The 144,179-nt window shown below is 49.9% G+C and overlaps 1 long non-coding RNA gene across 1 annotated transcript; it reads right to left on the bottom strand.

The window, feature by feature from the left end:
- Positions 1 to 135,718: 135,718 nt before the first annotated feature.
- On the bottom strand, positions 135,719 to 142,095 carry LOC120655543. Its single transcript, XR_005667573.1, has 3 exons — positions 141,624 to 142,095; positions 137,448 to 140,143; positions 135,719 to 135,970 (listed from the first exon to the last, which is right to left on the bottom strand). It is a non-coding gene; the product is annotated as an uncharacterized LOC120655543 (long non-coding RNA).
- Positions 142,096 to 144,179: the final 2,084 nt, after the last annotated feature.

Genomic DNA, 144,179 nt, shown 5'->3' with positions numbered 1-144,179 from the left:
AATTTAAATCAGGGTGTTACACTTGCCAAGTGGGGAGTCAGAATTGATTGTGCTCATCGGGCAGTTCACCTGACAGCATCTGATGGCCATGAGGTGACAGTTAGTGCTTCAGAGCCTTCTGGATTTCTTCATCAGATGGAGGCTAGACGCACGGATGGTATTCGCGTGGTGTCTGAATTCCCGGATGTCTTTCCGGATGATTTGCCAAGTATGCCGCCTGAACGCGACATCGAGTTTTCTATTGATCTCTTGCCTGGCACTGCTCCTATTGCAAAGCGGCCCTACCGTATGGCACCTATAGAGCATGAAGAAGTTAAGAAGACTATTGATGAGTTGCTAGCCAAGGGCTATATCCGTCGCAGCTTCTCTCCTTGGGCTTTTCCATTGTTGCTAGTAGATACGAAGGGTGGCTCGAAGAGAATGTGTGTCGATTATCGGGAGCTGAATGCAGTTACTATCAAGAACAAGCATCCACTGCCCCGTATTGAGGATCTCTTCGATCTGCTTCGAGGTGCTCGTATATTCTCGAAGATTGGTCTTCGTTCGGGTTATTTTCAGCTGAGGATCCGTCCTGGGGATATTCCGAAGACGGCATTCACTTGCAAGTACGGGCTATATGAGTACACGGTCATGTCCTTCGGCTTGACTAATGCCCCGGCTTTCTTCATGCATCTGATGAACATGGTTTTCATGGATTATCTAGATGTCTTCGTGGTGATCTTCATTGATGATATTCTGATCTTCTCCAAGACAGAGGAAGAGCATGAAGAGCATCTGAGGCTCGTGTTGCAGAGATTGAGAGAGCATCAGCTGTATGCTAAGTTCAGCAAGTGCGAGTTCTGGATTGACGAGGTTCCATTCCTCGGTCATATCATCTCTCAGGGAGGCATTGCTGTTGATCCGAGCAAGGTGAAGGATGTGCTCGAGTGGGAGACACCGCAGACAGTAAAGGAAGTCAGGTCATTCTTGGGCTTAGCTGGATATTATCGGAGGTTTATTGAGAATTTCTCCAAGATCGCGAAGCCTTTGACTTCCTTGCTAGAGAAGAATGTGGCATTCATATGGACTGATGAGTGTTAGAAGGCCTTTGATGAGCTGAAGAAGAGGTTGACTATGACGCCAGTCCTTACTCTGCCAGACCAGAGCAAGAGGTTCACGGTGTACTGTGATGCTTCGAAGGATGGTCGTGGGTGTGTTCTGATGCAGGAGGGCAGAGTGATTGCTTATGCTTCACGGCAGTTACGTCGGCATGAGCTGAACTATCCCACACATGATCTTGAGTTAGCCGCAGTCGTGCATGCTCTGAAGATTTGGAGGCATTACTTGTATGGGCAGCAGTGTGATATCTATATTGATCACAAGAGCCTCAAGTATATATTCACGCAGAATGAGCTGAACATGCGGCAGAGGAGATGGTTAGAGTTGATCAAGGACTATGACCTGGAGATTCACTATCATCTGGGTAAGGCCAATGTCAACATGGCCGTGGCTTTCCAGATGCCTCCAGAGTTATGCGAGGAGTTCGAGCAGTTGAGTCTAGGCTTCTTGCATCATACCTCCAGTGTAGCATTTGAGGCAGTACCGACTCTAGAGTCAGAGATCAGGCAGCATTAGAAGGAAGATGAGAAGCTGCAGGAGATCCGTGAGTTGCTCAAGAAGGGCAAGGCTCCACACTTCAGAGAGGATGATCAGGGTACTTTGTGGTACAAGAACCGGATCTGTGTGCCAGATGTGAAGGATCTCCAGAAGTTGATTCTGAGTGAGGCCCATGATACAGCTTATTCTATTCATCCGGGCAGCACGAAGATGTATTATGATCTCAAGGAACATTTCTGGTGGTATGGGATGAAGCATTCGGTGGCAGAGTACGTGGCTATTTGTGACACCTGTCAGCGTGTCAAGGCTGAGCATCAGAGACCAGCAGGTTTGTTACAGCCTTTGAAGATTCCAGAGTGGAAATGGGAGGAAATCACTATGGACTTCATTGTTGGATTGCCTCATACTCAGAAAGGGTACAACTCTATATGGGTAGTAGTGGATCGATTGACGAAGGTTGCTCACTTCATTCCAGTGAACACTACTTACTCCGGTGCTAGACTTGCTGAGTTGTACATCTCTCGGATTGTCTGCTTGCATGATGTGCCCAAGAAGATCATATCTGACAGAGGGTCTCAGTTCACTTCTCGGTTCTGGGAGCAGCTCGATGAATCGTTGGATACGAAGCTGCGTTTCAGTATGGCTTATCACCCTCAGACAGATGGGCAGACAGAGAGAACCAACTAAGTGTTGGAGAATATGCTGAGGGCTTGTGCCATTCAGTACGGTACTAGTTGGGATAAGTTCCTATCTTATGCTGAGTTCTCATATAACAACAGCTATCAGGCCAGTCTGAAGAAGTCCCCCTTCGAGGCATTGTATGGCAGACAGTGCAGGACTCCTCTCTATTGGGATCAGATTGGTGAGAAGCAGCTCTTTGGCCCTGAGATCATAGATGATGCAGAGCAGATGGTTCAGGCTGTGTGAGAAAATATGAGGATTGCACAGAGCAGGCAAAAAAGCTATGCAGATGGCAAACGGAGAGACCTGACTTTCAGTGTTGGTGATCATGTATACCTGAAGGTGTCTTCGATGAGAGGAATCCACAGGTTTAATGTCAAGGGGAAGTTAGCACCTCGGTATGTTGGTCCATTCAAGGTGCTAGAGAGGAAAGGCGAAGTTGCTTATCGCCTGGAGTTGCCCACCAGCCTCTCAGGAGTTCACGATGTCTTCCATATATCTCAGCTGAAGAGGTGTCTGCGAGTACCCGAGGAACAGTCACCACTGGATGGAGTAGATGTGCAGGAAGATCTAACTTATACTGAGCATCCGGTGAAGATTTTAGAGACATTAGAAAGGGTTACTCGGAACAAGCGCATCAAGATGTGCAGAGTTCAGTGGAGTCACCACAGTGAAGCTGAGGCTACATGGGAGCGAGAAGATGAGCTGAGGAAGACCTATCCAGATCTCTTTGCTAGCCAGCCCAGCTAAATCTCGGGGACGAGATTTCTTTAAGGGGGTTGGGTCTGTAACACCCTAATTTAAATTCCCGCATTTAATAATAAATTTAATTGGCTTTATTTAATTTTCTAAGGTTTATTGTGTTAGACTTGCATTTAATCTAAAATCTTGTTCCTTAAGTAATTAAAATTTTATCATAGGTTTAAATTTCGGTGTTGCATTCATGCTGGTGCATAGTTTTAATTATTTGAGTGTGGTTTGAATTCAAATTTGTATTTGAATTCAAACTTTGTTTGAATTAGAAATAGAAAAGAGAGAGGAATAGAAATAGAAAAGGCAAACCCAGCCCAGCACCCAAAACCACAGCCCAACCCGCAGCCCATCTCTCTTTCCCGCTCGGCCTAGACAGATCCCCCGCGGCCCGCTCTCACCCCAGTAGCCCAGCTGACACCCCTTCACTCTCGGGCCGACTCAACTCGCCCCGTAGGGCCCGCTAGCGCCCCAGCCCCGTACGTCCCCTCTCCACTCGGGCGGCGCCGGCCCAACCCACAGCGTGCCGCTCAGCCGCTCACGCGCGCCCCGCCACTGACACGCCGGCCCCACCTGGCAGTCCCGTCCCCTTCCTCCGCCTTCCCCGCGCTGCAACGGCCGCGCCGTGTCTCCCCGCGATCCCCGACCGCGATGCCCGCAGCCTTTCCTCCTTATCCCACACGTTGAGATCTTCGGCCAGGGCACTTTAAACCACCCCGATCCTCTGCTCCCTACCCGCACAACCCTAGCCGCCGCAACAGTGCAGCCCCGCCGTGCCGCACCTCTGCGCCGACGTGGCCACGCCGCTCCGCTGCAGCTCCACCCCTGCAACTCCCCGCCTTAGCCCCACCTCGACGCCCAGACGCGCACCGAGCCGCTGCTCCGACTCCGGACCACACCCACGTCGGAATTGCTCGTGAAGCCGCCGCCCCAGGGCCCGTACGAGTCGATTGGGGGGATCAGCAGGCCTGGCGCACACTTCTGTGACGTCCTCCGCGAAGCTCCGACCACGACCGCTGCCGGGTCTCACCGCCGGCGCCACCTGCATCACGCCCCCGCCCGGACCGAACCTTGGTGAGCACCCCCAAGACCCCGCTGTACTTTTACGATAGCTACTCTAGTCTGTAGCGCACCCCAGAGGCCGCGCGAGCTCACGCCGGCGATGCCCCGCCGCATACGCCGCCAAAGCCTCGTTTCGCTGCTCCGAGCACCCAGGTGGACTACGCGTGCCGCGTAGTCCCCTCCCGACCCTGATTCCGTCCCTTTTGATCCCGGGAAGGGCAAGAACGGCCATCGCCGGCGAACCCCCGCACGGGAGCACGCCGCCGGCGCCTCCCACTGCCGCCCCCGAGCCCGTTGGCCCTAGTCCGTCAGATCTGAAGTAGACGCACAGGATTAGAACCCACATCGATCAGATCTGGACCGCTAGATCTCGATCCAGCGGCCTGAATCCATGCGTACCGGTTCGGCCTATCAATTTTGCATAAGAGCCCCTGTCTTTTATGGATATCAACCTGCGGTCCAGCTCTATTCAAAATTAATTCCAGTTAGGTCCCTGTTTTAACACTTTAGCCCCTGAGCTTTGTAGATTTCGAACCCACCATCCAGCACTTGTTCTTTTACGAATTAGACCCCAGAGTTATAGTTTAATTATGATTAAGCCCTCGGTTTTTGCAGAAAACCCCCTGGAACTTAGTTTTTCTCGCAGATAAGCCCCTAGAACTTATTTTTGGCCTAGATTATGCGTTTTAGCTCTGTTTTAGGCGTTCTTTATGTCCACGCGATCGTTGTAACGCGTAGAATGGTTTTAGACTAGTTTAGTGTGCTATTTTTTATGTATTGTTGTACTGTTTCTTAGTGTTAGCATTTGTTTGCATGTATGTTTATGTTGTTGCCTTGTTTTTGGCCATGTGTTCGTGAGTAGACGTTGAGCTACCAGAGGAGCCCCAGTACCAGTACCCGGAGCAGCCGTCTTCTGACCAATTTGAGCAGCAGCAGGAGTAGTACGAGGAAGGCAAGTATAACATGAACAACACCTATCACTTTAAATACATTTTCATACTGCATTTTAATACTATATGCCTATAAGGATTTCCTAGCCACTTTATATCCTTTATATATATCCTTTGGGTTGCATTTTGGTTAGTTGTGCTAGGTGCCGCGCTATAACACATAATGGTCCTTTTTAATTGATTTGATTAATGGTATATGCAACTTAATTCTGAGAGTGGCCCTCTGTGTTGTGATGAGTGGCTCACGTCTCGTTAAAAGATGGTTTTTGTAGAAACAAGGTTTAGGGGGCCAGCACGGTGCTTAGTGCTTGGTTGACCACTCTCCATAAGGGCCGGTTCATAGAGCGACAACATGGGACAACAGCGCTACCACAAGGCTAGAATGAGATTTTCTTGGCTTACTAATTAGGTCTTTTTGGTTTGGAGTAACTTACCTGCGGGGCAAGAGTAGTAAGCTTGAATGGTCCTTGCTCCTCCGGCTTGGTCTGTGCTAGGATTGCACTCCGGTGCTTGTACCCCTGGAGGTGGGCCCCATCGTTGCTGACCTAACTCTCGCGGTTACGCCTTACCAACGAGATTCTTTGTAACGGCCTCGTAGTGAGTCGCTAGTCATCTCACCTAAGGAAGTGTGATGAACCTCTAGCGTAGCTCACCTAAGGAAGTGTCATGAACCTCTAGTTTAAACTTGGTTGTTGCATCATGCTGGAGCATTGGTTGAATTTGTTTGAGTGCTTGAGTGAATTCAAATTCAAATTTGGATTCATTTGGGTTAAGTTTGTTTGAATTAGAAAAGAGAGGGAAAATAAAAATAGGAAAGGAAAGCTTCGGCCCAACCCGTGGCCCAAACGCCCGGCCCAACTGGCTCTCTCCCGCCAAGCCCGCGCAGCGCTCCCTCTCTCCTGGGCCGCTCCAACCCCGCAGCGCACCGGCCCAGCCCAGCCGCCAGCACCTCAGCCCGCGTGGAGCGCTCAGCCGCTCGCTCGCGACCGCGTTGCCCTCTCCCACTGCGCTCCTGACCCCACCAGCCAGTGCCCACAGCCTTAGCCCGCGCGCGACGCCCCGCACCCCGCGTCCCCCGTGAGCCGCTGCAATCCGGCCCCACCTGCCAGTGCACCCCGCCCGCTCTCAGCCGCGCATCGCCCCTCTCCCCGTCGCTGCCAGCCGGGCCCACCAGTCAGCTCCGTCCCCTCCGCCTCCGCGCAGCGCAGCAACGGCTACCCCGCGATCTCCGCCGTGACTCCGCCCGGGCTCGCACGCCGAAATCCCCGGACCCCTCCTATAATTGGCCCCTGGCCCTCTCCAGCACCCCACCTCCCCTCGCAGCCGCCATCCTAACCCTAGCGCATCGCTCTGCCTAGCTTCGCCCGGCGCAGAGCACCGCGCCGCCGCGGCCACGCCGCCCCGCCGCACCCCGGTCCACCACGCTTCCGCGCCGCAGCTTCGCCAAGACCCCGTGACGCTCCTTGAGGCCTCAGCTCCGAGGTTGCGCCACGCCCCGCGCCGGGATTTCGACCCGAAGCCGTCGTCAGTAAGACGCGCCGCCTGCGCGATTGCTCGCCGCCGGTGCGGATCGGCCCAAGCTGACCCCGGGTTTTGCTTCGTAGGGACATCGCTCGGTGACCCGTGCAGCCCAGGACCCCGGACGAGCCCAGCACGGACCGGACCGCGCGTTTTGTTTCAGCAGCACCGCCGACCTCGCGCGTGACCTCTCCTGCGGTACAGCTCCGGCCGACCCAAGGCTTCAGTAAGCACCCCAGAGTCCCCCTGGTACTTTTGCGCTTGATAGCTTGGCCTGTAGTCCACTCCGGGTCTTAGAACACTGCTCGCCGGCAAGTGCCGCTGCACAGACCCGCCGCCGCAGTTGTGCCCGCCGCTCCGAGCCCCGCCAGCCTTCACCTTAGGCACAGGTGGATCACGCGTGATGCGTAGAGTCCTCCCGACCCAAAAACCCGTCGATTCGACCCCAGGATGGCCGATTTCGGCCATCTCTGGTGAGTTCTCCCCACGCGCCGCTGCGGGAACCCACCGCCGACGCGTTCCGCCGCCGCTGCAGCCCGCGAAGCAATCCAGCCGCCCGATCCGAAATCGACGGCCGCGATTAGAACCCCAGTTGTTTAGATCTGAGCCTTTGGATCGAGATCCAAGCGGCCAGATTCAAAGATACCAGTTCGCTGTGGCGATTTTGCATAAGAGCCCCTGTCTTTGTTGGTTATCAACACGCAGTCCACAGTAGTGTAAAACTAATTACAGTTTAGGCCTGTTTTTAACACTTAGCCCCTTGAGCTCTTTAGAAATAGAACCCGCCATCCAGAGCTGTCGGTTTTGCAGGTTAGCCCTTGAAACTAACGTTTAATTATGTTTTAGTCCCCGATTTTTTTGCAGAAAACCCCCTGGAACTTAGTTTTTCTCGCAGATAAGCCCCTAGAACTTGTTTTTAGCCTGGAAAATGCGTTTTAGCTCCGTTTTAGGCGTTCTTTATATCCACGCAATCGTTGTAACGCGTAGAATAGTTTTAGACTAGTTTAGTGTGCTGTTTTTATGTATTGATGTACTATTTCTTAGTTTTTTATAGTGTTTGCTTGTATGCTTATTATTATGCATTGTTTTGGCCATGTGTTCGTGAGTAGACGCTGATCCATCTGAGGAGCCCCAGTACCAGTACCCGGAGCAGCCGTCTTCTGAGCACTTTGAACAGCAGCAGGAGCAGTACGAGGACGGCAAGTGTAACATGAACACCACCTATCACTTTAAATACAATTTCATACTGCATTTAATATTGTATGCCTATAAGGACTGTCCTAGCCACTTTATATCCTTTATATATACCTTTGGGTTACATTTTGGTTAGTTGTCCTAGGTGTCGCGCTATAACACATAATGGTCCTTTTTAATTAATTTGATTAATGGTTTACTTGAACTTAATTCTGAGAGTGGCCCTCTGTGTTGTGATGAGTGGCTCACGTCTCGTTAAAAGATGGTTTTTGTAGAAACATGGTTTAGGGGGCCAGCACGGTGCTTAGTGCTTGGTTGGCCACTCTCCATAAGGACCGGTTCATAGAGCGACAACCTGGGACAACAGCGCTACCACAAGGCTAGAATGGGATAGACTTGGCTTACTAATTAGGTCTTTTTGGTTTGGAGTAACTTACCTGCGGGGCAAGAGTAGTAAGCTTCAATGGTCCCTACTCCTCCGGCTTGGTCTGTGCTAGGATTGCGCTCCGGTGCTTGTACCCCTGGAGGTGGGCCCCATCGTTGCTGACCTAACTCTCGTGGTTACGCCTTACCAACGAGATTCTTTGTAACGGCCTCGTAGTGAGTTGCTAGTCATCTCACCTAAGGAAGTGTGATGAACCTCTAGCATAGCTCATGACTTGCGGGTAAAGATGTACAACCTCTGCAGAGTGTAAAACTGGTATACTAGCCGTGCTCACGGTCATGAGCGGCCCAGATCCTCCTTTTGATTAGTGGGGTTATCTCCTTCCGACGAGGGAGGTTCCTCTCGGGGTTACCTTGGTGGTTTTGGTTTGGTTCTCAGTAGTAACATGATTAAATTTGATTAATTACTATGTAACTGGGTTAATCGTAATTCATCCACTTGTAGTAATTAGTCTTAATAAAATTTGCCAAGACTTAAAAGCTAATGCAGTCAGTCAGCCAACCTAGAGCCTCATAGTTTGTGTTATACTTGTTGAGTACGGTAGTGTACTCACTCTTGCCTCTTCTCTACTTTTTCCTCTTAGATACGCTACTGCTGCTTAGTTCCTGCCGACACGAGGGAGTTCGCTCAGCGCTACCAGGACTACGAGGACTTCTAGGCGTTCGTCTCCCAGTGACGTCCCTGTGGCGCCCTGCTCAGCTTCGGAGAGTTTATCGTATTTTGTACTTCGCTTCCGTTGTATCAGACATTTTGTCATTAATGTAATAAATAACATTCGTATTTCGATTTATTATGTCTTATTCGTGATATGTGCTGTGATATACTGTTCATTCTGTTGTATATACGTGTGACTTGATCCTGGCACGTATATGATTGCTCGGTTTATGTCCTTTTATAAACCGGGTGTTACACTAGCGCGGGTTATCGGCGAGCGTGACGTCCAGAGGGCCGCAGCGGAGCAGAAGGCTCGGGAAGCCGAGGAGAAGACTACCGAGCTGCAATGCCTTAAGACGGCGCTTGAGCAGAGGGAGACCGAGCTTCTCCAGAAAGAGGTGACCATCGTCACGCTCTCCGGGACCCTCCAGGAAAAGGGCAAAGCCCTCGAGGAGAAGGAGGTGGCTATCCAGAACGTGGAGGACGCCCTCAAGGAGAAGGAAAACTTCTTGTCCTCGCTCGAGGAGGCCGCCCGAGTCCAGAGGGAGGAGGCGCAGAAGAGCATCGTGGGTAAGTACTCGAAATTTCGCTGTAGTTGGATTTTACTTTTTCGCAGCTGATCTTGATTTCTTTGATCAGAGTTGAGGCAGAGAGTGGCGGACGAGACCGTGGCGAAAGAGGCAGTAGGCACTGCACTTATGGCGGCTCAGACGGAGTACGCTGATCTGGAGCGGACCGCCGTGAGCGTGTGCCAAGAGCTTGAGGGGGAGGGCGCTGTGTCTGGTAGCTCAGTGATCAGCTGCCTACGAGCACTAGGTGGCCGGATCGCTGAGCATGCCAAGAGCACTTTCCGTCTCGGTATCCTGCGCGCCCTTGCCGTGGCCTCGACGCACTACCTCATGGACCTGCAGAGAGTGTCATCGGGGTACATGGTTCCAGACGACGCCGATGCGGATGCCGCGTCAGCCATCATGGACGACGCCGACGCAGCCGCCGAGGAGTTTGCCGCGGTGCTTGCCGAGAAGCTCGAAGCCGACATCCCCCCGATAGCTGAATTCGACGCTGTCGCAGATCCACAGAGGGGGGATGACAACCTATAGATAGGCTGGGCCTCGAAGCCCATGTAATAGATTAGCATTCATTGTAATCGCACTTTGTAATCGTATCTATGAATATAGAAATTCGTTTTCGTTAAAACCGACTGTGTGGCTCATCGAGGCCTTGCGCGTACGAGCCTTCGTTTTCTTTACTCCACTTCCGTGTTCTCGTACGCGACTTAGATAAACTTCTGTGAGGAATTTCGCGTTCATAAGCAACGTAGGCGTAGGGTGGTGAGGGGGGTGCCGTATCCCGGAGGTGTAGGCGGCCCCACGACTCAGCCGGCCTCGTATCGGTTGCTTACGCCTCGCGTCTGTTTTTTCCAAGTGTACGAGAAGCTTAGAGACGAAACAGAAGTTTTTCGAAAAAAAACGTTGGCGATTTTTGGGGACGTTCGGGGGTTCGCCCCGTAGTAGCCCCCGAGGGAGGCTTGGCTTTGCCGAGGGTAAACCAAGCGTACCTCAGTGTTTGTGCGCATCCGAGCCCTCGAGGGTCCAGAAGGTTCCCAAAAATAACAAGTAAAGCATACTTCTTTATTATTTTGGGAAATCGAAAATGCGAGTACAAACGATGTACAAATAGCTTAGAACTCTAAGGATAGAAGCGATGTAGCTGCTGTATGTTCCAAGCGTTGGTGAGGACTTCGCCAGCTTGTACGTGCCGGGCTTAAGCACCTCGGCGATGATGTATGGGCCTTCCCACGGTGGTGAGAGCTTGTGGCGGCCCCCTGTTGTCTTGTCGAAGCCTCAGCACCAAGTCCCCTTTGTTGAGGTCTCGGCGCCGGACTCTCTGCGCTTAATATCTTCGTAAAGACTGCTGGTAGCGCGCAGAGTGCAGGAGTGCCACGTCTCGAGCCTCGTCCACTTGATCCAGCGAGTCCTCGCGGGCTCGCTAGTTCTATTGCTCTTGGTATGCTTTGAGCCTTGGCGACCCGTACTCCAAGCCCGTAGGGAGTATGGCCTCGGCACCATAGACGAGGAAGAACGGGGTAAAGCCCGTGGCTCTGCTTGGGGTCGTCCTCAGGCTCCAAATAACCGAAGGTAGCTCCGTGAGCCACCTCCGACCGAATTTGTTCAGCTTGTTGAAGATTCTCGGCTTCAGTCCTTGGAGGATCATTCCATTAGCATGCTCCACTTGGCCGTTCATCTGTGGGTGTGCCACAGCCGACCAGTCTACACGTATGTGGAAATCCTCGCAGAACGCCAAGAACTTCTTGCCTATGAACTGGGTGCCATTGTCGGTGATGATCGAATTCGGGACCCCGAACCTGAAGACGATGTCGGTGAAGAATAGAACCGCCTGCTCGGATTTGATCTTGCCGATGGGTCGAGCCTCGATCCATTTGGAGAATTTGTCGATAGCCACCAGCAAGTGGGTAAAGCCCCCGGGTGCCTTCTGCAGCGGACCGACGAGGTCCAGTCCCCACACAGCGAAAGGCCATGTGATGGGGATGGTCTGCAGAATGTGCGCGGCGAGGTGCGTTTTTCGAGCGTAAAATTGGCAACCCTCGTAGGTCCGCATGACGTCGGTGACATCAACGACTGCGGTGGGCCAGTAAAAACCTTGCCGAAATGCGTTGCCCACGAGGGTACGTGGAGCGGCATGGTGGGCGCAGATGCTTGCGTGGATGTCGCAGATCAGCTCCTTGCCCTCGGGGATGGGGATGCATCGCTGCAAGACTCCCGAGGGACTACGCTTGTATAGCTCATTGTCGATTAGGACGAAAGACTTGGCCCACCTAGCGAGGCGCCATGCCTGAGCGCGGTTCGAGGGTAGGACCCCTTGAATCATCCAGTCAAGGTACTGGGTGCGCCAATCTCGCGAAGTGGGGGCCTCGTCGATCTCCATTGCTTCGGCCTCATCCATAGAGGAGGTCCCGAAGTCAATGTCCATGGGCTCGGCCTCGTCCGCTGGGGGGTTCCCACCGGAGGGCCCGGCAGTCGAGGGCCTGGCTTTGTCGGATCCTCGAATTCGACAGAGGGCTTGGTGATGTCGCGAGCGAAGATGTTCGGGGGGACGCTGGTCCGTCCCGACGCGATCTTGGCTAGTTCGTCGGCATCCTCGTTGTACTTGCGCGGGACATGATTGAGTTCTAGGCCATCGAATTTGTCCTCGAGGCGGCGCACCGCTTTGCAGTATGCCTCCATCTTCGGGTCGTGGCAGCTAGACTCCTTCATCACTTGGTCGATGACGAGTTGAGAGTCACCGCGCACATCAAGGCGTTTGACGCCGAGCTCGATGGCGATGCGGAGGCCACTGAGGAGGGCCTCGTACTCCGCCATATTGTTAGATGCAGGGAAGTGCAAGCGTATCACGTAACTCATGTGGTCTCCGAGGGGTGAGATGAAGAGGAGGCCGGCACCGGCGCCGGTTTTCATCACCGACCCGTCGAAGTACATGGTCCAACATTCGGCCTGGATTTGTGGTGGAGGTAGCTGAGTGTCCGTCCACTCAGCCACGAAGTCGGCCAAGATTTGGGACTTGATCGCTTTGCGGGGGCCGTAGGTGAGAGTTTCTCCCATCAGCTCCACAGACCATTTGGCAATTCTACCCTCGGCTTCCCTGTTGCGGACTATCTCTCCCAAAGGGAAAGACGAGACCACGGTGACGGGATGGGCCTCGAAGTAGTGGCGCAGCTTGTGCCGAGCCAAAACCACTGCGTAGAGCAGCTTCTGAATCTGCGGATAGCGTGTCTTAGTTTTGGACAACACCTCGCTGATGTAGTACACCGGCCGTTGGACGGGCAGAGCATGGCCCTCCTCTTGTCTTTCGACAACGATCACCGCGCTTACCACTTGGGTCGTCGCAGCTACATACAGATAGAGGGGCTCGCCGTCCGTGGGTGGTGTGAGAATGGGGGCATGAGTGAGCGATGCCTTCAGCCTGTCGAGGGCTTCTTGGCCTTCGGGGGTCCACGTGAAGCGCTCGGTTTTCCTCAAGAGTCGATACAGGGGTAAGCCTTTCTCGCCGAGGCGCGAGATGAACCGGCTAAGGGACGCTAGGCATCCCATGACCCTCTGTACCCCCTTTAGGTCTCGGATCGGTCCCATCCGAGTGATGGCCGAGACTTTGTCAGGGTTGGGTTCAATGCCTCGCTGGGAGACAATGAAGACCAAGAGCATGCCTCGAGGGACTCCGAACACGCACTTCTCGGGGTTGAGTTTTACCCCTTTAGCCCTTAGGGAATCGAATGCGATCCGGAGATCAGCAACCTGGTCGTCCGCCTTCCTGGATTTTACAATGATGTCGTCGACATATGCCTCTACGTTCCGCCCGAGATGGTCTCCGAAAACATGGAGCATACACCGCTGATATGTAGCTCCGGCGTTTCTGAGGCCAAAGGGCATCGTAACATAGCAGTACATGCCGAAAGGTGTGATAAAAGAAGTCGCAAGCTGGTCAGATTCTTTCATCTTGATTTGGTGGTAACCGGAATAAGCATCAAGAAAGGATAAAAGTTTGCATCCCGCAGTTGAATCTACAATCTGATCAATTCGTGGCAAAAGAAAGGGAACCTTCGGACATGCTTTATTTAAGCCAGTGTAATCTACACACATCCTCCAGTTTCCGTTCTTTTTCTTCACTAATACAGGATTAGCTAGCCACTCAGGATGTAATACCTCCTTGATGAACCCGGCCACCAGAAGTTTCTGCAACTCCTCGCCGATCGCTCGGCGCTTGAGCTCGTTGAAGCGTCGCAGGCGCTGCTTCACCGGCTTGGAGTTGGGTCGGATATCAAGGGAGTGCTCGGCGACCTCCCTCGGTATGCCCGGCATGTCCGAGGGGCTCCACACGAAGATGTCTGCGTTGGCGCGGAGAAAGTCGATGAGCACCACTTCCTATTTGCTGTCGAGGGTGGTGCTAACCTGCAATGCCTTGTCGTCGGAACGATTCGGGTCGAGGGGCACCTTCTTGATACCCTCAGCGGGTTCGAAGCTTCCCGCATGTCGGTGCGTGGAGTCCAAGGCCTCGCCTGCCATTTTGTCGAGGGTGGCTGCGAGGGCCTCGTCCTCCGCTTGAGCCTCCGCGTGCTCAACGCACTCAATGTCGCACTCGTAGGCGTGCTCGAACGAAGAGCCGACGGTGATGACACCCTTCGGACCCGGCATTTTCAGCCTGAGGTAGGTGTAGTTGGGGATGGCCATGAACTTGGCGTAGCAGGGACGACCAAGGATGGAATGATAGGATCCCCGAAACACCACCCCTCAAAGGTGAGTACTTCCTTGCGGAAGTTGGATGCCGTGCCGAAGCAGACAGGCAGATCGATCTGGCCGAGGGGTTGGACGCGCTTCCCCGGCACAACGCCATGAAATGGCGACTTGCTGGGGCGAAGCTTGTTCAACCCAATCCCCATGAGCTCCAAGGTGTGGGCGTACATGATGTTTAGGCTACTGCCTCCATCCATGAGCACCTTGGACAAGCGGGTGTTGCCGATGATGGGGTCGACAACGAGCGGATACCGTCCCGGGTGCGGGACGTAGTCGGGGTGGTCCTCGTGGCCAAAGGAAATGGTGTCCTTCGACCAGTCGAGGTAGGATGGCATGGCCTTGGTGACGGAGAAGACTTCCCGGCGCTCACCCTTGCGCTGCCGAGAGGTCATGTTCGTCGTTGGTCCTCCGAAGATGAAGAAGGCGTTCTCCACCGGGGGGAACTCGTCATCTCCACCTTTGTCACCAGCATCCTTCTTCTTGTCCTCGTCGCGTTGCACGACGCAGTTGTAGTACTTCTTGAGCATTTCGCACTGCTCAAGGGTCTAGTTGACCGAGCCCTTGTGGTAAGGGCACGGTTTCTTCAGCATGTTGTTGAATAGGCCGCCTCCACCTCGAGGGGGGCCTCGAGGTCCTTTGCGGTCCGGGGCGGCGACGAAGGCCTCGTCGGAGTCTTCTGCCTGCCCCGTTCCACGCTGGATTGGTGGGGCCTGCGTCTTTCCCTTCCTCCCCTACTTCTGTTTCTTGGCGGGGGCGATGGGCTTGACGTTGCTGCCCTCCGCGGGCGCATCTTCCTTGCGCTTGCTCGGCCTATCGTCGAAAATGGCACCAACAGCCTCTTCGCCGGCGGCGTAGTTGGTGGCGACATCGAACAACTCATTGGTGTTGGCGGGTCGGCTTCTCGCGAGCTCGTGCACCAGGTTCCTGCACGTCGTACCCTCGAGGAAGGCGTTGATGACCTCGACGTGGGTGACGCTGGGGAGCTCGTTGCATTGCTTGGAGAAGCGCCGCACGTAGTCGCGCAGGGACTCGTTGGGCTTCTGGCGACACCCTTTGAGGTCACAAGAGTTCCCAGGGCGCACGTACGTGCCCTGGAAGTTGCCCACGAAGATCTTGACTAAGTCGGCCCAGTTGTGGATCTGGTCCGCGGGCAAGTGCTCGAGCCACGTTCGTGTGGCATCAGCTAGGTCAAGAGGAAGGCTGCGGATGATGACCGCGTCATCCGTCGCACCGCCCAGCTGACATGCTAGGAGATAATCATTGAGCCAGACCGCAGGATCTGTCTCGCTCGAGTACTTGACAAGGGTGGTGGGCTGTTGAAAGCGCAGGGGAAAAGAAGCAGTTCGAATCTCCCGGCTGAACACCCGGGTGCCCGGAGGCTCCGGTGACTCACCCCTGTCGTGCTCGGGGTCGAAACGTCCACCCTGTCGAGGGGTGTATTTCCTGCCGCCGATGATGTAGCGGGTGTCGCCGTCGTTGGCGTTCCCGCGCGTGTCATGGAGTCGATCCTTTGCGGGAATCTTTCCGAGGCGATCGTGCACCGAGGGTGCCTTTGCACCGGGTGCCACGGCTGCCTTGCCCTTCCCTGCTGGTGGAGTGTGCACAAAAACCTCATGGTCCTGGCGTGCAGTCCCACCGGGCTGCCCCGGGGCTTTCGAGTGCATACGAGACGCAGAGCTCTCGGCCTGCTGCACGGCAGCTTGCTCGATGAGCACCTGTGCCTCGCGACGTAAGTTGCGGCCCGAAGGCGTCAATGGCTCGGGCATGGCTTGAAGTAGGTAGGCTGCAGCGACGAGTTTTTCGCCGGCCGTCTTTAGTTCAGGAGGTTTGTCGATGTTGTCATCGGCCAGGATGCGCTCCCGGGCAACGCGCGCCGCCGCCTGGGCATGGGCACCACACGTGGTACGCTGCTGCTCGAGCGTGGTGCGCAGCTCCTGTGTCTGCTGTCACTGCTCGTTGAGCTTGGCTTGAAGCTCCTTGAGCTGCGCTAGCTGTGCTTGCCGCGCCGCCGAGCCCGATGAAGATGAAGGGGCCGCAGGCGGCACCACTAGTTGGTTCGCCTGTGCGTCCGCCCCGCCGTCCCCGTCGTCGCCCAGGGCGTTGTCGTTTTGCTCGTCCGCAAGATCGGCCATGAAGCACTCCCGAGTGGGATTGTACTCCCCCTCACTGGAGTCCTCAGAGCAGGTGAGGCAATAAGCCGTCGCGAGCTGGAACGGGCGGAAAGCATCGGGATCGCGGACCCCGGAGTAGTCCTCGGCCTCCTCGGCCGTGCAATTGTTCATGAAGAAGTTGATGTCGTCGGCGATCGAGCTCGCCGTCTCGGGGTAGGATTCGTCAGGAGACGACGCGATGAGGTTGCGGATCGACAGGAGATGATGACCTGGCAGATCCTCATACTCAGCGAAGTTGGTGCTGGATGAAGAAGCATAGGACGCAGTGTTGCGCATCCCGATGGGGAAGGGCGACGCCGCAGTCGTGCCCCCCCTGGGAGGCAGTAGGGCTGCAGTTGATGATGGTGCCGGCGTAGCCGATGCCGAAGCATGTGATGACGAAGTGGTGGCCCCGTTGGCCGCGATGCTGAGTTGCGACATGCCAGCATCAACCCACATGGGGGAGCTGTGGCGTGCCGCACAGTGCCGCTCCGCGCGTGCTTGTCGCGAATGCTGGCCCGAGCGCCTGTTGCGCCGAGCTGGTGAAGTCGGAGTGACGGGGTTGAGTCTAAGCGAGAGGAGCTCCATGAGATAACCATTGCCGGTTGCTCTGAACTCGAGACTCCCGAACCAGATCACATATCCCGCTGGGAGCGGATCCGAAACGCCCATGGGGAATGGGTTTGGTCTGCCCGCCATCCCTGGAGATCAAATGGGAACAAGAGAGAAAATGTCACGCAGCGAGCCCCTACCTGGCGCGCCAACTGTCGGTGTCCTGACCCGGGGGTCCGGATCCCAACTAGTAAATGCTGCATGTTTCCTCGTCCCAGATGTTGATGCAAGAGGCAACACAGTAACGCACGGGTTTATCCTGGTTCCGGTCGCGGGGACGTACGTCCAGCAAAGGGGGTGTGCGAGGGCACTGTATCGTCTTGCACCCGGAATGCTTGTAGTAGGGGGTACAAGCGAGGCGAGAAAGGGAGGGAGGCTCCCAATTCTCTGCTAGAAGAGGAGTAGAGCATGGCGAGTAGCGATGTTGGGGCTAGGAGCAAGTGTGTGCTCTGTGAGTGATGTAATGCCTTGAGAGCCGACCGACCGACCGACTGTGGCAGAACCACCTGAATTATCCCGGCTCAAGTGCGCAGGCCATCACCATAAAGGCAACACCGGCTCAAACGCACTTCAAACGGAACAATTCTTGGTCTGTCGGGTAACGTCCCGATACAACCACCGGTTCTCGGATCGAACAAGCATACCCCGCACGAAGGCGAGTCCAGAGATATTACAACCAACATTTTTTTTCAACACAGGCATAATAATGATTACAAACCAGTTCAAACCATTATTACAAAACCAACTTTAGTAAAACAGTTATACAAGCCTTAAGTGTAAAACTTCAGAGTTTAAAACAGCGAAAGATAAAACACGATGGCTACAACACGTCACAAAAGTATACCAGGCTAGCCCAAGCATGGTATCACTCGTCATGGTCATTGCCGGCCGAAGACGTATCCCACTCTACGGACCAGCCAGGAGGCAACGAGCAAGGATAGGTCAAGCTAGCGATTTGATCCTCAAAACTCATACCTGAAAAAGGGTTTCAACAGCAAGGCTGAGTATTCTAATACTCAGCAAGACTTAACTGTCAACGGGTATACGTAGCCCACTTTAGCTAGACTATGCAAGGTTATGTGAGGCTCTAGTTTTCCTTTTGCTGAAAAGCAATAAAGAGTAGGTCCTTACTTTCCAGTTTTAGCTTTCAAGATTCTAGTTGATTAACCATTCTATGTAAGCAACTACTATCCAAACATGGTAGAACTTTAAGCAAACATCAAAATTGAATATCATAATGTTGCCTTTATTACTCTGTGTGGCAAAGGGATCAAGCAGTCCCAAACTGTGAGCAGCAGACAATTTGAATCGAATTTCTTAACCTGGCCAGGCAAACCTAACACACACGTCTGGAACACCGTCGGGTCGTTCCCAAACAACCTGGCCAGGCAAACCTAACACACACGTCTGGAACACCGTCGGGTCGTTCCCAAACAACCATTTACCTTTCTTTCCGGCTTGTGGATAGGGTCACTCTCCCCGAACTACAGGGCTCCAAGGTCCAACCTTGTCCCTTGAAGTCGCATTGTTGCGCAACATAAAAATAAAACCTATCCCTAAGCGAGAGTGAAAGGTATATCCACTCCCCGGTCCAATCGGCTACTAGGCTTGCCGCGTACCATATTTACGGCATGTGGCTAGTACGTTCAAAAACTTAACCACCTGCTACCACACACCGCGACCTTAGCAAGTTCATCAACACAGACGGGGTCTCACATAAGGTCATGATATCGAACACAACCCCGTCTGTCGTCCTTATATTGATAACAGAAAGGTAAACAAGCAATGCCTATAGAGCTCGCGAGTGACAGGCAATCACTCGACTTTTACCGGTCCTACAAGCTTAGCAAGTAGTCGAACTCAAGTCTAGTGTTCAGTACATAGGTTTCTAGGATCATGCATCTAGGATTTCAATTCAAATCCTAAGAACTGTAAATGCACAAGTAAGTAATAACGATAAATTGTAATAATTTGAAAAACTAGGTTATGTCCGGTGCTTGCCTTCTCGGTAGTTAGTAACTATTTCAGCCCTGGGCTCTTCTGAACTTTGGTCCGGGGCTTCAGTTAGTACGACAGTGTTCACTTGGGCTTCGAGATCACCTCCTTCGGAATCCGGGATCAGCTCGTACGTCCCGTCCGACAAAGCAGTCGTATCTATATGTAATGCAAGAACAAAATTATAAACACACATGGGCAATCGTTTATAGAGTAGTTAATTAACAATTCTAACTACACAAGGCATCATGATCAACAGCACAAGAAAGCTATACTAACTTCATAAAGTGAGTGGTGGTTGATTCCTATATTAATTAAATCAAGGTTGGTTTAATAAATAAACAACTCAGAGCAAAAACAGTAATAAATTTAGAAAAAATTATCCTAAACAGAATATGAACAGATTAAGCTCTCCTGTAAAATTCATGCCAAAACATGTAGCCATTTATTCATAACAATTCAATCATTCAGATCACACCTAGAACAAGATTGAATTACACAGGTTAAGCTAAAGGAAAACAGAATCTCAAAATTTAATAGTAGACCTACACAGTGATGAATTAGCTACTGTCAATTTTTCATGATTTTATCTACACAGAATTAATTCTGAGAAAATAAACAAAACAGACATCAGATTAAAAAAATTCATTTTTAGCTCCTGTTCGATTCATGAACTGGGGCTCAAACTTTAAGTACAAGCTAAACTATTTGAAAAGATCACTCAAAAATATTTTCATTATTTATCATCAGAATAAACTCTTTATCAAAATTAAAGTCTACTAAACAAGGATTAAATCAAAGAAATAGCTACACATGAGAACTGACGACGAAATTATTATCGAAATACTAGTGTTACAAGAACAAACCAACATAAAAATTTCACTGCAAGACATGGCTTCAATCATCAGTTAAGAAAAAGATAAAACATCTAGTCTTTATGTACCTAGTGACACAAAACAACTTGTACAGCAAAAACTTGCAACAAACATACACCATATTTTGATTCTAATGCAAAGAGATACTCTCAAGGATTCCAAAACATCAAAGTTTATATTTTTCTGAATTTCCTATGAATTTCTATAGAATTTCAAAGTTCACTGCAAAAATTACAAAGGAGCCCTTGCTGCTACTATTCCTCTGAGTCTACGACTATTCAAATAACCCCCTGGGGTTTTGTTTCTTCTCAACCCAAGGTCCTTGGCCAGGTCAGAGAGGGGGAGGCGGTGGTTGACCCGCGAATCCGGCGTCTAGGCTCGCCGGCGGCGAGGAATAGGTGGGGGAAAAGGGAGAGGAGGCCGAGGCGAAGCTCTAGGTACCCTTGGTTAGCGGAGAGATGGCCGGAGATGGGCGGTCCACGGCGGACAGGGAGACGGCGGCGGAGGCAAACGACGGCGAGGGTGCTCCGGTGAGGATTGGGCGAGGGGATGTGGTCGGGGAGCTGCGCGGGCTCATGGCGGAGCTCGCTTGGGGGTCAGAGCGGGCGGAGGAACTGCGGTGAGGCGGCTCCGCGGCGAGGGTGAGCTTGCCGGCGTTGCGGGTGGAGCGGCGGCGTGTTCTGTGGCGTGGGAGCGAGGAGAAGGCGAAAGAGCAGGCGGAATGGGGCGCTGGGGTTTTTGTAGTGCCTGTGCGCGCGCTAGGAGAAGGCGGCAGCCTCTGCAGCGAGCTCGCCACCGCGGCGGCGAGGTGGCGGCCGCGCGGGTGGCTCTGGGCTCGGCGGGGCGCGTGGCACGGCAGGGGAGCACCAGCGCGAGCAAAGGAGGGCGGGGGGGGAGCATCAGTGCGACGCGTGGAAGCCAGCGCGAGTCAAGACATGGCCGGGCGGGCTCTCCACGGCGCCGGCGGCTGTGCTCTGCACAGCGGCGGCGAGAAACAGAGCAGAGGAGCTGGAGGAAGGGTAAAAGGACCTAAACAAAATTTCTGAAATTTCCAGGGACCAAACTGTAAAGCAGAGATAACTTTTTAAATAGGGCTCAAATGAAAAAGTGCCCACCATGAAAGTTGTTCAACTTTTCAATATCTACAACTTTGATGTTGTGCAAAAATTTATTTGATCAAAGATTCAAGAGCTAATTTTGAAAACATAAGAGGGATTTTGAATTCCAGGAATTTTGTCTTTTTCAATGCAATTTCACTTCAACTTAGGCTGAATTGAAAAGTTTCCTACCATGTAATGATTACACCACATTTTGCAAAAACACCCTCCACAAAAGCTATAATTTCACAACCTATTCAATATAACTGCAGAAAGGACCATGCATAAAATCATAATTACACATATAACCTTTATATTTACAAAAATATCCTTTTTCAAACAATTCAAGCACATGATGCATACAATAGATACACAACTACTGTGCAGACACCTAGGGTGTCATAGCCTTCCCCCTAAAAGGAATCTCGCCCCGAGATTACAGGAAGAAAAGGAAGGGAAATATTTGATACCTGAATTTGTTCTAAGAAAGTCGGGAAAGTTTCTTTGGAGAAAATTTTCAGTCTCCCAAGTAGCTTCTTCCTCGGTATGGTGATTCCACTGAATCTTGTACATTTTAACTTTCTCCCTTCTAGTACTTCTTTCTTTGGTGTGAAGAATCTTGATTGGATACTCCGTATAAGATAGATCGGATTCAATCTCGATATCTTGTGGTTCAAGGATCTTAGTAGGTACCGTGATGCACTTCCGGAGTTGTGATACATGGAAGACATTATGAATGGCGGCCAACTGAGAAGGAAGACGAAGTCGGTAGGCAACGGGTCCACAAGTTTCAATGATTTCAAATGGTCCGATGTATCGGGGTGCTAATTTCCCTTTGATACCGAAGTGTTGAACACCTCTAGTAGGAGATACTCGCAAATATACGAAATCCCCTACCTTGAACTGTAAAGGATCTCTTCTTTTGTCTGCATAACTTTCTGTCTTGATTGGGCTGCTTTAAGATTAGTCTGGACAACTTTGACTTTCTCCTCTGCCTCAGAGACTAAATTTGGCCCTAAAGATTTTGCGTTCTCCAGCTTGTGACCAACTCAAAGGAGTTCGACACCTTCGACCGTATAATGCTTCAAATGGTGCCATTTGCAAGCTGGATTGATAACTGTTATTATATGAGAATTCTGCCAGTGCTAGGCACTTATCCCAGTTCTTACCATATTGAATAGCACATGCCCTGAACATGTCTTCAAGAATTTGATTGATTCATTCAGTTTGCCCATCTGTTTGTGGATGATAAGCTGAACTACGAATCAATTTTGTTCCAAGGGATTCTCGCAATTGCTCCCAGAAACGTGCAATAAACTGAGCCCCACGATCAGAAATGATCATCTTTGGAACTCCATGCAAACGGACAATTTGATCGAGATAAATCTCTGCATACCTCTTGGCAGAATAAGTTGTATGCACTGGTATAAAATGAGCGGTCTTGGTGAGTCTATCAACAATTACCCAAATAGAATCTTGCTTCTGAGAAGTAGTGGGCAAGCCAACGATAAAATCCATACTGATGTCCTCCCATTTCCAGGATGGAATGGGTAAAGGTTGGAGAGTACCAGCTACCTTCAAGTGACTAGCCTTAACTCTTTGACAGACATCACACTCAGAAACATATCTGGCAATCTCTCTTTTCATTCGAGTCCACCAGAAATCTTGTTTAAGATCTTGATACATCTTGGTACTACCGAGATGAATCAAAAACTTCGATAGATGTGCTTCATTAAGGATTTGTTTTCTAAGCTGATGATTCTTGGGTACAACCAGTCGAGATTCAAACCATAAAACTCCTCTATGATCCACACAGAAACATTTGTACTTTGCTTCTCCTTGGGATAACTTTTCCTTTATGATTTTGATACCCTCATCATGTAATTGTGCCATGATGATGCTATCATGAAGTGTAGGCTCAATAGATATATGGTTCAAACTTCCTTGAGGTACCATTTCTAGGTTTAACTTCATCATTTCCTGGCATAGAGTTTCATTGAATGGCTCCACCGATAGACAATGGCATTGTGACTTGCGGCTGAGTGCATCCGCAACCACATTAGCCTTTCCTGGATGATAATGCACTTCTAGATCATAATCCTTTATCAACTCTAGCCAGCGTCTCTATCTCATGTTGATATCAGCTTGGGTGAAAATATATTTGAGGCTCTTATGGTCAGTGTAAATAATACAATGAGTTCCCATAAGATGATGTCTCCAAAACTTGAGGGCGTGTATAACAGCTGCTAACTCCAGATCATGTGTTGGATAATTCTTCTCATGATTCCGGAGAGCTCTTGATGCATAAGCAATTACTCGATTGTCTTGCATAAGCACACAACCAATTCCCGTACCAGAAGCATCACAATAGGCATCAAAAGGTTTGGTACTGTCCGGTGTAGCCAACACTGGAGCAGTAGTTAATCGTGCTTTGAGAGTTTGGAAAGCTTCTTCACAATTATCATTCCAAACAAACTTCACTCCCTTCTTCAATAACTCCGTCATAGGCTTGGCTATTCTGGAGAAATTAGGAATGAATCGACGATAATATCCAGCTAAACTAAGAAAACTACGAATTTGATGAACTGAAATAGGAGATTCCCAATCCATCACTTCTTGTACTTTAGTTGGATCAACGGATATACCATCACTGGAGATAGTGTGGCCTAAGAATTTCACACTGTCCAACCAAAATTCACACTTGGAGAATTTGGCATAAAGATGATGATCTCGTAATCATTGAAGAACTGATACGCAAATGCTCAGCATGATATTCTTCATTCTTGGAGTAGATCAAAATATCGTCAATGAATACCATGACGAATTTATCCAGCTCCGGCATGAAGACTGAATTCATCAAGTACATAAAATATGCTGGGGCGTTGGTAAGACCAAAAGACATAACCAGATATTCATAGAGTCCATATCTGGTCGAGAAAGCAGTCTTTGGAATATCACAAGGCTTGATCTTTATTTGATGGTAGCCAGAACGAAGATCAATCTTAGAGAAAACCTTAGCTCCAGCTAACTGATCAAACAGGATATCAATGCGGGGAAGAGGATACTTGTTTTTAATAGTGACCACATTGAGTGGTCGATAATCAACACATAGCCTCAAACTGTTGTCCTTCTTCTTCACAAACAGGGCTGGACATCCCCAGGGTGAAGAATTTGGACGTATAAAGCCTTTGTCAATGTAACACCCGGTTTATAAAAGAACATAAACCGAGCAATCATATACGAGCCAGGATCAAGTCACATGTATATACAACAGAATGAACAGTATATCACAGCACATATCACGAATAAGTCATAATAAATCGAAATACGAATGTTATTTATTACATTAATGACCAAAATGTCTGATACAGAGGAAGCGAAGTAACAAATACGATAAAAGCTCTCCGAAGCTGAGCAGGGCGCCACAGGGACGTCGACTGGGAGACGAACGCCTAGAAGTCCTTGTAGTCCTGGTAGCGCTGAACGAACTCCCTCGTGTTGGCAGGAACTGAGCAGTAGTAGCGTAGCCAAGAGGAAAAAGTAGAGAAGAGGCAAGAGTGAGTACACAACTTGTACTCAACAAGTATAACACAAACTATGAGGCTCTAAGGTTGGCTGACTCAACTGCATTAGCTTTTAAGTCTTGGCAAAATTTTATTAAAGCTAATTACTAAAAGTTGATGAATTACCATTAACCCAGTTACATAGTAATTAATCAGAATTAATTAAGAAACTACTGAGAACCATACCAAACCAAGCCACCCGGGGAAACCTGCCTCGTCAAAGGAAGATAACCCCACTAATCAAAAGGAGGATCTGGGCCGCTCATGACCGTGAGCACGGCTAGTATACCAGTTTTACACTCTGCAGAGGTTGCACATCTTTACCCACAAGTCGCGAGCTACGCCAGTTGTTCATCACACTTCCTTAGGTGAGATGACTAGCAAACTCACTACGAGGCCGTTACAAAGGACACGTTGGTAAGGTGTAACCGCTAAGGATTCAGTCAATGCAACGATGGTGCCCACCTCGAGGGGGTACAAGACACACAGACCAGCCTCGTAGCCTGACCACCATTGAAGCTCGACTCCCCTCTTGCCCCGCAGGTAAGATACTCCCGAACCAAAATGACCTAATTAGTAAGCCAAGACCGTCCCATTCCAGTCTTGTGGTAGCGCTGTTGTCCCAGGTTGTCGCTCTATGGACCGGTCCTTATGGAGAGTGGCCAACCCAGCAGTAAGCACCGAGCTGGCCCCCTAAACCATGTTTCTAACAAAACCAATTTTAACGAGACGTGAGCCACTCAAGTCACACAGAGGGCCACTCTCAGAATTAAGTTCAAGTAAACCATTAATCAAATTAATTAAAAAGGACCATTAAGTGTTATAGCGCGGCACCTAGCACAACTAACCAAAATGCAACCCAAGGGACATATAAAGGATATAAAGTGGCTAGGAAATCCTTATAGGCATACAGTATTAAATGCAGTATGAAAACGTATTTACAGTGATAGGTGGTGTTCATGTTATACTTGCCTTCCTCGTACTGCTCCTGCTGCTGCTTAAAGTGCTCGGAAGACGGCTGCTCCAGGTACTGGTACTGGGGCTCCTCCGGTAACTCAGCGTCTACTCACGAACACATGGCCAAAACAATGCACAATAATAAGCATACAAGCAAACACTAATAAAAACTAAGAAACAATTCATCAATACATAAAAACAGCACATTAAACCAGTCTAAAACTATTCTACGCGTTACAACGATCGCGTGGACATAAAGAACGCCTAAAACGGAGCTAAAACGCATTTTCTAGGCTAAAAACAAGTTCTAGGGGCTTATCTGCGATAAAAACTAAGTTCCAGGGGGTTTTCTACAAAAACCGAGGGCCTAAACGTAATTAAAGGATAAATCTAGGGTCTAACGCGTAAAAACAGCAGCTATGGACGGCGGGTTCTATTTCTAGAAAACCAGGGGGCTTCGTGCAAGTTTCTGGGCCGAAATGTAAATACTTTTGAACAGACTTGGAGTGCGGGTTGAATCTACTAAAGTGCAGGGGCTCTTTAACAAATGTTACAGGCCGAAGCGGTAAGTTTAGATTTGGGCCGTTGGATCGCGATCCGTCGGCTCAGATCTAAACGGTTCGCGATCTAATCTCGCGCGTCGGTTTTAGATCGGAGGGCCAGGACGCGTTTGCAAGGGGGGGGCGGCGCTGGTCGCCGGGGACAGTGTTTCCGCGGCGAGGGATCGCCGGCGTAAGTCAATCCGGCGCTCCCGAGGTCCGCTCGGGGTTGGGTTTGGCCGTCGAGCACCGCCGTGGCGTGCGTAATGCACTGGAGGCCATAGGGAGGCGGCTCGGGGCTCAGACGGGGTTCACCGCGGTGAGAGGCGGACCGCGCGGCGGCGCATCGCCGGCGTGCGGCATCCTAGGCGCTAGGGCATCCTACAGGCCGAGCTATCTAGCACAAACAAAACAAGAAGCCGGTCAGAGGCTCACCAAGGGGTAAGGGTGAGTCCGGCGTAGGGCTCGACGGCGAACGCTGAGGTGGTTCTCCGGGTCTCTGGATCCGAGGTTTCGACTCATGAATCTCCTACGGGAATTCTAGAGGGGTCAGGGGGCTTCGAAGTCGCCGGCGGCGAGGAAATCACGGAGGCAAACTGACTTACCCGCGGCGACGCTCCGGGGAAATCCCGGCCGTTGCAGGTGATGGGGTCGTGCGGGGAGGCCCCGGGGTCGTTCCTGGGCCTGAGGCGGAGCCGGAGAGGGGTCTGTAGGGGCTGGGGCACGTCGGTGTGGCGTAACCACGGCGGAGCAGGGGAGCGGCATGGGGCGGAGCTGTGCAGGCGAGGCAAGCTAGGGTTACGGCGGCCGCGGTTGAGCGAGATGGGTTCCTGGGGGGTCTCGTGGCGATTTAAAGGAGGGCGCCGGATATCTCGGCGTCCGCGCCCGGGAGGGAAAGCCCACCGGGAATTTCGGCGTGCCAAGCGCGGCCGTTGCGCGAGGAAGGGGACGACCCTGACTCGTGGGCCCGGCCAACCAGCGGGACGGGAGAGACGCGGGCGCTGGCATGCGGGATAGGCTGGCAGGTGGGGTCAGGCGCGCAGTGGGGGAGGGAGACGCGGTCGCGAGCGAGCGGCTGAGCGCTCCGCGCGGGCTGAGGCACTGGCGGGTGGGCCTGAGGCGCGGTGAGCGAGAGGGCGACGCGGTGCGGGGAGTGGGCCACTGCGCGAGCGCGTGTTGGGCCGCGCGGAGGTGTGGGTCGGGCCGCGGGGCAGGCTGGTCGGGGGGGAGGAACTGGGCCGGCCGGGTAGAGGGAGAAGAGGGCCACGAATTGGGCCAAGGGAATTGGGTTGGGCTTGGTTTTCTATTTATCTGGGTTTTCTCTTTTCTATTTCTAATCTTTTCTATTTCTAATTCAAACCACACTCAAATATTTAAAACTATGCACCAGCATGAATGCAACACCAAAATTTAAACCTATGATAAAATTTTAATTTCTTAAGGAACAGAATTTAGATTAAATGCAAGTCTAACACAATAAACCTTAGAAAATTAAATAAAGCCAATTAAATTTATTATAAAAATGCTGAAATTTAAATTAGGGTGTTACAGACCCTACCCCGTTAAAGAAATCTCGTCCCCGAGATTTAGCTGGGCTGGCTAGCAAAGAGATCTGGATATGTCTTCTTTAGCTCATCTTCTCGCTCCCAAGTAGCCTCAGCTTTACTGTGGTGACTCCACTGAACTCTGCACATCTTGATGCGCTTGTTCCGAGTAACCCTCTCTGATGTCTCCAGAATCTTTACCGGATGCTCAGTATAAGTCAGATCTTCCTGGACATCTACTCCATCCAGTGGTGCCTGCTCCTCGGGTACTCGCAAACACCTCTTCAGCTGAGATATATGGAAAGCATCGTGAACTCCTGAGAGGCTGAGAGGTAACTCCAGGCGATAAGCAACTTCGCCTTTCCGCTCTAGCACCTTGAATGGCCCCACATACCGAGGTGCTAACTTCCCCTTGACATTAAATCTGCGGATTCCTCTCATCGGAGACACCTTTAGGTACACATAATCACCGACACTGAAGGTCAGATCTCTCCGTTTGCCATCAGCATAGCTCTTCTGTCTGCTTTGTGCAATCCTCAGATTTTCTCGCACAGCCTGAACCATCTGCTCTGCATCATCTATGATCTCAGGGCCAAAGAGCTGCTTCTCACCAATCTGATCCCAATAGAGAGGAGTCCTGCACTTTCTGCCATACAATGCCTCGAAGGGGGACTTCTTCAGACTGGCCTGATAGCTGTTGTTATATGAGAACTCAGCATATGACAGGCACTTATCCCAACTAGTACCGTACTGAATGGCACAAGCTCTCAGCATATCCTCCAACACTTGGTTGGTTCTCTCTGTCTGCCCATCTGTCTGAGGGTGATAAGCCGTACTGAAACGCAGCTTCGTATCCAACGAATCATGGAGCTACTCCCAGAACCGAGAAGTAAACTGAGACCCTCTGTCGGACATGATCTTCTTGGGCAAACCATGCAAGCAGACAATCCGGGAGATGTACTGTGGCGGAACCACCCAAAACTACTGGGCCCGGGTGCACTGATCCTCGTTGCTAAGCAACTCTGACCCAGATTGGCACTCACCGATAGTTCCTCGAGTGAAGCCTCGATAAAAGCCACGCTATTCCAGGATCAGCAGACAGCACTCACACGAAGGTGAGCCCAGAGAATACAACACAGAACATCTCATACATCTCAGAGTTTGCAGCGGAAAAGAAATTTATTACAAACCATATTAGAATAGTAAAGTACTACAGAGTTCCAAACTACACAAATTATTCAAGTGTCATAGTTCAGCGGAAGCATTAAAAGGTATCTAGCGAAATAACGTGACGCATCGATAAAGCCCGTACGGAAGCGTCACTCAGCGGGAGGGTGGTCAGCACCAGCTGAAGGACCATCCCACTCAAAAGACCAGCCCGGAGGCAAGGTACACGGCCAAGCAAGACTTGCAAACAGATCTTCGAAGTTAGTACCTGAAAAACAGTGCCACAAGCAAGGCTGAGTATACTAATACTCAGCAAGACTGACCCGTCACCGGATATAACATAGTCCGATAACTAGACATGCAAGGCTTTTTGGTTTGTGGGGTTTGTTTGCCAAAAATGCCACTAAGAGTTGATCCTTATTTTCAGATTTTAATTAGCCATCTTCTAGTTAGATTAACCATTCTAATTTGCAACTATCTCTACTCAAGCATGGTAGAGCAACCATTTAATCAACCAGCAGTATTATCATCATCATGTTCCACTTGTTACTCTATGTGACCGAAAACATTAAGCAGTCTCATGCCGTGAGAGGCAGGACGATTCTGAATCGGATTTCAACCTGGCCAGGGGAACCTAGACCACACGTATGGGAACCAAGTCACCCACACAACATTTCCCCTTTCTTTCCAGTCCGTGGATCCGGAACACCCACCCCGACTACAGAGCCCGACGTCTCTGCACCCGTACGTCTGGACAAAAAATAAAACCTACTTCTACCAAGAGGGTGCGAGATCGTTCCACTCGCTGGTCCAATCAGGTACTTCAGCTTACCGATTACCATATTTCTCGGCATGTGGCTAGTACTTTCAAACGCTTAACGAAATGAGCCACACACCGCGATCTTAGCCATTTTGCCTACACCAGCGGGGTATCACAACTACACAACCCCGCCCGTTGTCCTTATATTTCAGCAGGAATTAAAGTCAGTAAAATTCCTATATGCTCGCGAGAGGCAGGAAACCCCTCGACTTCTACCGTACCTAATTAGCATGGCAACTAGTCGATAAAAAGATCCGGGTATCAAACATAGGTACCTAGGGATCATGCACCTAAGGTTTTCGATCAACTCCTAGAAAACGTAAATGCGCAATAAAAATTATTACAACATATACAAATAGTAAGATGAATATAAGGCGTAAAATAATGGGATTATGCACCTGGGGCTTGCCTTCTTGGGCACTATTCAAAAGTAGCATTTTGCTCTTCCGAACATTGGTTCGGGTCTTGATTCAAGTCAGTATAATTAAGAGAGACACTCTCCGGAGTGGTAGTATTCGCGGGCACCAACTCGTAATCACCGTCGAGTAGATTTACCGTTTCTATATGCATGCAGAAATGATATTGTTACAACATGGTATAAACATATTTCTTTCCTTCACTATAAAGTTGTAATCCAGTATAGCATGTGTTTGTTGTGGTGGTCTTAGTTAACTTTATTTTCTGGGCAATCGTTTATAGAGTAGTTCTTAAATTCACTTTACTTCATAAAAGAGCTGTGTGGTTTGGTTTTTATTTTTATCATTAAAACATAGCATGCTTTCACTATTTCATAACAACAAATTTACTCATGAGCTAGTGATGAAAAATTAATGTAACACAGATCATATACTCTAGCATATAGGGTATCAATTTCAGCATCTAATCATAAAGCAATTATCCATAACAATCATGTAAGTAGATTACTCTAGTTGCTTCACCTTTTTGCACAGAAGGTTTGACATGGTTTCTGGTGCTACAAATTTTATGGGAGCATATACCAACAATCTACTCAGTACTAGTAATTTTTTTCCAGATTTTATTCACTTATACAGCTGAGGTAATAAAAAGAACAAAAACAACAAGCCATTAATTAAGATTAATTCTCCAGAGAGTTGTGCTAAGGATATGATTCTCAAATTTTTACCAGAGCCTATTCATGAGCTAAGCATACTCCAGACAAATTATCGAGCTTTATAACCACCAGATAAATTAGTTATGCATTTAACTTAACATGATTAGTTATAGTGTAGATTACTTAGAACAAAAATAGTAAATCTAGCCCTAAGATGCTAAGCATGATTATTCACCAAAGCAAAACTCAGTAACTGCACCTCAAAATTTTTATACAAAAACACAGAGCTAAAAATAGACTTCAGAAATAAATATAGATTTTTCTGAGCATAATAACTATATATGGAGAATTAAGTTGATTAAACAAGCATAAAACATGGTATATAGTAAATGAACTCAAATAAATCTGAAATTTTGGTATTAACAGGGATTCAGTTTCAAATGTATGCAGTAAAAATTCCAGAGCAAGTTCATGTGCATATTTTCCAGTATTAATTCGAGAATGTCAATAATAGATTAGAGAATCTTGATTGTTCCAATATGATAACTATTTTGGTTGGCTGTCATATTTTTACTGTGATCTTAATATTCTATTATTGATAACATATCCAAAAATCAAGGTCATTTGCTGAGTATAACTTCATGAACATGCATAAGGTGATTTTCTTATTCTTTTTCTCAGATTAAAATAAAATCAAAATATGAACATGTGACTGTAACAAAAGTTGTAGTTCTTGTTCTAAGGATTCCAGAACATTTTAGTTTGCATTTTTATGATTTTTATACGATTTTCTAGGCATTTTTGAAGTTTGCTGTTTTGAGTTTAGGCACATTTTGCAGTTTGACCCCTGGAAGTTTTGGTTGTTCTCAAACAAGGTCCCTAGCGGAAGTCAGGAACAGAGGAGGGTTCGGCGCGGCGGTTCCCGGCGATGGGGATGGCCGGCGGCGAGGGGAAACAGGGAGGAAAGAGAGAGGGGGTCAGGGCGGACCTTAGGGTGGTCTCGGATGGGTCGGGGGCGGCCGGGAGGTGGGTCGCCGGCGATGTACAGGGGCGGCGGCCATGGGAGCTCAGCTCCGGCGAGCTCGGGTGAGGTAGGGAAGGGGCGTTTGGGCTTGGGAGCATCAGCGTGCTGAGAGGAAACCATTCTGGGTCTCGGTTGGAGCCGAGGGATGGTGGATGGGGTTGTCCACGGAGCTCCGGCGGAGGCCGGCCATGGAGGCGTTGTACTGTGCGGACAGGGCTCGGGCGCGCGGAAGGAACTCGAGTTCTGCCTTTTATAGGCCCAGGGGGAGGGGGAGGGCGAGTCTGGGCTGGGCGAACTGGGGGCTAGCTGCCCGGGGAGGGGCGGCCAGAGGTGACCGGCGGCCTGCCGTGACGGGCTTGCGCAGGCGCGTGTCGAGCTCGGGGGGTCGCCAGCAGGGAGCGGTGCCACGCAAACCAGGGGCGCGGGAGCGGTTTTGGGCGGAGGCGCGACGCGTGGGGCGGCCAGGTGACTTCGCCGGCGTACGGCGCCGTCGTAGGCGAGGTGCAGGGAGACGGAGGTTGAAGAACCGGCCAGTGGCAATTACGTAAATAAACCGAAGTTCCAAAATCAGTTCTGTAATTTCAAATTTTCTCCCTCTTCTTGGCTCCAAATGAAAAAGTGTTGAATACCACTTTTGCTCAGTTTTTCGAGATCTACAACATTTCAGTGTTATGCACTTTTTCATTCGAGCAATGGTTTGAGAGTTATTTAATTATTTTAAAAACTGCCATTTAAAGTACTTATCATTTCATGTGAATTTTGGCACTTTTACTCCTAGCCTTCAACTAGGTTTTTGTTTAACATGACATGGTGAATATGTAGATTCATTTTCCTATGCATAAGTGCATTGGTTTAAAAGTTATTTTTAACTTCCTTATTACTAGAAATTGAACTCTTGTTGATTTAATTTGTTTGAATTAGTAGCTCTTCACAAATCAAAGAATGGTTCCATTGATCTTTGCATTTGAGGGCTTTCCAGTTTGGGTTTGATTTACATAGAAAGTTTATAGCTCATTAGGAAATATGTATTTTAGTGTCTTATTACCACACATGTCAAGTCAAGTTTAAAAGTGTACCAAATATTGTTTTTCAAACACATTGCACTCAAACACATGCACACATACATCTACACACAAGTTTGCAAAAACTAGACATAGGGTTCTTATCTAAGTTTTCTTAGCTCATTTGTGTGTGAAGTTATGTTAATTGTCTTCTTGTGGCTAAATTGACACCAGGGTGTCACAGCCTACCCCCCTTAAAAAGAATCTCGCCCCGAGATTCAGGTGAATAAACTAAGTGTGGACAGTGTGCGTGCCTTTGGTTGGTGAAACCAGAAGGTAGACATTATTACCGACTTCGAGTTGCAAAGATTTTCTTCTTTTTATCCAAATAACTCATTTGGCTAGAGTGTCAGCTCTAAGATTTTCTTGTATTACCTTTGGTTGTTATTCTGCTTAATGATCAAGTCTGGTCCAAATATTTAGTGGTCTTCGGTTTGCAACAAACTCAGAGGAGTTTGACACCTTTGATCGTACGATGCTTTAAATAGTGCCATTTTCCAGCTTGCTTGATAGCTGGGTGAGAACTTTGCTAAAAACGGGTATTGGTCTTCGTGGTTGTCATAATGAATGATGTAAGATCTTAGCATGTCTTTTAAGATTCGGTCCACTTTTCAGTTTGGCCGTCGGTTCGAGGATGATAAGCTGAACTTCGGATCAGTTTGGTGACAGGAGAAGATTACAAGGGATTTCCCAAAAAGTGTGCTAGGAGTTGAGCACCACTATTGAATTTAATTGTATGTGGTATGATAGGTAGATCACAAGATGATCAAGAGGAATACCGGTACACTTCTTGATAGTATGAATAGTGTGTAATTGAAGAAAAGGTGTTGGTTGTCGATAATGATCCAAATGGAATCAGGCCTTGGAGAGGTGCTTGGCAAATCAATCATGAAATCCATAATCGGCAAAAATTGGAGTGTAACAGGTATTTATAAGTGGTCTCGTTATAGCATTATGATATATATTTAGCGAGAAATTTTGCCTAGGGTCTTGATATACTTTGTTAATACCCAAGTGATTGGAAAGCTTTGGAAGGGGTGACCTATCAAGAATTGGTTTTCAGAGATCACGATTCAGTGATCCACTATGGAGATTCAAACCATACATCTCTATCCTTGTCGCAGTAGGCTTCTCCACTCTTTAAGAGAGCTTGTGCTTGACGATTTTCGCATGACAGATTCTGGGTAGCTGATAGAATTTAGCATAACTGATGAATCCAAAGTAGAAAAATTCTCAAACTTTTACTAGAGGTGCCTAAGATAATTGTGATCATTTTCTCTAGTCAACTCCAACTCAGAAACAGAGCTTAAGATAGTCAAATACTTAAGTGTTTGCAGGGAGGTTGACCCAGATTTCAGTCTGAACAGAGGGCTAGTATTTTGACTTTAAGTACCAAACTACTTGAAATAAAATTCTAAAAAATTTTCAGTAGATTTTAGACTTAGTTATAAGAAACTTTCATGTTGAACGTTTTCTTAGGAAAAGCTTTTAAGTTGGTCGAAAAATTCATGTGGCCAGACTGCTACAAGTTGACAGGATCATAGGGGTTTACCACAAGACTGAATTTTGTGGGTTAAACTTCTCCAAAATTTCTCAAAATTTTACAGCAGTAAGGAGATTTGTTTTAATACATTTTGTTCCACAGGCTCAACTTATTTTGAGGTAGTTGGCTAGGTCTAAGATTTGGGTTTTCCTTCTGTACCTGCTGGTCGGTTTACATCTGACAGCTTTCTAGTATGGAGATCTTATTCTTCGGTAGAAACAAACTTTTCTCAATACATTCTTGCTCAAGATTATTTAATGGAGTTGGTACATGTTTTGAGAAAAATGCACACTAGTTCAATGTCATGATGTATGGTGGAGATGCCAATATGTCATGAGATGGATGATACACATTGATAAGTTAGGTGCAGGTGTTTGGTTGTAATGAAACAACGCACCTAGGTAACATATGTGTGGGGAATGCACTGCACAGATAAAATGATCTATGCATTGATGACATGATGCACATGTCATGATGCATTTGTCATGATACTATTGAATGATGGGCGTTTTCCTAGTGTATAACTTCTGATGCACATGGTTTTCATGTATGATGGGGTATATCTATTTGGTAGGATGATCATGCAGGTGGGCATGCGGTGCTCAGGTTGCAATGTAGGTTAGCTATTGGAAGGTCAGGCAAGTACTCTTAATTTTTGTTGAACCAAAATAGAACTCAAACAAATCAACACATTATTCAGATTGCGAGAAAATAGATTACCGCGGAGTCGCTATCACAGACCAAGATACCAGTACGCACCTAGTAGCACAATCGTGTTGCGGTAGCACACACGAGGCCCTAGGTTCCGTCGCGGCACCTTAGGTTAGTGACGAACACCATGACAAGGTAAAAACATAGCAAAAACATAGCAACCCAATTAATGCTCGTGGCAAGAAAGGGAGATGAAGAGCCAGATAATATTCACAATTCCTTCCCAGATGCATAAGTGGTTTAACCATGGAAATGCACTAACAATGCATCGGTAGTACTTTTGCTACAAGTATTGCATGAATGTTGCAGTCATGATTATGCATGATATTCTAGCATTTTTTTGTGCACCTTTTTTTTTTCTTCAAAAGACCCATTTGAGCAAGAAGGGCAATGAGAATTCCTTCAACTCGTCCAAGTAATTTCAGTCATCCCTTGTGTCATTCTTCTTTTTGTTGAGCTATTGATAACCGGCATCCTGAGGTTGGAGAACATTGCGCTTCAACAATATGGAAGGCTTAACACCAGCAATATGGTCCCTAACATTGGTATGATTCAAAGGATAGATGGGTAGATGAGTAGAACTAGAAAGGCATGGTTAACCGAACGTGCAGGAAGCTGCAGGTTACGAGAAAACTCATAACTCGCGTTCTGTTCATCAAAATGCCTTGCAATTTTGACAGGAATTAGATAATTTATGTGCTACAGCTTTGGTAGTCAACTCAGAGGCTAATTCTAAGAGTAAGATGGTCGAAAAATTCCATTACTACACTTCTGGTTTTCTGAACAGAGTCTCTGTATTTAGGCCATAACTTCTACTGTATACATCTAATGAAGTTGAAATTTTGTAGGCATGTAGCTTAGGATGTTTGGAGCAACTTTGGTATTCAACCCCAAGGCTAAAACAGTGGTTAAGATGGGTGAAATATTCAGTCTTTGCTTCTCTGTTCTAGCTGTTTTTCAGCGGGCCGGGCGATAGTGTTTTGTCTATAGCTTGGAGTATACTAGTCCTAAGAAGTTGAAAATTTGTGATAACCTAGATCATGTAATTTGCGACCACTTTGGTATTCAACTCATATCCAAGAAAAGTCATCTACAAGGGTGAAAATTTCAGCAATATCCCGTGGGATATAAATTGGACAATCGGGGTTCATTTGTTCTAGATGTAACTTTAGAGTTTCATAACTCTAGATTTAGAGGTCCAAAAATTTTCAAATATTTCTTGGGCATTCCTAATATTTCGTACACAATTTTGTCTAACCAAGCCTAGGTCCAAATTAGATTTTTAAGGTGGTCATGTTCTCTTGTTCTCAAGTTCTCAACTTGCTGTCTATCCAGAAAACTCAGCAACCAGAGGGCTAGTGTTTTGTTCACCAGGGACAATCTACTTGGCATAAAATTCTCAAACTTTTACAGTTCAGATCCTAACAAGGTGATATGCTCAAGGTTTTGAAGTGATGTCAAACCAGAAAACAGATTGTCCAGAGAAAGAGTAATTTGACCATATATACCAAACAACTGAACAAAGATAATCCAAACTTTTACAGTGAGTTCATAATCAAGTTCCCTACGACTTTTGTGTTGAACGATTTTTCAGATAAGCATCTTAAGGTGGTCGAAAAATTCAGTTTAGTCAGACTGCTCCGAGTGGACAGATTTGTAGAAGGTTATTATAAATTTAAAAACACTAAGGTGGGAAGCTTCAAAAATTCTCATATTTTTACAGCAGCTTGGAAATCTATGTAGCTACATTTCATATGCCAAGCCAAACTTGATTTGAAGTGATTTTAATATTTTAAAAATTAGAGGAATCCAGAATTTCCTAGATTACACAGATTTGCTAGATGATCCTTAAGATCGTGTTTTAAACTTTTCGATTTTGATTTCTTTCAAAAGTTTCTTTGCTGATGATTTGAGGATGAATGTAGATCTTAATCGTCCTCACCAAGAAAAGAATTGCCAAGTAACCTTGGACTTACGTGGTTAGCTTCGGTGGCATACATAATACGTCTCTCACTATGTAGCTACTCGATATAGCTAGATAGCCTAGAATTCAATTTCGAGTTAGCGTACCTGCAGAAAATTGACAATACATAAATTGAACCTTCCGTGCCAGCACTCACGAAAGCGTCCCCATCAATTACCGATCACTATAGAACCGGCATCCATACAATTACCGCCGTATGGACAACGTTAAGCATATGTTATCGAAATAACGTATTGACTGTGTACCGTCTTTGACGGGGAATTGAATTCCAATTTCGAACCATTACTCCCCATATAATCAACCGAAGTTGGTATATGGGCAGCAGCTCAAGTAGGCCACTGCTTGAGCTCCAGCGTTCGGCTCGCATCACCGACAGGAAGGTCAGACTCCCTCAGCTGACTGAGTAAGCATACCTCCGCGGCGACGTGTAGTTGCAGAATTTAAATTACAGAATTTAAATACTGAAAAGTAATGTGCTGGAAGTTAGCCATACAAAATAAGCCACCTGATTATACCCATAAGATCCCCTAGGGCTTTACGTCCTAGACTTGTCCTTGGAGATCCTAAACTCTTTCAAAAACTTTAGTAGTTTTGAAGTCAAGTTTTAATTTGTGGTTTTGAAAACCAAGGCTGTCATCTCTGGTAGGCTGTCTGCGAGCTCTGATGCCAGCTGTGGCGGAACCACCCAAAACTACTGGGCCCGGGTGCACTGATCCTCGTTGCTAAGCAACTCTGACCCAGATTGGCACTCACCGGTAGTTCCTCGAGTGAAGCCTCGATAAAAGCCACGCTATTCCAGGATCAGCAGACAGCACTCACACGAAGGTGAGCCCAGAGAATACAACTACAGAACATCTCATACATCTCAGAGTTTGCAGCGGAAAATAAATTTATTACAAACCATATTAGAATAGTAAAGTACTACAGAGTTCCAAACTACACAAATTATTCAAGTGTCATAGTTCAGCGGAAGCATTAAAAGGTATCTAGCGAAATAACGTGACGCATCGATAAAGCCTGTACGAAAGCGTCACTCAGCGGGAGGGTGGTCAGCACCAGCTGAAGGACCATCCCACTCAAAAGACCAGCCCGGAGGCAAGGTACACGGCCAAGCAAGACTTGCAAACAGATCTTCGAAGTTAGTACCTGAAAAACAGTGCCACAAGCAAGGCTGAGTATACTAATACTCAGCAAGACTGACCCGTCACCAGGATATAACATAGTCCGATAACTAGACATGCAAGGCTTTTTGGTTTGTGGGGTTTGTTTGCCAAAAATGCCACTAAGAGTTGATCCTTATTTTCAGATTTTAATTAGCCATCTTCTAGTTAGATTAACCATTCTAATTTGCAACTATCTCTACTCAAGCATGGTAGAGCAACCATTTAATCAACCAGCAGTATTATCATCATCATGTTCCACTTGTTACTCTATGTGACCGAAAACATTAAGCAGTCTCATGCCGTGAGAGGCGGACGATTCTGAATCGGATTTCAACCTGGCCAGGGGAACCTAGACCACACGTATGGGAACCAAGTCACCCACACAACATTTCCCCTTTCTTTCCTAGTCCGTGGATCCGGAACACCCACCCCGACTACAGAGCCCGACGTCTTTGCACCCGTACGTCCGGACAAAAAATAAAACCTACTTCTACCAAGAGGGTGCGAGATCGTTCCACTCGCTGGTCCAATCAGGTACTTCAGCTTACCGATTACCATATTTCTCGGCATGTGGCTAGTACTTTCAAACGCTTAACGAAATGAGCCACACACCGCGATCTTAGCCATTTTGCCTACACCAGCGGGGTATCAGAACTACACAACCCCGCCCGTTGTCCTTATATTTCAGCAGGAATTAAAGTCAGTAAAATTCCTATATGCTCGCGAGAGGCAGGAAACCCCTCGACTTCTACCGTACCTAATTAGCATGGCAACTAGTCGATAAAAAGATCCGGGTATCAAACATAGGTACCTAGGGATCATGCACCTAAGGTTTTCGATCAACTCCTAGAAAACGTAAATGCGCAATAAAAATTATTACAACATATACAAATAGTAAGATGAATATAAGGCGTAAAATAATGGGATTATGCACCGGGGCTTGCCTTCTTGGGCACTATTCAAAAGTAGCCTTTTGCTCTTCCGAACATTGGTTCGGGTCTTGATTCAAGTCAGTATAATTAAGAGAGACACTCTCCGGAGTGGTAGTATTCGCGGGCACCAACTCGTAATCACCGTCGAGTAGATTTACCGTTTCTATATGCATGCAGAAATGATATTGTTACAACATGGTATAAACATATTTCTTTCCTTCACTATAAATTTGTAATCCAGTATAGCATGTGTTTGTTGTGGTGGTCTTAGTTAACTTTATTTTCTGGGCAATCGTTTATAGAGTAGTTCTTAAATTCACTTTACTTCATAAAAGAGCTGTGTGGTTTGGTTTTTATTTTTATCATTAAAACATAGCATGCTTTCACTATTTCATAACAACAAATTTACTCATGAGCTAGTGATGAAAAATTAATGTAACACAGATCATATACTCTAGCATATAGGGTATCAATTTCAGCATCTAATCATAAAGCAATTATCCATAACAATCATGTAAGTAGATTACTCTAGTTGCTTCACCTTTTTGCACAGAAGGTTTGACATGGTTTCTGGTGCTACAAATTTTATGGGAGCATATACCAACAATCTACTCAGTACTGTAATTTTTTTCCAGATTTTATTCACTTATACAGCTGAGGTAATAAAAAGAACAAAAACAACAAGCCATTAACTAAGATTAATTCTCCAGAGAGTTGTGCTAAGGATATGATTCTCAAATTTTTACCAGAGCCTATTCATGAGCTAAGCATACTCCAGAAAAATTATTCGAGCTTTATAACCACCAGATAAATTAGTTATGCATTTAACTTAACATGATTTAGCATAAATTTCTCAAGGCTGCATTTAACCAGTACTGCATATGAAATTTTTATTACAGATATAACATACTCTAAAAAAGATCATGTCCAAAAATCAAGATCAGTTATGGTAGTAGATTACTCAGAACAAAAATAGTAAATCTAGCCCTAAGATGCTAAGCATGATTATTCACCAAAGAAAAACTCAGTAACTGCACCTCAAAATATTTAGACAAAAACACAGAGCTAAAAATAGACATCAGAAATAAATATAGATTTTTCTGAGCATAATAACTATATATGGAGAATTAAGTTGATTAAACAAGCATAAAACATGGTATATAGTAAATGAACTTAAATAAATCTGAAATTTAGGTATTAACAGGGATTCAGTTTCACATGCATGCAGTAAAAATTCCAGAGCAAGTTCATGTGCATATTTTCCAGTATTAATTCGAGAATGTCAATAACAGATTAGAGAATCTTGATTGTTCCAATATGATAACTATTTTGGTTGGATGTCATCTTTTTACTGTGATCTTAATACTCAATTATTGATAACATATCCAAAAATCAAGGTCATTTGCTGAGTAGAACTTCATGAACATGCATAAGGTGATTTTCTTATTCTTTTTCTCAGATTAAAATAAAAGCAAAATATGAACATGTGACTATAACAAAAGTTGTAGTTCTTGTTCTAAGGATGCCAGAACATTTTAGTTTGCATTTTTTCTAGTTTTTATACGATTTTCTAGGCATTTTTGAAGTTTGCTGTTTTGAGTTTAGGCACATTTTGCAGTTTGACCCCTAGAAGTTTTGGTTCTTCTCAGACAAGGTCCCTGGCGGAAGTCAGGAACAGAGGAGGGTTCGGCGCAGCGGTTCCCGGCGATGGGGATGGCCGGCGGCGAGGGGAAACAGGGGGGAAAGAGAGAGGGGGTCAGGGCGGACCTTAGGGTGGTCTCGGATGGGACGGGGGCGGCCGGGAGGTGGGTCGCCGGCGATGTACAGGGGCGGCGGCCATGGGAGCTCAGCTCCGGCGAGCTCGGGTGAGGTAGGGAAGGGGCGTTTGGGCTTGGGAGCATCAGCGTGCTGAGAGGAAACCATTCTGGGTCTCGGTTGGAGCCGAGGGATGGTGGATGGGGTTGTCCACGGAGCTCCGGCGGAGGCCGGCCATGGAGGCGCTGTACTGTGCGGACAGGGCTCGGGCGCGCGGAAGGAACTCGAGTTCTGCCTTTTATAGGCCCTAGGGGGAGGGGGAGGGTGAGTCTGGGCTGGGCGAACTGGGGGCTAGCTGCCCGGGGAGGGGCGGCCAGAGGTGACCGGCGGCCTGCCGTGACGGGCTTGCGCAGGCGCGTGTCGAGCTCGGGGGGTCGCCAGCAGGGAGCGGTGCCACGCAAACTAGGGGCGCGGGAGCGGTTTTGGGCTGGAGGACGCGACGCGTGGGGCTGGCCAGGTGACTTCGCCGGCGTACGGCGTCCGTCGTAGGCGAGGTGCAGGGAGACGGAGGTTGAAGAACCGGCCAGTGGCAATTACGTAAATAAACCGAAGTTACAAAATCAGTTCTGTAATTTCAAATTTTCTCCCTCTTCTTGGCTCCAAATGAAAAAGTGTTGAATACCACTTTTGCTCAGTTTTTCGAGATCTACAACTTTCGTGTTATGCACTTTTTTATTCGAGCAATGGTTTGAGAGTTATTTAATTATTTTAAAAACTGCCATTTAAAGTACTTATCATTTCATGTGAATTTTGGCACTTTTACTCCTAGCCTTCAACTAGGTTTTTGTTTAACATGACATGGTGAATATGTAGATTCATTTTCCTATGCATAAGTGCATTGGTTTAAAAGTTATTTTTAACTTCCTTATTACTAGAAATTGAACTCTTGTTGATTTAATTTGTTTGAATTAGTAGCTCTTCACAAATCAAATAATGGTTCCATTGATCTTTGCATTTGAGGGCTTTCCAGTTTGGGTTTGATTTGCATAGAAAGTTTATAGCTCATTAGGAAATATGTATTTTAGTGTCTTATTACCACACATGTCAAGTCAAGTTTAAAAGTGTACCAAATATTGTTTTTCAAACACATTGCACTCAAACACATGCACACATACATCTACACACAAGTTTGCAAAAACTAGACATAGGGTTCTTATCTAAGTTTTCTTAGCTCATTTGTGTGTGAAGTTATGTTAATTGTCTTCTTGTGGCTAAATTGACACCTGGGTGTCACATGTACAACTCTGCAAGTCTAGCACCGGAGTAAGTAGTGTTCACTGGAATGAAGTGAGCAACCTTCGTCAATCGATCCACTACTACCCATATAGAGTTGTACCCTTTCTGAGTACGAGGCAATCCAACAATGAAGTCCATAGTGATTTCCTCCCATTTCCACTCTGGAATCTTCAAAGGCTGTAACAGACCTGCTGGCCTCTGATGCTCAGCCTTGACACGCTGACATGTGTCACAAATGGCCACGTACTCTGCCACTGAACGCTTCATCCCATACCACCAGAAACGTTCCTTCAGATCATAGTACATCTTCGTGCTGCCTGGATGAATAGGAGTATGCTGTATCATGGGCCTCACTCAGAATCAACTTCCGGAGATCCTTCACATCTGGCACACAGATCCGGTTCTTGTACCACAAGGTACCCTGATCATCCTCTTTGAAATGAGGAGCCTTGCCCTTCTTGAGCAACTCACGGATCTCCTGCAGCTTCTCATCATCTTTCTGTTGCTGCCTGATCTCTGACTCTAGAGTCGGTACTGCCTCAAATGCTGCACTCGAAGTATGATGCAAGAAGCCCAGACTCAACTGCTCGAACTCCTCGCATAACTCTGCAGGCATCTGGAAAGCCACGGCCATGTTGACATAACTTCTTCTGCTCAGAGCATCTGCTACAACATTGGCCTTACCCTAATGATAGTGAATCTCCAGGTCATAGTCTTTGACCAACTCTAGCCATCTTCTCTGCCGCATGTTCAGCTCATTCTGCGTGAAAATGTACTTGAGGCTCTTGTGATCAGTATAGATATCACACCGCTGTCCATACAAGTAGTGCCTCCAAATCTTCAGAGCATGCACAACTGCGGCTAACTCAAGATCATGAGTAGGATAGTTCAGCTCATGCCGGCGTAACTGCCGTGAAGCATAAGCAATCACTCTGCCCTCCTGCATCAGGACACACCCAAGACCATCCTTCGAAGCATCACAATATACCGTGAACCTCTTCGTCTGGTCTGGCAGAGTCAGGACTGGCACCGTAGTCAACCTCTTCTTCAGCTCATCAAAGGCCATCTGACGCTCATCAGTCCACACGAAAGCCACATTTTTCTCCAGCAAAGAAGTCAAAGGCTTCGCGATCTTGGAGAAATTCTCAATGAACCTCCGATAATATCCTGCTAAGCCCAAGAATGACCTGACTTCCTTTACTGTCTGCGGTGTCTCCCACTCTAGCACATCCTTCACCTTGCTCGGATCAACAGCAATGCCTCCCTGAGAGATAACATGACCGAGGAATGGAACCTCGTCAATCCAGAACTCGCACTTGCTGAACTTGGCATACAGCTGATGCTCTCTCAATCTCTGCAATACGAGTCTCAGATGCTCCTCATGCTCTTCTTCTGTCTTGGAGAAGATCAGAATATCATCAATGAAAATCACCACAAAGACATCCAGATAATCCATGAAGACCATGTTCATCAAATGCATGAAGAAAGCCAGGGGCATTAGTCAAGCCGAAGGACATGACCGTGTACTCATATAGCCCGTACTTACAAGTGAATGCCGTCTTCGGAATATCCCCAGGACGGATCCTCAGCTGAAAATAACCCGAACGAAGATCAATCTTCGAGAATATACGAGCACCATGAAGCAAATCAAAGAGATCCTCAATACGGGGCAGTGGATGCTTGTTCTTGATAGTGACTGCATTCAGCTCCCGATAATCCACACACATCCTCTTCGAGCCATCCTTCTTATCTACCAGCAATAATGGAAAAGCCCAAGGAGAGAAGCTGTGACGGATATAGCCCTTGGCTAACAACTCATCAATAGTTTTCTTGACTTCTTCATGCTCTATAGGTGCCATATGGTAGGGCCGCTTTGCAATAGGAGCTGTGTCAGGCAAGAGATCAATACAAAACTCAATGGCGTGTTCAGGCGGCATACCTGGCAGATCATCCGAAAAGACATCCGGGAATTCAGACACCACGCGAATACCATCTGTGGGCCTAGCCTCCATCTGATGAAGAAATCTAGAAGGCTCTGAAGCACTGACTGTCACTTCTTGGCCATCAGATGCTGTCAGGTGAACTGCCCGATGAGCACAATCAATTCTGACTCCCCACTTGGCAAGAGTATCCATCCCTAGAATCACATCGATACCCTTGGTGTCTAGCACCCTCAGATCAGCGCTAAACGTTGCCCCCCTTATGGCTACACTGACTCGGGGGCAAACAATATGGGATCTCAACTCCCCTCCCGGTGAAGAGACTAGCAGACACTTCCTTAATGCAGTGGTAAAGAAACTATGCTCCTCAAGATATGACTTGGTGATGAAAGAATGAGTAGCACTAGTATCGAAAAGCACTGTAGCTGGATGGGAGTTGACCATGAACGTACCAATAACCACGTTAGGAGCCTCGGCCGCTGACTCGGCCGTCATGTGGTTCACTCTGCCCTGTGCTGGCGCCCTGGGCTGAGCTGGGCGCCCCTGCTGTCCCGCCTGCGCCTTCCGGGGGCAAGTGTTGGCGTAGTGCCCCGGCTGGCCGCAGTGATAGCACACGCGAGGAGGTGCTGGAGCCTGCTGTCCGGCAGGAGGAGCTGCCTGCCGTGGAGCCTGAGGTGCTGGCGGAGCTGGTAGAGCAGTACGAGCCGGAGGTGCCGGTAACCTGGGGCCCTGACCTGCCTGCTGCTGTCGAGGCGGGTACTGCTGCGGCCTCTGCTGGTACTGCTGGGGAGGCCGGTACTGCTGCTGCTGGTACTGCTGAGGCGGCTGGAGGCGAGGACGAGTGTTGCTGCCGGAAGCAACGGGGACAATCTTCCTCTTCTTGTCCTCCATCTCCAAGTACTTGCGCTCAGTGTTGAGCGCGCTGTCAACCAGATGGTTGAAGTCGTCGAAGCGGAGGTTGAGCAGCGTGTACTGGAGGTAGTCCTCAAGACCCTCCATGAAGTGCTCCTGCTTCTTGCGGTCATCCGCAACATCGGCAGGGGCGTAGCGAGCAAGCTGCAGAAAGCGATCACGATACTCCGTGACTGACATAGTTGTAACACCCTGATTTAAATTTCAGCGCCGCAAACCCTAGCCCCGGCCGCCGCTCTGCCTCACCGGCGCAGGGGCTCTGCGCCACCACGAACCCGCCCTTCCGCTACCTCCCGGGCCGCCAGGACCCCCGCACCCGCTCCGCCTCGACGTCCGGTACATCTCCGTGCCACCTGATCGAAGGATCGACCCGAACTCCGCCGGAATTGCGCCTGAGACCCCACTCCGGTAAATTCTGGAACCACCGCATTTCCTCGCCGCCGAAGCATCTCTGGCCCGCCTGATCCCCTTGGCCTCATCACAGGGACATCGCACGTCGATCCGCAGGACCAAGAGGACCAGAGCTCCCCTCCAGCAACCCCGTCATCGTGCTCCGCCGTGCAACACCGCCGAACTTCGACGCCGGCGCCACTGCACTGCGTCCCTGCCCGCCAAGAGCCCTTGGTGAGCACTAGTAGCACCCTCCCTACCTACTGCACGGGATCCTAGGGTTTGTAGGCCATCCCGGAGGCCGGAACGACGCTCGACGCCGCTCCACCGCCGCAGCTCGCCGTGGCGGGTCTACGTCTGCACGGACCTGCCTTGCCCGTGCCACGTTCTAGATCAGCACACACCCCGCAGATGCTCACTACCCCCTTCTCGTCCAAAATCGAGACCTAGTTTCGCGTAGACGTGAGCTCCGGCGGGATCCGTGTCCGCCGAGTCGCCCTCGCCGTCGAGGGGCCTTTTCCCAGCCCCGCACCTCCTGGGCGAGCCCGCCGGTGGATTACTCATGCCACGGCGGTGCTCCACGGCCAAACCCCGGCCCAATTAGGTCCCTGTAGCGGCGGATTTCTCAACCCCGGCGACCCCCCTGAGCTGCACCGCCGCGGAAGCTCCCGCTCCGGCGTGTTCCGCCGCTGCCCCGCGCTCCTGACCGCCCGATCCGCTTTGGACGCCCAGGATTAGAAGCGCGTACCCCTTCGATCTGATCCATCAGATCGTGATCCAGCGGCCCATATCCTTAGATAACGGTTCGGCCTGGCAATCTTTCTAAAGAACCCCCCAGCTTTCCTGAAATCAACCCGCGGTCCACAGCCATTCAAAAATATTTACATTTTGGCCCAAAATCTTGCTCAGACCCCCCTGACCTTTTTAGATATATAGCCCGCCATCCACTCCTGACCTTTTTACACGTTAGCCCCTAGATCTATCCTTTATTTGCGTTTTAGTCCTCGGTTTTAGCAGAAAACCCCCTGGAACCTTAGTTTTCTTACAGAAAAGCCCCTAGAACTTGTTTTTGGCCTAGTTTATGCGTTTTAGCTCCGTTTTTAGCGTTCTTTATATCCACGCGATCGTTGTAACGCGTAGAATAGTTTAGGCTTAGTTTTTCTTGCTGTTTTTATGTATTGTTGTACTGTTTCTTAGTTTTTGTTAATGTTTGTTTGTATGCTTATTTTCATGCATTGTTTTGGCCATGTGTTCGTGAGTAGACGTTGATCCATCTGAGGAGCCCCAGTACCAGTACCCGGAGCAGCCGTCTTCGGAGCAGTTTGAGCAGCAGCCAGAGCAGTACGAGGAAGGCAAGTATAACATGAACAACCCATCACTTTTAAATACATTTCCATACTGCATTTTAATACTGTATGCCTTTAAGGATTTCCTAGCCACTTTATATCCTTTATATATACCTTTGGGTTGCATTTTGGTTAGTTGTGCTAGGTTGCTGCGCTATAACACACTCTGGTCCTTTTTAATTAAATTGATTAATGGTTTACTTGAACTTAATTCTGAGAGTGGCACTCTGTGTGGCTTGAGTGGCTCACGTCTCGTTAAAATTGGCTTTTGTTAGAAACATGGTTTAGGGGGCCAGCACGGTGCTTAGTGCTTGGTTGGCCACTCTCCATAAGGACCGGTTCATAGAGCGACAACCTGGGACAACAGCGCTACCACAAGGCTAGAATGGGATAGACTTGGCGTAATAATTAGATCTTTTTGGTTTGGAGTAACTTACCTGCGGGGCAAGAGTAGTAAGCTTCAATGGTCCCTGCTCCTCCGGCTTGGTCTGTGCTTGGATTGCGCTCCTGTGCTTGTACCCCCTGAGGTGGGCCCCATCGTCGCCGACCTAACTCTCGCGGTTACGCCTTACCAACGAGATTCTTTTTAAAGGCCTCGTAGTGAGTCGCTGGCCATCTCACCTAAGGAAGTGTGATGAACAACTGGCGTAGCTCACGACTTGTGGGTAAAGATGTGCAACCTCTGCAGAGTGTAAAACTGGTATACTAGCCGTGCTCACGGTTATGAGCGGCCCAGATCCTCCTTTTGATTAGTGAAGTTATCTCCTTCTGACGAGGGAGGTGCTTCTCGGGGTTTACCTTGGTGGCTTGGTTTGGTTTGGTTCTCAGTAGTATCATAATTAATTCTGATTAATTACTATGTAACCGGGTTAATGGTAATTCATCAACTCATAGTAAATAGCTTTAATAAAATTTTGCCAACGCTTAAAAGCTAATGCAGTTGAGTCAGCCAGCCTAGAGCCTCATAGCTTGTGTTATACTTGTTGAGTACAAGTTGTGTACTCACTCTTGCCTCTTCTCTACTTTTTCCTCTTGGCTACGCTACTGCTGCTCAGTTCCTGCCGACACGAGGGAGTTCGTCCAGCGCTACCAGGACTACGAGGACTTCTAGGTGCTTCGTCTCCCAGTCGACGTCCCTGTGGCGCCCTGCTTCAGCTTCGGAGAGCTTTTATCGTATTTTGTACTTCGCTTCCGCTGTATCAGACATTTTTGTCATTATTGTAATAAATAACATTCGTATTCGCTTTATTATGTCTTTTTACGTGATATGTGCTATGATATACTGTTCATTCTGTTGTATATACGTGTGACTTGATCCTGGCACGTATATGATTGCTCGGTTTATGTTCTTTTATAAACCGGGTGTTACAATAGTCCCCTGAAGTGACAAAGACAGACAGATATCGAAAGATTAACTCAAGATTCATAAAGATAGAACAAGGGGCATTAGCTCAAAAGAAACCGCTGAATAATTAAACTACTAAGCTATGCAATCATTCAAAAATCCAAATCAAACATGTAGCATAATAACAAGCATACAGATTTCACAACTTAGCCGAGTTTAACATACGACTCGACTAACACAACGCGTCACGGATCGTGCTATCGTATTATTATAAAAGGGTCACCTAGCTAATACTCATGGTGGTCAGATGACTGATTCAGGCCAAAATCTACGAAAACTATTCTATAGAGATAGAAATCAAGGCAAGACGGGTAAAAGTCATAGAATTCAAGGGGTATAATAGTAAAATAGTTTCAGCAGGCAAGGATTGGAGAGAAGAAGTCCTAAAATTCGACCGGTTCTATCTAGGCTTCGTCCTACAGTCGATACGGCTCTGATACCACTCTGTAACACCCGGTTTATAAAAGAACATAAACCGAGCAATCATATACGTGCCAGGATCAAGTCACACGTATATACAACAGAATGAATAGTATATCACAGCACATATCACGAATAAGTCATAATAAATCGAAATACGAATGTTATTTATTACATTAATGACCAAAATGTCTGATACAGCGGAAGCGAAGTACAAATACGATAAAAGCTCTCTGAAGCTGAGCAGGGTGCCACAGGGATGTCGACTGGGAGACGAACGCCTAGAAGTCCTCGTAGTCCTGGTAGCGCTGAACGAACTCCCTTGTGTCGGCAGGAACTGAGCAGCAGTAGCGTAGCCAAGAGGAAAAAGTAGAGAAGAGGCAAGAGTGAGTACACAACTTGTACTCAACAAGTATAACACAAACTATGAGGCTCTAAGGTTGGCTGACTCAACTGCATTAGCTTTTAAGTCTTGGCAAAATTTTATTAAAGCTAATTACTAAAAGTTGATGAATTACCATTAACCCAGTTACATAGTAATTAATCAGAATTAATTAAGAAACTACTGAGAACCATACCAAACCAAGCCACCCGGGGAAACCTGCCTCGTCAAAGGAAGATAACCCCACTAATCAAAAGGAGGATCTGGGCCGCTCATGACCGTGAGCACAGCTAGTATACCAGTTTTACACTCTGCAGAGGTTGCACATCTTTACCCACAAGTCGTGAAGCTACGCCAGTTGTTCATCACACTTCCTTAGGTGAGATGACTAGCAAACTCACTACGAGGCCGTTACAAAGGACACGTTGGTAAGGTGTAACCGCTAAGGATTCAGTCAATGCAACGATGGTGCCCACCTCGAGGGGGTACAAGACACACAGACCAGCCTCGTAGCCTGACCACCATTGAAGCTCGACTCCCCTCTTGCCCCGTAGGTAAGTTACTCCCGAACCAAAATGACCTAATTAATAAGCCAAGACCGTCCCATTCCAGTCTTGTGGTAGCGCTATTGTCCCAGGTTGTCGCTCTATGAACCTGGTCCTTATGGAGAGTGGCCAACCCAGCAGTAAGCACCGAGCTGGCTCCCTAAACCATGTTTCTAACAAAACCAATTTTAACGAGACGTGAGCCACTCAAGTCACACAGAGGGCCACTCTCAGAATTAAGTTCAAGTAAACCATTAATCAAATTAATTAAAAAGGACCATTAAGTGTTATAGCGCGGCACCTAGCACAACTAACCAAAATGCAACCCAAGGGACATATAAAGGATATAAAGTGGCTAGGAAATCCTTATAGGCATACAGTATTAAATGCAGTATGAAAACGTATTTACAGTGATAGGTGGTGTTCATGTTATACTTGCCTTCCTCGTACTGCTCCTGCTGCTGCTCAAAGTGCTTGGAAGATGGCTGCTCCGGGTACTGGTACTGGGGCTCCTCCGGTAACTCAGCGTCTACTCACGAACACATGGCCAAAACATTGCACAATAATAAGCATACAAGCAAACACTAATAAAAACTAAGAAACAGTTCATGAATACATAAAAACAGCACATTAAACCAGTCTAAAACTATTCTACGCGTTACAATGATCGCGTGGACATAAAGAACGCCTAAAACGGAGCTAAAACGCATTTTCTAGGCTAAAAACAAGTTCTAGGGGCTTATCTGCGATAAAAACTAAGTTCCAGGGGGTTTTCTACAAAAACTGAGGGCCTAAACATAATTAAAGGATAAATCTAGGGTCTAACGTGTAAAAACAGTAGCTATGGACGGCGGGTTCTATTTCTAGAAAAACCAGGGGGCTTCGTGCAAGTTTCTGGGCCGAAATGTAAATACTTTTGAACAGACCTTGGAGTGCGGGTTGAATCTACTAAAGTGCAGGGGCTCTTTAACAAATGTTACAGGCCGAAGCGGTAAGTTTAGATTTGGGCCATTGGATCGCGATCCGTCGGCTCAGATCTAAACGGTTCGCGATCTAATCTCACACGTCGGTTTTAGATTGGAGGGCCAGGACGCGTTTGCAAGGGGGGGGGGGCGTTGGTCGCCGGGGACAGTGTTTCCGCGGCGGGGGATCGCCGGCGTAAGTCAATCCGGCGCTCCCGAGGTCCGTTCGGGGTTGGGTTTGGCCGTGGAGCACCGCCGTGGCGTGCGTAATGCACTGGAGGCCACAGGGAGGCGGCTCGGGGCTCGGACGGGGTTCGCCGCGGTGAGAGGCGGACCGCGCGGCGGCGCATCGCCGGCGTGCGGCATCCTAGGCGCTAGGGCATCCTACAGGCCGAGCTATCTAGCGCAAACAAAACAAGAAGCCGGTCAGAGGCTCACCAAGGGGTTGGATCGAAGGGCGAGTCCGGCGCAGGGCTCGACGGCGAACTCTGGCGTCGAGGAGATGCGGTACTCGCGGACCGGTCGCTGAGGTGGTCCTCCGGGTCTCTAGATCCGAGGTTTCGACTCGTGAAGCTCCTGCGGGAATTCTAGAGGGGTCAGGGGGCTTCGAAGTCGCCGGCGGCGAGGAAATCGCGGAGGTAAACTGACTTACCCGCGGCAACGCTCCGAGGAAATCCCGGCTGTTGCAGGTGATGGGGTCGTGCGGGGAGGCCCCGGGGTCGTTCCTGGGCCTGAGGCGGAGCCGGAGCCGGAGCGGGGTCTGTAGGGGCTGGGGCACGTCGGTGCGGCGTAGCCACGGCGGAGCAGGGGAGCGGCACGGGGCGGAGCTGTGCAGGCGAGGCGAGCTAGGGTTACGGCGGCCGCGGTTGAGCGAGATGGGTTCCTGGGGGGGTCTCGTGGTGATTTAAAGGAGGGCGCCGGATATCTCGGCGTGCGCGCCCGGGAGGGAAAGCCCGCCGGGAATTTCGGCGTGCTAGGCGCGGCCGTTGCGTGAGGAAGGGGACGACCCTGACTCGTGGGCCCGGCCAAGCAGCGGGACGGGAGAGACGCGGGCGCTGGCGTGCGGGATAGGCTGGCAGGTGGGGTCAGGCGCGCAGTGGGGGAGGGAGACGCGATCGCGAGCGAGCGGCTGAGCGCTCCGCGCGGGCTGAGGCGCTGCGGGTGGGCCTGAGGCGCGGTGAGGGAGAGGGCGATGCAGTGCGGGGAGCGGGCCGCTGCGCGAGCGCGTGCTGGGCCGCGCGGAGGTGTGGGTCGGGCCGTGGGGTAGGCTAGTCGGGGGGGAAGGAACTGGGCCGGCCGGGTAGAGGGAGAAGAGGGCCGCGAATTGGGCCAAGGGAATTGGGTTGGGCTTGGTTTTCTATTTATCTGGGTTTTCTCTTTTCTATTTCTAATTCAAACAAAGTTTGAATTCAAATACAAATTTGAATTCAAACCACACTCAAATATTTAAAACTATGCACCAGCATGAATGCAACACCAAAATTTAAACCTATGATAAAATTTTAATTTCTTAAGGAACAGAATTTAGATTAAATGCAAGTCTAACACAATAAACCTTAGAAAATTAAATAAAGCCAATTAAATTTATTATAAAAATGCTGAAATTTAAATTAGGGTGTTACAGTCAAGAAGGTCTTGAAGTTGGATTTTCAATTCTACTAACTCATTTGGAGGCATTCGGTACGACCTCTTAGAAATAGGGGTAGTACCGGGTTGAAGCTCAATAACGAACTCGATGTCTCTATCAGGATGTATTCCAGGTAAATCATCTGGAAATACGTCCACATACTCACACACAACAGGGATATCTTCAATCTTAACTTCTTTTGCGGCATAGGCACAAGAGTTGAAGCACTCTCGTTGTGACAGATAGAGTATGGTGGCTCCTTGATGTGGTGAATCTATCTCGATAGCTCGGGAAGAGATATCTAACAGTACTTTATGCTTAGTCATCCAATCCATGCCCAAAATAACATACATGCCTTCTAAATTCAACAAGATCAAATCTGTCTTGATCAAATTACAACCCAGCTTAATTGGCACATGTCTAGTGATTTGATTGGAAGCTATCTTCCCACCAGCGGTTGCTATCATAAAAGATCCTTTAGTATGACAAAAGTCCAATCCTATTCTTGCTCCAAATTTGGCACTTATAAAACTATGAGTTGCACCAGAATCAAATAATATGACTATGGGTTTATTGTGGATAGAGAAAGTACCCGTCATGACTGGTGCTCCTTCTGGAAGGTCTGCAACAGTAGTGAAGTTAACTCGCCCTTGCCGGACTTGCACCATTTGCCTCTTGCCCTTGCCCTTGTTGTTCTGGTTGGAGTTTTGCCCTGGATAATTCCTTCTAGGCTGCGGACAATTCTTGGCAAAGTGAGAAGTACTACCACAGTTGAAGCATCGATTATTACCATTCCCACTATTGAACTGTGGGGCATTTGGCCTTGGGCTAAACTGCTGCTGCTGAGGCACTAGAGGTCTGAATCCTCCTTGCTGCTGAGGCGGCCTAAAGACAAGCCTACCTATTGGGGCATTTCTCTGTGGAGGTCTGGGTGGAGTGTTATGCACCAGACGATACCTCGGTGGCTGAGCACTCAAGGGCCCTGTTGGTGCCTTCCGCTTCTTCTCAGCACGATGGGCAGCAATACAGTCCTCTTGAGTAATGGCCAGGTTGACCAGCTCATTGTAAGTGTTGGGCTAAACAAGGTCCAGGCGTTCCTTGAGCTTGGTAATGAGGCCACGACGAAAACGGTCACGTTTCTTAGCATCAGTATCAGCATAATGGCCCGCATATTGGCACAGGTGATTGAAAGTCTGTGCATATTGAAGAACAGTGCGGGTTCCTTGATTTAGAGCCAAGAACTCATTTAACTTTCTTTCAATCAGTCCCTCAGGAATATGATGTGATCTGATGGCAGTTCGGAATTCCTCCCAAGAGATGACATGTTCAGTAGGCTGCATCGCACAATAATGATCCCACCATATACGTGCAGGACCACGAAGCTGTTGGGCGGCAAAGTGGGCCTTGTTTGCGTCAGCACAAGGTACCGCTAACAGAGCAAACTTGGAATTAATTGTACGGAGCCAAGCATCGGCGTCCAGTGGGTCATCAGCTCGGCTGAAAAGTGGAGGTTGGGTACCAAAGAACTCCTAGTAACCCGCTGGTTGAGCATCCCATCCTCCATGCTGCTGGCGAGGCTGATTCTGTTGCCCTTGGACCAGCTGATGAAGCAGCTCAGTCTGCATGGCCATTAATTCGCCCAGATTCGACGGTGGTGGCGGTGGCTGCTGAGATCCACTGCCACTCTCACGGCCGAAGCCTTCAGGCGTTCCACGAGTTTGACCAACCATCTGTAATTATGGAAGACATCCATTAGATACATTTCTCTTGCTCCCAAAATCAATGGTAAGTGCAATGATTATACATTGGATATCCAAATTAAATCAGCAGAATTTAACTAAATGCGGTGTAGCACAATATGCACAACACATATTTGTGCAACCCCTAAAACCCAGAATTGGTTAGCTGTTAGATGGCGTCATGCTCCATTATATCGATACTCAATGTTGAGAGCAAAAGGGTAAAGAAGATAATCTAGCAATTCATTCTTCATCGTTCTGTGCTACGCTGCTAATCAACAGAAATCATAGAAGTGATTGGACTAAAAATATAGTCCCACATACTCAATAGGCTAAAATTTGATGAGTACACATGCCACAAAACTGGCAACATCTTTAGTATTCATCAAACGCCCTAGAAATGCACAAATGAAGAGATTTGGCAAGTAGGAAGATCATGATTTCCAAACTGGTAGTTGCTACTTATATTACATCCAAAGTAGCCTTTTTCTTACAATCTAGCATCATACATCCTGACCACATATAATACAACAAGTGGTACTCCTCCCTAGGGATATTTTACAACATTGTCTTCCCTATGTACATATGCTACAACAAGAGAAAACACAAACTATCTAGAACAAGTCTAAAGTGCCTAGAAGTCGTCAAGGTTGCCCACAGAAGAGGCACTGCCGGAAGAAGAGTCGTCCGGCTGAGGGTTAGGCTCAGCAAGTGCATGCTCTAAATCTAAATCAGAAACTCCCTCAACCTCCTCTGGGTCCTCAACTGCTGCTGCAGGCTCGGCTGGAACATCTAGTTGCTCTTGGAGCATATCAATATGGGCCAAAGCATCAGCCCAATCTACCTGAAGCTCATGCACCTGCCCCTGAAGAAAACTAATCACTATATCACGCTGCACTATCTCAGTGCCATGCTCCAAAGCCTGATGCTCAAACTGTGCAATGGCCTGATCTCTTCCTGCAACGGCATCCTGAAGTCCCTGAATCTGAGTATCCCTCAAACGAAGACCTCGCTGGAAGGACTGGGCTAAGTCTATTACCTGCTCCATGTGTCGCTGCTGAAGTATCTGGTAGTGGGACTGAGCATTCATATATCTAGTCACAACATGAATAGTCTCATCCGCTACATCTCCAACTAAGTGCCCGAAGTGTGTGATCCTGAACAGCCACTCTGCATTACCAGCACTGTCTGCTGGAAACAAACCAATAGGATACGCAGCTACCTCCTCCGGATGGTGCTCACAAAAAGTAGTAATAGCTTTGAGAGCTGCTGTCTCAAAAGCATCAACAAGACAGTACCCAATCACCTCACTCTCAATCGGTGGCCACTCCAAGGTAGGGTGTTGAGGAATGGTCATAGCAACTCTGTTCTTCTGAATTCCATCCTCAGAAAACTGGTGTCCCGTGTACTGGGGTGGATCTGGGTAGTGGAAGATACGAAGTGTATCCCAAAGAATCCTCGGAAAACCCTCCCAGTACAGACAGTCGGTATGAGCATTTCCCTCCTCATCCCAAAAGATATGGGGACAAGCCGCCATCTGAATCAAAAAGGATTCAAATGTGAGTAATACAATTATCTCAAGACTTCTCAAATAAAACTTTAAGAAGACTGCGGAAAAGCAAATATGATTCTAATTCAAAAGATGATATGGTTCCAAACTCAGAGAATAATAAACCACAATCGGTACTGGTTCATCATTTGAGATTCTAAGAAATGAAAAGATCCTTACAACAACAAGATGGGGCTTAGGATGAAGGCTCGACTCAAAACCATCTTTTTCATCCAAGAAAATCTAAGCATTTTAACAAGCATGCTCCTAAAATCAAAATTTTAACTCACTTATGGCTTAAGCACACTAACACTTATCTATGAGGATTCATACTAGAAATTCCTTACAAAGCTTATGTAACAACTTCAAAGACTAGGAATTAATTCAAACATCAACCAAATATGCATGCACGTCCTGACCGTCCTCACTAGATAAACAATTGCCAACTATCGTTGGGCTTACGTGGTTAGCACGGTGGCATACATAAATATGGCTCTCCCTATATAGCTAGTCGATACATTCTAACCGTTCTTAACTTATCGAATCGCGGTTAGTGTACCTGCAGAAGATTGACAGAACATATATATATATATCCATTGAACCTTTCATGCCAGCACTCATGAAAGCGTCCCCAAACATTACCGCTCACTATAGAAGCGGCAGCCATACAATTTCCGCCGTATGGCCAATGTTAACATACGCTACTTGGTGGCGTATTCACAAGTTCCTTTACTCCCAATATAGTTGACCGAGATCGATATATTGGCAGCAGCTCAAGTAGGCCACTGCTTGAGCACAGCGTTCGGCTCGCATCACCGACGGGAAGGTCAGACTCCCTCAGCTGACTGAGGATCCTTAACTTCTTACCTCAACGTAGGTGCGTCGTTACAGGAATTAAGAGTTGCTTGTGAGTATGGTTTGACAAAAACGTAAAGTGTTGGAAGTCAGATAACATAAACCATACATAAATAGCCACCTAGTAATTCCCATAAATTCCCTAGGACTTTACATTCTATGCACAACCCTTAACGAATCCAACGTAGTTTTCCGAAATTCTTTGTTGTTCCAATTTTATACGGAAAACGATTTTTAAGGTTCCAACACCTCTGGTGTACGCTTGTAGCTCTGATACCAGCTGTGGCAGAACCACCTGAATTATCCCGGCTCAAGTGCGCAGGCCATCACCATAAAGGCAACACCGGCTCAAATGCACTTCAAATGGAACAATTCTTGGTCTGTCGGGTAACGTCCCGATATAACCACCGGTTCTCGAATCGAACAAGCATACCCCGCATGAAGGCGAGTCCAGAGATATTACAACCACAATTTTTTTTCAACACAGGCATAATAATGATTACAAACCAGTTCAAACCATTATTACAAAACCAACTTTAGTAAAATAGTTACACAAGCCTTAAGTGTAAAACTTCAGAGTTTAAAACAGCGGAAGATAAAACACGACGGCTACAACACGTCACAAAAGTATACCAGGCTAGCCCAAGCATGGTATCACTTGTCATGGTCATTGCCAGCCGAAGATGTATCCCACTCTACGGACCAGCCAGGAGGCAACGAGCAAGGATAGGTCAAGCTAGCGATTTGATCCTCAAAACTCATACCTGAAAAAGGGTTTCAATAGCAAGGCTGAGTATTCTAATACTCAGCAAGACTTAACCGTCAATGGGTATACATAGCCCACTTTAGCTAGACTATGCAAGGTTCTGTGAGGCTCTGGTTTTCCTTTTGCTGAAAAGCAATAAAGAGTAGGTCCTTACTTTCCAGTTTTCGCTTTCAAGATTCTAGTTGATTAACCATTCTATGTAAGCAACTACTATCCAAACATGGTAGAACTTTAAGCAAACATCAAAATTGAATATCATAATGTTGCCTTTATTACTCTATGTGGCAAAGGGATCAAGCAGTCCCAAACTGTGAGAAGCAGATGATTCGAATCGAATTTCTTAACCTGGCCAGGCAAACCTAACACACACATCTGGAACACCGTCGGGTCGTTCCCAAACAACCATTTACCTTTCTTTCCGGCTTGCGGATAGGGTCACTCTCCCCGACTACAGGGCTCCAAGGTTCAACCTTATCCCTTGAAGTCGCATTGTTGCACAACATAAAAATAAAACCTATCCCTAAGCGAGAGTGAAAGGTATATCCACTCCCCGGTCCAATCAGCTACTAGGCTTGCCGCGTACCATATTTATGGCATGTGGCTAGTACGTTCAAAAACTTAACCACCGCTACCACACACCGCGACCTTAGCAAGTTCATCAACACAGATGGGGTCTCACATAAGGTCATGATATCGAACACAACCCCGTCTGTCGTCCTTATATTGATAACAGAAAGGTAAACAAGCAATTCCTATAGAGCTCGCGAGTGACAGGCAATCACTCGACTTTTACCGGTCCTACAAGCTTAGCAAGTAGTCAAACTCAAGTCTAGTGTTCAGTACATAGGTTTCTAGGATCATGCATCTAGGGTTTCAATTCAAATCCTAAGAACTGTAAATGCACAAGTAAGTAATAACGATAAATTGTAATAATTTGAAAAACAGGGTTATGTCCGGGGCTTGCCTTCTCGGTAGTCACTAACTATTTCAGCCCTGGGCTCTTCCGAACTTTGGTCCGGGGCTTCAGTTAGTACGACAGTGTTCACTTGAGCTTCGAGATCACCTCCTTCGGAATTCGGGATCAGCTCGTACGTCCCGTCCGACAAAGCAGTCGTATCTATATGTAATGCAAGAACAACATTATAAACACACATGGGCAATCGTTTATAGAGTAGTTAATTTACAATTCTAACTACATAAGGCATCATGATCAACAGCACAAGAAAGCTATACTAACTTCATAAAGTGAGTGGTGGTTGATTCCTATAGCAATTAAATCAAGGATTAAATCAAAGAAATAGCTACACATGAGAACTGACCACGAAATTTTTATAGAAATACTAGTGTCACAAGAACAAACTAACATAAAAATTTCACAGCAAGACATGGCTTCAATCATCAGTTCAGAAAAAGATAAAACATCTAGTCTTTATGTACCTAATGACACAAAACAACTTGTACAGCAAAAACTTGCAACAAACATACACCATATTTTGATTCTACTGCAAAGAGCTACTCTCAAGGATTCCAAAACATCAAAGTTTATATTTTTTCTGAATTTCCTATGAATTTCTATAGAATTTCAAAGTTCACTGCAAAAATTACAAAGGAGCCCTTGCTGCTACTATTCCTCTGAGTCTACGGCTACTCAAATAACCCCCTGGGGTTTTGTTTCTTCTCAACCCGAGGTCCTTGGCCGGGTCAAAGAGGGGAGGCGGTGGTTGACCGGCGAATCCGGCGTCTAGGCTCGCCGGCGGCGAGGAATAGGTGGGGGAAAAGGGAGAGGAGGCCGAGTCGAAGCTCTAGGTACCCTTAGTTCACGGAGAGATGGCCGGAGATGGGCAGTCCACGGCGGACAGGGAGATGGCGGCGGAGGCAAACGACGGCGAGGGTGCTCTAGTGAGGATTGGGCGAGGGGATGTGGTCGGGGAGCTGCGCGGGCTCACGGCGGAGCTCGCTAGGGGTCAGAGCAGGCGGAGGAACTGCGGTGAGGCGGCTCCGCGGCGAGGGTGAGCTTGCCGGCTTTGCGGGTGGAGCGGGGGCGTGTTCTGTGGCGTGGGAGCGAGGAGAAGACGAAAGAGCAGGCGGAATGGGGCGCTGGGGTTTTTGTAGTGCCCGTGCGCGCGCTAGGAGAAGGCGGCGGCCTCTGCAGCGAGCTCGCCACCGCGGCGGCGAGGTGGCGGCCGCGCGGGCGGCTCTGGGCTCGGCGGGGCACGTGGCACGGCAGGGGAGCACCAGCGCGAGCAAAGGAGGACGGTGGGGAGCATCAGTGCGACGCGTGGAAGCCAGCGTGAGTCAAGACGTGGCCGGGCGGGCTCTCCACGGCGCCGGCGGCGGTGCTCTGCACAGCGCAGCGAGAAACAGAGCAGAGGAGCTGGAGGAAGGGGAAAAGGACCTAAACAAAATTTCTGAAATTTCCAGGGACCAAACTGTAAAGCAGAGAAAACTTTTAAAATAGGGCTCAAATGAAAAAGTGCCCAACATGAAAGTTGTTCAACTTTTCAAGATCTACAACTTTGATGTTGTGCAAAAATTTATTTTATCAAAGATTCAAGAGCTAATTTTGAAAACATAAGAGGGATTTTGAATTCTAGGAATTTTGTCTTTTTCAATGCAATTTCACTTCAAACTTAGGCTGAATTGAAAAGTTTCCTGCCATGTAATGATTTCACCACATTTTGCAAAAACACCCTCCACAAAAGCTATAATTTCACAACCTAATCAATATAACTGCATAAAGGACCTTGCATAAAATCATAATTACACATATAACCTTTATATTTACAAAAACATCCTTTTTCAAGCATTTCAAGCACATGATGCATACATGTAACACCCTAATTTAAATTCCAGCATTTAACAATAAATTTAATTGGTTTATTTAATTTTCTAAGGATTTAATTTGCTTAGCTTGCATTAAATCTAATTTTTGTCCCATAAATAATTAAAATCCATCATAGGTTAATTTTGTTGTTGCATCATGCTGGAGCATCTTTTCTTTTGTTGTGTGGTTAGGTTTTGAATTCAAATTAGTTTGAATTCAATTAGTTGTATTTGGTTAGAATTAGGAAGGAAAAGAAATAGAAATATAGAAGAAAGCCTTAAACCCAAACCCAACCCAAGACCCTCAACCCAGCCCAAACTCCGAATCCGGCCAACCCCGCGCTAGGCCTACTCCACCCGGCCTGCCAGCGCGCGTGGCCCATACCCCGCGTCCCACTCACCGATTCGGCCTGATCTCCCCGCGCGGCCCAGCTCGCTCTACAGCCCAGCCCCGCCTCAGCCGCTCGCCCGCGCGCGTCGTCCCGCTGACAGGGAGACCCCACCGGTAATCCCCCTCATCCCGCTTCCCTCGCCGCGCAACGGAAGTCCGGCGTGATCTCCGGGATTTCCCCGCAGGCCTACACACCGAGATCCCCAGTCCTTCCCCTTTAAACCACCCCGAACCCCTGCGCCTTTCCCATCCAGCCGCGCCGCCACTCCTAACCCTAGCAGCGCCGCCACCACCCCGCTCCGCCACGCTAGTGTCTCTGCGCCGCCGTGAAACCATCGCCCCACCTCACCCCGGGCGCCGACGACCCCGCAGAGCAACCGCCTGGGCACCTGGGTCAGCTTCGAGCCCTTGTTGCCCCGAATCGAACCGCGTCTACGCCGGATTTTCCACCCCGACTCGCCGCCGGTAAGAGGCTTAGCCGCTCCGTTTTCTCACCACGGTTGATCGCCGGACTCCCTTAAACCCCGCTACACCATCCCAGGTCCACCACGGGTCGAGCCGTGCTGCCCAGACGCCCGAAGGTGCCCTTCAGCGACCCATCCCCGAAGCTCCGCCGCGAACCGCCGCCCGTCCTCACGCCGGCGTCGCTGCACTGCTACTCTGGCCCGGTCTGCACCCATGGTGAGCCACACCCCGACCTTCTCCCTCTTTTGCGCTAGATTTGGTAGGCCGTAGCCCACCCACGCAGCACAAGGGCACTCCCGCCGGCGGCTTGCCATCGCACCGAGCCGCCTCCATGCCGTGCGCCTGCCTTACTCCACCGCAACACCCCGAGATCCACCCCAGTGAGTTACGCATGCGACTGGCTATCTCCCCGGCCAAACCCTGGCCCAAACAGAGCTCTGTAGCCCCAGAAACCCATTTTCCCGGCGATGCACCGCCGCGGGCGTTCGTCTCCGGCAAGCCGCGCCGCCGCCCGCGCCCCCAACCGCCCGTGGCCGCCCGATCCTGAATCAACGGCCATGATTAGATCAAGGCCCTTTCTGATCTGAGCCACTCGATCCTGATCCGACGGCCACAAATCAAGCGTACCGTTTTGGCATGGATGTTTTGCTAAAGAGCCCTCGGGCTTTTGCCAAATCAACCCTCGGTCCTAGCCTTTTCAAAAATAATTCCAGTTAGGTCCCTGATTTAACACTTTAGCCCCTGAGCTTTCCAGAAATCAAACCCGCCGTCTAGGGCCGTTGGTTTTGCACGTTAGCCCTTAGATTTAATGGTTAATTACATTTTAGTCCTCGGTTTTTGCAGAAAACCCCCTGGAACTTAGTTTTTATCGCAGATAAGCCCCTAGAACTTGTTTTTAGCCTAGAAAATGCGTTTTAACTCCGTTTTTAGCGCTCTTTATGTCCACGCAATTGTTGTAACGCGTAGGATAGTTTTAGCTTAGTTTTTCTTGCTGTTTTTATGTATTGATGTACTATTTCTTAGTTTTTGCTAGTGTTTGCTTGTATGCTTATTATTGTGCATTGTTTTGGCCATGTGTTCGTAAGTAGACGTCGAGCTACCGGAGGAGCCCCAGTACCAGTACCAGGAGCAGCCGTCTTCCGAGCACTTTGAGCAGCAGCAGGAGCAGTACGAGGAAGGCAAGTATAACATGAGCCACCTATCACTTTTAAATACAATTTCATACTGCATTTTAATACTGTATGCCTTTAAGGATTTCCTAGCCACTTTATATCCTTTATATATACCTTTGGGTTGCATTTTGGTTAGTTGTGCTAGGTTGCTTGCGCTATAACACACTCTGGTCCTTTTTAATTAATTTGATTAATGGTTTACTTGAACTTAATTCTGAGAGTGGCCCTCTGTGCTTCGTGCTTGGGTGGCTCACGTCTCGTTAAAATATGGTTTTTGTAGAAACATGGTTTAGGGGGCCAGCACGGTGCTTAGTGCTTGGTTGGCCACTCTCCATAAGGACCGGTTCATAGAGCGACAACCTGGGACAACAGCTGCTACCACAAGGCTTAGAATGGGATAGACTTGGCGTAATAATTAGATCTTTTTGGTTTGGAGTAACTTACCTGCGGGGCAGGGGTGGTAAGCTTCTATGGCCCTCGTGCTGAGTGGCCTCGTCTGTGCTTCGTGTCTTGACGCCCACTAGACCTACTCCATAGTCGCCGATCCACCCTCGCGGTTACTCCCTACCAACGAGATTCTTTGTAAAGGCCTCGTAGTGAGTCGCTAGCCATCTCACCTAAGGAAGTGTGATGAACAACTGGCGTAGCTCACGACTTGTGGGTAAAGATGTGCAACCTCTGCAGAGTGTAAAACTGGTATACTAGCCGTGCTCACGGTTATGAGCGGCCCAGATCCTCCTTTTGATTAGTGGGGTTGTCTCCTTCCGACGAGGGAGGTGCCTCTCGGGGTCCCCTTGGTTTGGTTTCGGTTTGGTTCTCAGTTGTCACATAATTAATTCTGATTAATTACTATGTAACTGGGTTAATGGTAATTCATCAACTCATAGAAAATAGCTTTAATAAAATCTTGTCAAGACTTAAAAGCTAATGCAGTCAGTCAGCCAACCTAGAGCCTCATAGTTTGTGTTATACTTGTTGAGTACAAGTTGTGTACTCACTCTTGCCTCCTCTCTACTTTTTTTTTCTCTTGGCTACGCTACTGCTGCTCAGTTCCTGCCGACACGAGGGAGTTCGCTCAGCGCTACCAGGACTACGAGGACTTCTAGGCGTTCATCTCCCAGTCGACGTCCCTGTGGCGCCCTGCTTCAGCTTCGGAGAGCTTTATTCGTATTTTGTACTTCGCTTCCGCTGTATCAGACATTTATGTCATTATTGTAATAAATAACATTCGTATTTCGATTTATTATATCTTATTCGTGATATGTGCTATGATATACTGTTCATTCTGTTGTATATACGTGTGACTTGATCCTGGCACGTATATGATTGCTCGGTTTATGTCCTTTTATAAACCGGGTATTACAGAGTGGTATCAGAGCCGTATCGACTGTAGGACGAAGCCTAGGTAGAACTGGTCGAGTTTTAGGACTTCATCTCTCCAATCCTTGCCTGCTGAAATTATTTTACTATTATACCCCTTGACTTCTTTGACTTTTTACCCTTCTTGCCTTGATTTCTCTCTCTGAAGAATAGTTTTCGTAGATTTGGCCTGAATCAGTCATCTGACCACCATGAGTTAGCTAGGTGACCCTTTTATAATAACACGATAGCACGTTCTGAGACGCGTCGTGTTAGTCGAGTCGTATGTTAAACTCAGGCTAAGTTGTGAAAATTGTCTGCTTGTTATTATGCTACATGCTTGATTTGGATTTTTGAATGATTGTATAGCTTAGTAGTTTAAATTTGTTTAGAGAAAATCACTCAGATGTTAAAGTTAACTAATTAATAAAGTGAGTTAGATCGTTGGGGGTAAAACAGTCCACTCTATCCTGTCTACTTTATCATGGCTGAGTCTTTTTCCGCAAAGAGTTATCATATCCATCTGAATTTATTCCTACAATATCCTTACCCGTGAAATCTTTTGTCCAAAATCAGATGGTGAACACCAGGCGTGGTTCTGACCAGCAGGGGCAGAACAACCAAGGACAGAACACCCAGGGGACCAGGGATCCCGATGCCTCCGCCTTTGACTCCGGAGCAGTACTTCCAGCTCCAGATGCAGATGATGGCCACCCTGAACAACACTGTTTAGGCTCTTCAGCAGGCTCACACTCAACCTCCGCCTCCTCCACCGCCGCAGCCTCGCGACAGGCGTGCTGAGTTTCTGAGGGGTCACCCGCCGACGTTCTCTCACACGTCCGACCCTCTTCAAGCTGACGACTGGCTCCGTGTAGTGGAGCGTCAGCTGGACATCGCCCAGTGCGATGATCGGGAGCGAGTTCTATACGCAGCAGGATAGCTGCGAGGGGCAGCTTTGGACTGGTGGGAGTCCCACCCAGTTCATGACCGCGAGTCTCTCACTTGGCTCCAGTTCAGGGAGCGTTTCCGCAGCCACAACGTCCCCGCGGGCGTTATGAATATGAAGCAGAAGGAGTTCCTTGCACTGAAGCAGGTAATCTTAAATATAATTATTCAGCGGTTTCTTTTGAGCTAATGCCCCTTGTTCTATCCTTATGAATCTTGAGTTAATCTTTCGATATCTATCTATCTTTGTCACTTCAGGGGACTATGTCGGTCACGGAGTATCGTGATCGTTTTCTTCAGCTGGCTCGCTACGCCCCTGCCGATGTTGCGGATGACCGCAAGAAGCAGGAGCACTTCATGAAGGGTCTTGAGGACTACCTCCAGTACGCGCTGCTCAACCTCCGCTTCGACGACTTCAACCATCTAGTTGACAGCTGCGCTCAACACTGAGCGCAAGCACCTGGAGATGGAGGACAAGAAGAGGAAGATTGTCCCCGTTGCTTCCGGCAGCAACACTCGTCCTCGCCTCCAGCAGCCTCAGCCGTACCAGCAGCAGCAGTATTGGCCTCCCCAGCAGTACCAGCAGAGGCCGCAGCAGTACCCGCCTCGACAGCAGCAGGCAGGTCAGGGCCCGAGGTTACCGGCACCTCCGGCTCGTGCTGCTCCACCAGCTCCGCCAGCACCGCAGGCTCCACGTCCGGCAGCTCCTACCGGACAGCAGGCTTCGACACTTGCATGCGTCTGCTATCACTGCGGCCAGCCAGGGGCACTATGCCAACACTTGCCCCCGGAAGGCGCAGGCGGGACAGCAGGGGTGCCCAGCTCAGCCCAGGGCGCCTACACAGGGTCGGGTGAACCACGTGACGGCCGAGTCAGCGGCCGAGGCTCCTAACGTGGTTATTGGTACGTTCATGGTCAACTCTCACCCCGCTACAGTGCTTTTCGATACCGGTGCTACTCATTCTTTCATTTCCAAGTCATTTGCCGAGCAGCATGGTATACCGGTTTCTTGTATGAGGACAAGCTATGGTAGTTACCTCACCTGGGGGTCAGATTCGTACATGTTCTATATGCTCCAGAGTTAGTATTGTCATAAAGGGGGTAGAATTTCGCACTGGCTTGATAGTTATTGACTCCTCGGGGATAGATGTGATCTTGGGCATGGAGACCCTTACCAGATGGGGAGTCCGTATTGATTGTGCTCAGCGGACAGTTCACTTGTCGGCATCTGATGGCCAAGAGGTGACAGTCAGTGCTTCAGAGCCTTCTGGATTTCTTCATCAGATGGAGGCTAGACCCACGGACGGTATTCGCGTGGTGTCTGAGTTCCCGGATGTCTTTCCGGATGATCTGCCAGGTATGCCGCCTGAACGCGCCATTGAGTTTTGTATTGATCTCTTGCCTGGCATAGCTCCTATTGCAAAGCGGCCCTACCATATGGCACCTATAGAGCATGAAGAAGTTAAGAAGACTATTGATGAGTTACTAGCCAAGGGCTATATCCGTCGCAGCTTCTCTCCTTGGGCTTTTCCATTACTGCTGGTAGATAAGAAGGATGGCTCGAAGAGGATGTGTGTCGATTATCGGGACCTGAATGCAGTTACTATCAAGAACAAGCATCCACTGCCTCGTATTGAGGATCTCTTCGATCTGCTTCGAGGTGCTCGTATATTCTCGAAGATCGATCTTCGTTCGGGTTATTTTCAGCTGAGGATCCGTCCTGGGGATATTCCGAAGACGGCATTCACCTGCAAGTATGGGCTATATGAGTATACGGTCATGTCCTTCGGCTTGACTAATGCCCCGGCTTTCTTCATGCATCTGATGAACATGGTCTTCATGGATTATCTGGATGTCTTTGTGGTGATTTTCATTGATGATATTCTGATCTTCTCCAAGACAGAAGAAGAGCATGAGGAGCATCTGAGACTCATATTGCAGAGATTGAGGGAGCATCAGCTGTATGCCAAGTTCAGCAAGTGCGAGTTCTGGATTGACGAGGTTCCATTCCTCGGTCATGTTAACTCTCAGGGAGGCATTGCTGTTGATCCAAGCAAGGTGAAGGATGTGCTCGAGTGGGAGACACCGCAGACAGTGAAGGAAGTCAGGGTCCTTCTTGGGCTTAGCTGGATATTATCGGAGGTTCATTGAGAATTTCTCCAAGATCGCGAAGCCTTTGACTTCTTTGCTGGAGAAAAATGTGGCTTTCGTGTGGACTGATGAGCGTCAGAGGGCCTTTGATGAGCTGAAGAAGAGGTTGACTACGGCGCCAGTCCTGACTCTGCTAGACCAGACGAAGAGGTTCATGGTATATTGTGATGCTTCGAAGGATGGTCTTAGGGTGTGTTCTGATGCAGGAGGGCAGAGTGGTTGCTTATGCTTCACGGCAGTTACGTCGGCATGAGCTGAATTATCCCACTCATGATCTTGAGTTAGCCGTAGTTGTACATGCTCTGAAGATTTGGAGGCATTACTTGTATGGACAGCGGTGTGATATCTACACTGATCACAAGAGCCTCAAGTACATTTTCACGCAGAATGAGTTGAACATGCGGCAGAGGAGATGGTTAGAGTTGGTCAAGGATTATGACCTGGAGATTCACTACCATCCGGGCAAGGCCAATGTTGTAGCAGATGCTCTGAGCAGAAGAAGTTATGTCAACATGGCCGTGGCTTTCTAGATGCCTCCAGAGTTATGTGAGGAGTTCGAGCAGTTGAGTCTGGGCTTCTTGCATCATACCTCCAGTGCAACATTTGAGGCAGTACCGACTCTAGAGTCAGAGATCAGGCAGCATCAGAAAGATGATGAGAAGCTGCAGGAGATTCGTGAGTTGCTCAAGAAGGGCAAGGCTCCTCATTTCAGAGAGGATGATCAGGGTACCTTGTGGTACAAGAACCGGATCTGCGTGCCTGATGTGCATGATCTCCGGAAGTTGATTCTGAGTGAGGCCGATGATACAGCTTATTCTATTCATCCGGGCAGCATGAAGATGTATTATGATCTGAAGGAACGTTTCTGGTGGTATGGGATGAAGCGTTCAGTGGCAGAGTACGTGGCTATTTGTGACACCTGTCAGCGTGTCAAGGCTGAGCATCAGAGGCCAGCAGGTCTGTTACAGCCTTTGAAGATTCCAGAGTGGAAATGGGAGGAAATCACTATGGACTTCATTATGGGATTGCCTCGTACTCAGAAAGGGTACAACTCCATTTGGGTAGTAGTGGATCGATTGACGAAGGTTGCTCACTTCATTCCGGTGAACACTACTTACTCCGGATGCTAGACTTGCAGAGTTGTACATTTCTCGGATTGTCTGCTTACATGGTGTGCCCAAGAAGATTATATCTGACAGAGGGTCTCAGTTCACTTCTTGGTTCTGGGAGCAGCTTCATGATTCTTTGGATACGAAGCTGCGTTTCAGTACGACTTATCACCCGTCAGACAGATGTGCAGACGGAGAGAACCAACCAAGTGTTGGAGGATATGCTGAGAGCTTGTGCCATTCAGTACGGCACTAGTTGGGATAAGTGCCTTTCATATGCTGAGTTCTCATATAACAACAGCTACCAGGCCAGTCTGAAGAAGTCCCCCTTTGAGGCATTGTATGGCAGAAAGTGCAGGACTCCTCTCTATTGGGATCAGATTGGTGAGAAGCAGCTCTTTGGCCCTGAGATCATAGATGATGCAGAGCAGATGGTTCAGGCTGTGCGAGAAAATCTGAGGATTGCACAGAGCAGACAGAAGAGCTATGCAGATGGCAAACGGAGAGACCTGACTTTCAGTGTTGGTGATTATGTATACCTGAAGGTGTCTCCGATGAGAGGAATCCGCAGGTTTAATGTCAAGGGGAAATTAGCACCTCGGTATGTGGGGCCATTCAAGGTGCTAGAGCGGAAAGGCGAAGTTGCTTATCGCCTGGAGTTACCTCTCGGCCTCTCAGGAGTTCATGATGTCTTCCATATATCCCAGCTGAAGAGGTGTTTGCGAGTACCCGAGGAGCAGGCACCACTGGATGGAGTAGATGTGCAGGAAGATCTGACTTATACTGAGCATCCGGTGAAGATTCTGGAGACATCAGAGAGGGTTACTCGGAACAAGCACATCAAGATGTGCAGAGTTCAGTGGAGTCATCACAGTGAAGCTGAGGCTACATGGGAGCGAGAAGATGAGCTGATGAAGACATATCCAGATCTCTTTGCTAGCCAGCCCAGCTAAATCTCGGGGACGAGATTTCTTTAAGGGGGTAGGGTCTGTAACACCCTAATTTAAATTCCAGCATTTAACAATAAATTTAATTGGTTTATTTAATTTTCTAAGGATTTAATTTGCTTAGCTTGCATTAAATCTAATTTTTGTCCCATAAATAATTAAAATCCATCATAGGTTAATTTTGTTGTTGCATCATGCTGGAGCATCTTTTCTTTTGTTGTGTGGTTAGGTTTTGAATTCAAATTAGTTTGAATTCAATTAGTTGTATTTGGTTAGAATTAGGAAGGAAAAGAAATAGAAATATAGAAGAAAGCCTTAAACCCAAACCCAACCCAAGACCCTCAACCCAGCCCAAACTCCGAATCCGGCCAACCCCGCGCTAGGCCTACTCCACCCGGCCTGCCAGCGCGCGCGGCCCATACCCCGCGTCCCGCTCACCGATTCGGCCCGATCTCCCCGTGCGGCCCAGCTCGCTCCGCAGCCCAGCCCCGCCTCAGCCGCTCGCCCGCGCGCGTCGTCCCGCTGACAGGGAGACCCCACCGGTCATCCCCCTCATCCCGCTTCCCTCGCCGTAAAACGGAAGTCCGGCGAGATCTCCGGGATTTCCCCGCAGGCCTGCACACCGAGATCCCCGGTCCTTCCCCTTTAAACCACCCCGAAGCCCTGCGCCTTTCCCATCCAGCCGCGCCGCCACTCCTAACCCTAGCAGCGCCGCCACCACCCCGCTCCGCCACGCTAGTGTCTCTGCGCTGCCGTGAAACCATCGCCCCACCTCACCCCGGGCGCCGACGACCCCGCAGAGCAACCGCCTGGGCACCTGGGTCAGCTTCGAGCCCTTGTTGCCCCGAATCGAACCGCGTCTACGCCGGATTTTCCACCCCTGACTCGCCGCCGGTAAGAGGCTTAGCCGCTGCGATTTTCTCGCCACGGTTGATCGCCGGACTCCCTTAAACCCCGCTACACCGTCCCAGGTCCACCACGGGTCGAGCCGTGCTGCCCAGACGCCCGAAGGCGCCCTTCAGCGACCCGTCCCCGAAGCTCCGCCGCGAACCGCCGCCCGTCCTCACGCCGGCGTCGCTGCACTGCTACTCCGGCCCGGTCTGCACCCACGGTGAGCCACACCCCGACCTTCTCCCTCTTTTGCGCTAGATTTGGTAGGCCGTAGCCCACCCACGCAGCACAAGGGCACTCCCACCGGCGGCTTGCCATCGCACCGAGCCGCCTCCACGCCGTGCGCCTGCCTTACTCCACCGCAACACCCCGAGATCCACCCCAGTGAGTTACGCATGCGACCGGCTATCTCCCCGGCCAAACCCCGGCCCAAACAGAGCTCTGTAGTCCCAGAAACCCGTTTTCCCGGCGATGCGCCGCCGCGGGCGTTCGTCTCCGGCAAGCCGCGCCGCCGCCCGCGCCCCCAACCGCCCATGGCCGCCCGATCCAGAATCAACGACCATGATTAGATCCAGGCCCTTTCTGATCTGAGCCACTCGATCCTGATCCGACGGCCGCAAATCAAGCGTACCATTTCGGCATGGATGTTTTGCTAAAGAGCCCTCAGGCTTTTGCCAAATCAACCCTTGGTCCTAGCCTTTTCAAAAATAATTCCAGTTAGGTCCCTGATTTAACACTTTAGCCCCTGAGCTTTCCAGAAATCAAACCCGCCGTCCAGGGCCGTTGGTTTTGCACGTTAGCCCTTAGATTTAATGGTTAATTACGTTTTAGTCCTCGGTTTTTGCAGAAAACCCCCTGGAACTTAGTTTTTATCGCAGATAAGCCCCTAGAACTTGTTTTTAGCCTAGAAAATGCGTTTTAGCTCCGTTTTTAGCGCTCTTTATGTCCACGCGATCGTTGTAACGCGTAGGATAGTTTTAGCTTAGTTTTTCTTGCTGTTTTTATGTATTGATGTACTATTTCTTAGTTTTTGCTAGTGTTTGCTTGTATGCTTATTATTGTGCATTGTTTTGGCCATGTGTTCGTAAGTAGACGTCGAGCTACCGGAGGAGCCCCAGTACCAGTACCAGGAGCAGCCGTCTTCCGAGCACTTTGAGCAGCAGCAGGAGCAGTATGAGGAAGGCAAGTATAACATGAGCCACCTATCACTTTTAAATACAATTTCATACTGCATTTTAATACTATATGCCTTTAAGGATTTCCTAGCCACTTTATATCCTTTATATATACCTTTGGGTTGCATTTTGGTTAGTTGTGCTAGGTTGCTGCGCTATAACACACTCTGGTCCTTTTTAATTAATTTGATTAATGGTTTACTTGAACTTAATTCTGAGAGTGGCCCTCTGTGCTTCGGGCTTGGGTGGCTCACGTCTCGTTAAAATATGGTTTTTGTAGAAACATGGTTTAGGGGGCCAGCACGGTGCTTAGTGCTTGGTTGGCCACTCTCCATAAGGACCGGTTCATAGAGCGACAACCTGGGACAACAGCGCTACCACAAGGCTAGAATGGGATAGACTTGGTGTAATAATTAGATCTTTTTGGTTTGGAGTAACTTACCTGCGGGGCAGGGGCGGTAAGGTTCTATGGCCCTCGTGCTGAGTGGCCTCGTCTGTGCTTCGTGTCTTGACACCCACTAGACCTGCTCCATAGTCGCCGATCCACCCTCGCGGTTACTCCCTACCAACGAGATTCTTTGTAAAGGCCTCGTAGTGAGTCGCTAGCCATCTCACCTAAGGAAGTGTGAAGAACAACTGGCGTAGCTCACGACTTGTGGGTAAAGATGTGCAACCTCTGCAGAGTGTAAAACTGGTATACTAGCCGTGCTCACGGTTATGAGCGGCCCAGATCCTCCTTTTAATTAGTGGGGTTGTCTCCTTCCGACGAGGGAGGTGCCTCTCGGGGTCCCCTTGGTTTGGTTTCGGTTTGGTTCTCAGTTGTTACATAATTAATTCTGATTAATTACTATGTAACTGGGTTAATGGTAATTCATCAACTCGTAGAAAATAGCTTTAATAAAATCTTGTCAAGACTTAAAAGCTAATGCAGTCAGTCAGCCAACCTAGAGCCTCATAGTTTGTGTTATACTTGTTGAGTACAAGTTGTGTACTCACTCTTGCCTCCTCTCTACTTTTTTTTCTCTTGGCTACGCTACTGCTGCTTAGTTCCTGCCGACACGAGGGAGTTCGCTCAGCGCTACCAGGACTACGAGGACTTCTAGGCGTTCGTCTCCCAGTCGACGTCCCTGTGGCGCCCTGCTTCAGCTTCGGAGAGCTTTATTTGTATTTTGTACTTCGCTTCCCCTATATCAGACATTTATGTCATTATTGTAATAAATAACATTCGTATTTCGATTTATTATATCTTATTCGTGATATGTGCGGTGATATACTGTTCATTCTGTTGTATATACGTGTGACTTGATCCTGGCACGTATATGATTGCTCGATTTATGTCCTTTTATAAACCGGGTGTTACAATACAATAGATACACAACTACTATGCAAACACCTAGGGTGTCACACCGACCCCCTTAGGGGAAGCCCGTCTCCTCCTTTTATGGACACAAGGAGGGACGGGTACATGTACAGGGGATCGCGGAAGTCGTCGTTCCTCCCCAAGCTGTGGGAATACAACAGTCGAGTACTGTGGGAAGTACACTGTGGGGTATGGCGTCGGGCGTGGCGGTCGTCCTAGGCATCGTCCTTGACCTCGCGGAGATCGCGCCGGCATCCTGCCAACCCCAGCAGGCGGCGTGGTCGTTGCTGTAGGGTGTACAGTCCTCCAGATGTGGCGTAGTGGTGTTCCGTGGGGCCTGCAGGTCAGGGTCTTGAGTGCACCAGTGGTAGCGGGGCACGCGGTGGTCCCGGACCCCGGGACAGAGTGCTGGAGTGTGCACTAAGGAGGTCCGGGAGTCATACGGGGATCCCGGACCCCTCGAGGGGGAGGTCCGGGACTCCGGCTGCGAGTGCTGGGTGTCCCTCTTTGAGGGGCACGTTGCGACGCCGGACCCCCTCCCGAGTAGGAGGCGGGCCCGGCGCCATATGCACGGGTGAGGTGGAGTCTGGACAACTGGAGTTGGCAGAATAGTGACGGGAGCAGCGCCGAGCCTATCCCGTCCCGTGTCGCAGGTCCCACAGTGCTGCCACAGCGTCCGGGATGGTGGAGCAGTGACCGGGTTGGCGGACGGGACTCCGGTCAAAGCCACTGTGGGGAATGGCAGCCTGGTGCCGTCTGTCCTGGGCGCTGTGGAGGAGTGGTTGGCATTGAATGCCTCCGTACGACGAGCGGGTGTGCGGCAGGGCCGTTTGTCCTTTACGCCGAGGGGTGGCCTCGAGCGAGGCAGGGATGAGTCGCCTGCTCGAGGGTTGGTCCGCTACCCTCGAGCGAGGCGGAGATGTTTTGCCCGCTCGAGGGTAGATTCGCTACCCTCGAGCGAGGCAGAGATGCGGGGTGCAGTTGAGGGTCTCGATGGGAGGCCTCGAGCGAGGCGGAGATAGCCCCCGCGGGTCCGAGGGGGGTGCGAATGGGCCGCATGCTGGGCTTCTTTGAGTCCTTTACTTTGTTCCGGATTGGAAGGATGCCGTGGGCTTTCGTGGGCTCAGTCGCCTAACATGTTTTTGCGTTTTTTAGGGTGATCTTAGTACCACAATTAGGGTGTCCCTAATCGTGATACCCGACAAAGCCCTAGATAGGTTGCAAGCCGCTTTGTGTTATTGCCTTGCATCGCAGCCCTTCTTGATTTCATCTGGCGATACCCTTGCTGCATAAACCAGGGACGCTTTGCCCTAGGTTGTTCTCTTGCTGAGAAGCTTTGCTCAACTATTGTTTTGTGTTGGAGAATAGGGAAGCTTTGCCCTAGCCACCGTCACCCGATCTGCAAAGTTGTGCACATTCAAAACCATAACTTGAGGTACCTTCGGTAAAACGGGCATAACTTTTCGCTCGGTGCTCCATTTTGGCTCAATTTTTTATAGTAGAAAGGTGATGAAATTTTGCACATACGACAAATTTTGCACATCGCCATTTGGGGCCAATCTCAGAAATTCCAAAAAAATTCACAAACATCGTGTTTTGAGGCTCCGAAGTTGTTTTCAGTTTTTCAAGAAACGTTCCTGATTTTGTGTAGGCTACATCCTACCTCTGTTTAAGGTGTAAAGTTTTGTGGTTCCATCTCTTGTGATCCTTGTTCAGAGAAAATATAAAAAAATAGCTGAGAAAATAAGAAATCTTGATTCCTACTAGTGCTGGAGGGAAATCGGCAAAAAAAAATAAAAACAATTGCGCAAGTGCTGTTTTGCTCGTTCTTTGAGCTTTATCCATCGTTCTTTGTTCCAACTTGTTATGCTACGCCTAGGAACATATCTTAACCAGCAATTGTGACTTGTGCCTTGGATACTTATTGAACTTTGCTACTCTATTGCGTTTATTGCTAATCCCTTGCTACCATATTGTGCTTGTCCAAGCCACACATATTCTTCTGATCAGCACAGGTTCATCTTGCAACTGTTACACCCAGCTCGACAACAGATAGTACCATCCTGTTTGGCTTTGGTAAGAACACTTGCAAGACGGTGGTAAGCCATTTGAGATTTTGCACTCCACTGTCACCACCACCTAGTACCTTTTAGTTGATAGGGATAATACTTTGTTGTTGTCTTTTGCTATCTGCTAACCATGTCAGGGACAGGACGAGAGTCACCTATGAACTTCAACGAGTGTGTGTCAAAGAATGAACTGCAGAAACTTGTTGATGACCAGCGCACCTACATCGACGGGAAGTTTGATGAGCTGATGCGCACTATCAACGGCCTGGTTACCTGGGTTGAACATGTTGAACAACGTCCCCCTCCACGGCGACACCGACGCCAACCTTATGGGGATGCTGACAATGAGGATGAGGATGCCGACCTTGATGCTGATGCTCGTGATGCGGACCGTCTTCGACGCAATCGTCAAGGTATGGGAGGTAATCAAAATCGTGGTAATAATGATCCTTTTGCTAAAGCCAAATTTACCATGATTCCTTTTGCTGGCACTGCTGATCCTGAGGTTTATTTAGATTGGGAACTTGCTGTTGAACAAAAATTCAATTCTCATTTAGTTCATCCTGAGCATAGAGTTAGACTTGCTACTAGTGAATTTACTAGCTTTGCTCTGTTTTGGTGGAATGATCTTTGTAATGTTGGTAATGCTGCTGCCGTGCCTCAAACTTGTCCTGTTTTAAAACAGCGCATGAAGTCTCGTTTTGTTCCTCCTTATTACCAACGTGATTTATGTTTAAAATTACAAACTTTAAAACAAGGTGATAAGGGAGTGGAGGAATATTATCAGGAATTGCTTATTGGTCTAGCACGTTGTTGTATTCGTGAGGATGATGAGGAAACTAGTGTTAGATTATTTGGTGGTTTAAATTGTGCTATCCAAAATATTCTCGATTACAAAGAATAGACTCGTTTTTCCCCATTGTATCATCTTGCTCTTAAGGCAAAATGAGAAGTACTGGGACGCCGCCAAGACTAGCTTTCTTTCAGGTCCAACACTGGGAGATCGTTTCAGCAGCGTTCCGACGTTGAGAAGCCCAAGGCGCTAGTTGCTAAGCCACCAGCAACACCACCAGCTCCTGCGTCCGCTTCTGAGGTAAGTAATGTGTCTACTGTGCAGACCCAACAACACAAGAAGTATACTACTGTGGAAAAGGGTTCTTCGAGTAGATCTGCAAACATCGTGTGCCACTGCTGCAACGGAATGGGACATGTCACGAAGGATTGTCCAAGTGCTCGTGCTTTCATCGCTGCACCTGATGGTAATGGATATGTAAGTGCTAGTGATGTTGAGGATGATTTAGTTCTTGCAGCTAACATTTTTGCAGATTCAGAGGAAGATGAGGGTGAGGCAATTGATTCCATAGCTGCAACGGTGGATTTTCCTAGTCTTCTTGTGCAGCGTGTGTTGACTTCTAAAGCTGAACATGAGGATAAGGAGAAGCTCCAACGCAAGAATTTGTTCCACATATTTCTCATTATTCAGGATTGTCGTGTTCTCACAATAATTGATAGCGGAAGTTGCAGCAACTTGGTGAGTTCAGATTTGGTCAAGAAGCTTGGCTTGACCACTCATTCTATCCCTCACCCCTACTACCTAGAATGGTTCAACAATTGTGGTAAGACTAAGGTAACTAAATCAGCACGCATACACTTTTCTGTTGGTTCTTATCGTGACTATGTTGATTTTGATGTTGTACCTATGCAATCATCATCGTTATTGTTAGGACGACCATGAGAATTTGATACTGATGCTGCACACCATGGTAGAACTAATACATATACTCTCATGCATAAGGACAAAAAGATTATTTTGCTTCCTTTATCGCCGACTGATATTAGGAAACATTTTAAAGAGCTTGCTGAAAATATTAGTAACGAATCTTTTGATGCTAAAACAAATGGAATTAAATTGAAAGAAGGAGTTTATATTGCTACTACATCTACTGCTGCTGAGCTTTTGTGATAATCATGATGCACCTTGCTATACTATGCTTGGCCGATATGAATCTTTTCCAAATGCTCCTATGTCTTGCACAATGCTTCCTACTGTCACTAACCTTTTGCAGGAGTTTGATAATGGGATGGAGTCGAGGACGACTCCAATTCAAGAAGGGGAGGCTAATGAAGACATAGCTGCATCGGATACGTACACGTTGAAGTCCGACTCATCTTCAACTTGGACTTCGTTTCCTTCTCGGATTTCAGAAACAGTCTGCACCAAAATCGACGCCACGGACACATACGGAGTCCGTTTAAGGAGATCTTTATATGGTTGGAAATAAAATTTTATAACCTTTCCAACGCCACCAGATTAAGGTCCATAGCTGTCGGTACCCTGTAGCAGGGATACCCACTCTTACCGCAGCAAGGCAGGTCCCGCGTAGTTATCCGTAACTACACGTAAGGACGGAGTAGCCAGGCCCCACCGGTCAGGCTCTTTCCTCACCAGGCCAACGGCCCCGGACCCGCTCCCCGCCTGGGGTTGGGTCCGGAGATGCCACGTGTCTCTAAGGAAGGGAAGCTCCGAGCTGGCAGCCGAGGTCCCGGACCCCTGCATAGGGGTCCGGGACCTCCTGCGCCATCCGGACCCCCCATTTTTCCGTGTGGGGGTCCAGAGCCGCCACGTGCCCCGGTGGCACGGGCACGGGCTCGTGCGCGAGTCCTCCGCAAGGAGACTCGCCCACCCACCGCATTTAATGCGTATGGTTGAGGCGTGCTCTGTCGCCTCGGCACGCGGGATAGCCTTTGTCAGGCCTCACCGTGCACCACGTATTACCAAGGTGCACAGTGCAGCCGCCTGTGCCACGCCCGCGCAGAGCCCGTCTGTGGCATTAAATGGATACGACGGCACGGCACTTTTTCATCATGCCGCCTACGCCGCTCCCTACACAGCTGTTCAGCTACGTGGTAGGTGATGCCACTAGCTACGTCTGGCATTGTCCCGACAAGACGGCGCCTGGACATGATGAACAAGGGACACCAGGAGCAGGCAAGGGACTACAAAAGAGAGATCCCCGCTGCCTGCGACGCCATGATGTATGAACAGTACGTTAGTTTATACTACACCGTTGGGCCCACTTGTCGGGGACCCAACAGCCATGTAAGCGCCTCCCTTGAGATATAAAGGGGAGGCGCTCGCTGCGCACGATGGAGTTCAAGCTCTACACACACACACACCAGCCCTGGTGAGCTCGCTCGCTCTCGGGGAAAGGCAATACAACACACAGTGGACGTAGGGTATTACGCTCCGGCGGCCCGAACCACTCTAAATCTTGCTGTGTCCATCGTGTTCTTGAGTGAAATCTAACTGGGACTAGCTAACCCCCGAGTACACACCCTCTGGGCTAGGGCGGGTGCCTTCCGCCACCCGGCCGTGGTTGCAGCACCACGACATTTGGCGCGCCAGGTAGGGGAGCCTTAGCTGGTCGCAGTTCATCTCTTCTTCGCCCCATGGTTCGCGTGGACGATGTGGAGATGACGGAGGGTGTGGCGTCCTCCACGCCACATGCCTCTCGCGTTCCTACTCTAGGGGCAACTGTGCCTGCGGAGCAGCCACCGTCGGCGGCAGCGCGCACTGCTCGCCGGCAAGAGTCAGGGCGCCCATCAAGGGCCCCCTCACAAGCTGCGAGCGGCGGAGCGCTGGCAGCGGCTAGGGAGTTGCTTCGCAACCCCCCGGCTGAGGCAGCCTCGCCAGACGCCCTGAAGCAGTGGCGGGACAACGTTGACCGTCTCCTCCACCTGGCTCAGGCCTCCCCCAGTTCTGCAAGGACTAGGCAACGACCTCCGCCCGGCAACGTGGTGGTACCTTACCACCAGCGTCAGGGCGGTGCATCGGCGTCCGTGCGCTCCCCTACCGTGAGGGGTGCACGAACAGAAGACCTGCGGGCGGAGCTCAACCGCCAGCGCGCGGGAGAGGATGCCCGCGTCTCCGTTGAGAGGGCGCGAGAGCGCCGTCTTAACATTGAGGGCCGTAACCTCAACGCCGACTTGGACGTGGTGGCACCCAAGCCCCCGGTGAACGCCCGGATACAGCCAGGCGCACCAGTTGCTGGGGTGGGCTACGCTGCGCTGGCGGACCACCTCCGAGCAGTGGCGTGGCCATCCAAGTTCCGCCCCCACCTGCCGGAAAAGTACGACAGTACCACTAACCCGTCGGAGTTCCTGCAGGTGTACGTTACTGCCATCACAGCGGCTGGTGGTAATGGCGCCGTCATGGCAAGCTACTTTCATGTAGCCTTGTCTGGGCCAGCCCGGACCTAGCTCATGAACCTCACACCTGGGACGATCCAGTCCTGGGAAGAGCTCTGTGCGAGGTTCACAGCGAACTTCGCCAGTGCGTACCAGCAGCATGGTGTGGAGGCACACCTCCACGCCGTGAGGCAAAAACCCGGAGAAACGCTCCGGGCCTTCATCTCGCGCTTCACCAAGGTACGGGGTACCATTCCTCGTATCTCAGATGCATCCATTATCACTGCTTTCCACCAGGGGGTACGTGACGAGAAGATGCTCGAGAAGGACTTCGACGCCTTGGAACTACAACATGTTCCCCGCGAGCACAACTCAGCAGCAGATGATCTCTCTGCGAGAGCATCTACCTGGGCTCCCGTGCCCGAGGGTGTCTTCGAAAGACGGCTGCTGAGACCTACCGCCCAGCCTGCCGAGCTGGGTGAAGGGGATCAAGCTAGCACCTCAAAGCCAGCGGTCCCGGCAGCACTCCACCTGTGGTGCCCAAGCTGGGCCGTGTGCCCTGTTGAGGATCCTGGTGACCTCACAGGGCCACACCCACCTACTCAGGGAGCTCCTGATGCATGGATCTCCGAGATCCGGGACTACCTGAAAGATAACATCCTCCCTGATGATGATGTGTCCGTTGAGCGCATAGTCCGATTGGCTAAACGCTATGCGGTGGTAGAAGGGGATCTCTACCACCATGGCGCCAACGGTGTCCTCATGCGGTGCATTTCCCAGGGAGAGGGCCGCGAGTTGCTCGCGGAGATCCATGGAGGCGAGTGCGGAAGTTATTCCTCCTCTCGCACGCTTGTTGGCAAGGCCTTACGGCATGGCTTCTACTGGCCAACAGCACTCCAGGATGCGGCTGAGCTGGTAAGGTCCTGCAAAGCATGCCAATTCCATGCAAAGCAAATTCACACCCCGGCTCTAGCTCTGTAGATGATTCCGCCCTCATGGCCATTCGCTGTGTGGGGTGTGGATATCCTGGGGCCATTCCCCCGGGCTGTTGGCGGGTACCGGTTCCTCTATGTCGCCATCGACAAGTTCACCAAGTGGCCGGAAGTTACCCCTGTGGTGAATATCACTAAGAAATCAGCAGTCACCTTCCTCAGGTCCATTGTATGCAAATTTGGCATCCCAAGCCGCATCATCGCGGATAACGGGACCCAATTCAAAAGCAGACTCTTCCAAGAGTACTGTGAGGACATTGGCATCCAGCTATGCTTCGCATCCATAGCACATCCTCGCAGCAATGGACAAGTTGAGAGAGCGAATGCAGAGATCCTCAGGGGACTCAAGACCCGCACCTACAACTGCTTGAAGAAGCATGGTGCCAAATGGGTTGACGAGCTTCCATGCGTGCTATGGGGCAATCGGACCACACCCAGCCGAGCCACCGGGGAGACTCCGTTCTTCCTGGTCTACGGGGCTGAAGCATGCCTTCCCCCAGAAATTCACCTGGGCTCACCACAGGTCCAGGCCTTTGACGAATCCATGCAGGAACAACTGCGGCGCGACGACGTGGACTTCGTTGATGAGCGAAGGTGGCGAGCAGCAATCCGAAATGCACGCTACAACCAGGCGCTCCGGCGCTATCATCAACGGTTCGTGCACGGCAGGGAGCTCCGGGCTGGCGACCTCGTCCTCAGACGGATCCTGAGCCGAGCAGGGCTCCACAAACTTTCCCCCAGCTGGGAGGGGCCCTTCAAGGTTACAGAGGTATGCCGGCCCGGATGCATTCGCCTCGCCACAGAAGATGGAGTGCCGCTGCCCAACCCATGGAACATAGAGCATCTGCGTATGTTTTACACCTAGGCAGAGCCGGAAAATAATCCTTTCCTTTGTAATAAGATAGAGTTACCGCGCGGCCCAGAGCGGTTGGGGGCCACCCTCGTAAACCTGACCTCTGGCATCCATCGCACCGTCGGCTAACGCGCGGCCCAGAACGGTAGAGGTCCGACCTCGTAAACCCGGTCTCTGGCATCCATCACGCAAGCCATGTACAACAAGATTGCAAAGAAAATAATTTCTCCCAGTTCTGTCTTTGTGTCAAAATTTAAATTCGCATGCCGATTCTCAAGTTTTTACCTCTCTAACCCCCGCGGGGACCTCTGCCCTTGTTGCTACAACTAAGATCTGAGCTGAGTTGCTGGACTGCCGTACAGATCCGGACCCTCTTGCTGCTGGAGAAGAGTCCAGACCCTTAGGGACCTACTCTGGAGAGCGGGTGCTTGTTTCCTGGGGTGGTCCGGAGTCCTATGTAGCCGCTTAGCTGGTTCCGTACCCAAAAGCCTACACACTCCACCACCCTGTAACAAGTACTCTAGTACCTGGAGTCGGGTAATTAAGGGCCCGGACCCCGTTCCAGCTCAAGAGTACCCAACACGGCATGTCCAGTCCTATATCTCAAAAGATCGAGTACAACAAAGTGACCTTGCCACTACTGCGAGAGGCCTGGGATGATGAAGCCAGGTCCGGGAAGATCGTGCTGTTTCCTGGAATGGTCCGGAGCCTTGTGTAGCGCCTTAGCCTGGTCCCGTACCCTAAGCCTACACACTCCACCACTCTGTAACAAGCGCTGAGCAACCTGGACCTGCGCATCTAGAGCCCCGGACCTTGTACCAGCCTGGCACTGGTCACGGATGAGTCCCGTGGGCCTGTTACTAAGCTGTAAATTTGAAGTGGTACACAGGTTAAGCCCTGACTGGTGGTAGCCAGCCTCAAACCATTGAGCCTACCTACCAGGGGGTCCTAGCATCTGCTTCAAAGCCTTCATGCAGATCAAGGTCCAGTCTCAATGGTAGACAGACTCAAAACAACTGAGTCTATCTCCCAGGGGGCCTGGAGCATCCGCTTTGTTCCACACATCACGAACGGATTCTGCATGCGTCAAGCAGCTAAGTTGCAGTATCATTGCTACTGTATAAGTGAGCTTGATTCTTTTCTCTGTAGTTCTGTATGCTACATAGGGAACAAGGCGCTTGCTCGTCTTACAAACTATGCAGCCCCATGCCCAACAAGGTCCGGAGTATCTTCTACGCCTCAAGTGGCAGACAGGTCCAAGCAACTGCACCTATCCGCCAGGGGGCCAGGGCACCGGGGTGCTGCATACCGCAAATTAACAACTGACAAACAGCTAAGTTGAAGTTTCTTCTACTTCAAAAATTTCAGCTAATACAAAGTTTGTTACATAATGCAAAAGGAAAAAGGTACAATGCCCCGCTCAAGGGTCCGCAGGTTCCCGGTTGAAGTAGGCGGCAACGAAGTCAATGACCTCTCGCACGCTGTCCCGAGCGGCGATCTCCGTCTCCGCTACAGGGCCATCGACCACGGGTGCCAACGAGATGGTCGGGTCGTGGCTCCGGAGGCAGGTCCGGATGTGCTCCGCCACCATCCGGATTAGCTCGCGGCCCTCGGTTTCGAGCTGTCCAGCAAGGACCGGCCCCAGGCGCTGGAGCCTATCCGAAGTAGAGCTCAGCACTGGGAGAGCGTCAGCTATCGAAGCTGGCGGCTCCGCCACCTGGATCGGGCTCATTCCAAATGGCACCAGTGCGAGGCTCGCTTCGGCCGCCCAGTCCGCGATCCGCTGGGCTCCCGCGCACTGGTCCTCCTGGTGCTTCCGGACCGCCTCCTGGACCGCCTCTTGCACCCGGGTGTCCAGGGCCGCCTTGGCCACCTTCACCTCGCGGGACCTCTCCTCGAGCACGCGGGACCTCTCCTCGAGCTTGGCCTCCCTCTGCTCCGCCCACTCCTTCAGCTTCTTGAGCGAGTCTCGCTGGCGCCCAAGTTCCTTCTCTATGGCGGTGGCGTGAGCCTCCCGCTTGGCGAGGGACTTCCGGCCCTCCTCCAAATCCGCCTCGTCGGCAGTTAGCTGGCGGGCTCTCTCCTGCAGTTGTTCACGCCATCCCTGCAGATTCGCAGAGAAGACGTCGAGCTCCTGCCTCCGGACCTCGAGGTCCTCGCTGCGAGTCTCCAGCTCGGACTGTTGAGCTGCGAGGTGAGCCTCGAGGTCGGACCGCTGAGTAGCGAAGCCAACAACCTCCAGGGTGAAGTCCTGCTCCCGCTGCGCCAAGGATTTCTCTCGGTTTGACACTGCAAACTCTCGGTCAAACACCTTCCTAAGGTTGGCTCGGTAGGCCTCTTGGTCCGCCTTGAGCTTTGACCGAGTTTCCGCAGCGCGGGAGGCTTCAGCCTTCGTGTGCGCTTCCAGGCGGGTGTGCTAGTCGGAGAGGCGCTGGCACTCGCTCTCCAGAGCAGACCACTCCCGCCGGAAGGCCACCTCGGCGGAGGAGGTTGCCTCCTCGATCGACCGCCGAACCTGCAACAGCACCTGAGGAAGGGGAGTCGCATCTTCCTCTGGGAGTTGGAGCTGCAGGAGCCGCCTGCCAAAGACCACCTCCAACTCCTCCTCTGCAACCGGACTGGAGCTGGAGGTGGGGGCTTCCGCTGCGGCACTTGTCTCCGGCGCCTCCGCTGCCACCGCGTCGGGTGTGGCTGTGCCCAGCTCCGGCGCACCCGCTGCCGCCGTGTCGAGCGCGGCCGAGCTCAGCTCCGGCGCCCCCGCTGCCGCCGTGTCGAGCGCGGCCGAGCTCAGCTCCGGGGCCCCCGCTGCCGCCGTGTCGAGCGCGGCCAAGCTCAGCTCCGGCGCCCCCGCTGCCGCCGTGGCAGACGCGGCCGTGCCCTGCCCCGGTGCCTCCGCCGCCGCCGCGTCGGGTGCGGCTGTGCCAAATACCGGCGCCCCCGCCGCCGATGCGTCAGGTGCGGCTGCGCCCAGCACTGGCATCTCCATCACCGTGTCGGGTGCGGCTGCGCCCAGCACTGGCGCCTCCGCCGCCGCAGCGCCGGGGGCTGCGGCGTCCAGAGAGGGTCCCGCATCTGCTGTCGCCGTCGCTGTCGAAGCCGCCTGGGCACCTGCCGATGTGCCGGCGAGGGTAGAAGAACCGCTGGGGCGAGGAGCCCTGGTAACAAAGCAGAAAAGCCTTCAAAAAACAAAACAGAGCACCGGCGCAAGGGAAGAGAGCAGGATGACACTAACCCAGAAGTACCGGGTACCCAGCGTCCCCGGAGCCCGGGCCTCTTCTCTTGCGGCTGCTGCTGTTGCTGCTGCCGCCCTTGCAGCTGCGATGCAGGCGCAACCCGGTCTTACTCCCGCTGCTGCTGTCCCTGTGGCTGCGGCATGGGCGCAACCCGGGGTCGCACCTGTTGCTGCTGTTGCCGCCCGCGTGCCTGCTGCCGTTGCTCTTGCGGCTGCTGCTGCTGCTCTTGCTGCCGGCGGGAGGAATTCCTCGGCGGCGATGGTGGTGGTCTAGTCGCCCCAGAGGGCCCGTGGGGGCCGGCAGCCCGGGAGCTACCCTGGCCTGCGCCCTCAGAAGACCTCTGGCGCTTCACGGCGGGCTCCGAGACCAGGGTCCCATCGCCCCGGAGTAGCCTGCGCCGGCCTGCGTCGCCCAACGATGTACCGGAGCTGCCCTGTGCACGGCTGGAGCCGGCTGCGGCCGCGCTGCTAGCCGCGGCCTGCTTCCCCTTCGTGGTGGCGCCGGGTCCCGCAGCGCTCAGCATAGCCTGATCCCTGGATGCACCAGGGATCCGGAGCCCGCGGTTCGCGTCACCTCTGGTCTGGCATGGGGCCAGTCCCCCGTCGTCCAGAGTCGACAGGGTTGCCAGCACCGCCACCCTCGCGGAGTCCTCGCAGAGGGGGACTATGCTCTGTGGGAGGATCAGGTTCTCCGGGATGAAGGCGTCCCCCGTCACGTTCCGCACCAGAACCTCCAAGGCCTCCTGGGTCAGGTCGCTCCCCTCTCCGCGTTGGGTCCTGCTGCAGTCGTTGAGGCCGGTGAAGTTCCACGCAGCACGCGGCCGCTGCTTCAGGGGAGCGATCCGGCGCTTCACGAAGTCCCCGAGCATGTGCCACGAGGTGAGGCCACTCTCCGCCAGCGACCTGATCTTGTCCAGCACGGAGTCGAACTCTGGCTGCAGCGACGGCTTGGCCCTCCAGGATGCCTTGTCGGCGCGGGCCCCTCGGTCGGCAGGGTGAGGCGCTCGTTGGCTTCGGTGGTGGCGATCACCCAATCCCTGCGCCACTCCTCCCACTTCCCGCCAGCAAGGCCGGGAATGTAAGGAGTCGCCAGGTCACTCCTCACCTGGAAGTAGTACCCCCCCACCTCGTCCTTGCTCCTTCCGGACCTCACCAGAATGAAGAAGTAGCGGAAGAGGATGACGCAGGGCCGAACTCCCACGAACATCTCGCATAAATGCACGAAGATGGACGTCAGGAGGAGGGAGTGTGGCGTCAGATGCTAAAGTTGGAGGCCGAAGTCTTCCAGCAGCAGCAGTAGGAATGAAGAAATCGGCAGTCCCACGCCGGTGGAGATGTGCGAGATAAATAGCACAAACTCCCCGCGCGCGGAGGTTGCCAAGGGAACCGAGCCTGCTCACACCCCCCAGCCGGTCTCTTGAGCACTCCATCCCAGCAGACGGCGCACTGTGTTCAACTTTCCCTCTTTCTGGTAGCGGCGGGGATGAACAAGGGACACCATCTCTCGGTGGAGTGAGAAGCAGCCTGTGCGGGGGAGAAAGAGGCGAGGAAAGCTCGAAGGTAAAGGGGCGCAAAGGTTGGAAGGAAGAAGGCGAATGCGGGAAAGTAACCGCGGAATGCGGTTCATCCCATTATAAAGCCTGACTCAACCGGCGCACCCCGGAACCGTCGCCGGAACCCAAGCGACGCCCGCGCCTGGTGTTAACCGCCCAGTCCATGACATGGGGGCCCAGGCTCACCTGTCGGGGTGAGCGGGTAACCAACAAGGGTGCGAAAAGACGGGATCTGAACCAATGCCCGCGCACGCGCGGAGCGAGGCGGAAGCCGAGCTGACGTGCGCGTACTAAGCGCTGGCATGGCCGAGCTTTTCGGGAACTGCGCCAGTAGTAAATGATCCGTTTACTCCGGCCACAAGAATGCCGAGCATCGCGCGCGTGACTAGGTGTGCCAATGTGCGATGGGGGCCACGATGTGATGAGTCAAAAAGCCGGTCAAGACCTCTGCAGCAAGAAGCTTTGAGCTATGCAGAGCCAAATCCCAGTAGTGGCCCCACCTGCGGGTTCGTACCTCCCCCAAGGTGGGCCCGGGGGCCACTGTCGGTACCCTGTAGCAGGGATACCCACTCTTACCGCAGCAAGGCAGGACCCGCGTAGTTATCTGTAACTACGCGTAAGGACGGAGTAGCCATGCCCCACCGGTCAGGCTCTTTCCTCACCAGGCCAACGGCCCCGGACCCGCTCCCCGCCTGGGGTTGGGTCCGGAGATGCCACGTGTCTCTAAGGAAGGGAAGCTCCGAGCTGGCAGCCGAGGTCTCGGACCCCTGCATAGGGGTCCGGGACCTCCTGCGCCATCCGGACCCCCCCATTTTTCTGTGTGGGGGTCCAGAGCCGCCACGTGCCCCGGTGGCACGGGCGCGGGCTCGTGCGCGAGTCCTCCGCAAGGAGACTCGCCCACCCACCGCATTTAATGCGTATGGTTGAGGCGTGCTCTGTCGCCTGGGCATGCGGGATATCCTTTGTCAGGCCTCACCGTGCACCGCGTATTACCAAGGTGCACAGTGCGGCCGCCTGTGCCGCGCCCGCGCAGAGCCCGTCTGCGGCATTAAATGGATACGACGGCACGGCACTTTTCCATCATGCCGCCTACGCCGCTCCCTACACAGCTGTTCAGCTACGTGGCAGGTGATGCCACTAGCTACGTCTGGCATTGTCCCGACAAGACGGCGCCTGGACATGATGAACAAGGGACACCAGGAGCAGGCAAGGGACTACAAAAGAGAGATCCCCGCTGCCTGCGACGCCATGATGTATGAACAGTACGTTAGTTTATACTACACCGTTGGGCCCACTTGTCGGGGACCCAACAGCCATGTAAGCGCCTCCCTTGAGATATAAAGGGGAGGCGCTCGCTGCGCACGACGGACTTCAAGCTCTACACACACACACACACCAGCCCTGGTGAGCTCGCTCGCTCTCGGGGAAAGGCAATACAACACACAGTGGACGTAGGGTATTACGCTCCGGCGGCCCGAACCACTCTAAATCTTGCTGTGTTCATCGTGTTCTTGAGTGAAATCTAACTGGGACTAGCTAACCCCCGAGTACACACCCTCTGGGCTAGGGCGGGTGCCTTCCGCCACCCGGCCGTGGTTGCAGCACCATGACATTTCTCAGGGGGGTGTGTTCTTGTGTACTTATCTCAGGGCTAGATCAGCCCAATCGCCTAGTACCTCCCCGAGCACTCCCTCTCTGGGAATAGGCGGGTGCGTTCCGCCACCCGGCTGTGGGTAGCCTAGAAATCCCACGACATTTGGCGCCGTCCGTGGGGAGGAACAGGCGCTGGCTGGATCTCCAGGCTTCTGGGGCCGTGTTCATCCTCTGCAACGACGAACGAGAAGATGAAGAGAGGCATGGTGGCACCTACGCCGCATGTTACTACGCTGTGGCACCAGCGCCCTCGGTGCGACGGTGCACGGCAGCGGCGCCTGCTGTGCGTCGCCACTGCGACGCCTCAGAGCCGGCACGGTGGTGCGCGGGGGCGACGCCTGTTGCGTGCCGCCCTGCGCCATCCCATTGTCGGCTCAAGGTTTTCTCTCAAGCAACGGCCATGCTTCCTCTCCGGCGGCAGGACGTCGGTTCAAGGCTTTCTCTCAACATGGAGCCCGGAGCCGACGGCCATCTCGGAAGAAGTTGGCTGTGTCGTCCTGCCGTCGCCAGCACCGGAGATCCGCCTCAGCATATGTAACACCCTGATTTAAATTTCCGCATTTATCAATAAATTTAATTGGCTTTATTTAATTTTCTAAGGTTTATTGTGTTAGTCTTGCATTTAATCTAAATTTTTGTTCCTTAAGTAATTAAAATTTTATCATAGATTTAATTTTTGTTGTTGCATCATGTTGGAGCATCTCTTTTATTTGATTGAGTGCTAGAGTTGAATTCAAATTTGAATTTGAATTCAATTTAGTTTGAGTGTGTTGGAAAAGAATAGAAAAGGAAAGAGGACTCAAACCCTTAATCCAGCCCAAGACCCCCAAATCCCAAGCCCAGTCCAGCCCATCCTTTTCCCGTGGCCCAGCCGGTTTCTCCCCGGCCCAAAACCCCGCTCCCTCCCGCTCGCCAGCCAGCGCCGCGCCCCGGCCCGCTTCGCAGTCCGCGTCGCCCTCCACTACGCCTGGCCCACCTGCCAGCGCTGGGCCCACCCGTCAGCCGGAGCCCGCGTCGCCCGCACACGTTCCCCGCCCCCGTCTCCCTGCGCACCCGGGCCCGCCTGTCATCGCCCTCCTCCCCCTTCCTTCTCCAGCGCGCCAACGAACCCCGCCCTTCTCGCCGAGGATCGCGCCGCGCCACCATGGCACGCTCCCCCAAGATGCCCGCCCCCCCCTTTAATTGGCCCCGCAGCCCTGCGCCTCCCTCATCCTCCCATCCGCAGCCACCGCAAAACCCTAGCGCCGCCCCCTTTCTGCTCCGCCGCCAGGAGGACTCTGCGCCGCCGCGGAGTCGCCGCTCCACCGCACCAGGAACCGTCCAAGGAAGCGTACCGGCTCCGCCTCGACCTTCGGAGTTTCCCCGGGCCCGCTACACCCCACCACGACCCCCGCGTCGACCTCGTCCACGACCGCCGAACTCGGAGCGCCGCCGTGCTGCCGCGAATCCATCTCCGCACCGCCGCTCCTCCCCTCTGCACGTCTCCTACGCGTTGCGCAGAGGTAAGAGCACCACACTACCCCCTTTAACTGTAACACCCTAATTCAAATTTCAGTATTTAATAATAAATTTAATTGGCTTTATTTAAGTTTCTAAGGATTTAATTTGTTTAGTCTTGCATTTAATCTAATTTTTGATCCTCAAGAAATTAAAAATTTGTCTAAGTTTAAAAATTTGTTTGTGCATTCATGCTGGTGCATTGTTTTATTTGGTTGAGTGCATAGGGCTTGAATTCAAATCGGAGTTTGAATTCAATTAGTTTGAGTGAAGTTTGAAAAGAAAAGAAATAGGAAAGAGAAAGGAAATAGGAGAAACCAGAAACCAGAATCCAGCCCAAAACCCAAACCAGCCCAACCCTTCTCCCTCTCTCCCCGCGGCCCAATTCCTTCTGCGCGGGCCCAGCAGCTCACCCGGCCCAACCCGCACCCCAGCTCTTTCCCTCAGCCACGCTCGCCTCCTCCCCGCACCGGCCCAAACACCTCGCGTTCGGCCCAGCAGTCCAGCTCACCCCCTCCGCGCGCTGACGCCGCTCGCGCGTCGCCCGCTGGCCCAGGCCCACACGTCGGCGCCGCTCACCCCGCGCCTTCCCTCCTTTTTCTGTCGCTGGCAGCCCGGTCCCACAGGACAGACTCATCCCCTACCTTCCTTCGCGAGCCCACTGCCGATGGCCTCTGCTCCGCGTGGCCTGCTCCGCGATCCTTCTGCCCCGTGGGTCAGCCCAGCTCTGCAGGTCCTACCGGCCAGCCTCACCCGAGCGTCTCCCCTTCTAGAAGCTTCCCCACCGAGCCAAGATCACGCCGAGCCGTTCCACGATCCGCTTTTCATGCGCACGGAGTCAATCCCGAGTTTCTCGCCGGCCTTCCATCCGTGCAACCACGTCCAGGTTCACTCCTCTTTTTTTAGCACGCGGCGCCCTCTCCTGTGATCTAATCTCGCCACGCCACCATCACCACAGCATCCCAGCGCCACCGCCCCACCTTGCTCCGCTAGAGCAGAGTTTGCTGCGCCGCCGCGGCCACTCCGTTCCGCCGCACCCCAGCTCCGGCCAGATTCCGCATCCACTTCGCCTTGGCGCCAGAAGCCTCCCCGGGACCTCCTTCCTCGACCTAGAGTCCTGCAACGCCCGGGCCCCAAAGCTGGATCTCCACCACGCCGCCATGGACCCGGGGCCCTGCTGCCCCTCTGCGTTGACCACACGCTCGCGAAGCCGCACACCAAGGTAAGGAAGCCGTTCGCGCTTCTTTTTCCATGCGCGCCCTCGCTGTCCGGTGAGAATCGCTCGCCGGCGTAGCCTCTCCCCGCCTCCCCGTTGCCAGGCTGCTCTGACGTGCTACAACCCTTTGCCAAGCTCGTGGTAGTGCTCGTGACGCCATGCACTTCACGTACGAACCAAAATCTAGTCAAATGGGGCCCTGGATAGCCGTTCTGGCGAACTCCGGTGAAGCGCCGCCGCCGCCGCTCGCCACCGGCGCGGTCCAGCGCCGCCGTCTCTCGGTCCTTTTCCCCGTGCCGTCCGATCTCGATTGGACGATCCAGAGCCGAGCCAGCCTGAGTCAAACAAAGAAGTAACGGTCAGCACCCACCACTTTACAAAAGAGGCCCTGTGTTTCTTCATATTCAACCCGCGGTCCAAGCCTGTTGATAAATAATTAGGTTTAGGTCCAGGTTTTAACACTTAGCCCCCTGAGCTCTTTGGAAATAGAACCCGTAGTCCAGGCTTGAAGTTTTTGCAAGTTAGCCCCTGAATCTAATGTTTAATTACGCTTAGGCCCTCTGTTTTTGCAGAAAAGTCCCTGGAACCCTGTTTTTCTTACAAATAAGCCCCTAGAACTTGTTTTTAGCCTAGAAAATGCGTTTTAGCTCCGTTTTAAGCGTTCTTTATATCCACGCGATCGTTGTAACGAGTAGAACAGTTTAGGCTTAGTTTTTCTTGCTGTTTTTATGTATTGATGTACTGTTTCCTAGTTTTTGTTAGTGTTTGCTTGTATGCTTATTATTGTGCTTTGTTTTGGCTATGTGTTCGTGAGTAGACGTTGATCCATCTGAGGAGCCCCAGTACCAGTACCCGGAGCAGCCGTCTTCGGAGCAGTTTGAGCAGCAGCCAGAGCAGTATGAGGAAGGCAAGTGTAACATGAACAACCCATCACCTTTAAATACATTTACATACTGCATTTTAATATTGTATGCCTATAAGGACTTTCCTAGCCACTTTATATCCTTTATATATACCTTTGGGTTGCATTTTGGTTAGTTGTGCTAGGTTGCTGCGCTATAACACACTCTGGTCCTTTTTAATTTTTTTGATTAATGGTTTACTTGAATTTAATTCTGAGAGTGGCCCTCTGTGTGGATGAGTGGCTCACGTCTCGTTAAAAGATGGTTTTTGTAGAAACATGGTTTAGGGGGCCAGCACGGTGCTTAGTGCTTGGTTGGCCACTCTCCATAAGGACCGGTTCATAGAGCGACAACCTGGGACAACAGCGCTACCACAAGGCTAGAATGGGATAGACTTGGCTTACTAATTAGGTCTTTTTGGTTTGGAGTAACTTACCTGCGGGGCAAGAGTAGTAAGCTTTAATGGTCCCTGCTCCTCCGGCTTGGTCTGTGCTTGGATTGCGCTCCTATGCTTGTACCCCCGGAGGTGGGCCCCATCGTCGCTGACCTATCTCTCGCGGTTATGCCTTACCAACGAGATTCTTTGTAACGGCCTCGTAGTGAGTCGCTAGTCATCTCACCTAAGGAAGTGTGATGAACCCCTGGCGTAGCTCACGACTTGTGGGTAAAGATGTGCAACCTCTGCAGAGTGTAAAACTGGTATACTAGCCGTGCTCACGGTTATGAGCGGCCCAGATCCTCCTTTAGATTAGTGGGGTTGTCTCCTTCCGACGAGGGAGGTGCCTCTCGGGGTTACCTTGGTGGTTTGGTTTCGGTTTGGTTCTCAGTAGTATCATGATTAAATTCGACTGATTACTATGTAACCGGGTTAATGGTAATTCATCAACTTGTAGTAAATAGTTTTAATAAAATTTTGCCAACACTTAAAAGCTAATGCAGTTGAGTCAGCCAACCTTAGAGCCTCATAGTTTGTGTTATACTTGTTGAGTACAAGTTATGTACTCACTCTTGCCTCTTCTCTACTTTTTCCTCCTGGCTACGCTACCGCTGCTCAGTTCCTGCCGACACGAGGGAGTTCGTCCAGCGCTACCAGGACTACGAGGACTTCTAGGCGTTCGTCTCCCAGTCGACGTCCCTGTGGCGCCCTGCTCGTCTTCGGAGAGTTTTTACCGTATTTGTACTTCGCTTCCGCTGTATCAGACATTTTGTCATTATTGTAATAAATAACATTCGTATTTCGATTTATTATGTCTTATTCGTGATATGTGCTGTGATACAATGTTCATTCTGTTGTATATACGTGTGACTTGATCCTGGCACGTATATGATTGCTCGGTTTATGTTCTTTTATAAACCGGGTGTTACATTAACCCCCCTGTTTCCCCTCAGACCGGCGCACAATAGCACGCCGGCGGGCCTGCGGCCGCGCAATGCCGCCCGGCGCTGCTGCGCGCCACGGCAGAGCCCCCATGCGCCCCCTAGTTCGCCCAGATGAGTTCGCCGTAGCGCACGCTAGCTCCCTGACCCGAACCCGCGTCGAATCAAGCCCCGCAGCGCCTTTTGCCGAACTCCGGCGAGGTCGCCGCCGCGAAACAGAGAACTCCGGCGACGTTCCGCCGCCGCCCCCGCGCCCCTTTGCCCTGGACCGCCAGATCTTGGATCAACGCGCCAGATTAGATCTGGGACCGAGCCGCCGTGAGCCATCGGATTGAGATCCGACGATCCCGATTTAAAGATACCGGTTCGGCCGATCTTTTTGCATAAGAGACCCCCACCTTCCTTGAAATCAACCCGCGGTCCATCGGTATAGAAAGATATTTACGCAGAGGTCGTGTTTTTAGCACTTAGCCCCCTGAGCTTCTTTAATATTGAACCCACCGTCCACCCTTGGCAGTTTTACATGTCAGACCCTAGATCTATAGTATAATTACGTTTTAGTCCTCGATTTTAGCAGAAAAGCCCCTGGGACCCTGTTTTTATTACAAATAAACCCCTAGAACTTGTTTTAGGCCTAGTTTACGCGTTTTAGCTCCGTTTTTAGCGTTCTTTATGTCCACGCTATCGTTGTAACGCGTAGAATAGTTTTAGCTTAGTTTTTCTTGCTGTTTTTATGTATTGATGTATTGTTTCTTAGTTTTTGTTAGTGTTTGCTTGTATGCTTATTACTGTGCATTGTTTTGGCCATGTGTTCGTGAGTAGACGTTGATCCATCTGAGGAGCCCCAGTACCAGTACCCGGAGCAGCCGTCTTCGGAGCAGTTTGAGCAGCAGCCAGAGCAGTACGAGGAAGGCAAGTGTAACATGAACAACCTATCACCTTTAATTACAATTTCATACTGCATTTTAATATTGTATGCCTTTAAGGACTTTCCTAGCCACTTTATATCCTTTATATATACCTTTGGGTTGCATCTTGGTTAGTTGTGCTAGGTTGCTGCGCTATAACACACTCTGGCCCTTTTTAATTAATTTGATTAATGGTTTACTTGAACTTAATTCTGAGAGTGGCCCTCTGTGTGGATGAGTGGCTCACGTCTCGTTAAAAGATGGTTTTTGTAGAAACATGGTTTAGGGGGCCAGCACGGTGCTTAGTGCTTGGTTGGCCACTCTCCATAAGGACCGGTTCATAGAGCGACAACCTGGGACAACAGCGCTACCACAAGGCTAGAATGGGATAGACTTGGCTTACTAATTAGGTCTTTTTGGTTTGGAGTAACTTACCTGCGGGGCAAGAGTAGTAAGCTTCAATGGTCCCTGCTCCTCCGGCTGGTCTGTGCTTAGATTGCGCTCCTGTGCTTGTACCCCCGGAGGTGGGCCCCATCGTCGCTGACCTATCTCTCGCGGTTACGCCTTACCAACGAGATTCTTTGTAACGGCCTCGTAGTGGGTCGCTAGTCATCTCACCTAAGGAAGTGTGATGAACAACTGGCGTAGCTCACGACTTGTGGGTAAAGATGTGCAACCTCTGCAGAGTGTAAAACTGGTATACTAGCCGTGCTCACGGTTATGAGTGGCCCAGATCCTCCTTTTGATTAGTGGAGTTATCTCCCTCCGACGAGGGAGGTGCTTCTCGGGGTTACCTTGGTGGCTTGGTTTTGGTTTAGTTCTCAGTAGTAGCATGTTTAATCTTGATTAATTACTATGTAACTGGGGTAAATGGTAATTCATCAACTCGTAGTAAATAGCTTTAATAAAATCTTGCCAACACTTAAAAGCTAATGCAGTTGAGCTAGCCAACCTTAGAGCCTCATAGTTTGTGTTATACTTGTTGAGTACAAGTTGTGTACTCACTCTTGCCCCTTCTCTACTTTTTCCTCTTGGATACGCTACTGCTGCTCAGTTCCTGCCGACACAAGGGAGTTCGTCCAGCGCTACCAGGACTATGAGGACTTCTAGGTGTTCGTCTCCCAGTCGACGTCCCTGTGGCGCCCTGCTTCAGCTTCGGAGAGCTTTATTCGTACTTGTACTTCGCTTCCACTGTATCAGACGTTTTTGTCATTAATGTAATAAATAACATTCGTATTTCGATTTATTATGTCTTATTCATGATATGTGCTGTGATATACTGTTCCTTCTGTTGTATATACGTGTGACTTGATCCTGGCACGTATATGATTGCTCGGTTTATGTTCTTTTATAAACCGGGTGTTACAGAGTGGTATCAGAGCCGTATCGACTGTAGGACGAAGCCTAGATAGAACTGGTCGTGTTTTAGGACTTCTTCTCACCAATCCTTGCCTGCTGAAACTATTTTACTATTATACCCCTTGACTTCTTTGACTTTCTACCCGTCTTGCCTTGATTTCTCTCTATGAAGAATAGTTTTCGTAGATTTTGGCCTGAATCAGTCATCTGACCACCATGAGTATAGCTAGGTGACCTTTTTATAATAATACGATAGCACGATCCGCGACGCGTTGTGTTAGTCGAGTCGTATGCTAAACTCGGCTAAGTCGTGAAAATTGTCTGCTTGTTATTATGCTACATGTTTGATTTGGATTTTTGAATGATTGCATAGCGTAGTAGTTTAAATTTGTTTAATAAAACCACTCTTATATTAAAGTTAACTAATTAATAAAATGAGTTAGATCGTTGGGGGTAAAACAGTCCACTCTATCCTGTCTACTTTATCATGGCTGAGTCTTTTTCCGCAAAGAGTTATCGTATCCATCTGAATTTATTCCTGCAATATCCTTACTCGTGAAATCTTTTGTCCAAAATCAGATGGTGAACACCAGGCGTGGTTCTGACCAGCAGGGGCAGAACAACCAGGGTCAGAACACCTAGGGGACCGGGATCCCGATGCCGCCACCTTTGACTCCGGAGCAGTACTTCCAGCTCCAGATGCAGATGATGGCTACCCTGAACAACACTGTTCAGGCACTTCAGCAGGCTCACACTTAGCCTCCGCCTCCTCCACCGCCGCAGCCTCGCGACAGGCGTGCTGAGTTCCTGAGGGGTCACCCGCCGACGTTCTCTCACACGTCCGACCCTCTTCAGGCTGACGACTGGCTCCGTGCAGTGGAGCGTCAGCTGGACATCGCCCAGTGCGATGATCGTGAGCGCGTCTTGTACGCAGCAGGACAGCTGCGAGGGGCCGCTTTGGACTGGTGGGAGTCCCACCCAGTTCATGACCGCGAGTCTCTTACTTGGCTCCAGTTCAAGGAGCGTTTCCGCAGCCACAACGTCCCCGCGGGCGTTATGAAGATGAAGCAGAAGGAGTTCCTTGCACTGAAGCAGGTAATCTTAAATATATAATCATTCAGCGGTTTCTTTTGAGCTAATGCCCCTTGTTCTATCCTTATGAATCTTGAGTTAATCTTTCGATATCTATCCATCTTTGTCACTTCAGGGAACTATGTCGGTCACGGAGTATCGTGATCGTTTTCTTCAGCTGGCTCGCTACGCCCCTGCCGATGTTGCGGATGACCGCAAGAAGCAGGAGCACTTCATGGAGGGCCTTGAGGACTACCTCCAGTACACGCTGCTCAACCTCCGCTTCGACAACTTCAACCACCTGGTTGACAGTGCGCTCAACACGGAGCGCAAGCACCTGGAGATGGAGGACAAGAAGAGGAAGATTGTCCCCGTTGCTAGCGGCAGCAACACTCGTCCTCGCCTCCAGCCGCCCCAGCAGTACCAGCAGCAGTACCGGCCTCCTCAGCAGTACCAGCAGAGGCCACCGCAGCAGTACCCGCCTCGACAGCAGCAGGCAGGTCAGGGCCCGAGGTTACCAGCACCTCCGGCTCGTACTGCTCTACCAGCTCCGCCAGCACCGCAGGCTCCACGTCCGGCAGCTCCTACCGGACAGCAGGCTCAGGGACCTCCTCGCACCTGCTTTCACTGCGGCCAGCCGGGGCACTACGCCAACGCTTGCCCCCGAAAGGCGCAGGCGGGACAACAGGGGCGCCCAGCCCAGCCCAGGGCGCCAGCACAGGGTCGGGTGAACCACGTGACGGCCGAGTCAGCGGCCGAGGCTCCCAACGTGGTTATTGGTACGTTCATGGTTAATTCATATCCAGCTACAGTGCTTTTTGATACTGGTGCTACGCATTCCTTCATTACTCAATCTTTTGTCGAGCATCATGGTATTCATACTAGCACATTAAAGAGGTGCATGTTAGTATCTTCACCGGGAGGACAGTTGAGGTCTCACACTTACTGCCCGAGAGTCAGTGTTTCTTTGAGGGGAGTAGAGTTCTGTACTGATCTGATGGTGCTAGACACCAAGGGCATTGATGTCATTCTGGGAATGGAGACTCTGGCCAAGTGGGGAGTCCGGATAGATTGTGCTCAGAGGACAGTCTTGCTATCAGCTTCCAGTGGCCAAGAGGTTGTTATCAGTGCAGTAGAGCCTTCTGGATTTCTTCATCAGATGGAGGCTAGACCCACGGATGGTATTAGCGTGGTGTCTGAATTCCCGAATGTCTTTCCGGATGATCTGCCAGGTATGCCGCCTGAACGCGCCATTGAGTTTTGTATTGATCTCTTGCCTGGCACAGCTCCTATTGCAAAGCGGCCCTACCGTATGGCACCTATAGAGCATGAGGAAGTCAAGAAGACTATTGATGAGTTGCTAGCCAAGGGCTATATCCGTCGCAGCTTCTCTCCTTGGGCTTTTCCATTGTTGCTGGTAGATAAGAAGGATGGCTCAAAGAGGATGTGTGTGGATTATCGGGAGCTGAATGCAGTCACTATCAAGAACAAGCATCCACTGCCCCGTATTGAGGATCTCTTCGACCTACTTCGAGGTGCTCGTATATTCTCGAAGATTGATCTTCGTTCGGGTTATTTTCAGCTGAGGATCCGTCCTGGGGATATTCCGAAGACGGCATTCACCTGCAAGTACGGGCTATATGAGTATACAGTCATGTCCTTCGGCTTGACTAATGCCCCGGCTTTCTTCATGCATCTGATGAACATGGTCTTCATGGATTATCTGGATGTCTTTGTGGTGATTTTCATTGATGATATTCTGATCTTCTCCAAGACAGAAGAAGAGCATGAGGAGCATCTGAGACTCGTATTGCAGAGATTGAGAGAGCATCAGTTGTATGCTAAGTTCAGCAAGTGCGAGTTCTGGATTGACGAGGTTCCATTCCTCGGTCATGTTATCTCTCAGGGAGGCATTGCTGTTGATCCGAGTAAGGTGAAGGGTGTGCTAGAGTGGGAGACACCGCAGACAGTAAAGGAAGTCAGGTCTTTCTTGGGCTTAGCTGGATATTATCGGAGGTTCATTGAGAATTTCTCCAAGATTACGAAGCCTTTGACTTCTTTGCTGAAGAAGAATGTGGCTTTTGTATGGACTGATGAGCGCCAAATGGCCTTTGATGAGCTGAAGAAAAGGTTGACTACGGCGCCAGTCCTGACTCTGCCAGACCAGACGAAGAGGTTCACGGTGTATTGTGATGCTTCGAAGGATGGTCTTGGGTGTGTTCTGATGCAGGAGGGCAGAGTGATAGCTTATGCGTCACGGCAGTTACGTCGGCATGAGCTGAATTATCCCACTCATGATCTTGAGGTAGCCGTAGTTGTTCATGCTCTGAAGATTTGGAGGCACTACTTGTATGGACAGCGGTGTGATATCTACACTGATCACAAGAGCCTCAAGTACATTTTCACGCAGAATGAGCTGAACATGCGGCAGAGAAGATGGCTAGAGTTGGTCAAGGATTATGACCTGGAGATTCACTATCATCCGGGCAAGGCCAATGTTGTAGCAGATGCTCTGAGCAGAAGGAGTTATGTCAACATGGCCGTGGCTTTCCAGATGCCTCCAGAGTTATGCGAGGAGTTTGAGCAGTTGAGTTTGGGCATCTTGCATCATACTTCGAGTGTAGCGTTTGAGGCAGTACCTACTCTAGAGGCAGAGATCAGGCAGCATCAGAAAGAAGATGAGAAGCTGCAGGAGATTCGTGAGTTGCTCAAGAAGGGCAAGGCCCCACATTTCAGAGAGGATGATCAGGGTACCTTGTGGTACAAGAACCGGATCTGTGTTCCAGATGTGAAGGATCTCCGGAAGTTGATTCTGAGTGAGGCCCATGATACAGCTTACTCTATCCATCCGGGCAGCACGAAGATGTATTATGATCTGAAGGTACGTTTCTGGTGGTATGGGATGAAGCGTTTAGTGGCAGAGTACGTGGCTATTTGTGACACTTGTCAGCGTGTCAAGGCTGAGCATCAGAGGCCAGCAGGTCTATTGCAGCCTTTGAAGATTCCAGAGTGGAAATGGGAGGAAATCACTATGGACTTCATTGTGGGATTGCCTCGTACTCAGAAAGGGTACAACTCCATATGGGTAGTAGTGGATCGTCTGATGAAGGTTGCTCACTTCATTCCAGTGAACACTACTTACTCCGGTGCTAGACTTGCAGAGTTGTACATCTCTCGGATTGTCTGCTTGCATGGTGTGCCCAAGAAGATCATATCTGACAGAGGGTCTCAGTTCACTTCTCGGTTCTGGGAGCAGCTTCATGATTCGTTGGATACGAAGCTGCGCTTCAGTACGGCTTATCACCCTCAGACAGATGGGCAGACAGAGAGAACCAACCAAGTGTTGGAGGATATGCTGAGAGCTTGTGCCATTCAGTACGGTACTAGTTGGGATAAGTGCCTTTCATATGCTGAGTTCTCATATAACAACAGCTACCAGGCCAGTCTGAAGAAGTCCCCCTTCGAGGCATTGTATGGCAGAAAGTGTAGGACTCCTCTCTATTGGGATCAGATTGGAGAGAAGCAGCTCTTTGGCCCTGAGATCATAGATGATGCAGAGCAGATGGTTCAGGCTGTGCGAGAAAATCTGAGGATTGCACAGAGCAGACAGAAGAGCTATGCAGATGGCAAACGGAGAGACCTGACTTTCAGTGTCGGTGATTATGTGTATCTGAAGGTGTCTCCGATGAGAGGAATTCGCAGATTCAATGTCAAGGGAAAGTTAGCACCTCGGTATGTGGGGCCATTCAAGGTGCTAGAGCGGAAAGGCGAAGTTGCTTATCGCCTGGAGTTACCTCTCAGCCTCTCAGGAGTTCATGATGTATTCCATATATCTCAGCTGAAGAGGTGTTTGCGGGTACCCGAGGAGCAGGCACCACTGGATGGAGTAGATGTGCAGGAAGATCTGACTTATACTGAGCATCCGGTGAAGATTCTGGAGACATCAGAGAGGGTTACTCGGAACAAGCGCATCAAGATGTGCAGAGTTCAGTGGAGTCATCACAGTGAAGCTGAGGCTACTTGGGAGCGAGAAGATGAGTTGAAGAAGACATATCCAGATCTCTTTGCTAGCCAGCCCAGCTAAATCTCGGGGACGAGATTTCTTTAAGGGGGTAGGGTATGTAACACCCTGATTTAAATTTCCGCATTTATCAATAAATTTAATTGGCTTTATTTAATTTTCTAAGGTTTATTGTGTTAGTCTTGCATTTAATCTAAATTTTTGTTCCTTAAGTAATTAAAATTTTATCATAGATTTAATTTTTGTTGTTGCATCATGTTGGAGCATCTCTTTTATTTGATTGAGTGCTAGAGTTGAATTCAAATTTGAATTTGAATTCAATTTAGTTTGAGTGTGTTGGAAAAGAATAGAAAAGGAAAGAGGACTCAAACCCTTAATCCAGCCCAAGACCCCCAAATCCCAAGCCCAGTCCAGCCCATCCTTTTCCCGTGGCCCAGCCGATTTCTCCCCGGCCCAAAACCCCGCTCCCTCCCGCTCGCCAGCCAGCGCCGCGCCCCGGCCCGCTTCGCCGTCCGCGTCGCCCTCCACTATGCCTGGCCCACCTGCCAGCGCTGGGCCCACCCGTCAGCCGGAGCCCGCCTGTCATCGCCCTCCTCCCCCTTCCTTCTCCAGCGCGCCAACGAACCCCGCCCTTCTCGCCGAGGATCGCGCCGCGCCTCCACGGCACGCTCCCCCTAGATGCCCGGGCCCCCCCTTTAATTGGCCCCGCAGCCCTGCGCCTCCCTCATCCTCCCATCTGCAGCCACCGCAAAACCCTAGCGCCGCCCCCGCTCTGCTCCGCCGCCAGGAGGACTCTACGCCGCCGCGGAGTCGCCGCTCCACCGCACCAGGAACCGTCCAAGGAAGCGTACCGGCTCCGCCTCGACCTCCGGAGTTTCCCCGGGCCCGCTACACCCCACCACGACCCCCGTGTCGACCTCGTCCACGACCGCCGAACTCGGAGCGCCGCCGTGCTGCTGTGAATCCATCTCCGCACCGCCGCTCCTCCCCTCTGCACGTCTCCTGCGCGTTGCGCAGAGGTAAGAGCACCACACTACCCCCTTTAACCCCCCTGTTTCCCCTCAGACCGGCGCACAATAGCACGCCGGCGGGCCTGCGGCCGAGCAACGCCGCCCGGCGCTGCTGCGCGCCCCGGCAGAGCCCCCATGCGCCCCCTAGTTCGCCCAGATGAGTTCGCCGTAGCGCACGCTAGCTCCCTGACCCGAACCCGCGTCGAATCAAGCATCGCAGCACCTTTTGCCGAACTCCGGCGAGGTCGCCGCCGCGAAACAGAGAACTCCGGCGACGTTCCGCCGCCGCCCCCGCGCCCCTTTGCCCTGGACCGCCAGATCTTGGATCAACGCGCCAGATTAGATCTGGGACCGAGCCGCCGTGAGCCATCGGATTGAGATCCGACGATCCCGATTTAAAGATACCGGTTCGGCCGATCTTTTTGCATAAGAGACCCCCACCTTCCTTGAAATCAACCTGCGGTCCATTGGTATAGAAAGATATTTACGCAGAGGTCCTGTTTTTAGCACTTAGCCCCCTGAGCTTCTTTAATATTGAACCCGCCGTCCACCCTTGGCAGTTTTATGTGTCAGACCCTGGATCTATAGTATAATTACGTTTTAGTCCTCGGTTTTAGCAGAAAAGCCCCTGGGACCCTGTTTTTATTACAAATAAACCCCTAGAACTTGTTTTAGGCCTAGTTTACGCGTTTTAGCTCCGTTTTTAGCGTTCTTTATGTCCACGCGATCGTTGTAACGCGTAGAATAGTTTTAGCTTAGTATTTCTTGCTGTTTTTATGTATTGATGTATTGTTTCTTAGTTTTTGTTAGTGTTTGCTTGTATGCTTATTACTGTGCATTGTTTTGGCCATGTGTTCGTGAGTAGACGTTGATCCATCTGAGGAGCCCCAGTACCAGTACCCGGAGCAGCCGTCTTCGGAGCAGTTTGAGCAGCAGCCAGAGCAGTACGAGGAAGGCAAGTGTAACATGAACAACCTATCACCTTTAATTACAATTTCATACTGCATTTTAATATTGTATGCCTTTAAGGACTTTCCTAGCCACTTTATATCCTTTATATATACCTTTGGGTTGCATCTTGGTTAGTTGTGCTAGGTTGCTACGCTATAACACACTCTGGCCCTTTTTAATTAATTTGATAAATGGTTTACTTGAACTTAATTCTGAGAGTGGCCCTCTGTGTGGATGAGTGGCTCACGTCTCGTTAAAAGATGGTTTTTGTAGAAACATGGTTTAGGGGGCCAGCACGGTGCTTAGTGCTTGGTTGGCCACTCTCCATAAGGACCGGTTCATAGAGCGACAACCTGGGACAACAGCGCTACCACAAGGCTAGAATGGGATAGACTTGGCTTACTAATTAGGTCTTTTTGGTTTGGAGTAACTTACCTGCGGGGCAAGAGTAGTAAGCTTCAATGGTCCCTGCTCCTCCGGCTGGTCTGTGCTTGGATTGCGCTCCTGTGCTTGTACCCCCGGAGGTGGGCCCCATCGTTGCTGACCTATCTCTCGCGGTTACGCCTTACCAACGAGATTCTTTGTAACGGCCTCGTAGTGGGTCGCTAGTCTTCTCACCTAAGGAAGTGTGATGAACAACTGGCGTAGCTCACGACTTGTGGGTAAAGATGTGCAACCTCTGTAGAGTGTAAAACTAGAATACTAGCCGTGCTCACGGTTATGAGTGGCCCAGATCCTCCTTTTGATTAGTGGAGTTATCTCCCTCCGACGAGGGAGGTGCTTCTCGGGGTTACCTTGGTGGCTTGGTTTTGGTTTAGTTCTCAGTAGTAGCATGTTTAATCTTGATTAATTACTATGTAACTGGGGTAAATGGTAATTCATCAACTCGTAGTAAATAGCTTTAATAAAATCTTGCCAACACTTAAAAGCTAATGCAGTTGAGCCAGCCAACCTTAGAGCCTCATAGTTTGTGTTATACTTGTTGAGTACAAGTTGTGTACTCACTCTTGCCTCTTCTCTACTTTTTCCTCTTGGATACGCTACTGCTGCTCAATTCCTGCCGACACGAGGGAGTTCGTCCAGCGCTACCAGGACTACGAGGACTTCTAGGTGTTCGTCTCCCAGTCGACGTCCCTGTGGCACCCTGCTTCAGCTTCGGAGAGCTTTATTCGTACTTGTACTTCGCTTCCGCTGTATCAGACATTTTTGTCATTAATGTAATAAATAACATTCGTATTTCGATATATTATGTCTTATTCGTGATATGTGCTGTGATATACTGTTCCTTCTGTTGTATATACGTGTGACTTGATCCTGGCACGTATATGATTGCTCGGTTTATGTTCTTTTATAAACCGGGTGTTACAGCATAGCTTGGTGCTGCTGCAGACAAGGCCCCGCCGCCAGTCCCATTTATTATGTCTCCGAGCTTCGCACCGGTCCTTCTGCTACGCAAGGGCGTCTGGCTTCCATCGGCAGACGACGGCGGCGGCAGGGGGCCTCTCCCATTCAAAGCCAAAGAATTTGTCTCATGCTACCTAAGCATATGACAGCTCTTAGGTAAGGAGTGGTCCCCCGAGCTCCCGAGGTGATGCTGGATGATGCAGTTCAGGCACATCTAAGGCGCCTTCGCCTCCGATGACTATGAAGAATTCAGGAGTGGCCGTACCACTTCCAGCCGGAGAAGAACATGCTGTATAGAATGCAGCCGAAGGTTACTCCTAAAATAGGGCTGGGAAAATTCCTCCTTTGTAATAATGTGGCGCCTACGTGTGAGTCCAGAGCGGTCAAGGTCCGACCTTGTAAACCCGACCTCTGGCCCTATCGCACAAATAGGCAAGCTACGGTCCGGAGCGGTAGAGGTCCGACCTCGTAATCCCGACCTCTGATGTATACCGTGACAAACACAATAATAAAGCAGATCTTTCTCAGTTTTATCTAGGCTCCACCTTGATTACATTTATTCACCTTGGTTTAGCTTTTCTTTCCTCTAAAAAGGAATCTTCCTATTATTGCTAACAATCCAAGATAAGTTGCTGGCTTGTGGCCAGGTGGGGACACCCCTTCAAGCTGGAAGGCAGTTCGGACCCCTAAGGACCTGGTCCGGAGAAGTAGTACTCGTATCCTGGGGTAGAGAAGCTCCGCGTAGCTTAGCCTGGTAATGTACCCTAAGTTTACGTACTTCACTACCCTGTTATAAGTACTCTAGTATCCGAGAACTGCTGTCTTTAGAGGTCCCAAGCTCCCTTCTAGTATAAGGCTTGGTTTCTCGCACCTTACTCTCAGGTCCGGTGATATATTTCATCGGATCATCAGCAACGCCTCAAGTCCACTCTGGTGGCCCGCTCCGGCGGAGACCGCTCGCCACGGTCGACTCAACTCCACTCCGGTGGCCCGCTCCGGCGGAGACCGCTCGCCACGGTCGCCTCAAGTCCACTCCGGTGGCCCGCTCCGGCGGAGACCGCTCACCACGGTCGCTCCAAGTCCACTCCAGTGGCCCGCTCCGGCGGAGACCGCTCGCCACGGTCGCTCCAAGTCCACTCCGGTGGCCCGCTCCGGTGGAGACCGCTCGCCACGGTCGACTCAAGTCCACTCCGGTGGCCCGCTCCGGTGGAGACCGCTCGCCACGGTCGCTCCAAGTCCACTCCGGTGGCCCGCTCCGGCGGAGACCGCTCGCCACGGTCGACTCAAGTCCACTCCGGTGGCCCGCTCCGGCGGAGACCGCTCGCCACGGTCGACTCAAGTCCACTCTGGTGGCCCGCTCCAGCGGAGACCGCTCGCCACGGTTGACTCAAGTCCACTCCGGTGGCCCGCTCCGGCGGAGACCGCTCGCCACGGTCGCCTAGAGCCAGGTCCGGAAGGTGGTGCATGCTCCCTGAGCGATCCGAGGTCTGTGTAGCCGCTTAGCTTGGTTCCGCACCCTAAGCCTACACCTTCGTCGCCCTGTAGAGCCTGAACCTGGCAACCGGTGTACTGGCCTCAGGGGTCCGGAGCACCCGCTCTTTATGAGCGCACCAACGCAATCAAGTTTGCGTGGAAACACATCTCGTTAGTGGCCCCACCCGCGGGTTCGTGCCTCTCCCGAGGTGGGCCCGGGGGCCACTGTCGGTACCCCAGGACTGGGGTACCCCCTCTTGCTGCGCCTAGGCAAGAGCCTTGTAGTTATCCTTAACTACGTCCAGCAGCCGGACCCTTGCGGTCCGGAGCCCTGCACACCCAACAGCGGTCCCGGACCTTCCCCTGGTTAGTGTAACACCCTAATTTAAATTTTAGCATTTAATAATAAATTTAATTGGCTTTATTTAAATTTCTAAGGTTTATTGTGTTTAGTATGGCATTTAATTCAATTTGGTTCCTTAATGATTAAAATTTATCATAGGTTTAATTCTGGTGTTGCATTCATGCTGATGCATTGTTTTCATTGTTTGATTTCATAGGGGTTTGAATTCAAATTTTCTTTTGAATTCAAATAGTTGAGCTTGAGTGAGAAATAGAATAGAAATAGAAATAGAAAAGGAAAAACAAACCCACAACCAAACCGGACCCAAACAAAACCCAACCCGCAGCCCACCTCTCTCCCCAGTCCGGCCCAACCCAACCTCTCCCTCGTCCGACCCAAACCCACTCCTCCCCGGGCCGCTTCCCTTCCCCCGGATCCAGCCCAAAACCCACCTCCCCGGCCTGCCCCGCCTGTCCACGTCACGCAGCAGCCCAGCGTCGCCCGCGCCGCGCGTCGTCCGCCCTGACCCGCCGGTCCCACCCGCCAGTGTCGCCCGCTGCCCAAACCCGCTGACGGTCCGGGCCCAGCTGCCAGCTCCGTCTTCCCCGCAGAGCCGCAACGCCCGCCCGAGATTTCCGCGACTTTCCCCGCGGGCGCGCACGCCGAGATTCCCGGCCCTGCCCTTCTTAACCCCAGCCGCACCCCCCTGCGCCCCCATCTCACCCCGCAGCGCCGCACAACCCTAGCCGCCGCCTTGCCTCTGCTCGGAGCGGAGCAGCGCCGCGACTCCACGCCGGTGAGCCCCTGCTCCATCTCATTTCGCCACCTCCGGTGACTACGGACTTAATTGGCCCCTGGGACACCTTCGCAGGACCCGCACGGACACCTCCGGCCGGTCCAGCACCCGGAATCGCCCTGCGTCGACTCCGTTGCCACGCTCCGTCGAGCTCCGCCGCCAGGTTCACGCCGCCGACACCCTGCGCCACGCCATCCGTCTGATTCCACCCTCGGTGAGCATCACGTTGGCCCCTCTTTTCCTTTGCGCTGGGTATTTAGGCCCGTAGCCCCTGGAAGCACCGGAACGCCGCCCGCTGGCGAGCTAGCGCCGCCCGGCGCCATGGCGAACCCCGCAGGATCCCTTACCGAGCCCAGCAGTAGCCCTAGGTGGATCACGCGTGTCGCGGTGATCATTCCAGGGCCAAATCCGAGGCAAATCGGCCACGGGAACACCGGTTTCGGGCCTCTCCGGCGAGGCGCCGCCGCGGGAAAGGTTTCCCGGCGACCAGCGCCGCCGCCGTCGCCCCCTCTCAACCCTGGCCATCCGATCCGAGATGGACGCCCGTGATTAGATCCCCAAACCGATCAGATCTGGACCATCAGATCCGGATCCAACGACTGAGATCCAACCATACCCCTTCGGCCTGTCGCATTTGCTAAAGAGCCCTCGCCTTTCTTGGAAATGAACCCGCAGTCCCTCCCTTTTCAAAAATATTTGCAGTTTGGCCCAGAATTTGGCAAACAGCCCCCTGAGCTTTTTAAATATTGAACCCGCCGTCCTAACTTGGTAATTTTGCGAGTTAGACCCCAGAGTTTTAGTTTAATTACATTTCAGCCCTCGGTTTTAGCAGAAAAGCCCCTGAAACTTCAGTTTTCTTACAAATAAGCCCCTAGAACTTGTTTTTAGCCTAGAAAATGCGTTTTAGCTCCGTTTTAGGCGTTCTTTATGTCCACGCGATCGTTGTAACGAGTAGAACAGTTTAGACTTAGTTTTTCTTGCTGTTTTATTGTATTGATGTACTGTTCTTTAGCTTTTGTTAGAGTTTGCTTGTCTGCTTATTTTTGTGCATTGTTTTGGCCATGTGTTCGTGAGTAGACGTTGATCCATCCGAGGAGCCCCAGTACCAGTACCCGGAGCACCCGTCTTCTGACCACTTTGAGCAGCAGCAGGAGTAGTACGAGGAAGACAAGTATAACATGAACAACCTATCACTTTTAAATACATTTTCATACTGCATTTTAATACTGTATGCCTATAAGGATTTCCTAGCCAGTTTATATCCTTTAAATATACCTTTGGGTTGCATTTTGGTTAGTTGTGCTAGGTTGCTGCGCTATAACACACCTTGGTCCTTTTTAATTAAATTGATTAATGGTTTACTTGAATTTAATTCTGAGAGTGGCACTCTGTGTGGCTTGAGTGGCTCACTTCTCGTTAAAACTGGTTTTGTTAGAAACATGGTTTAGGGGGCCAGCACGGTGCTTAGTGCTTGGTTGGCCACTCTCCATAAGGACCGGTTCATAGAGCGACAACCTGGGACAACAGCGCTACCACAAGGCTAGAATGGGATAGACTTGGCGTAATAATTAGATCTTTTTGGTTTGGAGTAACTTACCTGCGGGGCAAGAGTAGTAAGCTTCAATGGTCCCTGCTCCTCCGGCTTGGTCTGTGCTTGGATTGCACTCCTGTGCTTGTACCCCCGGAGGTGGGCCCCATCGTCGCCGACCTAACTCTCGCGGTTACGCCTTACCAACGAGATTCTTTGTAAAGGCCTCGTAGTGAGTCGCTAGTCATCTCACCTAAGGAAGTGTGATGAACAACTGGTGTAGCTCACGACTTGTGGGTAAAGATGTGCAACCTCTGCAGAGTGTAAAACTGGTATACTAGCCGTGCTCACGGTTATGAGCGGCCCAGATCCTCCTTTTGATTAGTGAAGTTATCTCCTTCCGACGAGGGAGGTGCTTCTCGGGGTTTACCTTGGTGGCTTGGTTTTGGTTTGGTTCTCAGTAGTAACATGTTTAAACTTGATTAATTACTATGTAACTGGGTTAATGGTAATTCATCAACTCGTAGTAAATAGCTTTAATAAAACTTTGCCAACACTTAAAAGCTAATGCAGTTGAGTCAGCCAGCCTAGAGCCTCATAGTTTGTGTTATACTTGTTGAGTACAAGATGTGTACTCACTCTTGCCTCTTCTCTACTTTTTCCTCTTGGCTACGCTACTGCTGCTCAGTTCCTGCCGACACGAGGGAGTTCGTCCAGCGCTACCAGGACTACGAGGACTTCTAGGCGTTCGTCTCCCAGTCGACGTCTCTGTGGCCCCCTGCTTCAGCCTCGGAGAGCTTTATCGTATTTTGTACTTCGCTTCCGCTGTATCAGACATTTTGTCATTATTGTAATAAATAACATTCGTATTCGCTTTATTATGTCTTTTTACGTGATATGTGCTATGATATACTGTTCATTCTGTTGTATATACGTGTGACTTGATCCTGGCACGTATATGATTGCTCGGTTTATGCTCTTTTATAAACCGGGTGTTACAGTTAGGAAAGGTCCGGGAGCACCACATGTCCCGGGAAAAGCTGGCGGTCAGCCCGAACAGCTGGAAGCTCCGGACCTCCTCCCGAAGAGGACCGGATCCCCAGGGAATCCCGGACCCCCCATGGGGTCCGGGACCCCCTATATAGTAACCGGACCCCTCTCCAAGGAAAGGAATCGTCACCCCGCCTCAGGGTGGTCCGGGGCCACCACGTGTCAACAGGCCCAGACGCGTATATAAGGCCGCTTGGTCTCCTTATTAAGGCTCACCTACCGCGGCATTCATTACGACAGGAGGACATCCGCATTAATGTAGCAGAAGCCGAGGCGATACTTTGACCAGGGGACACTATTGATCGCGTATTACCAAGATAGTGGAGCTACTGGCGCCGCCCACGCCGCGCCTGCCAAGTCTGCCATAACAGATGGATACGACGGCTCGGCTTCACCCATTATGACGCCTACATAATAGCCTCCACAGGCTACGCCGCAAGCTACGCTCCCCCAACGGACACCTTGGTGCCGGGACAAGAGAAGACCACTGTAGCGCTAGCAGGGCGTGGGAGCGTATCGGAGGAAAGATTCGTAACCACTGTACCCATCTAAATACTCTGCGTAGTATGCTGCGCAGTCACGTTGGGCCCACTTGTCGGGGCCCCAACGTCCTATGTATCCGCCCCCTTGGTCTATAAAAGGGGGCGCCCGCTAGAAGGAAACTCAAGCTGGGTGAGAGCCAAGGCCCGGCAGAGGATAGACTCATACACAACAGAGATCAAAACTTCTCCCAGTGGACGTAGGGTATTACGCTCCGGCGGCCCGAACCACTCTAGATCGTGTGTTCTTGTGTACTTATCTCAGGGCTAGATCAACCCAATCGCCTAGTACCTCCTCGAGCACTCCCTCTCTGGGAATAGGCGGGTGCGTTCCGCCACCCGGCTGTGGGTAGCCTAGAAATCCCACGACAATAGCTATTCGGAGTCAACGGAAATTCATGAAACAAGTCGACATCCAGAATCTAGAAAGGTGTTGTGCCACCTCTTTTGGGCCAATGGCCTGTGTATCGTGTCGGGCCTTCAGCCCATGTTGTGGGCGCCCCCTACTCGCCCCCAACCGAAGGTCGCCTAGTTCCTCCATAAACTCAGTAGCCACTGCCGCTTAGACTCGGGTTTTGTTTAGTTCTTGTGTTTTCCTTCGAGAAACAGAGATTGCATCATTGTATCTGTGGCGATAAGTCCTTATACATTGATCCAAAGCCCCTGTTCTTGCCCTCCTCGATTGTGTTGATTAGTCCTTTCGATTCGAGTGCTTGAACCCCTCTTGTGATTCACTTAATCCATATCTACAATTATCAGATTGCGTGTTTACATCTTCTTGCTTGTGTTCTTCGATTCGCTTGTAGGAAAAGCCTTCTTGGCGAGGTCAATCAAGTTATGCTTGGTTGATGTTGAATTGTTATTCTGGCCAGTCCACCAGGGGTGTACCCGGTAGTAGAATTTCAAGATGGGGATCTCAGGACCAAGAGCTCGATAGTAACACGAAGACGTAGGGACTTAAACATGTTCGGGCCACAATGAGCGTAATACCCTACGTCCTCTGTTCGGGATTGTATTAGGGTTTGTGGAATGCTGTGAAAAGTGGAGAGTGTCTATGGGTCGGCCTACGTCTCCTTTATATAGACTAGGAGGCGTAGGGGGTACAAGGAATGATATACTCGAGTTGTTTACAAGGAAGGAGTTCGGTTAAGATCCCTCGATATCCGGGCCTCTAGTTGGAGCCTCTCATCCTAATCCTCTAGGGATCCTCTCTGTGCACAGCCGAGTTCTGCGTGCCGAGTAGTTGTAGCCGAGTCACCGAGCAGGGTAGTATCCCGGGTTCGGGGACCCCACTTGGCAGGGAGGTACATAGATCTACCTCCGTCAAGCCCCCGAGTGCCGCAGGGCCGAGTCGAACTTTGTGGTGCTTGAACGAAGTCCTTCGGTGCTCATGATGATTGTCCACCATGTTTGCAGATATAGAATGGGATGCGCCCCTGGGCGCACTCGTTGGGTGTAGCCCCTATGCCTCGGAAGGTTTCGGAGAAGCTTTTCGAGGGTCAAAGAAATGATCTTTAACTCGTCTATCCGGATTCCTAAATATCCAGTTGATATTTCCGTCATATTGCCCCCCTTAGGGTATCAGTGTCTGGCCACCCTGAGGTTGCCACAGTGATCGAACCTGACTTGGTAACCCCGACCCTGAAGCCCTGGGTTAAGTCACTGAGACTTTCTAAGTTGTCCAAACATCTAGTCCCTGAAGCCTTAGCTGAGTTACGGAGACGCACCAGGTCGTAGACGCGCCCAGCCCCCGAGCAGGGTCGCTGACAGAGTCTCGGAGACACGCCGAGTCGTCACGGCTTCCGGGCCCTGGGGCCCTGGCTGGGTCACAGAGACACACCGGGTCGTATGTAGTGCCCAGCCCCCAAGCAGGGTCGCTGGCGGAGTCACGGAGACGCGCCGAGTCGTCACGGTGTTCGGGCCCTGAAGCCCTGGCTGGGTCACGAATTCACGCCGAGTCGTATGTGGCGCCCAGCCCCCGAGCAGGGTCGCTGGCGGAGTCACGGAGACGCGCCGAGTCTTCACGGCATCCGAGCCCTGAGGCCCTTGCTGGGTCACGGAGACACGCCGGGTTGTCACGGCGTCCGGGCCCTGAGGCCCTGGCTGGGTCACGGAGACACGCCGGGTTGTCACGGCGTCCGGGCCCTGAGGCCCTGGCTAGGTCACACAGACCCATCGAGTCGTATGTGGCGCCCATCCCCCGAGCAGGGTTGCTGGTAGAGTCACGGAGATGCGCCGAGTCATCACGGCATTCGGGCCCTAAGGCCCTGGCTGGGTCACGGAGACACCCTGGGTTGTCACAGTGTCTGGGCCCTGAGGCCCTGGCTGGGTCACGGAGACACGCCAAGTCGTATGTGGCACCCAGCCCCGAGCAGGGTTGCTGGCGGAGTCACGGAGACACGCCGAGTCGTCACGGCGTCCGAGCCCTGAGGCCCTGGCTGGGTCATGGAGACACGCCGAGTCATTTCTGTGAATATTCGAAGCATATTCACATTGGGGTAAAAAAGATCCAACCATTATTCTCCCCGCGGATCTGTCACAGCTGACAGAGGAGCGGAGTTGTCAGAGGCAACGGTAAAAAAGAAGGAAGTTATTGTTTATCCTACCTTGTTCGCCGTGAGATCACCGTCCCGATCGAATCCGGCCACTAATTTTGGATCTGCCCGTTGCAGGGCGTTCGATATTTAAATAGGGGAGGCGGCGCAGAGCGACCGCCCTATTCCCGATCGCACCAGAGCTTTCCACCGCCTTAGTGAAGTTGGCAAGTCTCGAGAGCTCTCAACCTTCTTCTCCCTTGCGATTTTATCCCTCGCCTGAGCTTCGCCACCGCCGCCATGGCCGCCTCACCTGCTGCATCTGCGTCTTCGACTTCGGTGAGTTCCGGAGAGGCCCCGCCACCATCGTCATCCTAGCAGAAGTGCTCGCTCCAAGAGAGCGACATCCAAGACCTTGTGGAGCGCGGCCTCCTCCCGGAGAAGCAGATCTCCGGGTGGCGGTGCTGCTACGGGAAGGAGTTCCCGTCGGAGGACATGAACCAGACGGTCGTGTTCAAGTCCTTCTACGAGAAGGGCTTCGCGCTGCCCGCGGGGGCATTTTTCCGCAGGCCTCTCCATTTATACAGGCTCGAGGTAACTCATCTCAAGCCCAATTCAATTGTACAAATCGCCATCTTCATCCACCTCTGCGAGGGGTACCTGGGCATCACTTCCCATTTCAATCTGTGGCGGGCTCTGTACCGCCTCAAGGGGCACCAGTCCAATGTTCGCCAGAGCATTGAGGGCAGGGCCACCTTCTCGCTGCACCAGGGGAGCGTCTACCCCAACTTCAAGCTCCGCGGCACCAACAAGGGGTGGGCGCGGGAATGGTTCGTGGTGGCGAACTCGGCGCCCTGCCTCCCGACGCGCACCGGCTGCGCGCCGGAGTACAAGGCGTGCTGGGAGGAGCCGCCAACCACCGAGGAGATGGCGCAAGTGGAGCACCTCCTCCAGGAGATCACCGACTTGTTGGCGCGGGGCCTGACGGGGGCCGCGGTGTCCATCTCCTTCTACAGGCAGCTCACACAGCCGATCCAAGAGAGGGTCCACCCGGCCTTCAAATACTGGGGTCATCGGGAGCCCACCCGGGGACATGAACGCACGGTTCCCCGGGATGAGATCGTGAACCGGGTCGCCCGCATCATGGCGGGGCAGATCCGGGACAAGGGCTGTCTCAAAGCCCACTGCCTGAAGCGGCCGACCGACGAAGTAAGAATTCTTGAGCTTTGCCGAGTTGTTTTATTCGTTCTGGGGCGTTTCCTCTATTTTTGCTCTGTTTTTTCGAGTGCACCTGTTGGGTTGTATAACAACTCAGCTCTTCTATAGGCCAAGGTCTTGGAGGACTGGTCCCCTGCTCCTCTGCCTAAGGGGGACCCTGGGAAGGACACCGCCGCCCCCGCCGAGCTGCGCCAGCCGGCAGAGGAGGAGGCCGAGTTCTCCTCCGACTCCTCCATGGGGAGTGAGCCAGAGGTGGAGATCACCGGGGCCTCAAGGCCACCGCCGTCGGCCGCCCTGAAGAGGAAGACACGCCGCACCATCAAAAAGATCCAGCTATCGAAAGCTGGGTTAGCGGCATCGCAGCGGACGCAGAGGAGCTCAACCCGGAAGGGGGCGAGCAAAGTCCGGGGAGCGTCAGCGCCCCCAGCCATCGCTGAGGTGGGGTCGGCATCGGCCGGCCCCCATGTCGAGAAGGAGGCGACCCAGGTGGTAGGCCAGCTGTGCGGAGAGGTGACGCCCCCGCTCATTAGCTCAGGGACTCCGCCGACTGCGCCACGGAGGCTGAAGTTCTCTGAGCCCTTTGATTAGCGCTTGAGAGTAGATCATCGATGTGCGCATTTGGTCAGGGTGACACAGAGTGGTTCCTGAACGTACTTGGTTGTGTTCAGTAAAGACGAACCGGGTTGTTCTTGTCCGACTGGTCGGACTCCGAGTGGGGGCTGGCTCGGTGGCCGAGACACAGCCCCCGAGCATGTTGAAAACGACTCGGTGAAGAACGAAGAGTAAGCAAGATGCAATATTTAAAATATAACAAACTTTATTGAATGAGTAGATGGGTACATAGCTTTGCATTTCCTATGCTTCTACGGATAGAAGCGTCGTAGGTGTTCTATATTCCATGGGTTGCCCACATCTGTACAGTCTGGTCTCTGTAGGTTGTAGGTTCCTGGAACCACTATCCCACTGACTACAAAGGGGCCCTCCCATGGGGAAGATAGCTTGTGAGCGCCGGTGGTCGACTGGATTCATCGCAAAACCAGATCGCCAACGTTGAAGTCACGCTCGTGAATATTGCAATCATGATAGCGCCAGAGCTGCTGCTCATATCTCGCATGCTGGATGGAGGCCGTCAGGCAGTGCTCCTCTGCCGAGTCGATGTCGGTGCATCGGGTTGCTTCGGCTTCATTCTCGTCGTAGTTCTGGATGCGCGGAGCACCAAAATCTATGTCCGATGGCAAGACTGCTTCAGAACCATACACCATGAAGAATGGTGAGTAGCCGGTAGCCCGGCTTCTTTGCGTGCGGAGTCCCCAAACTACTCTGGGTAGTTCTTGGAGCCACTTTGCACCATACTTTTCTATCGGGTCGAATATTCTGGCTTTGAGCCCCTGGAGGATCAAGCCGTTGGCCCTTTCAACTTGGCCATTGCACCTGGGGTGTGCCACGGAGGCATAATAGATGTCGATGCAGCTTTCTTGGCAGTAGTCCCAGAACTCGAAGCCTGTGAATGAAATACCCAGATCTGTGATGATCCGGTTAGGCACCCCGAATCGGTGTGATATCTCTTCAATGAACTCGGCTGCCTTGACTGCTGTAGTGGCTGTCACTGGCTTGACTTCGTTCCATTTTGTGAATTTGTCGATGGCCATGAATATGTGACTGTATCCACTGACAGCCGTCTTTAGGCGTCCCACCGAGTCGAGTCCCCAGCAAGCGAAGGGCCAGGAAGGCGGTATGGTCCGTAAGGCCTGAGTCGGGACGTGCTGCTGCTTGGAGAAGAACTGGCACCCGGGACATCGCCTGACAATGTTTCGGGCATTGGCCAGGGCCGTGGGTAGAGGCGCCCGTGTGGTTGCCGCAGATACCCGAGTGGATATCGCTAAGGAGTTGGACTCCTTCATCCTATGCAACGCATTTGCATAGGGTTCCTGAGGAAGCCGAGTGCCTGAACAGCTCGGTTCCTATGACGACGTAATTGCTTGACCGGCGAGCAAGCTTCTCGTGCTCCTTTCCCTTCGGGTAGCTTTTGTTGTTGTTGATGAAGTTGATGATTGGGAAGCGCCAGTCGGTGTCGAGGGTTAGGACCTCCTGCCCTGTGGCCGGAACCAAGTCAGGCTTTGTGGGAGGTTCCTCTTCCATCTTGACCGTAGGGCTATTGAGTGCTTGAACAAACACGGCGGGTGGTACAATGGACCGCTTGGATCCGAGCTTGGACAATGCGTCAGCCGCTACATTGTCGTCCCTGGGGACGTGGTGGAACTCCAGACCGTAAAACTTTGTTTCGAGCTTCCTGATCTCCCTGTAGTAGGCGTCCATCTTTTCCTTGGTGCACTACCAGTCTTTGTTGACTTCTTGTATGACGACTTTAGAGTCGCCATATGCCAATAGACACTTGATGCCGAGCGTGACAGTGATCCGGAGACCGTGAATAAGAGCTTCATACTCGGCGGCGTTGTTGGTAGCCTTGAAAAGTAGCTGGAGGACGTACTTGAGTTGTTCACCTTTCGGGGAGATGAAGAGGACTCCAGTGCCGGCTCCATCGCGGTTGAGGGCGCTGTCGAAGTACATGATCTAATGCTCGGATCTGGTGTCGGGTGGAGGATCTTGTATCTCGGTCCACTCGGCAATGAAGTCGGCCAGCGCCTGAGACTTGATGGTGGAGCGCGGTGTGAATTCGATCGAGAATGCGCCAAGTTCTACTGACCATTTGACGACTTGGCCATTGGTGTCCTTGTTGTGCAGGATGTCGCCGAGTGGGTATGATGAGGCCACTTTGATCTTGTGAGCTTGGAAGTAGTGCCGGAGCTTCCTTGATGTAATGAGGATGGCATACAACAGCTTCTGCACTTGAGGGTAGCGTGTCTTCGATTCGCCGAGTACTTCACTAATGAAGTAGACGGGTCACTGCACTTTGTAGATGTGACCTAACTCTTAGCGCTCAACAACCAGGACAGTACTCACCACACTGGTGGTAGCGGCAATATATAGGAGGAGGACTTCCCCGTCTACTGGTGCTGTTAGGACGGGCGGTGAGGTGAGGAAATCCTTGAGCTCCTGGAATGCTTTGGAAGCATCGTCGTTCCACTCGAACTTGTCAGACTTCCGGAGAAGTTTGAAGAAGGGTAGGCCTCCGTCGCCGAGTCGACTTATGAACCTACTCAAGGCAGCCATGCACCCTGTAAGCTTCATCAGGTCCTTTTTGCTCCTGGGAGGCTTCATGAACCTGATGGCATTGACCTTGGTGGGGTTGGCTTCGATGCCCCGGCTACTGACTATGAAGCCGAGTAGTTTTTCGGACAGGACACTAAACACACACTTGGTCAAGTTGAGCTTCTATTTGAATTTCTTGAGATTTTCAAATGTCTCGGAGAGGTCTATAATGAACTGGTCATTACATTTTGTCTTGACGACAATGTCATCGACATAGGCCTCGGCGTTGCGCCCGATCTGCCACTGGAGGCATCTCTGAATGGCCTTCTGGTAGGTCGCGCCGGCATTCTTGAGGTCGAACATCATGGTGTTGTAGCAATAGACCCCGAAGGGGGTGATGAAGGAAGTCTTCTCTTGATCTGACTCCTTGAGGGCTATCTGGTGGTACCCTGAGTAACAGTCAAGAAAAGAAAGAAGGACGCACCCGGCCGTCGAGTTGACGACCTGGTCGATGCGTGGTAGAGGAAAGGGGTCCTTAGGGCAGAGTTTGTTGAGATCGGTATAGTCAACACACATTCCCCATTCACCATTTTTCTTTTTCACAAGGACTGGGTTTGCCAGCCAATCTGGGTGTGCGACCTCTGATGAAACCAGCGGCTAGGAGCCGGGTTACTTCTACCCTAATAGCCTTCTTTCGATGCTGCGCGAAGCGACGAAGCCGTTGCTTGACGGGCTTCGCCTTCTTATCCAGATCTAAGGAGTGCTCAGCCTCCTCCCTTGGGACTCCGGGCATGTCAGATGGCTTCCATGCGAAGATATCAAAATTCTCTCGGAGGAAGGAGGTGAGCGCACCTTCTTACGCCGAGTCGAGGCTGGCCCCGATCATGGCGGTCTTGTGCGATTCATCATCCCGGAGGACGATGGTCTTGGTCGCCACGGCTGGCGTGAGCTGCGACTCGGAAGTCGACTCCTTGGTGGGGATCAGCTGCTAGTCCGCCGGGAGGTTCTTTGCTGCCTGGGCAACAAGAACTGAGTTCCTGGATCGTTCCAGGGTGTTGGAGAGCTCGATGTTCTTGGCCTCGCACGCGTAGGAGGTCTGCAGATCTCCGTAGACCGAGAGGACCCCTTTGGAGCTGGCATCTTTAGGAGAAGATATGTGTGGTTGGGGATGGCCATGAACTTGGCGAGGGAGGGTCTTCCCAGGATGGCGTGGTAGGAGGTCTCGAACTCGGCGACCTCGAAGTTAACGTACTCGGTGTGATAGTTGTCGCGGGAGCCGAAGGTGACCAGCAGAGTTGCCCGGCCGACCGGAGTCGACCCGGCTCCGGGGATGATGCCGTAGAAAGCCTGGTCGGATGGGACCAGGGATGCCATGTCGTAGCCCATGCCCTGCAATGTGCTGGCGAAGATGATGTAGAGGGCGCTGCCGCCCTCGACGAGTACCTTGGCCAGGCGGACATGGCTCACCACCGGGCTGACCACGAGGGGGTAGGCACCCGGCCTGGGTAGGTGGACCCAGTGGTCGCGGCGGTCGAAGGGGTTCAACTGAGTGTTTGAACACCATGTTGACTTCGCGATCGTCCAACTTGAGCTTGCGCCGGCATGATGGCTTGCTGGGACCACCGTATATGAAGTTGATGGTCCTATCTTCTTCATGGAAGTTCCGTGGGGAATCTTCCCTCTGCTCGTCGTCGTCTCGCCTGGGCGAGTTGCACCTTCGTTGCACCCGGGTAGTTCTGGAACCAACCGGCCTGTCGTGGTCGTCGCGGCGGGGTCGCTTGGGGTCCTCGCCCTTGATGACGCCGTTCGAGAGTGCTCGGAACTCCTGGGTAGTGTGGTTTGCGTCCTTGTGCCAAGGACACTTGCCATCCAGGAGCCGATCCAGATCCGCTTGGTTGAGGGTGGAACGGAACTAGGATCTTTCGGCGACGGCATTCTCAGGGCCACGCTTGCGGTCCCGGTTCTTGGACGACTCGGCACGGTCGTGCTTCTTCCCGTGGCGAGGTGGGCGGTCGTCACAGCGGCGTTCCGAGCGATTGTCCCGCTGAGGGGGACGCTCGGAGTAGTCGTTCTTGTGCCGGCGGTGTGCCCGCTCGGCTTCTTCCATGTCGGCATGCTTGTTGACGACCGTCATCATGTCGCCCACGGTCTTGGGGTAGGTCTCGAACATCTTCCTCCACAGTTCAATGTTGTGGACGCCTTCTTTGAAGTAGTGGATGACGTCCCTGTCATCAGCTTCCGTAATGGTATTACGATTAGCAAAATACCTCTTGATGTAGTCGCGGGCGGACTCATCCGGTTGTTGCACGACGCTGGCCAGATCCCATCTGGTTTTGGGACTCGGGCAAGATGCCTGATATTACTGGATGAAGGCATTGCAGAGATCTTGCCAGCTGTTGATGGAGCCGGCGGGGAGCGCTTCGAGCCAGTTGAGAGCTTGGGGACCCATCATGACCGGGAAGTAGGCGGCCATGATGTTGTTGTCGCCGCACGCCGTCGTACTTCTCGATCCCGATGGGTTTGAAGGTGGCAGGCCACTGGATGGCCCGGAGCCGACGGGAGAAGGTGGAGAAGCCGTCGAGGTCGTTGCCGGGGTTGTTGTCGCGGCGGGGGTGTCGTGGATGGTTGTCGCCCCGGCTGCTGCGGTTCTGGTAGTCGACGTCGGAGTCGCCGTGTTCCTCATTGTACTAGCGATGTCGCTCGCACTCGGCGGTGTCGCGTTGGCGATGACGGTTGTTGATGCGCTGACGCAGGTCTTGCTGGTTGAGTTGGAGGCGAAGGTCGCCTTGGTTGACCTCTCCATCGCCGCCATGGGGTCGTGTCGAGTGGTGGCTCGACTGGGCGTGGTAGGCCGAGTTGTCCTCGCGCAGCTGCTGGGCTTGCATGGCGGGGTGACGCGCGGAGCGGGCCGGGGCGCGTGCGCGCGGGGTGAGGTGAGGCGCTGCGCTTTGGGCCGGACTGAGCGGGGAAGAGGGAGTGGGCCGCGCGGGGAAAAGTTGTTGGCGCGGGAGGGAGGAGCGGGCCGGCTGAAACGGACTGGGCCGGCAGGAAAGGGGGTAGTGGCTTTGGGTTTGGTTTTTCTCCTCGTGGGCTGGGTTGCTTTGTGTTTTGGGTTTCCTAAACTTTATACTTCTCTTTTCTAATCCTATTTCTCACTCAAGCTCAACTATTTGAATTCAAAAGAAATTTGAATTCAAACCCCTATGAAATCAAACAATTAAAACAATGCACCAGCATGAATGCAATCAACAAAGTTAAACCTAAGAAAATTTTAATTACTTGTGAAACAAAAACTAGATTAAATGCAAGACTAACACAATAAACCTTAGAAATTTAAATAAAGCCAATTAAATTTATTAATAAATATTGAAATTTAAATTAGGGTGTTACAGCCAAGTACTCAACGCCTGTAGGACTATAACACCCAGTTTATAAAAGGACATAAACCGAGCAATCATATACGTGCCAGGATCAAGTCACATGTATATACAACAGAATGAACAGTATATCACAGCACAAATCACGTAAAAAGATATGATAAAGCGAGTACAAATGTTATTTATTACATTAATGACAAATGTCTGATACATGGTATGCGGAAGCATAAAACAAGTACGAAACACGGAAGCTGGGCGCCACAGGGACGTCGACTGGGAGACGAACGCCTAGAAGTCCTCATACTCCTGGTAGCTACGGGTGAACTCCTCCACATCACCGGGAACTGAGCAGCAGTAGTGTATCCCCAAAAGAACAAGAGGAAAAGAGTAGAGGAGGCAAGAGTGAGTACACAACTTGTACTCAACAAGTATAACACAAACTATGAGGCTCTACGGTTGGCTGACTTAACTGCATTAGCTTTTAATCTTGGCAAAATTTTATTAAAGCTATTTACTACAAGTTGATGAATTACCATACCCCAGTTACATAGTAATTAATTAGAATTAATTATGAACTACTGAGAACCAAACCCAACCACCTAGGGAACCCCCGTAATCAAAGGAAGATAACCCCACTAATCAAAAGGAGGATTTGGGCCACTCATGACCGTGAGCACGACTAGTATACCTGTTTTACACTCTACAGAGGTTGCACATCTTTACCCACAAGTCGTGAGTTACACTAGTTGTTCATCACACTTCCTTAGGTGAGATGACTAGCAAACACACTACGAGGCCGTTACAAAGTATCTTGTTGGTAAGGCGTAACTGCGAAGAGTTGGATCAGCGACGATGGGGCCCACCTCATGGGGGTACAAGCACGTAGCACAGACCAAGCCGGAGGAGTAGGGAAGATTGAAGCTTACCACCCTTGCCCCGCAGGTAAGTTACTCCAAATCAAAAAGACCTAATTAGTAAGCCAAGACCGTCCCATTCTAGTCTTGTGGTAGTGCTGTTGTCCTAGGTTGTCGATCTATGAACCGATCCTTAGGGAGAGTGGCCAACCCAGCACTAAGCACCGTGCTGGCCCCCTAAACCATGTTTCTAGAAAAACCCATTTTAACGAGACGTGAGCCACTCAAGTACACCGCGCAGAGGGTCACTCTCAGAATTAAGTTGCATATACCATTAATCAGATTAATTAAAAAGGACCAAGTGTGTTATAGCGCGGCACCTAGCACAACTAACCAAAATGCAACCCAAGGGATATATATAAAGGATATAAAGTGGCTAGGAAAGTCCTTATAGGCATACAATATTAAAATGCAGTATGAAATTGTTTTTAAAGGTGATAGGAATGTTCATGTTATACTTGCCTTGCTCAAAGTTCTCCTGCTGCCCAAACTGCTCTGAAGATGGTGGCTGCTCTTGGTACTGGTACTCCTCCGAAGGATCAATGTCTACTCACGATCGCAACGCCAAAACAAGTCCAGCACATACACATACATGTAAACAAGAGCAAACACTAAGAAACAGTACAACAATACATAAAAACAGCCAACAAAACTAAGCTAAGACTATTCATCATGCCATGCGTGATCCACCTGGGCACTCAGCTGGGCTCGAGAAAGTCTGTGGCGGCGCGTGCCATGGCGGAGGTGGACTTGCACGGTGAGACTCGCCGGCGTGCGTCCGCGGGGCTGCTCTGGGGCTCGAGTCTGGGTGCAAAGGGGCCAGGGAGCGCGCGCAAGGCGCGGGCAACCTGGTGCAGGGCGTGCGCGGGGTCGGGCTATGCTGCAGCGTGCCCGCCATGGCAGGGCTGTGCCTACGCCGTGGCGGAACGCCGGCGTGCAATGTTCCAGCCATTCTGGTGAGCTAGGGTCTACAAGATCTAGCGCAAAAGGACGGGGAGGATGGGGTGTTGCTCACCGAGGCTCGCATTCGAGCAGAGACGCTGTGCAGAGGTGCCGGCGTCGAGGTCGGGCGGGGCGCACGGGTGTAGCTCGGGGAGGTGGTCGATGAAGGGGTCCTCCGGGCTCCAGGAATCCATTGATCGACTCGTGGAACACCTGCGGAGGTCTTACGGGGGTCAGGGAGGTCCTGGATTGCCGGCGGCAAGGAATCGCAAAGGCGGAGCTACTCACCGGCGGCGGGTCTCAGGCTGAATTCCGGCCGTTGCACGGGCTAATCCCGAGGAAGACCGGCTCGGGATCGATCCAGGGCACAGGGCGGAGCTCCTGCGGGGGTTCTGGGCGGCTGAGGTGGCCTAGGCATGCGGGTGCACGGCGGCGCAGAGGTCTCTGTGCGGCGGAGCAGAACGGCGGGTGGCTCTGGAGCTCGGTGGCGTCACTGTGTGGCAGGGTAGGGCTCGGGGGCGTGCGCGGGGGCCAAATAAAGGCAGGACCGAGGATCTTGGGTGTGCATGCGCTCTGTGCTGAGATCCCGGCCATGATCACGGCATGCGGTGGAAGCGGATCACGCTCCACGGCCGTTGCGCGATCCCGGGCTCGGCTGAGGAAGGTTCTGGAAAGGAAGTGCTCTGGTAAAGTTAATTACTACTCTATAAACGATGCTCAGTAAAATATAATTAACATGCTTCATCACAAAGTCCATGTTTTGTTAGACTACAACTTTATCATGAAGAAAAGTAGTAAAATTGTCGCTAAGTAATATTGAACACTTTGCATTCATACAGAATTGACGCATCTCGCTGACGGAACATACGAACCGGTGTCAGAGAATGAGAGAGAGCCTTAAGAAGCTCAAGTGAACTTGACTGAAGTCGCCAAGGCCCCCGAACCAAAGTTTGTCTCAGCACCTGACTAACACTGCCCAGGAAGGCAAGCCTTGGAGCATCCATCCCATTATTTTAATTATATGCAACTTATGCTCCTATTTATATCTCTGTGCATTTAAGTTTACAGGAGTTGAATGGAACCCTAGTTGCATGATCCTAGGTATCCATGTACTGAATACTAGAGGTTATGTTCGAGTAGTTGCTCTACTGATAGGTCCGATAAAAGTCGAGTGATTTCTATCACTCGCGAGATTGTAGGAGATGAATGTCTATTACATACTGCAACTGTGTTGTCAGTCGAAACCCACCGGCGGGCAGCGACGGGCAACACGAAGAGCCGGGAGGTCACCGGGGCGCTGGCAAGCACTGCTCCCTCGTCGACGGCCCGCAATTCCGTCACGCGCCCAGAGATTCTGTGGAAAGCCGGGCGTGCCACCTGACCTATACCCGATCAGGAGGGTGCGAACGTGCTCCAAACAGTTTCCTACATACAAAGACACGTGTAAATGTAAGTCTGAGCCGTGGTCGGCTCCCCGGGACAACTCTTGCATCGGCTTTAAAGAGCCGATCGAGTCCCGGTGTCAGATGGGATCTGTTGCATCCAGATATTGGTGAATAAAGCAAATAACTATAAAGCTGCTTCAATTAAATCTAATTAATCTAATCCACGATGGTAACAGCTTCACTGCTAGATCGGAATATCCTACACGTGACTAGGCCTAATGAATATAACAGACAACTAAACCACAACCCAAAACAGAGGCCTAAGAACTAGCAAGAGCTGATTCCCGGAACAATCCCTATCAAGGCCAAGATAAAGCATCTATTACACCACCGGATCATCCAATCCATTTGCAAGGCCTAACCTAGCAGATATTACGCCAACTCTTAAGATAAGAGCAAACCATAACAAATTAGATCTACTAGACATAAAAGAAGCAGGGTGTTGCCTCTGTGCAACTAATTCTATGCGACAAGAACTAGCATGAGATTGAAATGTGACTGCACAGAGACAACATGATATTCGTAGATGATAAGCAACGAAGCACAACAGATCTACTAAAAGCCATGCTACGAACATCAGGATAACTAGTACTACTCGCCATAAAAAATGCTTCAGTACGAGTAATACCAAGGTAAAAGCAAGAACAATACTGCCCTGATCGCAAAAAGCGATCAAGGCAGCATGGCACTTACTTGGATGAAACCCTAAGATTAGGGGTGGCGATGCGCCGAGAGTTGTTGTTTGCGAGACGTGATGACGCTCTGTTTTACGAATAACAAAGGATACATATTTATAGTCCGGAGACTTGGGAAACAATCTAAACTAATCTTGTCCCGATCGGACTCTATCTCTAATCTTAAACTAAATATAAGGATACATGGCCCATGTGGCCCAGATGCTCACGCAGGAGCCAATTTACAAGTCTTCTTAGTCTTCTGCTTTAAGCCCATCTTGCTTTCAGCCCATAAATTAATCCTGTTAATTTATGGCGATAACAAACTGTAAGGTCCACGGGCGGGGTTAGGGTATGATGTTCATGGTATGTAAGACCCGGGGCAGCGGAACTGCTTATAGGTATAGAATGTTCTAGAGTCAGGGATAGCTCATGGATGTACCTTACCTCTCTTGTAACTATCCAAATAGGCGTAGGACTAGTTGCAGTACAAAGGAAACTACCCGATCGTGCTGTAGTAGAACTCCAACTGTACTCAGCTAGGACTTTCCATGTAAACCTGTCCCCCCGGATATATAAGGGCTTACAGGGACCCCCTCAAAACACATCAACACCTAAGGCAATACAAACAACCACACATGACGTAGGGTATTACGCAACTCGCGTCCCGAACCTGTCTAAATCTTTGTGTTCCTTGCACTATCGATTTCCAGAGCAGTCGATCCTTACCTACCAACCCTACAGCTAAGGGTATCCCTGAGCAGGCTTGGCGGTAAACACTGACAACTGGCGCGCCAGGTAGAGGACTCGGCGAGTTTATTGGTGAGTTCGATGGCCACTTTCGCTTTCAGCACCGTGGCGCCTCCTCAAGGTGCCACCTTCGTCTTCGGCTCGTGGGTTTGTGTCGCCAACGGTTCGAGCGGCTTCGACAGCTACCTAACCAACTCACCCACACTGAAGATCACCACGTCAAAAAGCTCCAACAGGCTCGCCAGATCAGATGATCATGGCATCGTGCTGCTTCCCGACATCGCCAAGGAGATCGAGACGAAACTTGAAGACAACTCGAGTTCCACTCGTTCTCAGATCAATTTCAAACTAAATTCTACTCGGGTTGGCACTCCTCTTACTCAACCCGTTTTCAGGTTGCGCAATTCATCATCTACTTACAAATAGATGATCAGATCCATCTATGAAAATAGCTTGGATCATCTTCTCTACGTCGAGAACCACTCAGTCATCGCTAGCCGGGAGGCACCCATTTTCGACGTATACCCAGATCCAGTTGAGTCATCTCAAGATAGCCTGGATTTCATCACCAATGCGTTGGCAAAAATCCAACTCGACTTCTGCCAAAGTCATACTCTGGCAGAACTACTCGGCAACCTTCAAGAAGTTGCTAGCATTGATGATCTTCCGTTTCAACACGGTACTCCCCTCGTAACCGAGAGAGAAACTAGGTCTGGAGGAACTGTCCTAGCTGATTACGAATCAAACCTGGAAAGCTTCTCCCCCAAATGTTTGGTTCCGGTGATCATCCAATAACCCGGAGGTGCTCCCAGTCAGCATGGTCCCAATGAAGCCTTGGATCAGATTTCAGAAGACAACCTGACCCAAGACGCTCCACAAGAAGAGGATGAATCTACTCACACAGCTCGCAGGGCAAGAAATCAATGTAAAGGAGAACGCAGGGTTCGAGCTGCTGAGCGAGATCGCCTTCCCCTGCGCAACCTCAATAATGAATTCAACAACGTCGCGGATCTAGTCTTCAGAACCCCAATCGCCGCGATGACAGAAGTAACCCTGAGGCTCATGTAGATGCCTCAAAACCCAGAGATGGAATGTGTCATACACCTTGCCAAGAATGCTTTGGAACAACTCGAGAGACAAAACCCGTTGTCCTCGCTTCATGGCACCTAGTCAAGGGCCATCGCAACAGTCATACCTCAGGCAAGTCGTACTCCCGGAGGCCACCATCGTCAACAACAGCTGGAGTAGCAAAATCAAAGAAACCAGGAGGATCAGGAAGTCATGAGCATTCATCGACACAGGGGTGGCCAACCACCGGCAAACCAAGCTCCTGGGCCTCAGCCAAATCACAACAACAACAACCACGGGCACAACAGGGAGGAGGTAGCCGATTCCATAGTGGACGCACGAGACATCATCAATGCAGGACGTAGATCGCAGCTTGCAGACAAATCCGATCGCTTCCAAGCCCTCAGCAGAGTCTTCGACAACATTGAGTACCCGAAGGATTTCAAGCCCACGAACATCAAAAAGTACGATGGTAAGCAAGATCCTGCTCAATGGTTACGTTTATACTCGACTGCTGTTAGTGTTGCATGGGGAGACACCAACACCAAGGTCCTCTACTCCCGATGGCCTAGAGCCTGCACCCCTCACGTGGCTCGAAAGCTTGGCACGCGAGTCCATACACTCATGGGATGATCTCAAGAAGGCCTTCATCAACAACTTCCAAGGGTCACTACATCGAGTAGCTACTCGACACGCCCTATCCATGTGCAAGCAGGAGCAAGGCGAATCGATCAGATCCTACATCAAGCGCTTCTTCGACACAAGAGCCACCAACCCCAACGTCACCGATGACAAAGTCATCGACTACTTCTAGAGCGGCATTACTGTCCAATCTTTATACCGTGACTTCGGGCGCAATCGCCCCAAAATGGTAGTGGAGCTACGAGACATGATGCAACGTTGGGCAGACGAAGAGGAGCAAGAATGCAGCCGCTTCCCACGCTGCAACAACAGCTACAATGGGAAGCGCCACAACGATTGTGGAGGGCCCAGTAACCAATGGGATCCTGCGCGTAAGCGCAAGCCTGACGACACTGTCAGCACCATGGATCGCACTCTGCATGGTGACAAACCGCAAGACCAGTTCGACAAGATCCTTCACAACAAAAGGTGTCCAATCCACCCCAAGAGCAACCACTCGATGTGGGAGTGCACGATCCTGCGCAAATCCTTCCAGTCGGCACTTGCAGATGCTCCTAAGAAAAAGTAGAACAAAGATGACGAAGATGACAAGAACGACCTTGATGGGTTCCAACAGCCACAAAACATCGTCAACGTCATATTTGGAGGAGATCCCAGCTTCTCCAAGTGAGCCGAAAAGCTCCTACTCAGAGAGATCCTTTCAGTCAAGCCAGTAATTCAAAGGTCACTAAAATACAGTGAGGTCCCCATTACCTTCTACAGGGAAGATCAATGGACCAGCTTCTCTAAGCCTGGAAAGTTCCCACTAGTACTCAACCCAGTCTGTCGGTGTTTACTGCCAAGCCTGCTTAGGGATACCCTTAGCAGTAAGGTTTGTAGGTAGGGATCGACTGCTCTAGAACTCGATGGTGCAAGGAACACAAAGATTTAGACAGGTTCGGGCCGCGAGTTGCGTAATACCCTACGTCCTGTGATGTGGTTTGTATTGCCTATTTGCCTTAGGTGTTGATGATTGTTTGGAGGGCGTCCCTACCTGCTCTTATATACCCGCCAAGAGTTCAAGTTAGAGTTGACACATTTTTTGGGTTGTCCGAGTTGAGTTCGGGTAGAACTCTTTTTTCGTCGAGATCCGCAGGCTCGCGGATTATTGCGAGTTGATGGATGGTTTTCGGTTTAGGCGAGTCAGGCGTGACATGGTGGCTAGAGAAGCCTCCCGATCCGTCAGCCGTGCATGCCCAGGAACCGAAAACGAGAATCGTGCCCTCCGGCACGTTGTTGGCGTCCCTTGATCCCGCCATCGAATTCGCCGATGAACTCGCTGAACCCCCTACCTAGCGTGCCAGCTGTCGGTGTTTACCGCCAAGCCTGCTTAGGGATACCCTTAGCAGTAAGGTTTGTAGTTAGGGATCGACTGCTCTGGAACTCGATGGTGCAAGGAACACAAAGATTTAGACAGGTTCGGGCCGTGAGTTGCGTAATACCCTACGTCCTGTGTGGTGGTTTGTATTGCCTTAGGTGTTGATGATTGTTTGGAGGGGGTCCCTACCCGCCCTTATATATCCGGGGGGATAGGTTTACATGAAAAGTCCTAGCCGAGTACAGTTGGAGTCCTACTACAACACAATCGGGTAGTTTCCTCTATACTGCAGCTAGTTCTTCGCCTATTCAGGTAATTACAAAAGAGGTAAGGTACATCCATAAGCTATCCCTTACTCTAGAATATTCTATACCTATGAGCAGTCCCACTGCCCCGGGTCTGACAAGCCCCCGAGCTCTTCGTAGCCGAGTCCTGCAGGCGTTGAATACTTGGCTGGGCGTCTTCGAGTACTTCAAGTAGTCAGCACGTCCTTCTGGTTGCTTCCTTCAGGTATGTCGAGTAGTCCTCCAAATACTTCATGTTGCGTCGAGGCTGTGTGGTGCTCAAGCCCCGAAATCTTAGTCATATATGGTGCGCGAAGTACTCGCGCTCCATATGGAGTTGCCCCCGAGCCTTAGGTTGAATCGCAGAATCAGGCTGAGGGTCACTTCAGACTTTTTCCTTCATTATTTTCCAAAAAATTTGAAAAATAAATCTCTGATGCACATATCCTGCAGCCCCCGAGCCTTAAATCAAAATTCTTTTTACAACGGGTAGCCCCCGAGCATAGATTTGGAATTAAGGATTTGAGACGTGGCATCAGATTTTATCCTTCAGATTATTTGTAGGATTCATTAGATCTAGAATCCGAAAAGACCTCTTTTCTGGGTAAAATCCCAGAAAAATGATACAATTGGATACGCCACACTTATTGCACTCGAAATAACTTCAAGAATAAAACCCGGGATGTACGGCTCTTTATTCAGTGCTCACGTGGGACGTTACTGTTTGGAGAATTATTGCGTGCTTGATTGCACCCATGAATCACTCCATGAATACTGCCATGAATGCATCCGTGAATGCATGCACTGTAGAGTCTCGGGTTCTCCTTCAGTAAGCCCCCTTACGGCTATAAAAGGTGAGGGAGAGGCCTTTGCCAGAAGCACCAATCGTTTAGCGGCCATGGCTTATCCTTGGTGTTCTTGCTCTCAGCCTCCTGAAGTTTATGTAGTCCTCTCCAACAAAAGATGCTAGAAGAGAACTTGCAAGTGACAAGAGAAGTCCCTGCTACCTCATTCTGCCACTCCCATGCTCTCATTGGATCCATTCTGGACATCATGTCCTTGCATCTTCCAATGAGGCAGGTTCAATGTGGTCTGATTGAGTCTTGTTGTGTCACATCCTTGGGGTTGCCTGTTTCTGGGTACCCAAGAACTGACATCTCTGGCAGGAAGGTTTAATCTTGTCACAACGTATTTTGGGAGAAGGAGAAATTTCTCCGCAAGATGCTACAAGAGGACTTGCGATGTGATTACTGTAATCTGCCTCCAAACTCTTGAAACTTTTCTCCAGAGTACGAGTATCATTATTCCCTTAGTGGGAATAACAAGTTTATACTTTGTCATGGCCTCAGGCCGATCTAGCTACAGCAGACGTTGACTAGAAGCTCTAGGAGATCCAGGCGATGTGCATGCAGGTCCGAGTCATTGTATAAATAGTTAGAAAAAAGTACTCGAGTTGTAACATCGAGTAGTTGTAATGTATCAAGTACCTTTATTTGTTCTGGAATGTAGTCCCAGTCGAGGAAAGAAAAATCAAGTAGTTGACTAGGGATGTGAGTGTTTTATTTTTCCATAATGTAATCTTAGAAAAAGGAATGTCTCAGAAAATCCTATTTTTTCCGCGATTTGCAACGGACTATTGGCGTGTTGGGTGTTTTTGCTGTGCTGCCACAGCCCTTATAAAATGAAACGGTAACTAGGTTTTACCCCACCGGGCGCCATTTACTTTCGCTACTTTAGATCTGTTCTTGCCTTCCAGCCCCCAGATCTACATCTGTTGCTTCTCTTTGCTCCCTAATTTCACCTTAGTGTTTCCGCCATTGTATGCGCGTGAAGTGATCCGTTGATTTTCGGATGGCCCCCAAGAAAACGAGCAAGGGTAAAGGTGCGACTGCAGAGCCAACCCGGGAAGAAGGCTGGAACATGAGTAAGTGCTCTGAATCTGACCTTGAAACCTTAGTTTTGGATGGTCTTCTGGTTCCCAGATCTGTTATCCAATGGCGTCCTGCCTTGGGTAAAGTTCATCCGTATGAAAATACGGGGAAAATTATTTCTTTCACACCTAATTTGGAACGGGGATTGGGTTTTCCTTGTTCATCCTTCTTCTCTGGGCTCCTGCGTTACTATAGGGTCCAGCTCCATCACTTGACCCTAATTCCTTTGTTCACATTTCCATCTCCGTGTATTTGTTTAAAGCTTTTCTGGGCATCGAGCCCCATTTCGAACTCTTTCGATTCCTTTTCCACTTGAAACTGCAGCCAGACTCCTTTGTTTTAGATGTAGTAGGAGGTGCAGGTCTCCAACTTAGGCACAGAAAGGATAGAGTGTGTATTTCTTATAGTCTTAGTAGTAAAGTAATCGAATGGAAGCCCAAGTGGTTCTATGTCGAGAACCAGTGGGACAGCTTCCCACCAATTACTCCAGGCCCTCCTATCCAGTGGCCTGAGTGGAATAAGAAACCAGTCGACGAGAGTCAGATTCCTGAGCTGCTCGAACGAATTGCCATTCTAAGGCAAAATAATTTGACTAGAGAGGCAGTCGTTTTCGACTGGATGAAAAGAAGGATCCAGCCGTTATAGGCTCGGGAAACACTTGGTTTCCAGTATCGAGGAACAACTGACTCATCAAGGTACTCGGAGGAAGAGATCTCGGATGAGGTAGCATTCAGTCGAGTATAATGACTGCTAAAGGATGTAAAGAAAATCCTAGTTGTTCCTGATACATTTTCTGCTGCGAGTCCTCCGAAGCAGGTACTTGATAAGAGTAGTCGATACGTACTGATCGAGTACTTTACCATAGTATAAATCTGATAGGATTTGCTCTTTGTAGGAGGACATGGAGCGTTTTAAGAGTAGTCCTTCACCGCCAGGTATTTATTCGCCCTTTTGATTTTCAATATTTTTTTAATCTATTAACCAAGTCTTAGTATGTTCATATGAGATTTCATATAAATAGTACTAATGTCTCATCTTGGTTGTGCAGATGAGGTGGCTGGGGAGAGTGACAGGGAACTCAACCCTACTCCGAGTGCTGATACCCAAACCGGGCATCCAAAGGGTACTCGGTCAGTGGCGAGGAAGCGTAGCAGCTCATCCCACACTGCTAGCGACAGGTAAGTAGCTCAATCGAGTACTTCTCGTTGTCGATTTGCAAATTTTGATTTGTGTTTTTCTTTTTCAAGTCTGGCGACTAAGTTGCCACGGACCTCAGCGTCTGGGGATGATACTGTGGTGGGACAATCCGTCCCTTCTAGCATAGTGGACCCATCAAAGGGGACCGAGACTACTTTATCGGCGAGTAGTTCTGATGTAAATAAAGCCTTTGATGCGGGAAAGCATGCCCTGGTTGTGAAGCCTGCCCGCAAATTTGGAATCAAGGGGCTTGCTCTGAAAAGAGCTCCTACGTAAGTTCCTCGAAACTTGTAATTGTAGGATTTGTATTTATATCGAGTAGTTTATAACTACTTTGTATTTTCAGCGATACATTTCTGGGGGCGAGTGGGTAATCTGAAGATGACCCAGCCCCCAAGACAGCGGTGGAGAAGCCCCCGAATACTCCAGATATGAGTGTTCGTGATGCAGGAGATATGGTAGGTGCCATGCTTCTGGATTCACCAGTTCCTAATATCGAGAGGAGCGATGAAAGGCTCCTAGAAGAAGGTGGAAGCGAGAAGCTTCCCGAGAAAGATGATGGCGAGAAGCTTCCTGAGGGAGGCAATGATAAACTGCATGAGGAGACCCCTGCAAGTAAACTTGTGCCACCTTGTATTAAGTAGCATATTGTTCCTCTAGATTCCCAAAATACAGGGAATACTGTAGGGAAGATTGAAGATGTGCCCAAGAGGGCTTTGTCTGAAGTGCAGACGAGTACTTCCCAGGTCTAAGCGGGAAGTGTCTTGCCACGAGAGAGGGTGGAGCTTACTTTCAAGCTACTAGAAGTAAGTAATCGAATACTTCGAATACTTTAGTGCAAATCGAGTAGTATACTGATCTTTATATTTCTGCAGGAAGCACTGGGGCGAGAGGGTAGCCAAGCCCAGGACGATACAGAGCTGGTCGCTCTGAGAGAGAAGGTAAAGACACTCTTGTCCGAGAAGGCTGCCCTCCAAGGGAAGTTCAAGAAGCTTTCCCAATCCAAGAAAGGTTAGTCTTTAGCATATATTATGCATTCGACTAGTTGATCTGCTTGATGTTTATAAGATTTTCTTTCAACCGAGTACACAGCTTGTGCAAAATCTTTAAAGATTCAGGAAAGCTTGGTACTGGATCTAAAGATACTTATGTACCTAAAAGTAGATGAAATAGAGAAGCTTGAGAAGATCAAGGAGGACTCCGACCGGGAGGCAGCGACAATTCTTCAACAGCTCAAGACCTTCTCAGAGTCGCGGGACTCGATGCAGTGAGAGCTTGTGGAGATGAGAGAAGTCAAGGATGCTGCTCAAGAAGTAGCCGAGGTTATGGATATCCCCGAAAGGGACGGAGATGAACCGCTTTCACTGGCGGGGAGACTTCGTAAAGTACCCGAGGCCTTCGAGAGATATATCTCCACAATCACCCGCCAGTACGTGGGTTACGTACTCGGGCTGGTGAAATCTTATTGGCCTTCCACTCCTCTTGATGCACTCGGGAAGGGCGCAAGGTCTGATTGTACTGATGATCAGTTCACTCAGTATTTGCAAGAAACCTCATTGGTAGCAGGCCAAATAGTGGAGTCGCTGAGCAAGACCGAGTCCCCTTGAACTTTGAATGTATTTGAGTTTTGGAATGTGAGCCGAAAGTACTTTTGGACAAATATTGGATATTTGTGTAATGTTTAAGTACTTATTCTGTTGTAGGATTGTGAAATCCTTTGATGTGTCGAGTAGTTGCACTCGAAGGTCCTGAGTGTTGGCAGCACCGCGCCTACTCAGTTATAATAGTAGATACGAAGAATTGTATCCGTGGGTGCCTTAGGAGGCAAAATATTCTCCTATGGAATAGAGTTGTATGTTTCTAAATCAAAATTCTAGTGCTGACCGGTTAGGATTGAATCCTGCGGGATTAACCAAGTGGGAAAAGCACTATAAGAATGTTAGGAGGTCGTAGCTTTAAGCAAATTTCCTTTTCAAAGGAAATGCTTTATCAGAGCGAAGCTCATATGGACTTTTGTTGTCCAACGGGGAGAGTACTCTTATCGAGTATTTAGAAAGGAGCTTAAGATGTTTCTTGATAGATAGGTGAACAGGAGGCTCTTGTCAACCTATTTTTAGAGTATCAAGAACTTGTCCGTACTCCTTGAGGGATTTCATTAGTTGACCAGTTAGAATAGGCCTTGATTGGTCATCCAGATAGTATACAACTGTTGCGAAAAATATCCCAGACTACTCGATCTTATCGAGTAGTATGTCCTATACATGGACTGGACTGATTTCTTAAATGGGACTGTTAGGATTGAACGCAATTGAGTTAACCAAGACGTAAATATTCTAGAAATATCCCAAACTTACTCGAGCAGGGTGAGTAAGGTATCCTACCTGAGGACTGGAGTAACTCTTAGGGCAAGTCTGTTAGGTACGAGCCCCGTCGGGTTGCCCAAGACGAAGATGCCGAAGGAGTATCCAAGACCTACTCGGTCCAGCGAGTAGAGCGTCCTTTAACCAAGGACTGGAGTAATCCTTGAGACAGAACTGTTAGGTATGAACCCCATCGGGTTATCCAAGACGTAAATGTCAGAAGGATATCCAAAACTTACTCGAGCGAGGCGAGTAAGGTGTCCTAAACACGGACTAGAGTAATCCTTAAGATAGAACTGTCAGGTACGAACCCCGTCGGGTTGCCCAAGATGTAACTGTCGAAAAGATATCCAAAACCTACTCGAGCTGGCGAGTAGGGTGTCCTAAACACGGACTGGAGTAATCCTTAAGACATAACTATTAGGTACGAACCCCGACGGGTTGCCCAAGACGTAAATGTCGAAAAGATATCCAAAACCTACTCGAGCTGGCGAGTAGGGTGTCCTAAACACGGACTGGAGTAATCCTTAAGACAAAACTGTTAGATACAAACCCCGTTGGGTTGCCCAAGATGTTAATGTCGAAAAGATATCCAAAACCTACTCGAGCTGGCGAGTAGGGTGTCCTAAACACGGACTAGAGTAATCCTTAAGACAGAACTGTTAGATACGAACCCCGTTGGGTTGCCCAAGACATAAATGTCGAAAAGATATCCAAAACTTACTCGAGCGAGGCGAATAAGGTGTCCTTACCAAGGACTAAAGTAACTTTTTAAGACAAAACTGTTAGGTACGAACCCTGTCAGGTTGTCCAAGATGTAAATGTCGAAAAAGCACTTGAGGGTAAACCATAAAAATTACTCGATAGCTGCTCTAATGCTGAGTGTGACTTTTGACATGGAGTTTTGGTCATATGAGTGAAATCCAAGTAGTCGATTTATGGGAGAAATCAATTTTTATTTGGATTTGTCAAAATTACAATAGTTGTAAAGTGACAGACTCTAACTCTTAGAACCTACCCCTTGCCCATTAGATGTGAGCAATGGTTTACATGACTGAATAGAACTATTTAAAGGTAAAACTAGTTGATACAGTGGTCGACAAGATTTTGGGTAGAGTCTCCTTCAGGAGTGGTGCCCCAAGGGCCTTGCGGAGTGAGTCGCACTCGAAGATCGTGTGAGAGCACTTTGGGTGGATGAAGCACTTGTGGAGTAGGATCTTGTTGACCCTGGCTCCGCCGAGAGATGTTTCTTCTTGATGTGGGGTGCGCGGTTTACCCTGAGGACGGGTGTTTACCGGCTTGTACTTCTTGAAGGATGCGGAAGCCTTTGCTGGGATGCGGTAGTTGGAGGAAGGGCTGTAAACCTCGACTTCCTCTCGTTCCTTTCTCCTTGAGATGATGACATTGCGCGCGTCGCGACCAATGTTGATCATGTTGCGGAGGTCACAATTTGAGTAGTCGTAGTTGTCGCCTTTTTGTTCCTGCTGGCTGTTGGCCAAATGCTGGCCCCTAAACACTTTCTTCTGGTTAAGCAGACGGTGACGCTCGTAGAGATCTTCTGCTGGTTGTTGCTCTTCCAATTTCACGGTGACTGTCACCGCTGGAGGAGGCGCAGGCGCATCTTTCTTGATAGCAGCTTGGGCTTCTCTGATTGTGGGAGGAGTAGTTTCCATGTTATTGGAAAGGTACTCGTCGAAATCATCAGAATTGTAGTTGTCGAGGTTGAGACGCTTCGTGGGGTCATCCTCAAGTTCCTGGACTTCAGAGATGCGAACCATGAGGATTGCACGGCAAAGATCTTGAATTTCTTAGTCTTGTTTGCTTGAGGACGGGTCTAGAGGGGTGCTTTGCTGGAAGGGCAGATCTGTTGGCTGCGAGCCGGAGGTGTTCAGCTCTTGTGTCTTCCTTAGGTGCACTGTCCGTCCTTGCGGTGTTGCATATATGACCAAGTTAGGGAGGGAATCCTGATCAGACTTGGAGTTCTTAGCCGAGTCGGATTCGACTTGCTTGCTATACTGGATTAGGTCATCCAGCTCGTTCTCCGAGTTGGAGGAGTACTCGGAGTTGGAATCGGTTAGGCCACCGATCTTAGAGTACGTATGCTTTGGATGAGCGAGAAGTGGAATGCCCATCTCTACACGGAGGGCGTTCTCATTCATCCAGTGTAGCCACGATTGAGTGGGAGTCAGCCCTTCTGGTTCTTTAATCCAGGGTTTATTGAAGATCGACTTGCTGGATTGTTCTGGAACTTTGGCTTTCCCCTTTTTAAGCTTGGCCAGTTCCCAAAGAGTGTCAGCATGCTTGGGTGGATTGGCCATGGCGTCCATGAACAAGTCAACGTTGTCAGACAAGTCTTCGAGGTCATCGAATGGTTCAAAGTTGTCGAGGCCGTTCATGAATTGATCAAAGTCCTGATCGAACGAGGACAAGGCTGGTTCAGGAGTCTGAATGTGAGCAGGTTTCGGTGAAGGGTTCTGAGGTATCTTGGAGATAGACGGTCCCATCCGAACAAGCCGGGGGTTTGTTTCACCAGATCCTTCGCAGATTCCTCCTCCTATTTTTTCTCCTTGTTTCGCAGGGTGCCTTCAGCTATCTTAATTCAATCGGCGAGCTTGGAATTCACTCGATCGATCCCTGAGAGTATATCACCCGACCTTTTCTGTTGCGGGTTCAACGCTTCTTGGTTCTGCTGTGATGAGCCAAGAGTAATTTCTGCGAGTTTGATGCAGCCCTCTATTGATCGTAAAACTCGGTTTACTCCATCGAGTAATTCTGAGTTTTTGATCTTTGGGCGTTTGATCGTCTTGAGATGAGTCAAGTATTTTCCGAGAGTTTTGGAAAAGTGGAGTTTTTCGGAATCAGAGTTTGTGTCGAACTCGACTGAACCAAGATTTCGAGTTAGAGTTGACACATTTCCTAGGTTGTCCGAGTTGAGTTCGGGTAGAACTCTTTTTCGTCGAGATCCGCAGGCTCGCAGATATCGGCGAGTTGAAGGATGGTTTTCGATTTAGGTGAGTCAGGCGTGACATGGTGGCTAGAGAAACATCCCGATCCGTCAGCCGTGCATGCTCAGGAACCGAAAACGAGAGTCGTGCCCTTCGGCATGTTGTTGGCGTCGCTTGATCCGGCCATCGAATTCGCCGATGAACTCGCCGAACCCCCAACCTGGCGTGCCAGCTGTCAGTGTTTACCGCCAAGCCTGCTCAGGGATACCCTTATAGCAGTAAGGTTTGTAGGTAGGGATCGACTGCTCTGGAACTCGATGGTGCAAGGAATACAAAGATTTAGACAGGTTCGGGCCGCGAGTTGCGTAATACCCTACATCCTGTGTGGTGGTTTGTATTGCCTTAGGTGTTGATGATTGTTTGGAGGGGTCCCTACCCGCCCTTATATATCCAGGGGGACAGGGTTACATGGAAAGTCCTAGCCGAGTACAGTTGGAGTCCTACTACAACACAATCGGGTAGCTTTCTTTGTACTGCAGCTAGTTCTACGCCTATTCGGGTAGTTACAAAAGAGGTAAGGTACATCAATAAGCTATCCCTTACTCTAGAATATTCTATACCTATGAGCAGTCCCGCTACCCCGGGTCTGACACAGTCGTGCAAGGCTCCAAGCTCACTCGAGTACTCATTGACGGCGGAAGTGGGCTCAACTTGATCTTCACAAGTACACTGCCCAAGATGGGCCTCAACTACATGAGCCTACTCACTCCAAGCAAGGCTCCATTCTACGGCATCGTCCCCGGAAATTATTCTACACCAATTGTCTCTGTTACTCTTCCGGTCACATTCGGTATAGAACAGAACTTCCGGACGGAGTACATCAAGTTTGAAGTAGTCGCCTTCGAATCTTCTTACCATGCTATCTTGGGAAGACCAGCTCTAGCCAAGTTTATGGTAGTACCACATTATGTGTACCTGCTCCGCAAGATGCCGGGTAACACAGGAGTGCTTTCTCTACACGGAGACCTCCTCAAGTCCTTTGAGTGTGACAAGGAAGCAATAGATCATGCTGCTACAATACGAGTTCCCAGCTCTGTCAGTGAAATACTTGCTGCTGCTAAGGAACTCTCACTCAAGGAGTCGGTGCCTTCCAACATGCCAAGCCAACCGTCGGTTAAGCCAACTGGTGACGTGGTGTAACACCCCAGGCACCACAAAAGCCTAAGATGTCACTCAACACCCTTCCCACAAGCTGCAGTTTGAAAAACTCGACAGCTTAACCCCACAAACAGAGTAAAGCGCGGAAGCAACCACATAAACAATATATAAAGATGAACCAAATTGTAGCATTTAAAGAGCATAATAAACAAAAGATAAATAGCGAATGAAATCCACACTCATTCTTATGAAGCCATGAAAAAAAACAGAAGGTCTACTAACAAAACTCATTACAGCAAGACAAAATTTGTCATTATTGTTACAAAAGCGTGTGATAAAAAAATGTGATGATGTGCAGCTAATCCCATCCCTTCAAGCAAGGCATCCACTCAAGCACCTGGAAGGATAAAGGGGTGTGAGAATAAATCTCAGCAAGCAAACTGCTTTCACAAGTTATTTAAACTACAAGTTCATTAGACAACAATTTAAACATAGAGATATGATAGGAAAGATAAATCTGAAATATTTAAGATCTTCCTCATATTAAATAAATAAATAACCACAAACACTTATGAACTTCAGAACAAAATAGAGAAAACCGCATATACACTTTCATGACAATGATAAACCACAATGAATGCAATGCAATGCATATGCCATGTCCACTGCCTCCATACCCAACAAGGTATAAAGCTGCATTGTACTCCTCCTCGGGCAACGTACGAAGCTATACTGGTACGATCATGGCCATAAGACGGCGACATCCTTGAATGATGTGCAATGCAATATGATGCAATGATATGGTGCAACTGCAAGTATGCTCCTCATTTGTGCCACCCACGACCACATATATGAACATACCACTTACCTCATGTTGGAGAATCACAAGTCTTATCATATGAAAACATGAATAGATGCACAAAGTAATTTAATACAAAAATAATGAAATCACATTACTTTCTGAATTTTTTTAATGTGTAGGTAGAATGAATAACAAGTCAAAGTTGTAGCATAAACCACGGCTACGTTTACTTGCCTTCGCAAAGATCTAGACAACTTTGAGCTAGGCACGATCCAATGGTGCACCACCTGTTTAGCATCGTGATCTCAGTACAAGCATTCATACAAATATACATGAATACCAAATATAGCGCTACTACTCGCAACCCATCATACAGAACAAAACAATGCATACAGATTCGGTTATCAGCAGCACGGCTGCTTGTTATTTTTGTAACTTCAAATCTACAAAAGCAATGCTAGCAAACAAATACCTTTTTGAAATCTACAGAACAGTCCCTACAAGTTAGATAATTCATACTATTTTTATTCAGAGATTAATCTGCCCTTATCTTCACTCCAATTCAGGCAATGAAATCTACTTGTAATTCTGACAGGAAAGTCTAACAGTCCAATTAGGAAGACTATATCTGGAGCTATATCCAACAAAAAATTATGTTCTATACCAATCTGGAAAGGTTGATAAAATCTCTACAACTTTGGTAGTCACATGTAGAACAGGTTCAGCCATTAAAGACGTCAAGAAAAGAATAGATCTACTACTGTCCAGAAACTCGTCAGAACAAAACAGTCATATTTGAACTACAATATCTCCTAAACCATAAGGCTAAAAATTATGAAATAGGACTTCGTGGAAAGATCTCTGAATCCACTACAAAAAGTTCCACATGTGAAGAATTTAGTTCGGCCTCTATGGTAGACAAAACATGCGACGAACAGAAACTGCCCGATCCAACGTTCTGCAGAGACTACTATGAGATCAAGTCTAATCCTCCATCTAATCCAACAAAAGTTTGTAATTGCAGGCCCTAAATCTCATCCAGAATAAAGGGATTAGATCAAAACCATCTCACCTTGATCCCCCCAAGGCCTAGGGTTTGTGCATCCCTGTCCTTCTTTCCATTCTCCTCCTACTACCTTCTCCTCTCTCTAGTCTCTCAGCAGCAGTTTTAGATCGGGAGGGAGACAAGGGCAGCAAGGGAGAGATGCACATGAGAAACAAAGAGAAACAGGGAAAGAGGAGTTGCTGGTTTTTAATGGAGGGGGGAAATAATTGGGAAGAGAATAAAGCTGCATTTAGGGGAAAGGAGAACACACGTGAAAAGAAGAAAAAGTCCACGGGAGGGAGAAAAGGAAACTGATTCCTAATGGCCATTAAACTCACGGCAATCAATGGCCAGTTTTGTTTTTTTTTCAAACTGATCCAATCTTCATCCACTGGTATTGTCTTCATGTGAAGTCCGAATGAAACATATGAGTAGTAAAATGGATTCGTCTCTGCGAGCTCTACGCATCTACGGTCTCGGATCATCCATACGAGCTATCATTCAAAAAGTCAATTTTTTCCGTCTTTCTACAAAGGGTCCGGTCAACGGCTGTACGCTAATTCACGGGTGTTACATTCTCCCCTCCTTTAAGGAATTCGTCCCCGAATTCTCTCACACCATAAGATACTAACATAACGAAAAAGAAAATCTTGTATCTCACCGAAGCAATAAGAAACAACAAAACTGATTCTACCAAGGAAAGAGTACCACACCAAAGGATCACTAGTATGGTACCTATGATCACATCTTCATGGTTTCTACTATCACTTGCCGCCGTTGCATTCACTCCGGAAATACTCAATGATGGAGTGGCTCCAGTGGAGAAACTAGTTGGTGTAGAATAGAATGGAACCATAGGTGCTGAAGGAGTTGTGGCGTGAGGCAGCCAATAGCCACCAGACTGAAATGTAGGCGCTATTGGGGAAGTCACTGGAGGTGCCATCAAGTACTGTTGTGTCAGGGACGCTGGCAAGTATGCGGTAGGAGGTGTAGCTAACATTTGCACTGTACCACTTGAAGCAGAAGAAGATATCTCCTCCCACCGAACCTTGCCATTAGGATTTTTCCTGCATACTACGTCCTTATGGTTTTGACCACACAAAGAGCACTCTCCCGACCATGTGTAATCCCTACGGCGGTGTGGATCACCACAACGAAAACATATCATCCCCATTCCAGGCTTAGGAATGGCACGATACTAAGGACTATTCTGTCCTGAAGTGCGAGACTGCTCCGAGTTGCCACGATAAGGCTGATGGCGATGGGACTTATCCTTCTTATGCACAGGACCACTAGATTGGCCCTTGCTCTCAATATCATCTCTACTAGATGACTGGTGAATCTCATCTGTGTATGTCTCCTGTAGTTCAATTCCTAATGCTTGCTCCACTGTGGTGCGGAAATCAACTAATGGAAAGGCTCCTAACATGTGCCTTATGGAAGGTTTGAGGCCTTGACGGAATTGTCTTGCCTTCTCCGCATCATTGCGAGCCACATAAGGAACAAAACAGACAATCTTGTTGAAGCCCACTTCGTACTCTGCAACAGTCTTTTTATCTTGCACATAGTTATCCAGGTCTATCTTCATCTTATCAAGAAATGTGACTGGGTAGAATCTCCTCTCAAACTGCCTCACAAAGTCATGCCATGACAATGGCCCGTATGTGGTTGGGTGGGCTGCCTGCACACCTTTCCACCAAATCTAAGCCTCGCCCTTCAGCAGTTGTGTACCAAAGTGAACGCAATCATGATAAACCATGTCAAAGACTTCCATCTTATCCTCAACATATGTCAACCAATCTGCTGCCTCAACTGGGGTACCACTACCATCAAAAGTGTCTAGCTTCATGCCCATCCACTGCATCAATGATATGGCACTAATAGGAACAGACATCTCAGGAGCAGCTCCAACCCCAGCAACTGGACCATTAGTAGTACGGGCAACATTTGCAGGAGCAACACCAACAGTCGGAGCACCCTGCCTCAAGTTCCTAATCTCATTCTGCAATGCCTGCATCATAGCTAGCAACTGTGCTGGACTAGCATCAGCCTGTGGCACCAGCTTAGGAGTAGGATTAGCATCTGAAGGCTGCCCACTAGCTCCAGAATGACCATGACCACGCCCACGTCCACGCCCACGACTACGCCTAACAGGAGGCATAGCTACAACCACCAAAAATTAAATGAGCAAACACATCAAATTCAAGTAATTAAAAGCAAAAGCACAAAACAAGTCATGTAAAATAACATATATACAAAGATATGAAAAACACATACCCAACCTACATGTGCAAGTGTGTCAAATTTAATTTTGACAAAGCGTAATTAAACCTAGAATATTTAACAAAAAACTCTGATTAACAACTGTAACACACCAGGCACCACAAAGCCTAAGATGTCACTCAACACCCTTCCCACAAGCTGGAGTTTGAAAAACTCGACAGCTTAACCCCACAAACAGAGTAAAGCACAGAAGCAACCATATAAACAATATATAAAGATGAACCAAAGTGTAGCATTTAAAGAGCTTTATAAACAAAAGAAAAATAGCAAATGAAATCCACACTCATTCTTATGAAGCCAAGAAAAAAAACAGAAGGTCTACTAACAAAACTCATTACAGCAAGACAAAATTTGCCAGTATTGTTACAAAAGCGTGAGATAAAAAATGTGATGATGTGCAGCTAATCCCATCCCTTCAAGCAAGGCATCCACTCAAGCACCTGGAAGGATAAAGGGGTGTGAGAATAAATCTCAGCAAGCAAACTGCTTTCACAAGTTATTTAAACTACAAGTTCATTATACAACAATTTAAACATAGAGATATGATAGGAAAGATAAATATGAAATATTTAAAAGATCTTCCTCATATTAAATAAATAAATAACCACAACCACTTATGAACTTCAGAACAAAATAGAGAAAACCGCATATACACTTTCATGACAATGATAAACCACAATGAATGCAATGCAATGCATATGCCATGTCCACTGCCTCCATACCCAACAAGGTATGAAGCTGCATTGTACCCCTCCTCGGGCAACGTACGATGCTGTACCAGTACGGTCGCGGCCATAAGACGGCGACATACTCGAATGATGTGCAATGCAATATGATGCAATGATATGGTGCAACTGCAAGTATGCTCCTCATTTGTGCCACCCACGACCACATATATGAACATACCACTTACCTCATGATGGAGAATCACAAGTCTTATCATATGAAAACATGAATAGATGCACAAAGTAATTTAATACAAAACTAATGAAATCACATTACTTTCTGAATTTTTTTAATGTGTAGGTAGAATGAATAACAAGTCAAAGTTGTAGCATAAACCACGGCTACGTTTACATGCCTTCGCGAAGATCAAGACAACTTTGAGCTAGGCACGATCCAATGGTCCGCCACCTATTTAGCATCGTGATCTCAGTACAAGCATTCATACAAATATACATGAATACCAAATATAGCGCTACTACTCCGCAACCCATCATACAGAACAAAACAATGCATACAGATTCGGGTATCAGCAGCATGGCTGCTTGTTATTTTTGTAACTTCAAATCTACAAAAGCAATGCTAGCAAACAAATACCTTTTTGAAATCTACAGAACAGTCCCTACAAGTTAGATAATTCATACTATTTTTATTCAGAGATTAATCTGCCCTTATCTTCACTCCAATTCAGGCAATGAAATCTACTTGTAATTCTGACAGGAAAGTCTAACAGTCCAATTAGGAAGACTATATCTGGAGCTATATCCAACAAAAAATTATGTTCTATACCAATCTGGAAAGGTTGATAAAATCTCTACAACTTTGGTAGTCACATGTAGAACAGGTTCAGCCATTAAAGACGTCAAGAAAAGAATAGATCTACTACTGTCCAGAAACTCGTCAGAACAAAACAGTCATATTTGAACTGCAATATCTCCTAAACCATAAGGCTAAAAATTATGAAATAGGACTTCGTGGAAAGATCTCTGAATCCACTACAAAAAGTTCCACATGTGAAGAATTTAGTTCGGCTTCTATGGTAGACAAAACATGCGACGAACAGAAACTGCCCGATCCAACGTTCTGCAGAGACTACTATGAGATCAAGTCTAATCCCCCATCTAATCCAACAAAAGTTTGTAATTGCAGGCCCTAAATCTCATCCAGAATAAAGGGATTAGATCAAAACCATCTCACCTTGATCCCCCAAAGGCCTAGGGTTTGTGCATCCCTGTCCTTCTTTCCATTCTCCTCCTACTACCTTCTCCTCTCTCTAGTCTCTCAGCAGCAGTTTTAGATCGGGAGGAAGACAAGGGCAGCAAGGGAGAGATGCACATGAGAAACAAAGAGAAACAGGGAAAGAGGAGGAGTTGCTGGTTTTTAATGGAGGGGGGAAATAATTGGGAAGAGAATAAAGCTGCATTTAGGGGAAAGGAGAACACACGTGAAAAGAAGAAAAAGTCCACGGGAGGGAGAAAAGGAAACTGATTCCTAATGGCCATTAAACTCACGGCAATCAATGGTCAGTTTTGTTTTTTTTTCAAATTGATCCAATCTTCATCCACTGGTATTGTCTTCATGTGAAGTCCGAATGAAACATATGAGTAGTAAAATGGATTCGTCTCTGCGAGCTCTACGCATCTACGGTCTCGGATCATCCATACGAGCTATCATTCAAAAAGTCAATTTTTTTCCGTCTTTCTACAAAGGGTCCGGTCAATGGCTGTATGCTAATTCTCGGGTGTTACACGTGGGCACCAAGACTATTCAGCTACGAAGGAAATGACTCCAAAACTACCATCATCGGAGCAGGATTGGGCGACAAAGAGGAACTCGAGCTCGTCAACTTCCTTAGGGCCAACCGAGACGTATTCGCGTGGTAACCAGTGGATATGCCAGGGGTGCCCAAGGAGTTGATCGAGCACGCCTTGAAAGTCGACCCTAAAGCCACACCAAAGAAGCAGCGGTTATGGCGGTTCTCACTGGACAAGTGAGAAGACATCAAAAAAGAACTGGCAAAACTACTCGTAGCAGGGTTTATCAAGGAAATCTACCACCCTGAATGGTTGGCCAACCCTATACTCGTCCAGAAAAAGAACAACAATGAGTGGAGGATGTGCGTCGACTACATCGATCTAAACAAGCATTGCCCAAAGGACCCTTTCGGGCTACCACGCATTGATCAAGTAATCGACTCCACAGCAGATGCGTCCTGTTATCCTTCCTCGACTGCTACTCAGGGTACCATCCAAGGTTCTAAAAAACGCTAGACGCTAGGCGAACGCTTGCCTATGGTTTAGAGTTTTTTGTGATTAAACGTAGATTGAACATGATTAAATGTGTGTTGTGATTAAACGACACTGTGATTAAACGCAACGCTTGGCCACCGTTCAGCGTTTAATCAAGATTAAACGACGTTTAAAAACGTTTTTTAGAACACTGGTACCATCAGATCGCCTTGAAAGAAGAAGACAAAATCAAGACGGCCTTCATCACCCCTTATGGGGCATATGCCTACAAGACCATGTCCTTTGAGTTGAAGAACGCTGGTGCCACCTACCAGCGTGCGATACAGCTGTGCTTTTCCGACCAGCTACATCGCAATGTTGAAGCTTATGTTGACGATGTTGTCGTCAAAACCAAGACCCAGGATCAATTCATTACTGACCTGGAAGAAACCTTCAACAGCCTGCGAAAATTCCGTTGGAAACTCAACCCGACCAAATGTGTCTTCGGTGTACCATCTGGAAAACTACTCAGATTCAACGTCAGCAACCGAGGAATCGAGGCCAATCCAGAGAAGATCAATGCCATCATGACCATGGACACCCCAGCTACTATCAAGGACGTCCAGAAGCTTGCAGGCTGCATGGCAGCTTTGAACCGGTTCTTGTCTAGGCTTGGCGAACGGGGTTTACCCTTCTTCAAGCTCCTCAAGCGACAAGACAAATTCGAGTGGACTATAGAAGCCGTGGAAGCACTCGAGAACCTCAAGCATCATCTCCACTGCCGATTCTAACAACTCCACTACCAGGCGAGGAACTACTCCTCTACATTGCTGCAACTACTCATGTAGTCAGTACGGCGATAGTAGTCGAACGTCCGGAGGAAGGCCACACTTACGGCTTCCAAAGACCAGTTTACTTCATCAGTGAAGTACTCTCTGAATCAAAGGTTAGATATCCATCAATTCAGAAACTTTTGTATGGAATTCTAATCACCTCCAGGAAGCTTCGACACTACTTCGACGAATACAAGATCTCAGTAATAACTACTTCCCATTGGGGGATATACTCCACAATCGGGATGCCACTGGACGATCTCAAAGTGGGCAGTTGAACTGGGAGCCTTGGAAATTAACTTCAAGCCAAGAACAACAATCAAGTCACAAGCACTAGTCGACTTCCTAGCTGAATGGCGAGAAAATCAAATCCCAGCACCTCACAACGTTCCCGAGCATTGGGTAATGTACTTTGATGGCTCACTCAAGCTCGACGGAGGCGGCGCGGGAGTACTGTTCATCTCCCCCAAGGGAGAGCAATTGAAGTACGTGTTCCAAATCTTGTTCAAAGTCTCTAATAATGAAGCTGAACACGAGGCATTGCTACACGGCCTTCGACTAGCAGTTTCTCTCGGCATCAAACGACTACTTGTCTACGGCGACTCTCTACTCGTTGTCCAGCAAGTAAATAAAGAATGGGACATCAACAAGGATACAATGGATGCATATGTTGAAGAAATCAGAAAGCTCGA

This window comes from Panicum virgatum, chromosome 1N, assembly GCF_016808335.1.
Source record: "Panicum virgatum strain AP13 chromosome 1N, P.virgatum_v5, whole genome shotgun sequence".
Lineage (NCBI taxonomy): Eukaryota > Viridiplantae > Streptophyta > Magnoliopsida > Poales > Poaceae > Panicum > Panicum virgatum.
The sequence above is the reverse complement of the archived record's forward strand: the minus strand, read 5'-3'. Positions and strand labels throughout refer to the sequence as shown.